Here is a 125,669-nt window from a genome sequence, read left to right as displayed (position 1 = left end):
TCAGAGTCGTGAGTTTAAGCTCCGTGTCGGGCTCCCCACTTAAAAAAAAAAAGGATAAAAAAAATTACACAAACAACGTTATAGAAACGTTAGAATTCTAAATGAAAAAGAAAAAAAAAATCTCCGACAATCAATGGCCCCAACAAATTCAGTGGTTTTTACTTGCCTGTGTTCCTTGAAGTTCTCATCCAAATGCATGCAGGATTTTTTTTTTTTTTTTTTTTTTTTTTGCCCACGCTCACAGATCTCATTCTGCATCTACCCGTTCTGCCTCTCATTCGGTCATCAGCATTTTCCACGTTGCTACACGGTTATCATCTTTCTCATTTTAATTGTTGCACAGTGTTCCAATGGGTGAATAATTTAATAATTATTACCCTAATGCAAGCCACTTAAGTGGTTACTCGTTTTCCTCGACTATAAATAATGCCACAGTGCATGCTTTTATGGATATAGCTTCTTCTTTCGTTTGAATTATTTCCTCGGGTCAGTTCCCAAGAGTGACATAGCTGGGTCAAAGGGTAGGAATGCTCTAATGATTCTTGGTGTGAATCGTTATATTGTTTTCCGAAGGGTTTTTCTTTTTTCTTTTTTTTTCTTTTTTCACTTTCCTGCTCAAGGGATCATAATGCTTTTTTTTTTTTCAACCGTATAGAAGAAAGCAAAAATTCTACTACCCTGAAGTTACCACTACTAACATTTGGACAACCATCCCTCCAGACATGTCTTGATGCATACATATACAGCTAGATGTAGAAATAAAAATAATTTTTCACCCAAGGGATCACACTCGTGTGCCAGTTTTGCAAGCTGTTTTCTTACTCAACAATATGTTCTGGGCTTTTCTCCTTGGTTTTGCCACCATCAGTGCCTGTGTGGTAGCATTATGTCATACAGTCATAGCTGTAAGCCAGGCATGATGCCAAGAATTTTATCTGCATTAGTGCATTTAAGCTCCACAACAACCCAATGAGATAAGTTTTATAGATGAGGGAACAGACTCAGAGAGTTAACCAAGTGCCCAAGGTCACATGGGTAGGAAGTGGTGGGGCTGGCATTCGATTTGCGTTCTCTGGGACTCTGAAACAGACGTGTATACAACGAAGACATGAATACATTCTTATTGTAAAAAGTAATAACAGTCAGCACCGGCAATGCCATAGCATAGAAGGTAAAGTGTGAAAGTCCCCTTTATACTTCCAGAGGTTTGATATGATTATCAGTTAAGTTTGGGTTCAAGTGCATGGGACAGAAGACCAAAGTAACTGTAAGCTAGCTGGGTGACCTTAATATAGCCGCTCACTCTGTGAGTCTCCATTTCCTCAGCTCTGAAGGCAGGGACTGTGCCTCTTTCAAGGTTATTATAAGGTTGGCAAGGATGGATGGATGGATGGATGGATGGGTGGGTGGATGGATGGATAGTTGGTTGGATGAGAAGAGCCTAGTGCAATTCCTGGCACAAAATGCACTTTTGAAAACTGCAGTCGTTATTACTATTAGTGTTTTCATTGTCATGAAAACATGCCAGCCCTAAAGAAGGCAGGTCCAGAACAGGAATTCCTGGTGACTGACGAAGACACCTGTCATTTTTTTGTGATGCCCAAACTTGTCAGTAGGTGGCCTTGGAAGATTTTTCCTGCCATCCCAATGAAGAATTCGCCACCTCCCAGGTGGCTGGGAGGGTGTGGGCCACAGGGCAGAGTGATAGCCCCCAGGCGGCATCACCCACAGTGGAAAGAAGGGCCCCTCGCTCGGTGACTTTTTATACCAGTGTTCCTTGCTCTCTCTCTTTCCTAGCAGGTCAGACAGGAATGGCCCCGCTCTTTAGGTGGCTGACCTATGAGGGCAGGGACTGCCCCCACCTGCCTTCCAGACCCCCGAGGCACACTCCCAGAGCGAGCCTTTGCTTTGTGCCCGGCTCCTGATTAGGTCTCTCATGGTGCCCACTGCCTCTCATTCCCTAGATCTTGGGCCTTCTTACCTCCGTTCCTGCTGTTCCTGACTCAGCCTGGGCTTCCACTGCCCTTGAACCTGACCGATTTACCTCACTCTCCTTGATGACCTTTCTTATTGTGATTAAGACTCCAATGAAGGGCGCCTGGGTGGCTCAGTTGGTTAAGCATCCGACTTCAGCTCAGGTCATGATTCTTGTAGTCCATGGGTTCGGGCCCCGCATCCAGCTCTGTGCTGACAGCTCAGAGCCTGGAGCCTGCTTGCGATTCTGTGTCCCCCTATCTCTCTGCCCCTCCCCTGCTCATGTTTTGACTCTTCTCTCTCTCTCAAAAATAAGAAAATGTTTAAAAAAATAATAATAATAATAAGACCCCAATGAGAGATTATATGCCTTTCTGAGGGCCTTGGCGACACCAATGGGGGGACAGGATGGGCAGGGTCTCAGCTTTACATCATGGAGGAAACAAATGCCCCCTCCTCCCAATCCCCACCCAGCACTGACCCTTCAGGGTAATTCATGGGCAATACAAACGAGCTCTGTGAACTATCCAGCAGGTAATCCTAATCTTGAACAAGATCTGAAGGTCTAGGGACAATTTTTAAAAAATTTTTTAATATTTTATTTGAGAGAGAGAGGAGAGAGAGAGAGAGAGAGAGAGAGAGAAAATCCCAAGCAGGATCCACACTCAGCATGGAGCCCAACACGAGGCTCAATCCCATGACCCTGGGATTGTGACCTGAGCTGAAATCAAGAGTGGGACGCTCAACCCACTGACCCACCGAGGCACTCTGGTCCAGGGACAATTTAAGGATCCTACTCAGGCACTCCAGCTTGAGCACAGGGTGAACAGGGGCCCTTCTGGGGCCCTGGTGTGTGAACACTTCGGATCCCAGCTCTGTCACCTGTTTGCTGCTTAATCTCAGGCAAGCAACTTCACCTTTCTGTGCCTCAGTTTCTCCATCTGTAAAACAGGAATGCTAATAAGATTCTCCACCTCATTTGATTATTGTAAGCATTAAAGAAGTTAGCATACATAGGGGCACCTGGGTGGCTCAGTTGGTTGAGCATCTGACTTTGGCTCAGGTCATGATCTCACCGTTCGTGAGTTTCAGCCCCATGTCTGGTTCTGTGCTGATGTCGTGGAGCCTGTTTGGGATTCTCTCTCTCTCTCTCTCTCTCTCTCTCTCTCTTTCTCTCTCTGTCTCTCTGCCCTTCCCCCACTCACCCCATCTCGTCTTCCTCTCAAAAATAAACTTAAAAAAAAAATGGGCAAAGGATGTGAATAGACATTTCTCCAAAGAAGACAGATAACACATGAAAACCTGCTTGACATCATTACAGCCATTAAGGAAATGCACATCAAAACCACAGTGAGAGGTTACCTCACACCCGCGAGGACGGTTATAATTATTTCTGGAAAGGAAAATAAGACGTGTCGGTACGTTTGTGGAGAAATTGGAACCCTCACACCCCGCTGGTGTTGGTGGGAATGTAACACGGTGTAGTTGCGTGGAAAACAAAGGTTTTTTGCCTCAAAAAGTTAAATATAGAGTTACCACATGACCCAGGAGTGGAATGACTGCATATGCATCTAAGGGTGCTGAAAACAGACGGTCACACAAAAACTCATACACAAATGTTCACAGCAGCATTAATCACAAAAGCCACAAAGTGGAAACAACCCAAGTGCCCATCAACTGATGAATGGAGAAATACAATGTGGTATATTCATACAACGAAATATTACTCGTTGGGGGCGCCTGGGTGGCTCAGTCGGGTAAGTGTCCGACTTCAGCTCAGGTCGTGACCTCACGGCTTGTGAGTTCGAGTCCCACGTCGGTCACTGTGGGACAGACTCCTCTGTCTCTCTCTCTCTCTGTCTCTCAAAAATAAACATTAACAAAATTAAAAAAAAAAAAAAAGAAATATTATTCGTCAAAAAAAGGAAGTGATGCACCAATACAAGCTACACGGATGAATCTTGACAACATCATGCTAAGTGAAAGAAACCAGACACGAAAGGCCCATACTGTATGATTTCATACACATGAAACGTCCAGAAGAGGCACATCTGTAGAGACAGAAGGTAGATTAGTGTTTGCCAGGGAACCCGGTGGGGGTTGGGGGGGGGGGTGTGGATCAAAAAGTGACTGCTAATGGACACAAGGTTTCTTTCCAGGGTGATCTGGAACCAGATAGTGGTGATGGTTGCACAACTTTGTGAATATAGCAAAAACCACTGAATTGACACACTTTAAATAGTGAATTTTTTTTTTTTTTAAGATTTTATTTTTCTTTACGTAATCTCTATGCCCAACACAGGACCCAAACTTACAGCCCAAGATCATGAGTCACAGGCTCCACCTACTAAGCCAGCAATGTGCCCATAAGTGGCGAACTCTGTGTTCTATGAGATGTCATGTGAATTTCCTCTTGGTTTTTTTTTTTTTTAATTTTTTTTAACGTTTATTTATTTTTGGGATAGAGAGAGACAGAGCATGAACGGGGGAGGGGCAGAGAGAGAGGGAGACGCAGAATCGGAAACAGGCTCCAGGCTCTGAGCCATCAGCCCAGAGCCCGACGCGGGGCTCGAACTCACGGACCGCGAGATCGTGACCTGAGCCGAAGTCGGAGGCTTAACCGACTGAGCCACCCAGGCGCCCCTCCTCTTGGTTTTTTAAAAAAGTCCGTACACCTAAGCTCCGTAGAAGGTGCCCCAGGCCATGGTGAGCCCTCAGTGAGGTTAGTCGCCATTTAGCTTAAACTCCACGGGACTTGTGGAATGGTCCAGATCGGGCTGAGAGAAAAAACTTCCTAAAACACACATGACTTTTAGAGATCGAATTCACATACTTAATATATGTTAAAGCATTTCTCGGCATACAGTTTCTTCTTCCACTTATTTTTGTACTCAGTTTTGATTTTATATACTTTATACACACGTTCATGTATACACATAACAGAGACAAACATTTATTTGTATAGTGGTTTAAAATGTGATTTTCATGGGGTGCCTGACCGGCTCAGTCCATAGGGCATGTGATTCTTTTTTTTTTTTTTTAAGATTTTTTTTTAATGTTTATTTATTCTTGAGAGAGGGAGAGAGACAGAGACAGAGCTCGAGTCGGGGAAGGGCAGAGACAGCGAGGGAGACCCAGAATCCGAAACAGGCTCCAGGCTCTGAGCTGTCATCACAGAGCCCAATGTGGGGATCAAACCCACAAACAGGGAGATTATGACCTGAGCTGAAGTCAGACGCTTAACCGACTGAGCCACTCAGACTCCCCTAATAGAGCATGCGACTCCTGATCTCAGGGTCATGAGTTTGAGCCTCACGCTGGGTGTGGAGATTAAACAAAAGAAAAAGAAAAGAAAATTTGATTTTCATGATCATTTTAGATATTTTTAAGATATGAAATGGGTTTCCAGAGCTCAAATTGCATTTGTCTTTGAAGCCTCCCCTGAGCTGTGAGTTCAGGGCTGCTGTGTGGCTCAGCCAATCTGCTCAAAGCTAGGCCCTTCACTCTGTTGCTTACAAGCTATGTGACCTGGGACAAGACTAGAGTTGCCAGATCTGGTAAATAAAAATATAGACACCCAGTTACATTTGAAATTCAGATAAAACAATGAATACATTTTTAGTGTATGTCCTAAATATTGCATGGGGCATACTGAAAAAAAAATTATTTGTTTTATCTGAAAAAAAAACTTAAAAAAAATTTTTAATGTTTATTTATTCTTGAGAGAGAGGGAGACAGAGCATGACTGAGGGAGGGTCAGAGAGAGGGGGACGCAGAATCCAAAGCAGGCTCCAGGCTCTGAGCTGTCAGCACAGAGCTCAATGCGGGGCTCAAACTCATGAACTGTGAGATCATGACCTGAGCTGAAGTCGGATGCTTAACCAACTGAGCCACCCAGGCGCCCCTGTTTTATTTTATTTTTATTTTTTTTTTAATGTTTATTTTTGAGAGAGAGAGAGAGACAGAGTGTGAGTGGGGGAGGGACAGAGAGAGAGGGAGACACAGAATTCGAAGCAGGCTCCAGGGGCTGAGCAGGGCTTAAACCTGTGAACCATGAGATCATGACCTGAGCTGAAGTCGGATGCTTAACTGACTGAGCCACCCGGGCGCCCCTGTTTTATCTGAAATTCGAATTTAACTGGGCATTCTGTATTTTATCTGGCAACCTCGAACACGACCCTTTAATATCTGAGAAAGGAAAGAGTTTTTGAATGGAATCCTATTAATTCTTACAACTCCCTATTTCTGCCATAGAACAGACTGGCTCAGAGAGGTTAAGTGACCTAGCTCAAGGTCACCAGCTAGAAAATTATTGTGCTGGGCTTTGAACTCGGATGTGTGGGAATTTGGATGCTCTGCTAAAATGGAACTCAAGACCAATAAACAGTGATCTACTTACTGGGAACGTGGGAGTCATGACTTAACTTGGTAATGACAGCACTTAGCATTGACCAAGGAGGAATACTGAAAAAGCACGTTAGGGAACCCAATTTGAAGCAGTGTCTGTATGGCCCTGTCTATATTAATTTCCTACTGCTGCCATAACACACTGCCACAAACTTAGTGGCTTAAAACAACACACATGTACTATCTTACAATTCTGGAGGTCACAAGACAGAAATGGCTAAAATCTAGGTGTCCGCCAAGCCGTGTTTCTCCTGGGGCTCTAGGAAAGAAGGTGCTCCTTGCCTTTTCTGGAGACTAAAGGCTGTAGCATCGCGCCAACACTGCCTCTGCCATCCCATCTCCTTTTCTGACCCTGACCCCCCTGCTTCTCTCTTATAAGGGCCCTGGGATTACACTGGGCCCATGGGATAGTTCCGGATAATATCCCCTTCTCAGAAGCCTTATCTGCAGAAGTCCTTTTTGCTGTGTTAAGGTAACAAATTCACAGCTTCTGGCGCTGAGGATGTGGAAATCCTTGGGGAGCCATCACTCTGCCTACCGCAGAGTCTAAGACAGAAATTATCTAGTGGACTGGAGTGCTCTGGGCCTTAACTGTAATCCCTTTCATCTGTAGTTTTCAGAGTACTTACACATCGAGTACTTTTGTTTTTCTCCTTGCACTGATCCTGGGAAGTGGATGGAGGAAGGCGGTATGGAGCCCATTCTGCAAGGGGAGGAGAGGAGGGAGACACAGGGCCAGAGTCACCCAGGTAGAAAGAGACTGGGGCTGGGGGGTGGGGGCGCTGGGTGGCTCAGTTGGTTAAGCGTCCCGTCTTCCAGCTCAGGTCATGATCTCACGGTCCGTGAGTTCGAGCCCCACGTCGGGCTCTGTGCTGACAGCTCAGAGCCTGGAGCCTGCTTCAGATTCTGTATCTCTCTCTCTCTCTCTCTCTCTCTCTCTCTCGCTGTCCTTCCCCTGCTCGCACTCTGTCTCTCTCTCTCTCAAAGATAAATAAACATTAAAAAGGAAAAAAAGAAAAGAAAAAGAAAGAGACTCGGGCCCAGGGCCCTTCGCCAGCAACTTTCCTCTCAGTTCCAAGCCGAGAGCCGCTAGAACAATGTTCTCCCTGGAGGAGTGGGGTACCCCCACAGTCTAGAGGAAGAAGAGACAGCTCCCCAGGGCCCTGATGCTTCCCTCAGCAAGCAGCCTTCTGACCAGCACAAGGAGGGAGGGAGGGAGAGAGGGAAGGAACCGGCAGAGAACCTCCTTTTGGGGGAGGTTTCACCTTGGACCCTCAGGGCGTGTCTTTGACTGCAGCCCCAGGCAGATGGTCCCAGCAATTCCCGAACCAGAGGCGAGAGCTCTGGTTCTTAGACGTCTTGCAGCAAACCTCCTGGGAATGCCTCCCTGTGGTTTGCGGTTTTGCCTTTGAGCACTGGTCCCCGGGAGCCAGGCTCGCTCTCCCTGCCCCGAAGATATTGAAAGGCAGCTGCCATGAACCTACTGCTGCTTCTCCAGGCTCCCCCCCACACCTACCCATTGTTGACGGCTCACGTGTACCAGACACGCTTCCAGGAACTGGGATACGGCTGGGCGCCGGCGCCCCTGACCCTCACGCTTCAGAGGGGGCCAACGGTAACAGACGGAGGAGGAGGATGTGGAAAGGATTCTGAGGATAGCAAAACAGGGTGAGCCGACAGAGGGTGACAGCGACTCTGAGGCCAGTGCTGCCCCCACTCCAAAGAGGAGAGAGATGGCTCAGGAAGGGCAACGTTAAGATGTAACCCCTGCCCCCCCCCACCCCGTTTTATTCCAAACCTCCTCTTGCTCCTGACCTCTACTCTGTGTAGGCTCCTAAAGTCTCCCCTGGTGTCCTTCTGGAGGGGGGAGTAAGGGCAGGTTGAGCCTGGGGGCGGCGCCTGGAGTCTTTGCACCATCCCTGATGCTGAAGTCAGTCCCTCCTGGAAACAGAGTCCAGCTGTGGCCTGACTTTCGGGTCCAGGAGAACAGAAGCTTGCCGCTGAGTGCTGGCTGAGCAAGGTTCCAGGGAGGAGGGGGTGGTGGTGTGAGTAGTCAGTTCAGAGGGTGGAGGCCAGATTAGAGGAGAGGGAGCCAGATGTGGAGAGTGGGCCGGGTGTGTGTGCGGAGGGGAGGCGGAAGCAGTGGCCTGAACTGGGAGGAGAGAGCCAGAGGGAGGGGAGGGCGGCCAGCAAGATGTGAGGGGCTGGCGGGGCCCCTGGGTGGCTCAGTCAGTTGAGCACCCGATTCAGCGCAGGGCATGATCTTGCAGTTGGTGGGTTCGAGCCCCGCGTCGGGTTCTGTGCCTGCAGCTCGGAGCCTGGAGCCTGCGTCGGATTCTGTATCTCCCTCTCTCTCTGCCCCTCCCCCGCTCATGTTCTGTCTCTGTCTCTCAAAAATAAATAAACATTAAAAAAAAAAAAAAAAAAAAAGATGTGAGGGGCTGGAGAACTGGCTGCCCCAGCCTCAGGCCTTGGGAGAGGGCGAGCAGCCTGTGGAGGAAACACATTTTCTATTTCGGGAGGCTAGTTAGCCTCTGCAAAGAGTGGCTGACGACATGCCCGGCACCTGGCTGGGTGGAAACAAACAGAGACATGAGGCAGTAATTGAGGTTGTGCCCTCTGTCGACCCAGCCACCGCCTCCCTCCCCGGGGCTCCCGGCTGGCTGTTGCTCAGGGGGGAGGAGACTGTCACAGCTGCAGTAGCTAAATGATGCCATTCTGTCCTGTCCCCCCACCCCCACCCCTCTAGAGCTTTATCCTGTTGGGGCTTCAGCTCCTGCTGTGAGGAGGACCTGCCTGTTGCATTCTTACTTTCAGCAGCCTGCCTCAAATGCTACCTCCTCCAGGAAGGCTCCCTTGATATTCACTCTGCCTTCCCGACTTGTGATTAATCACTACCCCCTGAGCACATACATTAGAGTTGGAAATCCACTTTGAGATGACCCAGCTCCGTGTCTAAGGCACACTGACGTCAGCCCGGTTCACCCCAGGGACACATGAGTGCACTCCAGGGAGTTCCTGGAATTGAATGCAAAATCATGTGCCAAACCAGATGCAGAGATGATGGATAAACAAAAGGTGGTACAACCATACCGGGGAATATTATTTGGCCATAAAAAGGACGGAAGTGCTGATACGTGCTACAACATGGATGAGCCTTGAAAACATTATGCTGAGTGAAAGAAGAGAGACACAAGAGGCTGAATAGTGTGTGATTCCATTTATAGAAAATACCCAGAATATAGAAAATATAGAAAATATCCAAATCAATAAAGCCAGAAAGGAGATCAGTGGTTGCCTGGGGCTGGGGAGAGAGGGGAATGGGGAGTGACTGCTTAATGGATACAAGGTTTCTTTGGGGATGATTAAAAAGTTCTAGAACCAGAGTGGTGATGGTTGCACAGCATTGTGAGTGTACTAAATGCCACTGAATTGCCATTTGTTAAAATGGTGAATATTATGTTACATGTATTTTACCATAGTAAAAAAAAAAAAAAAATCCAAATGCACATATCAGGGGGGAAACTTCCTAGCTTTGCTTAGGTTCTTCGAAGGTCAAGCAGCTCTGATCTGGTCTGGCACCTTCATGAAGCAGACGGTGATACTGAAGCACAGAGAGCGGAGGAGATCTGTCCGAGTTCACTCAAAGGATGGTGGCAGAGATCAGCCTAACCATACATCTCTCCCCCCCTCTTTCTTCCCTTGTCCTTTAACCTCTGCTGAACCTGAATGGCTCCCAGCCCTCTGTCCTGTGCCGAGCCAGGCTATGCACAAGCTGTGTCACGCCCCAAAGTTAAAAGGCCCTCCGGAAGCTGGGCTCCTGGAATGAGTTGCACGAGTGTTTGTCTTTCGCTCTAAGCACCTAGAGGGCAAGAGGGAATGCTTCTTACTGTCCTCTGTATGTCACTGAGCTCCCGGTTTCTTCCCTCAAGAAAGAACTCACTGTTCACCCGCAAGGAGCGCAGTTAGCCGACAGCCTCTAATGAACATTCTTTGCCCCAGACGTCCATGACTTTGGGAGATCTGCCACGCAGTCTGTGGCTCTCCCAGCCCAGTCCTGCTTCCTCTCCCTTCATCTTTCATAAGCCCTCCCCTACCCCCACTCTTCCCCACAATAAACATCTTGCGCTCCTGACCCCATCTCAGTGTCTGCCTCCCGGAGAGCCCAGATGACACAGTGCTCAGCTTGGTTACCCTAAGTGCTCAGTAAATGTTAATGGAGTGAACTGGAAGGAGGCTGGTGCTTGGACCTCCCAGAGCAGAAGAGAGGCTGCCCATGGAGGATGTCTCAGTCATAAGAGACCATGTAGAAGGGCATGAAGAGGCCGTGCCCCCTGGGAGAGGCTGGGTAACGGGGAACACACAGGGAGCCTGGAGATTGACCAGCCCTACAGACATCCTCCCTAGTTTCTCCCCTGTCTAGGGCAGACTGCAGCAAATCTCAGAACTAGCCTAGAAGACAAGGCACAAAGACCCCTGAAGTTGGATTCGGGAGAATCAGGCTCAAACGATGCTTCTTGCTAGTCAGGTGACTTTACATTCTTCTCTTCTATAGACCTCAGGTTTTTCATCTGTAAAATGGGTATAGAGTGTATCTCCCCCGTCCAACCCCAGCAGGATTTTGAGAACTGACTGAGAAGGTTCTACAGTTTATGGAGGACACTGTGGTGGGTAGTTTAAGTGCATACTCTCGGCTAATCCTTCAAGTTGCCCTGTGTGGGAGGCAATATGATCTCCACCTTATAAGGGAGAAAATTGTGGCCAGAGACGGCAAGGCACTGGTCCAAGAACACAAAGCTAGCAAGCCGGCAGTCTGGCTCTAAAGCCCTTTCATTCTTCCACACACAGTTTGAGTGACTACTTATGTGCTAAACCTGGGCTGGGGTGGGGACCAGTGACAGGCCTTCCATGCTTCTACGGAATTTACATCCTCACAGCGAACTTCCCAACAGGCAACCCCCTAAACAAACAGAATAATTTGCAAATACGTTCGGGCTCTAGGAAAAAAAGGAACCCGGGTGCAATTGTAACGTTGGGACCGCAGAGGGGCTACTTTAGATTGGGCGGTTAAGGGCAGCAACTCCAAGGACTGAAACCAGCAGTACGAGAAGGGCCCAAGTCGGGGTGAAAGCCTGGATTGTTTGGGAAGCGATGGTGGGCCTGTCGCAAGCGCGGGTGGGGCAGGTCACAGGCGCGCGCGTAGGGGGCAGGCAGGGGCCACCAGGCCCCTGAAACCCACGGGAAGCCACGCAGGGGGGCTTCGGCAGGGCACATCCCTCCCTCTCACCTGCCCCCCCAGCCCCGCCCCCGCTGGCCGCTGACGTCACGGCGCTCGCCGGCGCCCCTGTGACGTCACACCCCGGGCCGGCGCAGTTCTCGGGGTCCGCGCGCGGGAGGAGCGGCCCGCGGCGGGCGCGTAGGCGTGGCCAGATGAAAAAAGTGGCTGCCAAGCAGTCTCCGCCCAAGTTGATCGGTGGGTGCGCGCCCCCGCGCGGGGCGCTGGTTGCTATGGACGCGTTGGCGGCCGCTGGCAGGCGGCGCGCTCGCGCGCGGGGTCGCGGGGGGGGCGGGGGGGGCGGGGGGGGGTGCCGCATAGCCTCGTTATCCCAGGTCCCCGCGGCGCAGGGCCACGCTCACAGCCCGGGCCACACCATGAAGTCTATAAAGAAGGAGTCCCGCTTGAGAATACCCGCAAGCAGATTCTTGGAGGCCGCAGAACTCATTAAAGGTTGGCGCTGGCTGCCTTGGGAGCTCAGGAGAACCCGACAGGGGCTGGGGTTCTTGGATGGGATTCACGACACGGGGCCTGGAGGACGGGGGTGACACCAGGATGGAGGTAAAGATCATGGGGGAATGGGGTACGGAACAAGGCGTACCCCATACCTCAGGGATGATGTACAAGGCAGCGACCCCCGAAAGGGAGGAGGCCCAGTGCACAGGGTCTTGGGGATGGGGATTAGGAAGTAGGGGACTGCCAGAGGCCCCAGGGAGCAGTTGTTGGGGAGATGGCATTGGGCAGGAAGGCATAGGAGACTTCTACCCCTAGCCAAATCTTAGGGTGGAACTCTGAAGGCAGGAGCCCTCCACTGGATGAGGTGCAGAAGACTCAGGAAAGAGTTTCAGAAGGGCGGGGAACAGGAGTCCTTGGGAAAAGAAGTTCAAGAAAGAATGCAAGAAACATGTTGGGGCCGTGAAACCAACAACTTGGGGGGATTCTTTGGAGGGTGTTCACCTAAGAGGCCTGCTGGAAAAACGCAGGAGAAATGCCTAACCTGGCCGGTTCTGCCTCCCGTGTCTTTCCACCACATATATACCCTTTCTGGCTGGATGACACGTGTCCCATTTGTGTAACCTGGAGACAGTCGCAGACATGACTGCTTCCTGGCCTCCTCAGCTACCCTCTGGTTGCAGGTGAGAGAGTCCCAGGGTGTGTGACAGCAGACTGACCCCCTGGATGTGTTCCCATTTGCAACCCACCCCCTCTTCCATCATTTTTTGCTGTTTCCATTTACTGGGGGCCTGCTGTGTGTGGGCACCGTGCTGGACGACAATGGTGTCAGTATTAACTGTGTGATCCCAGCCCACAAGAAACTCAGAATCTAGTGAACTGCCAGAGGAGGAACTAGATGAATCTCAATGCTGTGATATAGGGATCCCTAGCAGTTAAGGGGGCTCAGAGCCCCTGACCTAGGTCCTAGATGCTAGAATTTGGGGGAAGGTTTTTTGAAGCAGGTGACATCTGTGGCTGACCCTTCACAGCCCCCCAAAAGGCAGTTTGCTTCTCCAGGTCTAGGGAGCAAGGAACAGCATCCGCTGAAGCATGGAACTAAGAATGTAGATGACATTGGTGGCCAGGGCAGAGGTGGTGAGTGTGGAGGACTGGGAAGAGAGCCAGAGAGGGCTGCACAGGGAGGCAGGGGCCACACCTTGCTGGGTCAGAAAGTCTGGGCATGCTCTTGCAGGCCTTGGGGAGACCCAGAGCCAGCCTCAGGTAGCAGTGGCCGTGTGAGAGGAGGGGCAGGTCTGCAGGTCAGCAGGGGCCCCTGGGAGGCCTGCTAACTAAGTATGGCTGGCTTTAATCCCTCTTCATGGTATAAAAGTCAGATGTAGGCAGGATTGAGATGTTGTTTCATGATCTAGTTCTTAACGATGGAGAGAGAAGAGCTGGCCCCTTTCCCAAGGGCAGTCAAGGGCTTTCCTAGCTACTGCCTCCTGCTTTCCGCATCTTATCAGATTTGAACTTTCTGCTGTAAACAAATCAAGGAAAGATTTATCACTGCGTATTTATTTTTAAGAAGGGGAAATTTAGTTTGTTAAATAGCCCTCGAGTTGAGAACCATGCACCAGGGCGAGGAGGAAACAAAGCGGAGTGTTTAGTTTAGCATGCAGTATTCCTTTTTCCCCTCTAAGTGTCTCAGGGGACGTCAGTGTAGTAGGACAATGCTTTTGTCCCCCCCCCCCCCCTTCCAGAACAATATAGCTAATCAACACACGTAATCTCATGCTGTGTTTTTCTAAGGTCTCTGAATTATAAGGAAAAAGGCAAGCAAATATTGTGAGGAAACCTGTTAAGAGATGTGAGTCCTTCTGGACTCCCAAGTTTCTCCCTGCTCTTGTTAAGAAACCAGGAGCACTCCCAGCAGCACCAGATGCCCCTCCCTGATCAATTAAAGCTCAGGCCTGGTAGAGACAGCCTCTCCCTTGGTTCCTCCAGAGCAACCCCAAAGTCAGAATTTCCCAAGGGCCTTAATCAACACTGAAAAAGAGTAACATTTAGATAAAACAAGAAACCAAAACATCGAGGCCGGGTTTCTTCCCCCTCCATGGCTTCCCCTTTCCCCCACTCCCACCTGACCTGAGCACCTTGCTTCCAGCTGCCCGGCCTGGCTCCGGAAGAGATGTGTCACTTTACTGCCCCGGGCTGGTCTTTGACCCCCTCGCAGCTGCCAAGATCGAGGGAAAATGCTGGTTGTGGGGCTCACCAGAAGCCGCATTCAGCATGGGTTTCGAGATACACACCCACCCCTGCTCTCCGCCCCAGCCACCTGACTTACCCACACTGGATGTATCACTTTGAAACACGGCTTTCACCAACTCACCCTCCTGGACCAAACCTGCTTCCTTCCCGCAGGAAGACCAATGCTTCAGCCTTCCTTTGCAAAGCTGTCATGCCCTGGTTTTTCTCTCATCTCCGACATCACCCCCACCTCCCCAACACGCATTCTGTGTCGCCACGCCTCGCGGAAGCCATGTTCCATCTTCGTTCTGTGACTTCACCGGGAACAGCTCTGTTTGCTGCTCTGTCTGGGCAAAGGCTTCCTCTCCTTCGAGGCCTGACTTAGCCTGGAGAGCTGCCTATGACCCCCGAACCTTTCTTTACAGCCCTAAACTGTATGAGCCACATCCGTCCGTTCCTTCTTGGACAAGTAACCAAACGCATCGTCTGTGCCACTGACTTAGGCCCTTTTGTTATGCTGGTGTGTGTGTCAGCTCTAGTCTTCGGTTTCTCAAGAGGAGCCGTATCTTAACCTTTTATACCATCTTCTCTGTAGTTTATAGCGCAAAGAAGTTGCTTGGTCAATATCCTCTGTGTATATGTCATTTTGATAAATACTTTATTAACTAGAACACGCTACTCACTGACTATGCAGTAACAGGGCTTGTATTGAACTGTACCCAAGATAACCTCAGAAAGACCTCAGACCAGAGTTTCACTATTTCAGAAGTCTTCAGCAACGCTGAAGGTTTGTAAATTTACGCTTTGTCAGGGGTCCCTGGGTGGCTCATTTGGTTAAGCGTCCGACTTCGGCTCAGGTCATGATCTCACGGTTCATGAGTTCGAGCCCCGCGTCGGGCTCTGTGCTGACAGCTTGGAGCCTGGAGCCTGCTTAAGATCCTCCTGCTTAGGAGAGGATGTCTCCCACTCTCTCTCTCTCTCTCTGCTCCTCCCCCACTCATGCTTTGTCTTTCTCTCAAAAATAAATAAACATTAAAATTTTTTTTTAAAAATTAAAATAAATTTACACATGGTAATTATACACGCCCCAGTAAAAAGCACACATCGGGAGATGTTTAATCCTTTAGGAAGGTGTTAGAGTCAGCCAAGGTGACAGACAGAGGAAGCAAATGTCCTGGAAAATAGAAATAATTCCAAAATATTTATTTAAAGTCTTTGTTTGTTTGTTTAAGTAACCTCTACACCCAATGTGGGGCTCAAACTCATGGCCCCGAGATCAAGAGTCACATGTTCCTCCGACTGAGCCAGCCAGGCACCCCAAATTCCAAAATGTTTATAAAGACAGACCTTCAGCTGTTACCAGTTCTCTCTTGGTCTACCATCACCTTTGGTGCCTTTGTAAAGAAGGGAGAGAGGAAGTGGAAATTAAAACCGAAGGCTGCATTTTCATACGTGATGGTGGAGGGGACCAGAACTCAGGGTGGAGCTGTTCAGCCCTGTGTGTGTGTGTGTGTGTGTGTGTGTGTGTGTGTGTGCGCACAGCACCATGTGGTTCAACTGACAGATACACCTGGGTTTCTGCTGAACCGGTTGCTGAGGAGACGGACTCAACGATAGGCTGGATTTAGAGTTCTATTGGAATGATTCCGATTTGGGATTTTTGGCCACTATGTGGGCATTTCCTAAAAACACTTGATTTTGATAATCCGAATACCTGCCTTGATGTTTTAGTGACATTGCCCCTCGAAAATTACTCTGCATAGCAGCGGACAAATCCGGGTTTTGTTTTTAAAGTCCTTAAAGACAGGACTTAGGCTTTCTTATGGTATTTCGCGTGTCAGCTTCGGGCTTTGGGCCGAACCTTTCTAAACCAGGGGGCAGCAGACAGGAGGACCCAAGCCAGAGAAACAAAATGCATTTGAAACCCGTTAACACTTCTGTGGGAGGAAGGCAGGGAGTGCGTCCTCACTGGAGAAGGATTCACTCTGTCCCCACTGGGGAAGGATTCACTCTGTCCCGTGAGATCTCAGGGTCCAGCACCTGAGGGAAATCGGCTCAGATTTCTCCACTTTCCCCAGTCCCATGAGCCACTTTTGTCAACCCCTTCATTCCTGCAGTAGACTCCTGTCCTCACCCTTACCCCCACTAAGCCCTCCCTTGCTATGTTGTGGCCCACAGGGTAAAGACCGAAGTCCTTTCCACAGCTCACTAAGCTCTGCCTACCAGCCACCCCCACCCCGCCCTGATGAACTCCAGCTATTTAAAAAATGTGCTCTGAGTTCCCCATGCATACACTGTTCTGTTGCCTCTAGGCCTCTTCCCTTTGCAATGCCTGTTCCCCAGTGCCTTTCCCATGTCTAACTTCTGTCATCTTTAGCTCTCAGTTTAAACATCACCTCCCCCCGAAGCCCTCCCTGGCCTCCCTGCACACTGGGCTGGGGTCCCCCTGGATGCTTCCATAGTAACCCCAGTTCAATGACGCTGTTTGGCAGCCTTGTCTCCCATGGGCTTGTGCTCTTTGAGGCCCAGGACTCTGCCTTATATCCCCAGAGCCTAGCACAGTGCCTAGCTAGAAGATGCCTGGCTAAAAGTATTCATTAAATGAAAGAATATGAAATATACACTCAGAGGGGAATGTTCTGTTTCCCCCAGAGCATCTGCATCTTTAGACAGTGTCCTAAGAAACCTGATGCTGGGGTACCTGGGTGGCTTAGTCAGTTAAGCGTTCAGCTCAGGTCATGATCTCACAGTTCATGGGATCAAGCCCCGCAGCAGGCTCTGCACTGACAGTGTAGAGCCTGCTTGGGATTCTCTCCCTGTCTCTCTGCCCCTACCCCGCTCGCACACGAGCACTGTTTCTCTCTCTCTAAATATAAAATAAATAACGTTTAAAAAAAAAAGAAGAAGGAAACCTGACGCCTTCCCCTAGAACAATGCATCAATGCCAGCAATGGGGGGAGGCTGAGAAAGCATCTAGTCCACTTGTACCAAACTTCCGTGCGTCGGAACCACCTAGGGAGTTTTTAAAAAAAAATAACGGTTTCCCTTAGCGCCGGCTCCATGCAGCAGCCAGGAAGCTGTGTTTGTAAATCTCTCCAGAAGATCCTCGGGCAGGCATCTGACTAATGTTCAGGAACCACTGATTTAGTCCAGCTTTCTCTTTTTACAAAAAGGAAGGAGGCCAGGAGAGGGCAAGCGATGTACGTACCCAAGGTTTTACAGCTTATAAGTAGCACAGCCCGGAATGGGATATCTTCTGGTCTCGACTTCAGAAGTCTCAGTCTCACTGTAACAGGCCAGGGGGAACGGGTAGGGGGACCTTCAGGAGAGAACTCGAGCCAGCTTGGGAGCCTCTGCTGTCTGTGCAGGTGTTGAGCTCTGCCTCTCGCCATGAAATCTGATATATGTAGAGAGATACTATATATTAGAATATGTTACATAGCTATATTATAATATATGTTATATATTAGAAATATATGTCTATTTCAGCACTCGTACTTTTCTGCTTCTCTCCAGAAAGGAAGCGGGCAAAGGTACCTGAGCAGCTCACACCCCCCGTTCAGGAAGAACCTGAGCCTGTTAGCAGTGTCCTACAAGGGGGTGACATCCTGGCCTTAGCCATTAAAAAGGAAGACTTGAAGAAGGTAAGGATAAAATCCAGGGATCCCCTCACTGCAGGGGGAGCGTCTAATTCCATGGAGGAATTGAGCACAAATTCTTTTCACTTTTGCATCTAATTTTTTTCAATATTTATTTTCGAGAGAGAGAGAAAGCGCACAAGCAGGGGACGGGCAGAGAGAGAGGGAGACACAGAATCCGAAGCAGGCTCCAGGCTCTGAGCTGTCAGCACAGAGCCCGAAGTGGGGCTCGAACCCACGAACCGTGAGGTCGTGACCTGAGACGAAGTCAGACGGTTAACCAACTGAGCCATCCAGGCACCCCTCTAAATTTTTTTTTAAGTTTATTGATTTATTTTGGGAGAGAGTGCACGCACACAAGCAGGGGAGGAACAGAGAGAGAGAGTATCCCAAGCAGACTCCACACTGTCAGTGTGGAACCCAACTTGGGGCTCGAACTCATGAACCGTGAGATCACGACCTGAGCCAAAATCCAGAGTCGGACACTTAACCAACTCAGCCACCCAGGTGCCCTCACCTTTGCATCTAAAGGAATTTACTATGTTGTTTGTTTTAACGTTTCTGAGATTTACATAGAACCCCCGGGAAATGAGATGTTGAGGTGTCTTGCTTCCCATGGAGGCAAGTGTCTATAATCCCCATTTCACAGAAGGGAAAAGTGAGTTTGAGAAACATGTTACAGAGGCAGATAAAGCTGCTAAACCCTAACCCCACGCTTTACCCGGAAGAGTCAACCACCTCTCACCTGAACTGTCTGGAGGCATTAGATGTTATTTTTTTTTTCCCCTCCAGGACATTGCTAAGTCGTAAGTCTGTTGCATAGGCATTTCCTCGACAGAACATATGGACAGAACTGGAGAAACAGATTTGTCAGCCTTCAGGAATCCCACCAAGAATTAGGACAGAGGAGATGGGTGGTGTTATTTCCTCCTCCTGATCTCAAGTGGGATTCTCCTCTTTTGTTTTTTGTTTTTTTTAGCAACACATTCCTCGCTTTATTGAGACACAAGATAGACCTGTCGTCACCCAGAAATTTATCATCCGTAAACTCAAACCCAAGGATCATAAGAGGAAGGTCTGCCACTTAGTAGCATATCCTGCTACTCCAGATGCAGCCACGAAGCCCCTGGACTACTCTGGTATGCCCAGCCTTGGCCTTGGCCTTGGCCTCACTGGTCTCTGAAATCGTGGAGCGGCCTTGAGAGAAAGCCGAGTCGCCATCAGAGAGTAACCCCTCGAATCTGGAATCGTTTACAGGAGCTACTCTGTCCCCTCCCCTTCCCCCCCCAGGTCCAGGTGACAGCTTCCATGGCTGTGACCAGATTCTGCCTCACCACATCTTGGGGAGTCTCCAGGACTTTAAGAGAATTGCAGTCGCTCGAGGAAACATCCAGGTTTGTTTGTACAGAGCCGCCGGGATGAGAGAAGTCGCTGGAGTCATCTCGGTCTTAACCACCTGGCACAGTCCAGCAGGACTGGGGTCCCAGAGAGGCAGTTCAGTCTCGGGGCCCCGGGGAATCTGAAGTGATAGTGACCCTCCCCCTGGAAACCGTGAAGCCACCTTAAGCTAGTTCCGCTGAAGTCAGGAATTCACTCTAAGGATACAGAGGTGCCTCCAGGAACCCCAAAGCCGGTGTGTCCAGCCCCAGTCAGCCTGAACCCCGAGAGGCATCCGGGCTCAGGGCTCCCACTCCTTCGCTGCCCTCCATTCGTCTGTGCGCCGGCTTCGCTTTCCCTTCTCCAAGGTCTGGCCTGCTCTCCTCTCTGGTTCACAGGGTGGAGGAAAATCAGCACCAGTTGTGAGGACAGATACACTGAGAGTTGTCGGCCACAGGCTTAGAGCAAAGGAAGAGAGGGAACAGAGCAAAGGAAGAGAGGGAACTGACAGGGGCTTCCAAGGCCCCCTGGTTCTGTCACTCACTACCTGGGGGTCCGGGAGAGGAGGGACTCTGAGCAGCGTGGGGGGACTGCAGGGGGTTAGGCCTAAAGAAGTCTCTGCCCAGCCCCGTCTCAGCTCCTCCTCGCCAGGACCCACATGCTCGCCGTGTACTTTTTATTTACTTGTTTGTTCGTGGGTTTGTTTAGAGGAGGAGGGCGAAAGGGCAGAGGGAGAGGGAGAATCTTTTTTTTTTTTTTTCTCCAGAATTTTATTTAAATTCTAGTTAGTTAACATACAGTACAATACTGGCTTCAGGAGTAGAATTCAGTGGTTCATCACTTACACGCAACACCCAGTTCTCATCACAACAGGGGCCCTCCTTCGTACCCATCCCCCATCCAGCCCATCCCCCACCCACCTCCCTCCATCGACCCTCAGTTTGTTCTCTCTCTGGAAGAGTCTCTCATGGTTTGTTTCCCTCTCTCTTTTTTTTTTTTCTCCCCCTTCCTATATGTTCATCTGTTCTGCTTCCCAAGCTGCACATAGCAGTGAAATCCCATGGTATTTGTCTTTCTCCGACTGACCCATTTCTCCCAGCATAACACACTCTAGCTCCATCCACGTCGCTGCAAATGGCAAGAGAGAGAGAGAGAGAGAGAGAGAGAGAGAGAGAGAGAGAGTCTTAAGCAGGCTCCACACCCAGCGCGAGCCCGACTCGGGGCTCGATCTCACAACCGTGAGATTCCGTCCTGAGCTGAAATCAAAGAGTTGGACGCTTGACCGACCGAGCCACCCAAGTGCCCCTCTCGGTGTACTTTTTAGCTGGCTGAGCTCATACACACCCCGCCCTGTCTGGTGACCCTCGTCTCAGCTAAAGAGGAGCCAAAGCAGAAAGCCCCAAAAGAAGAGAAGGAGAAGGCGCATCCCTGGGCCCCGCCTCCTCAGCACAACTTTCTCAGAAACTGGCGGCGCAACCTAGCCTTGCGGAAGCAGCAGCAGGAAGCCCTGAGTGGTGAGCAAAGTGGACAGGGCTCCCGCCGGGCCTCATCAACCACCGAGGTTCCAGTGCTGGGTTTTTCTGTCGCTCCACCTGCCGGAGCCTGGGTTCAGGCTGGTCGCATTTGTGCCATCAAGTCCCTAGTGTTTATTGCTGTTAGCGGGTCCTGAGATCAGCCCGGCGGTGGGGCTGACCCGTGAGCAGTGCTAGAGCCCCTGTTCGTCCTGACTCGACGGCGGGCTGCATTCTTGGCTCGCTCCCTCTAGAACGCCTCAAGAAGCCGGTGGGCGAGCTGCTTATGCACACCGGGGAGACCTACAGGCAGATCCAGGAGGAGCGGGAGCTCATTGACCGAATGCTTCCGACACAGCATGATGGGAAGGTGAGTCGCCAAGTGCTCTGGGAGGAGGGGGCCCGGACCCGGGGATGGCTGCCTCAGGTTGCACAGTTGGGGGAAAAAAAAAAAAAAAAAATCTGCTCCTTCGAAAGGCATTGTTAAGCCTTCCAGGCCTTTGCTAAATCCTATTATGGGTCCTGTTATTGGGCACTGGGGGCCTGGCGAGCTAAGTTACTCAGCCTGTGGTGCTCAGCAGTAGTCAGCCTGAGGAGAAAGATATCACGGGTACTGAGTTACTAGAACAGTCTCTGTGTTGTCTCCTAAAAGCTGAGGCTCCGGCTTTCAGATGACCCAGGGCACCACACTATGTTCTGGTTTGTCAGTGTGGTGGCCGGTCTTGGCCCACACTATCCGTGTGGGGCTGAAGCAGGGCATCCTAAGAACAAAATGGGTGCTTTTTTTTTTTTTTAACGTTTATTTATTTTTGAGACAGAGAGAGACAGAGCATGAACAGGGGAGGGGCAGAGAGAGAGGGAGACACAGAATCTGAAACAGGCTTCAGGCTCTGAGCTGTCAGCACAGAGCCTGACACGGGGCTCGAACTCCCGGACTGCGAGATCATGACCTGAGCCGAAGTCGGCCGCTTAACCGACTGAGCCACCCAGGCGCCCCTCAAAACGGGTGCTTCTTTCCTGCTCCCAGGGCAGCAGCGAATCCCCCAGAGGGAGCATCTGAAGTCTGTGGGGCAGTCTTGTCCGCCCGGACCCCCCACCTCCGCCAGCCTCTCTCCAAAGTGTCCAGGTGATCTGACCCATGTGTCCTTCCTTGCCAGAGCTGTGAGGAGACCAGTGGGTTCTGGAGTCGACTGGAATACTTGGGAGATGAAATGACGGGTCTGGTAATGACAAAGACCAAAGCTCAGCGTGGCCTCCTGGAACCGATCACTCACGTCAGGAAGCCCCACTGCATCCAGGCGGAGACAGGTGAGGGGTGGGCGGGAAACCAGCAGCTTGGGACGGGCCTGGGACGGGGGACAGCATGGCTGTGGAGTGAGAACGGCCTGGGATGGGGGCCCGTAACCCTTGGAGGTCCAGTCCCCCTGGCAGTAAGACAGCGATGGGGAGGCAAGCTGGAGCGTGAGCTGTGGGGCTGCTCTGTCTACGCGGCCACCGTGGCCACTGGGGTCATCGAGCACCTGGGACGTGGCTAGTGTGAACTCAAGTGCTGTAAGTCTCAACGACACGCTGGGTTTCGAAGATTCCTACTCGCATAAAATACAAGCCATTAAATATATTTTTACGAATCATGTCTATATTGATTACTTACTGAACTGATACTATCTTTGATCTGCTGGGTTAAACTAGGTTACTAAGGCTAATTTCACCTGTTTTTGCCTTTTTCAGCGTGGCATCTAGGAACTTTGAAATTACATTGGCGGCTTGCATGTGTGGTTTGCGTGCTATTTCTGTGCGGCTGCACTGCTTTAGAGGCTGCTGGGCTGCCTGGGTTCAGACCCCAGCTGTGTTGGGTTTGTGAGCTCCAGTGAGTTACTTAACCTCCCTGGTCCTCCGTTTCCCCATCTGTAAAGTACCGTGGGACAAGAGAGTGTTAAATGAGACAGGGCGCGTATGTGAGAGGCTTTGGCGGGTTGTTAACACGGTCAAATGGAGCCGCTGTTGCTGTTATAACCCAAAGGTTTGCAGCTTCGCAAGCTGATTTTGTGGGAGCCCTGAGCAGCGTTGCAGAGGCGGTAGGTATGGGGCAGGCAGGCGGACCAGAGTCCAGCTGCACAGGGAAGGTGTATTTTCCCCTTTCCCGGAAGTGGTGCCGGGCTCGGTGCTCTCAGAGCCCTGACGGCGGGTGGAGAAGAGTTCCCCACAGCAGACCGTGCTGAGGGTCCCTGGGTGCTGCTGCTCTAGGACTGCCGGCCCAGAAGGATGCTTGGTACCGCTACACCTGGGATCGGAGTCTGTTCCTGATCTACCGACGCAAGGAGCTGCAGAGCGTCATGGCAGAGCTGGACTTCAGCCAGCAGGTCAGTGCCCCTCGGTGCCGGGAAACCCCTTAACATTGGGCCTGTCTTCAGTCAGCTCATCTTCCCTTTCTTGGTCTCCCTGAGGATATCGATGGCCTGGAGGTGGTGGGCAGAGGGCAGCCTTTCTCGACCGTTACCGTGGAAGACTATCCAGTATTCGATAGGAGCCAGGAAAGTTCCTCTGAAGACACAGGGCCCTCGTGAGTCGGGCTGGGCCCTAGGCAGAGAGGTTGGAAAGAGCGGCCTCCCTCCCCCACCCCCACCCCGCACCCACAGTATAAAGGGAGGACTCCCCGCTCTGAAATCTGGCGGCCTCCGTCCCGGCCTCTCAATGGGCCCCTTCCAACACCTGCACCAGCTTTTCTGTGACCGTCTGCCCCCTTCCAGCAACCAGCCCCTAATGGGGATTTTCCAGCCATGGAAATGCTGCGAAATGCCGTGCACGCCAAATGGCTGTGCGTGAAGAGTCTCTGTGTCCAAGAAGCGCCCACCTGCAGGAACAGAGCAGGACAGAGCCGAGCCCGAGCGGAGCCCTCCATCAGAGGGTAGAGCCGGGCCCCTCTTTAGGCCTGGCAGCCATTTCCGTGGGCTGCACATGACCAGACCGTGGTAGCCTCAGGGAAAGGAAGTCCTCGGGTTTTCTTCCAGAGACTCATTGGCCAGTTACCCTGACGATGTCCCCATGCCTGTTCTTGGCCCTTCTCTGCTGTTCTGTGGGAAGCCAGCCTGCTGGATCAGAGGCCGTAACCCAGAAGACAAGGTAAAACTGCCTTCACCCTCACACCTACCTGCGGGAAGGGCCTCCCTCAGGCGCAGTCACATGGAGCCTGGATAGTCACCTATTTGCATTTTTATCTAGTCAGGCATTCAGCAGGTCTGAAAATGGTAACAGCAAGGCTAACTTAAGCTAGAAGGAAATCACAAGACTGAAAAGAGACTGTCACAAGCCACCCAGCTCGTACCTAGCCCCCTAAGCATGTAAATAAGTGAAACTTCTCGAACAGGTATGGCTTCCAGAAGGTTCTAAAGGAGCAGAATTGTCCATCAGATACAAAATCTGTTTTATCTTCCCTTCTTGCCGTGGACGGCAGCCTCAGAGACAGCCGTTGTCGGGGTACAGTGATAGCACCCTGAGAGCAGCCAGGCCCCGGAGGGCCAAACCCAAAAACGCCCCTGGCAATCAAGGATGAATCGGTCACCCTGGCCCAGAACCTCCCTCAAAGACCTTTCTCGTACCTCTCCTTCCCCAGAAGCGTGTTGGCATCGCTGTTCGCTTGACCTTCGAAACTCTAGAAAGGGAGAAGACCTCTTCGGAACTGACCGTGGTCAATAATGGCACCGTGGCCATTTGGTACAACTGGCGGAGGCGGTCTCAGCTGGACTCTTTCCAAGACCTGAAGAGAAACAGGATGCAACGGTTTTACTTTAACAATCGAGAAGGTACCCAGCTGCCCTACTCCCGGGCTCCTGTCTGTGGTCTGCGAGGAGCCAAAGTTTAGCTGAAGTGCCTGCAAGTTTTGAACCCCTCTCCTCTGCCTCCTCTCGTCCATTTCTTCTGTGAATTGTGTCCTCTCCTAACTGTGCACGTCTGTTGGGGGAACAGCCGAACTCGAGAACACAGAGAGTTTGGCTCACCAGGGAGCAGAAACTTTCTAGGGGTTCAGTTACCCATATGCTCAGGCCTGAGGCTAGGATGAACCCCCACCCCCCACGCCTCATCCCCGTTTGCCTGGGACTTTGCCAGTTTTTGCGCAGGAAGTCAAAAGTCCCACTTCCCAGGAAACCCCTCGGTTCTGGTCACCACCCTGGCCAGGGGCCTAGTTAACTGTATGCATGGGCTTAGGGTTCAGTGAATATTGTGCAGGCTTGGGGCTCAGCTAGCTCCCATGTGGTGAAAACCTCCGTCTCTGTCCCTCTCAGGTGTGATTCTGCCTGGAGAAACGAAAACCTTTACCTTCTTCTTCAAGTCTCTGAATGCTGGCATCTTCAGGGAATGTTGGGAGTTTGGAACCCACCCCGCCTTATTAGGAGGTGCTCTCCTGCAGGTCAACCTCCACGCAGTCTCCCTGACCCAGGATGTTTTCAGGGAAGAGAGGAAGTTACTGAAGGTAACCCAGGATCTTGCCCCCACCCCCCCCCACCTCCCCCCGGACACCAGATAGGTTCCTCTGCTTTTCTTCCTGGCACTGCCTGCGGGGATCTTATTTCCTCCAGCCCAAGAGGTGAATTTCTCACCCACAGGCCGCTGTTTTTGCCAACAAAGACCTGGGGAGTGTTTGTTGGGAGAGGTGGGCGCTGGGAGTCCGCCGGCCCCGGCCCCCAGTCAGTTCCAGAGCTGGCCCCTGGTGCTGTGCCTTCGGGCATTCTATAGAAAGCTGGGCTTTTTTTTTTTTTTTTTTTCTCCTACTGTGGCCCCCAAACATAAGCCAACTACTTTAGCTGAGGCTCTGCCCGCGGTGCACCCGAACCACGTGGCCCCCGCCCCTTGCCCTCCTTCCTAATCTGGGAGAAATGCTGACTGTGTGACCTTCTGACCCCATGAGAGAGCAACTTCTCTTGGACTGGCTCCCCTCCTACAGGCTTTCAGCCTGTTGTAGGGAACATGGATGTTTGGAGATACCGAGGGGGTTTTGAGTCTGGAAACGGGAGTGTATGGACGTGTGAGAGAGACGGACGGTAGAAAGAGCTCAGCCCCTGGGAAGGCACAAAGTCCTGAGGGCTCCGGCTCCCCTCAAGGATGCAGCGGAGGTTTTGAAAGGCTGAGCCGCCGTCGTGTGCCACCTTCCCTTCCCCAGGACAAGCTGGCTGCCCACGAAGCGGTCACCATTGTGGACAGCGTGCTGCAGGAGCTGCTGAGTGGGATCCTGACCCCAGAGCGTGCGCCGTCCCCCGTGGACGCCTATCTCACTGAGGAGGACTTGTTCCGCCACCGAAATCCTCAGGTGCAGGCCTGTGACGGGGGTACTAGTTACATCCTCGCTTTCCGGTGAGGAAACTGAGGCCCAGGGCGGGTTACGTAATTTGCCCAAGATAACTTAGCAAGTAAGTGGATGCTGGGTCGGGAACAGAGCTTCGCGAACTCCTTCATTCAAACGCGATCTTAACTTGGGATCGCGAATGCGAGAACAGCTTGAAGGGGCTGCGAGGGGCCACTCTGGCCACCGCGGCCGCTGCTGGCTTCCTCCCTGCAGCCCCCCACCAGTGCCCTCGAGGGAACGGGCCGGCTGGGACTCCGCGTGCCCCACGGCCTAGCCTCCCCAACGCGTGTCTTTCCTTGCCTTTGCTGCAGCTGCATTACCAGCACCAAGTGGTGCAAAACCTGCACAGGCTGTGGCGCCAGTACCTCACCCTGCCCCCCAAGGCCGAGGAGGCCAGGCCCAGTGAGGAGGAGCGCCACAGCCCCAGGGCCCGGGCTGCCTACTTGGAGAAGGCCTCCGTGAACGTGGAGCCCTCGGCACATTCTAAGAGCCCGGTCTCGGAATCCCAAGTGCCCCGGCAGGAGAGTGAGGCCTTCAGGGACTCCCGAGACGCTTCAGGGTCCCAGAAGCCTGGAGCGGGGGCTCAGAGTTCTCAGCGGAAGAGCATTATGGAGGAGATCCTGGTGGAGGAGAGCCCAGACCTGGGGAGCACCAAGAGCCCCTGGGAGCTGGATGGCCTTCCCCCACCTGAGTGGAACCTCTGTTTGGAGGATTTCGGAAAGGTGCTCCCCTGACCCTGAGGGGTTGGTAGGAGGGCGGCCCTGGTGGAGGTGCCAGCGCACCGAGGGAGGGCCCCAGTTGTCCCCTTTGCCCCCTTGGGCGAAGAAACAAACTCTCGTGAAGGCCCGGAGAAAGCAATCTCTTGGGTCATCTCTTTTTGTCTCGGGCGCCTAGGCCACCACGGGATAGGAGGGGTGCCCTCTCCGACCCAGGCACACGTTGGAGAAGGGGGTCACGGGTACATATCTCTGGGGGAGGTCCACCCTCCATGGCCGCACCCCCGTACGGCTCTCTGTCCTCACTGCACGAGGCCCATCGCTAGGGGACGCGGGGACCCTTGGTGTCCCGGGCAGAATGACTGCTCATGCTCCCTACAACCCTGCCAGGCAGTGATGGCACTCCCTGAGGAGAGCCAGAGGGAGGACGCCCTCGTCGGGCTCAACAAAGCAGCCCTGGAGCTGTGCCAGGAACCGAGGCCCCTGCAATCTGACTTGCTACACCAGATGTGGTAGGTGCCCCCCGGCAGAGCTGGCCCGGGCTCCCCGATGGGGCGTCTGACGGCCTGTGGTTCTGGGCGCGCGCAGTCCTAGGTCGCAAAAAAGGTGCTGCAGACCCTCCACACTCTGGCACCTGCCGCGGCAGCCTCTCGGGCACCGGCTGCTCTCCAGAGCGGAGGAAGCAGCTGCTCTCTCTTTCCCGCCCCCTCTCCTGGTTCCTTCTCAACCAGCAGAGGAATGGGCCGAGGAGAAACCGGAGGACAGCGAGAAGAGCAGAATCCGTGAAAAGCCTCCCTTCTTGCTTGGAACTTGCTTGGTTATGCATGAGCGCCTTCAGTGGGGCCCTCAGGGAACCTCGCAAAAGCTACCCTGCTCCCACAGGGTCGGTCCCAAGTCTAGCCAGGGTCTCAAGTCGGAGCCTAGACTGACCTACCCCTAGCCCCGGGCCACTCTTTCCCGGCGGCTGCCTGAGGGGAGCCAGATCCCCGTCTGAGCACCTGCACGGGTACTGGTGAGGCTGCTGGGCTAGGCGGGGCATGGCCCCTCCGTGGTAGCCCTTGGCACCCGTGTCCTGGAAGGGAAGGACCACGCCTCTGCACATTCAAGGGCAAACGAGGGGTGATGGCTCTCTCCAGTATGCTCTGCTCTCTAGTTTGCAGCTATGGCGGGATGTGATTGATGGCCTGGTGGGCCATTCCCTGTGGCTGAGGGCTCTGCTGGGCCTGCCTGAGAAGGAGACCATCTATTTGGACCTACCAGAAGAGCAAGGTCAGACTGCAGCCATGCCCCTCCCCACCCCTCCGCCCCGCTGGCAGTGGCCCCTCAGCCATTTGCACCCTTCTGGTGGAAACTCCGTCAGGTGGATCCGCGGGGTGGGCCCCACTACCCTTCTATCTGCTGCCAGGGCTCGGGACCCAGAAGCGACCTGAGTGACCACCTTGGCTCAGTCCGCTGGTTTGACAGGCGGAGCCCTAGAGAGGTTGAATGACTCACCCCTGCCCTGCAGTCCTGCTGCCCAAGGTCACGTGCTCTGCTCCTTCTCGGAGCACCGACAGCTCAGGGTCCTTGGCTTTCCCGACCCTGCCTCTGGGGTCAGCGAGGCCAGGTCACGCCGTCTTGCATCCACCTCCCTTAGATCGCAAGTCCCCGCCTGTCACAGAAGTGAAAGCGACTGCCGGGAAGGTTGGGAAGGAGGACCGGAGAGGGGCAGCCCAGGAAAAGAAGCAGCTGGGAATTAGAGAGAAAGAGGATAGAAAACCTGCCAAGCTGCCGGGGAAAGAGGCATGCTGGGACATAGTGTGGGCCTCAGGTGGGGCCGGGGAGGCGTCAGAGGGGCTGTGGCAGGTGGACGGTCACTCCAGCGCGAGACCCTGGGCCTCCCAGTGAACTGCTCTTGAGAAAGCCCTGGCCCTCCCCCGGGAGCTCCTGAAGGCTGTGCGTGTCTCCGTCTCTCCACGCAGGACCGTTTAAACAGTAAGAAGCACAAGGCAAAGGATGACAAGAAACCGCTGAAATCTTCAAGTCGGGACAGGGTTTCCTTGGAAGACGCTGCCCCTGACAGCACTATGACCTCCCAGGAACCCATAGATCCCCTGGTCATGAAGAAATACACCGAGAGGCTGCACACGGAGGTGAGGGCCCGAGCCCCGCGCCCAGCCCTCCCCTCGCTCACACCTGCTCTGTGTGTCATCCTCCCCTCCCTCATTCATCCTGTTTATTCCACGAGCGAGAAACGCCTAGCGCGTCCGTGATGGAAGACGGAAGCAGAGCTGCCCCTGTGAAGGGCATCCTGGTGTGTGAGGGACAGGCCTCGGGCATAAATGGCACACCGGGTGTGTTCAGTGACCAGCAGTGTGGGAGAGAGATAACCCAGGGCCAGGGGGTGGGGAAGGCCTGGGTGGGGGCAGGTGAGCCTCACTGCGACACGGAACAGACCCGAAGGGAGGTGAGGGGCGGCCATGTGGACATCCAGGAAGAGTGACCCAGGCAGAGGGTGCAGTTAAGGCAGGGGAGGGAGTGGCCGGGAGGACAGAGGCCACAGAGGCCACGGAGAGGGAGCAAGTCTTAGGGCGTGTGGGGCTTCGTAGGCCAGTGTGTGGCCTTGGGGTTTTTCTGAGTGAAATGAGAAGTCCCAGGGTTTTGAACGGAGGAGTGATATGGTCTGACTTAGGCTTTAGAAGATCACCCTGGCTGTGGTTGGGAAAACAGACTAGGGGAACAGAGCAGAAGCGCCTCCTTTTCTGCCACCCCCACTTCCTGTCTGTGTTAGGTGCGTCACGGCAGATGGGGGAACATTAGGTAGGGTGGATTTTCAGCAAGTGTGAGGGTTGTAAAGCACTGCAGAGACTTCCTAATGGTATACGCTCTTTTTCTTTCTTTCTTTATAATTTTTTTAAATATTTTATTTATTCTTGCGAGAGAGAGACAGAGCACGAGCAGGGAAGGGGCAGAGAGAGAGAGGGAGACACAGAATCCGAAGCAGGCTCCGGGCTCTAGACCTGTCGGCACAGAGCCCGATGTGGGGCTCGAACTCACGAACCACGAGTTCATGACCTGAGCTGAAGTCAGACGCTTAACTGACTGAGCCACCCAGGCGCCCCAATTCTTCTTGGTTTTAAATGTTTATTTATTTATTTTGAGAGAGAGGGCACATGCACGAGTGGGGGAGGGGCAGAAAGAAAGGGGGAGAGAGAGAGAGAGAGAGAGAGAGAGAGAGAGAGAATCCCAGGCAGACTCCTTGCTGTCAACGCGCAGCCCGACGCGGGGCTGGGTCTCATGAACCGGGGAGATCGTGACCTGAGCATAATGGTCTATTCTTAAGCGGTAAGTCCTTAGAGAGTCACTCAGGTGTTGTGTTCTGTTCTTTGTTATTTCGGAGCGGAGGTCCACGAAGCCACATTTGATTGTCACCGTGTCTAATGGCAGGGCTTTGTCTTCCTCTGGTGCGGACAGCTAGGTAGCCGCGATTGCATCATACATTGTGGTAACGCTCCGGATCCCATTCGATCAGAAGTTCCATTTGCTACTGGTGACATCACTGTGATTTCCGAAGGCTGATGGGGTTTAGAGAGTAATCATAGGGCTCTTTCAAATAAAGAATCAGCTTGCCGAGGCTCATGTGGTCCGGCCCCACGGGAGGGCTTGGTCCTGGAGACATTTCGGTATGTGGATCTGTGATCTCACAGGAAGGATCTTACACCCCCGATGGCCAGGGTGGAACTGGACCGCCCCACTGTTCCTTGGAATTGCCTCTTCAACCACCCCAGGCTCTAAGGCCCCCATATGTCCAAGGGGCTAGTGCAGGATGACCTCCGCAGGCCGGTCCGAAAAATAAAGCTCTCTGCAAAAACAACAGTTTTACAGAAGCTCCACAAGTTTGTTTTTACCCCTTCTGCCGTTTCTGTCCTGGTGTAGACATGTCCCTCGTAGCCTGCCGGGTGCTCCCTTGTGTAGGGGCTTCCCACAGAGCAAACCCTGGCCTGTGGTTTCATCCCATTTTTCCAGGTCTACGGGCTGCTGGACACCCTAGTGACTGACCTCATGGTCCTGGCTGACGAGCTCAGACCCATAAAGAATGTCGAGGAGACTTTGCGTCTTTGTATCTGACTCACGCGTGCAAGGTGCCTTCTGGGAAACTGATTAACAAACAAGTCAATAAAGAACTTTTAGGCCTTTGTGTCTTGAATGTCAGATCTTGATGAAGCCAGGTCATGACCCGGGTCTCCCTTGTACCACCTGCCCCAGATCCCCCTCCTCCCGGTTCCTGGAGCCATCCAACAGGAGGTAGGAGAAACACACCCGGCCGGTGATGTGTGGGGTGCTGAGCAGAAGAGCAGGTTGGTAGCAGGACAAGGAACGAGTCCGGTGACAGGACAGCATCACCTGTCATGAACCCCGCCTCTGACCTTCCTTGGCCCAGGCTTCTGGGGTTACACTTCCGGGAGCCAGGTCTTTCCCAAGTGTCATCACCAAGTATGACCAATGTGAGACCAGGAGAACTAGACCCCATGGGGCCTGGCTCCCTGAGATCCTCCCACTTCAGCTGGGTCCAAGCGCCCTGGGGATCATGCTCACTGCACCGCCCCACCCCAGAGACCAGATCCCGTGTCCTCGGCAGCCTGTCTCTGCCCCCCCTCATGTCAGGCCAGCTGGTTTCCTTGAGCCACTTTTTGCTTTAAAAACGGCCTCTGGACTTGAATGCCCACCCCCTTGCTCAGAGCAGTGCGAGTGGACAAGAGGTGGCCCCTGGAAAGAAAAGTGCTGTCCGCTCAGACTCCGTACCCGAACGGGGTTGTCTGTCCAAAATCCTCATTCTGGGCCAGGCCTCCAGTGCGAGTGGGCTCCGGGTCCCGGCTCCCAGAGTTCAAAGAACAACTGTGCTAATGCTGGGCTCATTGCTTTAAGTGCTGGTGGAGCAGGGGTGTGGGTGGGACACGGGGCAGTGGCCACAGCCTCCTGCCGGCTTGGTTTCGCATGCGGTGCTTCTGATAAGGACCTCGTGGGCCTCAGCATCCTCCAGTGGAGAGCGGGAGGAGTTCTGGAAAGATCAGGTCACTCCATTCCTCAGAGAGGCTATGCCTGGAGCCTGCGTGCCCCTCTCGGGGTGGCTGAGGGGGCCAGCTGGAGCCCACAGAAAACAAGACTCCGCCAAATGGCCTGGGAATGGTCTTCCTGGCTCGGGGGTGGGGGTGGGGGTTGGGGGGTGGGGTGGGTGTTGGAGCCCTCCCCACCCTATTTCCTGTTGAGGCAGGGGAAGGGTTAACTCACTGCAGGGTGGGAGTGGGCTACCAGCCCTGGCTCTGGATGTGCACGTCCTGGGGACAACCAGCAGGCAGGCCTCCCCCCTCTGCCCGTGCCGCCTGCCCAGCCAGCAGGAAGGGGTTAACAACCCTGCGCTTCCTCCTGTGTCCTGTTACTGCTGAGGCAGACCTGCCCGGCCAGCTGGGCAACTTTCCTCCGAGTGCTGCCTGCCTGCCGGCTGGGCGGCTAAAAGACCAACGGGCAAGAGGCAGGGCTGCAGCCCCTCCTGGGGACCCTGCCTCCACCCTTCCAAGGGGTCTGCGCCTCCTGGGAGAGGGTGGGCATCTCCAGGACCGGGGTCCGTGGTGGATGGCTCTGGGGACGCTCCCGAGGCTGTGCTGTCCCCCTGCCGCGCAGGTCGGAAGGTCACTGCAGAGGCTGCTCGTGGTCCCGGGGCTGGGGCCAAGGGAGCCTGCACCGGAGGTAAGCTGGTGCCTCCGTGGAGGCGGTGGTGCCTCTCATGGAAGGCTCGGGGCTTAGCCTCCCTCTCGGGTCCCACGGAGAGGGGTGAGGAGGGCAGGGCTCTAGCGGATCCTGGAGGCTTTCTGCCCGCTGCCGCTCCCTCCTCCCCTCCCTGCAGCCCCCGGGAAGCAGGACTCAAGGATCGGCTCCCCACCCTGGGACTAACATCTCCGGTGGCATTCCCGAGCCGCAGACTCCCGTTCTCCTCTGCCCACCCCTCCCCCTCGGCCTCTGTGGCACCTCTAGCCTCAGGGCAGCCCCTACCCCATTCCGGGGCCCCAGGACACAGCCACCTCAGGGCTGACTCCAGCTTAGAGCTCTAGCTCGCTCCTGTCCCTCCGCGGGCAAGAGTTAGGGCACCGCCACTCCCTTCCCTCCCCCACCCCTTAGCAGCCGCTGACCTGATGCAGGGCAGGGGCCGGGGCACCTTAGCAGAGGATGGGAGGGACTGTGGGCTGGTGGGGCGCACACACACTTTGGACAAACTCTCGCACGTGACTCGACATATCTAGGCTCCTTCCTTCTCCCTGAATCCCCACTCGGGGGATGGCCATCGACTTCCTCAGCCCTGAGGATTCCCTTAGTCCCGAGAAAAGGAGCCGCCTCCCCACCCCCCCAAAGTTCTCCTGGGCACCTTATATAAAGGAGAGAGCAGATACTTGTGCTCCGTGCCCCGCCTCCTCCTCCAGCCTTCCCCTCCCCGCTCTGCCCCCCACCCTCCACCCCATCTCTGAATTAGCCTCTCAGGCTCTGCCTTCTCAGTGTCCTTCCCTCCACCTGACAGGGTCTGGCTCAAGGTCACTGCAGTAATTCCATACCCGGCCTCCCGGGCCTGCCGCTGCCGCCACTGGCTGCCGGGTTTCTGTTTCACTCCCTTTTATTTCTGGGCATATTGTGTTCGATAAAACCCTTTGCTTGTAACACGGCTGGCAGAGCTCCCAGCGGCTCCCTCCCGCGATCCTTCCTTTCCTCCTCCCTCCCTTCCGTGCTCCCTGGGCCTCACCCTGCCCCCTCCTCCCCCCCCTCCCCCCCCCCCCAACCTGTCCCTTTTAACTTCAGGGGAGGGAGGTCCAGGCACCTCCCTGGAGTTTCTGATCCCTCTCTTCCCCCAGCTCCAGCAGAGGTGTGCAGAGGAGTTTCCTCTGTTCCCCCTTCTAGGAGGAAAGTCCAGACAGGGCCACGGGGTCCGCACTGAGGGCCCCTCCCACTCCCCCAGGCTGGGCTGGAGGGCTCGGCAGCCAGGCTCAAGTAGGGCTGCTGGTGGAGGCAGGATGCCTGACTGGTTTTGCTGGTTTCTGCGGCCAGCACTGGGAGGGGCGCGCACTCCGGCGGGTTGTGGGGCACAATTATTTCTCATCTTGACTCTTGCCACCCTCCAGCCCACCGGTTGGGGAGGTAAAGATAGGTCTGAGTCACTAGTGAGGAGGAGGACAGGAGTTAAACAAGCGTTGGCCGTGGCATCCCCACAGAAGGGCCTGCCAGGCTGGACGGACAGACAGCAGACAGAAGGTAGGCAGCCTTTCAGTCAGCACTCCATCCGCCTGGTCTCCCACAGGATCCCCTCCTCCGGGCCCAAACTCTCCCAGGCACCTGGGCCCTGAAGAAGCCTGCCAAGGCCTGCTGGCCGCTTTGAACCGAGCCCAGGGTTGGCAGGGCCGGGTGGAGGGAAAGCCCAGACTGGGGGAGGGCAGGACAGGCAGCTTCTGACTCCTGCGAGTCCCAAGATTGAGCCCCAGGATTGAGCAGAGAGGTGCTGAGAGGTGCCCTCTCCATAAGTGGGGGTGGGGGTTCACGGTTGGTGTGGAGGCTCTGTGGGTCCAGCCTGTGTGTGTGTGTGTGTGTGTGTGTGTGTGTGTGTGTGTATGCATAGCAGAAAAACAGCCGAGGCAGGGGGATTCTGGGTTTGGTTTCTGGTAGGACCCTGGAAGAACATTTTTCTGTCATGAGCCTGGGTTTGCTTTCTCCAGATGGCCTGGTCCTGACGCTGTGGGGAGGGCAGAGGGCTGACCCTGATTCCCTCTCCGCTGGGCTATCAGAGATGACCATGCACCCAGGGCCTCAGGTTTGGGGAGCCCAGACCAGCCTTGCCTTCAGGGAGCTTACGTTCCTGCCCCATGTCCCTCTCTGGCCTTCTGGCCCAGCTCAAGCATTCCCTCCCATCTGTCCTTCCTCGCCCTGTGGCTTTGCTCCTCCTCACCCTCCCCTTCAGATCTCAGGCTGTCACCTCCACTGGGAAGTCTCCCCTGATTTTCCTAGCTTGGGTGCTCCTGTGCATGTCCGTGTTAGGCTGGATCGTCTATGCCCCGCATCCGGACGTGTGCGGACCAGGACTTGTGCTCTGTGCCTGGCACAATGTCGGGCTCAGAGAAGGCCCCGGGAACTAGATGCCGAATGAATTAAGCTGCACAAACTAGTGATTTGAGAAACGAGGAGTGGGGAACGAGGAGCTGGGAGGGATAGCTCCTAAGTGAGATCCTGGCCTCCGAAACGGGAGGGAGAGGTAATTAAACAGGAGGGAGGTGAGCAGGCATTCCTGGGGGTCGCTTTCCAGCCTGTCGCTAAGGGGGAGGACGTGGGGAGTGCGTCTGCCGGGGTCACTCCCAATCGCATCAGCTCTGTGAACTCGAACGAATCACTCAATCCTTCTCTGAACCTCACTTCCCCATCTGTGAATGGAGATAATAATAATCACCCCGTCTTTGTAGCGGGACTGCAAAAGAGCAAAGAGCACGCAAAGCTGCAAGTGTTGGCTGAATAATGCATCAGATAAGAAAAGTAAGAATAAGCACCTGCCAGAGGCTGTTCCTGGCAGCGGGGACCCCGGCCAGGCCCGAGTGGCTGTCCAGGTGAGCCACTGCCCCTGAGTTCCTGAGTTCCAGTCCCTCTCTTCCTCAGACCCATGTGGAACCCAAGGACGCAGCCGCCCTGCTGAGAGCTCGGCGGCCCATCCCTGGAGACCGTGACCTCGAGACGGTGGCCCTCGGCCCTCCACCTCCGGCGGGGGCGGGGGCCGCCCATCTCCAAGTCCCCAGCCATGACGACCTCAGCGCTGCGGCGCCAGGTGAAGAACATCGTGCACAACTACTCGGAGGCCGAGATCAAGGTGCGCGAGGCCACCAGCAATGACCCGTGGGGCCCGCCCAGCTCGCTCATGTCGGAGATTGCCGACCTGACCTTCAACACGGTGGCCTTCGCCGAGGTCATGGGCATGCTCTGGCGGCGGCTCAACGACAGCGGCAAGAACTGGCGGCACGTGTACAAGGCGCTAACGCTGCTGGACTACCTGCTCAAGACGGGCTCCGAGAGGGTGGCCCACCAGTGCCGCGAGAACCTCTACACCATCCAGACGCTCAAGGACTTCCAGTACATCGACCGCGACGGCAAGGACCAGGGCGTCAACGTGCGCGAGAAGGTCAAGCAGGTGATGGCCTTGCTCAGGGACGAGGAGCGCCTCCGGCAGGAGCGGACCCACGCCCTCAAGACCAAGGAGCGCATGGCGCTGGAGGGCATGGGCATCGGCAGCGGGCAGCTGGGCCTGGGCCGCCGCCACGGATCCCCGTCCTCCTACAACTGTGAGTGAGCCCCGGGGCTGTGGCTGGGGGCCAGGAGGCAGCCCGAGGTCAGAGGGATGCCGCGAGCATTCAGGGAGGTGACGAATGGAGCACGGAAGGCAGGACGCCTGGCACAGCAGGTGCCCCGCGAGTTAGCGCAGACGACAGTGGGACCATGCCCCGTGGGCTGCTGTGGTAGCAGAAGCTCAGGCTTCTGGAGTCCAGCAGCGTTCCTCATTCTGCCCCTTTCGAGCGGAGGGGTCTAGACGGCCGCCTCTCTGAGTCTCCGCTTCCTCATCTGTGAAGTAGGGAAAATCTTTCGGGTGTTGGATGTGAGAATCAATGAGACCAGGCTCAGGAATGCCCTTGGCCCTGTGCCCAGACACAGGGCACAAGGTGCTCCGTCAGTGGCATTCCTCATGACCCCCTTCTGAAAACAGGGTGCTGCAGAGTTTTTGTTGTGTTTTTTTTTTTTTTTTTTTTTTTTTTTTTTTTTGAGAGAGAGAGAGAGAGGGAGGGAGAGAAATGTGAGCAGGGGAGGGGCAGAGAAAGAGCATCCCAAGCAGGCTCCATGCTGTAAGCGAAGAGCCGAGCATGGGGCTCGATCCCATGAACCATGTGATTGTGACCTGAGCCGAAATCAAGAGTCAGACGCTCAACTGACTGAGCCACCCCGGCGCCCCTGCAGAGCAGTTCTGGACTCTCCTCCCTGCCCCGAAGTGGGCTTCTGGGATCTGAGGGGTACTCAGGATGGTCCTCCTTTCATAAAGCCCTTGACAGTGTGCCAAGGGCTTTGACAGCCGTGGCCCTGATTGGCTGGAACTCTCTCCCTCCCACCTCACTTGACCCCAGGCAGGATGGGCACACCGCCCCCCCCTTCTCCCCCCTCCACCGAGCCAGAAGATTGCAGAAGCTGGAGTCAGTGGACCTGGCTCCAAGTCTTACCTTAGGACCCTGGCCAGGCAACCTCTGGCTATTGGCACGTCTGTAAAGGAGGGACTGGGGTCTCTAGTTGGGGGGGGGGGGGCATGGGAAGCCTCACACAGAGTGCCAAGCACACTGTCCCCCTGGGGCCCTGGCTGCCAGTCGTTTCCTTCCTCAGTTTCCCCCTCTGAGCCTTAGAGCTTCCTGGTTGTGGGGGGAGGGGCAGGGGAGGGGAGGCACGCGGTCACAGGAGCCACGATGGCCGACGGTCCACGGTCGTTGCAGCCTCCTCCTCATCCCCCCGCTATACGTCCGACTTGGAGCAGGCCCGGCCCCAGACGTCAGGAGAAGAGGAGTTGCATCTGCAGCTGGCCCTGGCCATGAGCCGCGAGGAGGCTGAGAAGGTGAGGGCCCCCCGGTGGCCTGGGGAGGGCACTGGTGCCCCACACCCTTGGCTCCTAGGCTCCTCTACTCTGGACAGCACAGGGCCTGTCCGTGTCCCCGGGACTGTCCTGGCAGGGACTGCCTCCCTGCCTGCGGTCCCCTCTGGCTGCACCTGGAAAGGGCAGCGAACGCTGAGTGGGGTGAGGGCACATGTGTGTCTTACGGGCCTGCCGCGGCCCCGGGGAAGGCAAGTGCGCTGATAGACACATTCCTGGGAGACCCAGAGATATGCCGCCCCCACAACCCCTGCTGTGGGGTTGCTGTCCTTTTAGGGGGGCAGGGATAGCGCCCCCCCCCCCCATCATCATCCTCTCTGCCGTCACCTCTGTGGATCCAGGCAGACTGGGCCGGAAGCAGCCGGGCCTCACACAGCAGGGCCTGGGGACGCTCAGGGGGACCCGGAAGCAAAGGATCAATCTCCTTGATCTTGGAAACTGCATCGCAGACCCAGGCAGGGAGAAGGCCACACACATCTTGATGCCTTGGGGTCAGGATGCCCACATCCACTCAGGGTGGGCCCTTCTCTCTCCACCTCCCTTCCCCCTGCGGGGCTACGTTGCCCTCCCGCCCGGGAGTGGGAGCACTGGGCCGAGTTCACCCCTTCCTTCCTCCTTTGCAGCCCGTCCCCCCAGCCTCCCACAGGGATGAGGACCTGCAGCTGCAGCTGGCTCTGCGCCTGAGCCGGCAGGAGCACGAGAAGGTAGCAGGTCGAGCCTCCTGTGCAGGTGCTGGTGCTGGTGCTGGTGCTGGTGCAGGTGCAGGTGCAGGTGCTACACAGGCACTAACCAGGCTCCTCCCACTGCACCCAGTGGTCCCGCTGTGCCTAACCTCTCTCCCTGCACGCCTCTTGACTCCAGCTCCCCCGGTCCCCTCAAGTCCAGCCCGGGCTGCTCGTGCTGTCCTCACTCCCCTGTGCCTTCCACAGGAGGTGAGGTCCTGGCGGGGAGAGGACTCCCCTGTGGCCAATGGTGCCGGGGCTGCAGTTCGCCGTTGGCAAGACAAAGAGCCAGAGAGAGAAGAGGGAAAGGAGGAGAAGCTGAAAACCAGCCAGGTAGGGAGGGGCTGGGCTGCATGGGCTGACTGAGCCTGAGAGATGAGCTGAGTCGGTATTTGTAGACTTCAGAACTGCACTTTGTATATAGTAAGCGCCGTTTAAGTGTTTATTCAATGGAAAGAGGCATAGAGGGGGTGCAGCAGCCCTCGGGCCCAGACCACATGGGCTGGCGACTGGGCTGACAGCAAAGTGGGATACAAAGAATCCTGATCCCCTCCCCCGGATTTGGGTTCTGGATTCGCTGTCATTTATTTGACTTGGGGCACATCACTGCTGTGGGCTCAGTTTCCTCCTTTAGTTGGGCAGCTCTCTCTCTGGTATTCTAGGATTACGTGATACTGTGGATCCAGATTGGGGGCAGGGGGAGGCGGGCTCAGGCACATGGTACTCACAATATCTTGGGCTCATATACATACTTTCCAAGAATAGGGGAGTGGGTAGCTTCTGGGAACAAGGCCACACTCCAAAGCTGTGCACGGAGCTAGGATGTCTCTATCCCCTTTCTGCCTGTGTTCCCTGTGGCTGGCTTCCGACTTAGGAAAGCAGACTTGTTACAAAATCTGTCTTTTGCCACTGATGGGCTGGGGAGCAGAACAACTGAAGGGGTCGGGCAGGCCTGGGTTTATCCCAGCTCTGCCTCTCCCCAGCTGTGCGGCTCCCTGCACATCGTTTCCCCTCTCTGAGCCTCCGCTGGTGCGTCTATAAAATGGATACACCACGACCTGCACTACTTAGGGCACAGGGTTGTTGGGCAGGCACCAAGCGGATGAGGAAACATTTTATAAACTGCAAAGCACCATACGGAGACAAGGGATCATTAGTAGATGTTTGTGAAGTGAACAAAGGCGAGAAGGAGCTGGGCTGAGGAGGACAGGCCAAGGACCGCCCTTCTTCTGGTCTCGCCCACTTCTGAGCCATGGCTGCCTCTCTCCCTCCACAGTCTTCCATTCTGGACTTGGCAGACATCTTTGTACCTGCCCCGGCCCCGCCCTCCACACGCTGCTCTGCTGACCCATGGGACATCCCAGGTGGGCATGCAGGGCTGCGAGAGGTTTCCAGGCTGGTCCCAGAAAGCCCCTCCCCATAGCTGAGGACCAGCTGAGGGCAAGACACTCACCCCTCTGAGCCTCAGCTTCCTCTGGGACATGGGGTTGTAGTGAGGGATGGAAGCGCACATCTGAAGAGCCCAGCTCATGGAAAACTCGGAGATGTTCGCTCGGTTCCCCCGGTCACCTTGGCTTTCCTGAAGCCCCAGCCCGTCCCTGCCCTTGACTGGGAAGGTGGCCTGAGCTGCCCATGCCTGGGACTCCACGTTCCTGGCAGAACTTGACGAATATGGGCTCCAGCTTGCTGGGTGGTCCTGAGTCAGCATCCCATCTGTGAAATGGGACCCTTGGCCTCCCAACTTGGTCTGGGTAACTGGGAAGGGCCCTGGGCTGGGTGTAAAGGTGGGCCTGGGGTCATGTCTGTACTGTTTCCGTTTTAGGTCTCAGGCCGAACACAGAGCCCAGTGGCTCCTCCTGGGGGCCTTCCGCAGACCCCTGGTCTCCTGTCCCCTCGGGAAGTGCCCTGTCCAGAAGCCAGCCCTGGGACTTGCCCCCTATGCTCTCCTCCTCAGAGCCCTGGGGCCGGACCCCAGTGCTGCCTGCCAGACCCCCATCCACAGACCTCTGGGCACAGAACTCCCCCCATCACCAACTCCCCGACACTGGGGCTGACCCTTGGGGAGCCTCGGTGGAGACGTCCAATGCACCTGGTAAGTAGAGGGCCAGAGGGAGACCTCCAATGCACCTGGTAAGTAGAGGGCCAGAGGGTGTGGGTGAGGGCCTGGGAGGACTTCCGGGTCCCCTCCCTCCAGCGCCAAGGGGCAGCACATCCTGTCTGTGTCAAGACAGCTGCTTGCCTAAAAGGGGTCAGACCAGTGCCTGACCTTTTTGCCAGCCCATCTCATCTTCCTCTTCCTCCTTGGCTAGCTCTAGGTGGTACCTCACCTTTTGACCCATTTGCCAACCCTCCAGTATCCACAGAGACCAAGGAGGGGCCGGAGTGTGCCCAGGCCCTGCCTTCGGGAAAGCCCGGCAGTCCTGTGGGTAAGCAGGAGGAAGGGGATGATACAGCTCTGGGGAATGAGGGACCTGCCCAGAGGTGGCCTCTGTCCTCTTCTTCCCAGAGTGACCACTCCCCATCCCTACCCATGAGCTCAATCACTTCTGTTCCAGAGCTGGACCTGTTTGGAGACCCCATTCCCAGTTCCAAGCAAAATGGCACCAAGGAGCCAGAATCCTTTGACCTGGGTGTACTGGAGGAAGCGCTAACCCAGCCCAGTAAGGAGGCCCGAGCATGCCGGACTCCTGAGTCTTTCCTGGGCCCTTCGGCCTCCTCCTTGGTCAACCTTGATTCATTAGTCAAGGCGCCCCAGGCTGCAAAGACGCGAAACCCTTTTCTGACAGGTAGGACACCCCTTGTCCCTGCCGCGTCTCAACACTGGGGGCCCCTGCTCTCTCCATCCCTCCTTTCAGCCCCTGCCCTAAAAATCGTACTCTTCTTCCCTATTTCTGAGACCCCAGATCGTGCCTCCTCTCCCCGCCACCCCATTTAGGGCTGTGTCCCTCCGGCGCACTCCAAGCTCCCCATCCGCTCTCGTTCCGCAGGTCTCAGCGCTCCATCCCCCACCAACCCGTTCGGTGGGAGCGAGCAGGCCAGGCCGACCCTGAACCAGATGCGCACCGGGTCGCCCGCGCTAGGCTTGGCGGCCGGCGGGCCGGTCGGGGCGCCCTTGGGCTCCATGACCTACAGCGCCTCCCTGCCTCTCCCGCTCAGCAGCGTGCCAGCCGGCGTGACCCTCCCCGCCTCGGTCAGCGTCTTCCCGCAGGCCGGCGCCTTCACGCCGCCGCCCGCTAGCCTGCCACAGCCCCTGTTGCCCACGTCGGGCTCCGCGGGGCCGCTCCAGCCGCCCCCGCATCCCGGCACCAACCCCTTCCTCTGAGCGCAGCCCCGCCCTGCCCCGGCTGGCCGGCGCATGCGCGAGGCCCCGTCCCCGGCGCGGGGCGGGGCTGTCACCCCAGGACCCGCCCCCGGGAAGGCCGGAAGGGCTGACTCCGCCCCCAGTCCCGCCTGGACGCTCCAAGTGGCCCCCGCCGACCCTCTCTCGTCGCTCTGGAAGCTTGACCCTGAAGACTGCCCGGGGCTGAGACCACGCCCGTGTCCTCAGCTCCCACCGAGTGGACTGTTTCGAGGCGTGGTGTCTGGGTCAGGACCACGGCGCAAACCACCGGCTGCCGTGGGAACGAGTGCTTTGCCGTGTGGGGCACAAAAATGCTCCCACTTCCCGTACCACCCCCTCAGCCCTGGTACTTTCGCTTCCAGATGCTCCCCGGGATCTCGCTCATTCTCTCATTTCATTCATTTACCACAGATCTGCACTGGGGGTGATCTAATGGCAGGGAACAATAGGCAGTTGTTCTCGCTCACTGTGCACTCTGTGCTGTAAGCACTTTAGACAGATTATTTAATTTAATCCTTGCAACAGCCCTCTGAGGTAGATAATACTATTCCCATTCAAGACTGGCTACGTAATTTGTGGGGGCCGGTGCAAAATGAAAATGCAGGGCCCTTGCTCCAAATTAAGAATAGCAAACTGGGGGCAGCAGGGCATTAAACCGAATGTACAGCCCTCGGTCCTGCTGTCACTTTAGAGGTGAGGCAACAGGCTCAGAGAGGTTAAGTGGCATGCTCAAAGTCACAAAGCTAGCACACCCTGGGGCTGCGATTCAGACTGTGTGGCTCCACAGCCCTGAGCGCCCAGGCTGGGCCCCCGGTTTCATCTGCAAATATTAACAGCCCGGAACAAAGTGGTGGGCTCACCTGGGAGGGATCCAAGGGCTGCTAAGCCCACAGCCTCCAGGAGCTCAGAACTCTGGGGAGACAAGCCGGGTAGAGGAGCCCTCATGTTCCTTTGCTTTACTGAGTCACCTTAAATCTAGCTCTACCCTTCCCCCTCTTCACCAGGGCAAGAAATTCAATCTCAGCCATGCTGAGAGAGCCTGACCCCTCCCGGGGGCTTCCGTGGGGTCTGAGAAACCAAAGGGAGGGGCAGGGCCTGGCACCTCATCCTGGGGCCACCTTGGTCACCCCTACTCCTTTTCCGCTCCATGCTCTCCCAACCGCTGATTTGTCCTCAGTGCTCAGAGTCTGGCCCTACAAGGAGCCTGCTACTGACGGAAGATGGCCTTCTATAGGCCAGAAGAAAATTGGAGGGTGGGGGGGGGGGTGGGGGGGGGAACAGGATGCTGCTGTCTTTCTTAAGTGGAAGGGGGATGCAGGGAAAGGAGCTGCCGGGTTTTGGTTTAGGTTTTGGTGTTTATTTTAGAGGGAGAGAGGGAGTTCTGCTGTGACTGTTACAGGCGGGATGGACAAGAGCACCTACTAGGAGTCAGACCCCCAGAGTTCAGAACTCTGCTCCAAGATGTGCACTTCATAATAATAGTAATCACTTAGTAATAAGTGGTTATGCTCCCTGACCTTGAGTAAATTACTTAACCTCTCTATGACTCTGTGCCTCCGTTTCCTTACTTGTCAGACGGGAACAAGAATTCCTTCCTTATGAGGTTTGCTCGGCGGCTCCTCCCGTGTCAGTGTCCGTTTGGCCCAGGGCCTACCCCCGTCAGAGACTAACCCTGAGCAGTGGGCCCATCATACCCCTCATTCCTGGTCTTGCCCGGCAGTGCCGAGTCCAGCCCCCATCTGCCTTTTGGCACGTGCACCTACACCTGGGAGGTCTCCATCGTTCTTGGCCACTGTCCCACCTGTCACCCCTTCCCTCCCTACCTGCGCCCTCCTCTTCTTCTAAACTGACTCTCCCCGTGGACTTGACTTTCCTCAGGACTCCCAAGGGGTCCTGCTTGACCGCCACCAAGAAGAGATTGGTAGTTTTGTTCCCTGTAGCTATTTCTGGACCGTTTTCCTCCAATGAGAGCCTTCCTTCTTAGAGGCTCAAGCCACTGGGCTGCTCCTCGTTGCCTGGGTCTGTGCCCCACCCCATTCTCACCAGGCTTCAGGCTTGGCTCACAGTCTTCTCATCCAGATCTTGCTTAACCCCGCGTGACTCTATTATTCAGGAGGATGGCCTTGACCTCTCACCCATGGTCACATTTTTAGGCTTGTCAGCACCCCAAATTCCTCGCCACTCAAGGCAGGCTTCCTGTTCTCTGATCTTAATCTCATTCCTTGGCATCCACCATACCCTCCGGCTTGCCAACCTCTCTGCCATGACCCCACCTTCAATGCCATCAATCGCCTTCTCTCAACCAAAGCCTGTCCCTTGATATTTGTCATAATCTGCCTCATCCATCTTGAAAGTCTTTCCATCTTTCCCTTCATATCAAACACCCATACTACCTCCCTATGTCTCCTTTCTTTTTTTAAATGTTTATATTTTGAGGGAGAGAGAGCACTAGCTGAGAAAGGGGGGGGGGGTGTACAGAGGATCCAGGCTCTGTGGTGATAGCAGCAAGCCAATGTGGGGCTTGAACTCAGGAACCCTGAGACCATGACCTGAGCCAAAGTCGGAAGCCCCACTGACTGAGCCACCCAGGTGCCCCCCATGTCCCTTCTTTCCCATCCTCCTAACCCACTTCAGTCGGCTGCTGCTGTCAGCCCCGCCTCACTGGAACACTGTATGCTAAGCCCACCCAATGGCCGCCATGATGCTGAAACCAGTAGGCTTTTTTTCAGTCCCATCTTGGTTGGCTTTTCCAGAGTCCGACCATGAAGGTCCTCCCTCCTTGCAACTCTCCGTCCCTTTGCCTTTGGGACACCACCTCTCCTGGGGTTCCCTTGACCTTCTAGTGCTTCTCTTTCACAGGGGCACTCCTGAGTTCCCTGAGCCCAGGCCTGAGCCTGCTTCTCTCTTGCTGCTCCCCAGATGATTCCCTTCCATGCCTGCACCGTCTCCACAATGAACACCCTGATCCCTCCCGCCAACCTCTCCTCTGCGTCCCAGAGCCGTGCTGTCTCCACACACGCGTCCCAAGGGCACCTCAAGCGAACGTGTCCAAAAATGACATCACGAACCCCCACGTGAGCCTCTCAGTGCCCCCTCCTCAGCAAATGGCCTCACCGTCCAGCATAATCCCCCCTCTGCAAACCACTCTTGATGCCTCCCCCTCCCTCACTGCCAATTTTTAGGAGGTTTCCTCCTCTACAGGCCTCAAGACCCTTCTCACTACCTCTGCCTCCACCTGCTGCATACCTCTGCCATCTCCCCTGGGTCCTGCTACGGCCTCCCAACCAATCCTCCTTCCGCTCCTGCCCCTTCCCAGTCCGTTCTCCACTAGGAAGCCAGAGGGACTTTTCCAAAGTGCAGGATCACTCCCCTGACCAAAGCCCTTCAACATCTTTCTTCTTTCATCAGCAACCAGAATTGCTACGCACACTTCCGGAGTCCCTCCAAGACCTGGATGCTTGCCCGGCAGCCATGCCGGCCTTCCATAGTTCCTCAACTCTGACTCACCACTACGCCACAGGGCCTTTGCACATGTTCCTCCTGCTTCCCCAGCACTCCCCCCACGCCCTCTCCACACCCCACCTTCTTGTTCCTCCACGGCTGCTACACAGATGTGATTTCCTCAGGGAAGCCTCTCCCACCAGGCCAGGCTTCTCGTTAGTCACGGCCCTTCTTACAGTGGGTGGTTGTACATTCCTGTGTATGGCTGTCAGATTAGCTTCCGTCTCCTTCAACAGACTGTGAGCAACACAAGGGCAGGAGCCTGGTCTCTCTCCACCCACCGTTGTACCTAAGCAGGGTGCCTGGCAGGCAGCAGGCACTCAGTAAATATTGGCAAAATGTAGCGAATGAGACAAGTGTAAAAGTACATGATGGGACACAAAGTTGGCTCGTCGTCGTTACTCAGGGAAGGCTTCTTGGAGTGGGTGAGATTTGGGCAGGCCCTCGAGAGGGAGGGGCAGAGCCAAAGCTCACTGGCCAGGCAGGCCTGGACAAGCCATGCCTTCTGCTGGCGGCTCACTTCTCATTTGCAAAAGGAGCGAAGTTCGACAAAATGACCCGAGGCCCTGGCATCCTCATAACCGCCCATGTTCTCCTCAGGGGGGTTATTCTCCCGCCGGCCGCTGGCTTAGGCCTCGCTGAGTCGGCCCAGTTTTGCACACAGACTCCGGTCCTCCCAAGCCCGGGCGGTCCGGTCTGCAATCCCAAGTTCGGCCACCGGGCGGCGCGCGGAGACCGGCCACGCGGCCGGGAGTCACGGCGAAGACCCGCCTGCGGCTCGGGTGGGTGCCGGGGCCCGCCCCCTCGCAGCCTGCCGCCCTTCCTCCCGGTGCGCAGCGTCCCGGCCTCGGCCGCCAGCAGCCATGCTGGGCGCTCGGACCTGGCTGGGCCGCGGCCTCCTGCTGCCCTGCGCCCGGGCGGGCCTCGCCGCGAGCCCCAGGTACGGGCGGGTGAGCGGGCCGCTGCGGCGAGCGCTGCGCCCGAGGGGCCCCGGGCCGGCTGTCACCGCGCTGGTTCCCTAGTACCAGCCCCGCCACCCTTACTGCCTCCTCCGGAACTCCGCCGCACCAAGTCTGCGCTCGCGACCTGGTCTGGGCAGTAACGACCTCCTTCCCTCTACTCCTTTCAGTCCCTTCCAGCTGCAGGGCTAGCTCCCTTGGGTCTCTTCAGACACCCCCTCCAGGAAGCCTTCCTTGAACCCCAATGCTGGGCCGAGGATCCTTATCCGGCAGCACCCTGGGCTGACCACAGTCCTCGTGGCTTCAGGAGCCTGTCATTTAGGTCTGCCCCCCGCCCCCCGCCCCCCCCCCCCCCCGACTCCCCGCGCCAGGGCACCAGGCTCCCAAGCTGAGCCCTGTGAGATCTGAGCCAGTTAATGACTTCCTAGGGGTCCTGGGGGTCTGGCCTCATGGAAGTGCCCAGGGCATGGATGTTGAGTGAGACGGTCCTCTGTGTCAATTTTCCCCTCGTTGTCCCTCACTCGGTCTGGTCCCAGATCCGATTATTGCCCTGTCCAGCCACCAAGAGCTTGCAGCCTCCTGCCCAGACCACCAACCCAGGCCTGCCAGAGAGACCCCTCCAGCGCAGCCTCCCTGGGGAGGGGCCCTGTTAGGGGCAAAGAATGGAGGCCGAAGGACCATTCTGTCCATTGTGACTCACCCTGACCTCACAGTCATCAGCCTTCCCACCGCCAGGTCCGAGAGGTTGGGGGAGACTAACCTGGCAGGGAGCCCCCAATGAGCCACCTTTCTTCACCCCCCCCAAAACACAAGGGGGAGCACAAAGGCCACGGTCTCCCCCGTGGTTCAGAAAGGTGGGTTGGGCTGGGAGCAGGGGGTTCCGCCGGGGGGAGGTGCCAGAGGGCAGGGTGGAGTGGAGCCGAGCGGAGCTCTGGGGAAGGCCTAGGAGAGAGTGGGCTGGAAAGCCCTCACTGCACCTGCCTGCCCGTGCCAGGGGTAGCTCCTCCCGGGACAAGGACCGAAGTGTGACGGTCAGCAGTTCAGGGCCCATGCCCGCTGGAGGGAAGGGAAGCCGGACCAACTGCTCCCCGTCCACACCCCAGAAGGTCCCCAACCGCCTGATCAATGAGAAGTCACCTTACCTCCTGCAGCATGCCTACAACCCTGTGGACTGGTGAGTGCCCCTGATGTCCTTGCCCTGGGGCAGCTGGGCCCTTGGCCCCTCCTACACCCCCTCCCCCACACCCGGGGGCCAGTGAGTGATGCCCAGCCCTGCCTGCCCTAGGTACCCCTGGGGACAGGAAGCCTTCGACAAGGCCAGGAAAGAAAACAAGCCAATTTTCCTTTCAGGTAACACAGCCACCTTCCCTGGGACGGGAGGAAGGGAGCGGTAGTGGATGGGGGCAGGGGCAGAAGGGTCCTCTGGGCCTGCGGCCTCCCAGGAAATCTCTAGCCAGTCACTGGATGCCCCCCTCCCCTCGCCCCCCGCCCGGCCCACCGTGTTCCCGTTCCAGTGGGGTACTCCACCTGCCACTGGTGCCACATGATGGAGGAGGAGTCCTTCCAGAATGAGGAGATCGGTCGCCTGCTCAGTGAGGACTTTGTCAGCGTGAAAGTGGACCGGGAGGAGCGGCCAGATGTGGACAAGGTGTATATGACCTTCGTACAAGTGAGTAGTGTGTCCACGTATTGGGCAGTGGGGGGGGGGGGTTGGTCCCCGCATGGGGGGGGGCCACTCCCCTCACCCCCGCCCTCTCTCTGCTAGGCCACCAGCAGTGGGGGGGGCTGGCCCATGAACGTGTGGTTGACTCCCAACCTCCAGCCCTTTGTGGGGGGCACCTACTTTCCCCTTGAGGATGGCTTGACCCGAGTTGGCTTCCGCACGGTGTTGCTGAGGATACGGGAGCAGGTGGGTATACGCCCCCTGGGGAGGGGAGAGGGGTGAGGACTGGGGGGGGGGGGGGTCAAGGGCAAGGAAACAAGAGCCCCCCCCCCCCCCCACCGCATGCTGACCTTCAGGTCTGCCCTGCCTCCCACAGTGGAAACAGAACAAGAACACCCTGCTAGAGAACAGCCAACGTGTCACCACAGCCCTACTGGCCCGCTCAGAGATCAGCATGGGTGACCGCCAGCTGCCGCCCTCCAGTGGCACCATGAACAGCCGCTGCTTCCAGCAGCTGGACGAGGGCTATGACGAGGAGTACGGGGGCTTCGCCGAGGCCCCCAAGTTCCCCACGCCGGGTCAGTGTCCCCTTCATGCCTGCCCCATCCCCATCCCAGCTTTCTGATCCCTGTCCTGGTCAACAGCTTCTGACCTCTGGCTTGGTCACTAGCCTCCTGCTCTCCTGACTGGCCAGTGACCTCCTTACCCCCAGCCTGGCACTAGCTACCTAGCGTAGACCTAACTTCTGGTCTCCGCAGCAACGCCGGGACGCTGGCCTGGGTAATGATCTTCGGTCGTCTGTGCTGACCGCTGACTCCCTAACCTGCAGTCTGTCCAGGGAGACGGCCTGTTGAGTGCACTCCCAACCCCAGCCTGGCCCGATCTCTGATCGCCCAGATCTCTGCCCTCTGCGTCCCCCATTCTCTTACCCAAGTGCACTTGGTGCCCACAGTGATCCTGAGCTTCCTGTTCTCCTACTGGCTCAGCCATCGACTCACCCAGGATGGCTCTCGGGCCCAGCAGATGGCCTTGCACACCCTGAAGATGATGGCTAACGGGGGCATCCGAGACCACGTGGGACAGGTGTGGGGGATTAGGCATTCCCGGGAGGGGGCAGGGGGGCGGAGGCAGAGGCTGGGCTTGGCCACCAGCCCCGTGTCCTGCCCGGCACAGGGTTTCCACCGCTACTCCACGGACCGCCAGTGGCACATCCCCCACTTCGAGAAGATGCTGTACGACCAGGCGCAGCTCGCGGTGGCCTATTCACAGGCCTTCCAGGTGATCCCTGAACCCAGCCCAGAGCAAAGACACCTAGCCTGTCCACCTACCTCCGGCTGCCCCTCTTAGTCAAGGGCTTTCTCGGGGACTTGTGGCTCTGCCTCAACTTCATTCTTAATTCCCTCCCCCGTGCCCAGGCTCTCTCCCGGGGCCTCCTGGGACGATGTTGGCTGTCCCCTCTGTACCCAGGCGGTGGCCTGGTTCTCTGTTTACAGTCTCCTTCCTCCCCACTCAGATCTCTGGTGACGAGTTCTACTCCGATGTTGCCAGAGGCATCCTGCAGTACGTGGCTCGGAACCTGAGTCATCGGGTGTGTGTCCACTGAGGCAGGCGGGCCTGGCTGCAGGAGGGCTCGGGGGCCCCCCGTTGCCCCGAAGGCCGGGGCCAGCCAAATCTCCTCTCCCCACAGTCTGGAGGCTTCTGCAGTGCAGAGGACGCAGACTCGCCCCCAGAGCGGGGCATGCAGCCCAAAGAGGGTGCCTTCTACGTGTGGACGGTCAAAGAGGTCCAGCAGCTACTTTCTGAGCCTGTGCCGGGTGCCACGGAGCCCCTGACCTCGGGCCAGCTCCTCATGAAGCATTACGGGCTCACGGAGGCAGGCAACATCAGCCCCAGTCAGGTGAGGACGCTTGAGGATGGGGAAGGGGTCCTGAAGCCAGGCGGGTGAGGGGGACTCCCTCTCACAGGGGCCGTTTTCCTCAGGACCCCAAGGGGGAGCTGCACGGCCGGAATGTGCTGACTGTCCGCTATTCGCTGGAACTGACCGCTGCCCGCTTCGGCCTGGACGTGGAGGCCGTGCGGACCTTGCTCAATACGGGGCTGGAGAAGCTCTTCCAGGCCCGGAAACATCGGCCGAGGCCGCACCTGGACAGCAAGATGCTGGCTTCCTGGAACGGTGGGGCGGCCGTGCCTGAGGCCTGGTCCCATTTACAGATTTACCCTCTACGAGGGCCCCTTCTGTGTGTCAGGCACCTGCTAGAAATCAGGTCTCCCTGTATCCTGTTTCTGATCCTCAGTTTACAAATGAGTGAACTGAGGCTTGGAGAGCTTAAGTGACCCACCCGACGTCACACACAGGGGCCAGGAGCTCTTACCCATTCACCCCGTTGCTCCAGAGAGGCCAGGGCTCGGGGGGTCAGGGTGGGCATACCTGGAAGGCGCCCCCCCCGCCCCCGCCCCGGCCAGCTTCTCACGGCCACCAGTGTTTCCTCCCTCCAGGACTGATGGTGTCTGGGTTCGCTGTGACTGGGGCTGTCCTGGGCCTGGAGAGGCTGATCAACTATGCCACCAATGGTGCCAAGTTCCTGAAGCGGCATATGTTCGACGTGGCCAGCGGCCGCCTCATGCGGACATGCTATGCAGGCTCCGGGGGAACCGTGGAGCACAGGTCGGGGGCCGGGCAGCCCGGGAAGGCTTGTCTCCCTGGGCATCCCAGGCCTGTCTCTGCCCCTCTTCCCTACCTCCTGTTAGGCCCCAACCCCGTTGGGCCATCTGCTCGCCGTAAGCTCTGAGCTTCCCCAGGCCCAGTTACTCATCCAGAAAATGGGCTAATGGTACCCAACAAAGAGGTAGATTCTGAGGGTTAAGCGAAAGGATGTGTGCAAAGGGCCTCCTCTGGGAAAGCCCCTCTCTCCCTGGGCCTGCCGGTAGCCTCTTCCCTAATGTCTGTCCCCCCCCCCCCCCCCCCAGCAACCCACCCTGCTGGGGCTTCCTGGAGGACTATGCCTTCGTAGTGCGGGGCCTACTGGACCTGTACGAGGCCTCGCAGGAGAGCTCGTGGCTCGAGTGGGCTCTGAGGCTGCAAGATGCCCAGGACAGGCTCTTCTGGGACTCCCAAGGTGGCGGCTACTTCTGCAGCGAGGCCGAGCTGGGGGCTGGTCTGCCCCTGCGTCTGAAGGACGGTCAGTGGTGGGCTTGGAGCTGGCATGGACCCGGTAAGGGCTTGGCTCTCCCTGTGGGAGGCATCAGCGCAGTGTGGTCGTAAGGAGCCTGCGTGGGTTCCACCGCTAACTGACTTTGGGTTGGTCTCATTAAATTCCAGAGCGTCGGTTTCTCGATATGTGAAACAGCCAACATTGGTACTTGCGGGGTGGCGAGAGAGATGAACTTGGCCATTATGCAAACACGCTTGGCAGCAATGACTGCCGTGCTCGGGATTCATATATCACACGAGGCCCACTCGGTCCCTACCCTCACGAAGTACAAGAGCGTGGCCCCGGGGAAACAACTAGTCAACAATAATAATAACACGAAAGTGCACACGCAGATGGGTGGTTGCAACGAGAGTGCCATAAAGGAGTAGGTGCTTGGCCCCTTCCTCTTCAGGAGCACTCTCCGTCACCGGACATGTCTGTTAATGGTCTACTCTCTCCCCCCCTCCGCCCCTGACCCAAGTGTAAGTGTCCTGAGAGCAAGGCCTTGCCTTTTGTTGCTACATGCCCAGGGTCTAGTGCACGTCTGGCAGATTGTAGGTCCTCCGTCAGTGTCAGCTGACGTCAACGTTGGTCCCCAAAGGGACCTGGGGAGAGAACAGCGGTGGGGCCTGACTCAGCTCCGGGGAGGTCAGACCAAACCTGGAACAGGTGTCGTTGAGCCAAGGGCTATGGGAGGTCAGGAGGGTTGAGGCGGAGGCGGTGTGTGCCCACGTGGGCAAAGCTGGGTCCCTGCAAGGTCTTACAGGCGTGACGAGTAGTGGACATCTCTGGTGGGCTTTAAGTGGGTCGTGATCAGCTCCGGTTAGGTCTAGGAACGTCATTCCGACTGAAAATGGAGGAGGGACCTTCAGAAGGGGGCAGGGGAAACAGGGTGACCAGGTAGGAAACCTGTCAGTGGCATTCAGTCCCGCAGGGGCTGGCAAAGGCTTCGGACGAGCTGGAAGTATGAGATGGGGAGAAATGGTAGGATTCAGGTCTACTCTGGCTGCAGGCCCTGTGGACTCGGGTGGGGGGGGGGAGTGGGAATTAGAAGTGGGGAGTGAGTGAGAGGGAGGGAGGGAGAGGCAAGGGTGACGGCACTCTGGCTTGAACAGCTCGGGGGGTGGGGGTGGGGGCTGGGTTGGGTAGACTCTTCTGCATCCCATCCCCGTCCCCCGCCACTCTGGCCACAGTATCGGGACCCAGTGACCCTCCCTCACCGCCCCCACCCCCCGCTGCCCCCTGCAGACCAGGATGGCGCGGAGCCCAGTGCCAACTCCGTCTCGGCCCACAACCTGCTTCGGCTGCACGGCTTTACGGGCCACAAAGACTGGATGGACAAGTGCGTGAGCCTGTTGACTGCCTTCTCTGAGCGCCTGCGCCGTGTGCCCGTGGCTTTGCCCGAGATGGTCCGCGCCCTCTCAGCCCATCAGCAGACCCTCAAGCAGGTGTGTGTATGTGTGTGTGGGGGGGCGAGGGTGTTTGCGTCGGGACCCTGAGTGGGGGGGCATCTGGGGCTGCCGTGGGGGACAGGGGCATGGGGTGGGGCTCCTGGAGCTGTCCCCCCAGAGCTCAGGTCTGTGAGCGTGCGGCCATCTATGAGTACGTGTGCAGGTGTCTCCAGGGGCATATCTATACGAGCTGCTTTAGGCAGCGGAGGTATCTGAGCGAGTGTGCATCTGAGGAGCCAGGCCTCTGGCAAGGGAGCGCCTCTGTGCCTGCCTGTTACTGGGGTTCTCAGAGTAGGGAGGGCAAGAGGCAGGGGCTCTGAACACTGAGTGTTCACCAGTAAATGTTTGCCTGTCTGCACGTGTATGCCCCGTGTTCAGGTCTGCCAGCTTATATTTGCACGTTTGCCTGTATATTTCTGCCTCTGTGTGTGTGTGTGTGTGTGTGTGCTCTCATGTGTGTACGTACGTGTTCCCACATGCCCCGCAGTGACTCCCTGAGGCAGCCTCCCAGCAGCGGGTCTGGAGGATGCTGAGCTGAGTCCCCATTCCTTCCCGGGGATGTGGTGTGGGGTGGAGGGAGGATGGGGAAACCGTGGTAGGTGTGGATCCGGCTCCCTGCACCTGACCCTGGAGTTGCCTTTCTGTTCCGGCCAGATCGTGATCTGTGGAGACCCCCAGGCCAAGGACACCAAGGCTCTGTTGCAGTGTGTCCACTCCATCTACATTCCTAACAAGGTTCGAGACTGTGAGCCTGGCCCCACCCTCCAGCTCCCTTGTCTGCCACCCCCATGCGGCTCTCCAATGATCCCCTCTTCTGTAGGCCTGGGAGAGGAAGCCCACCAGTGGGCCCTGCCAGTGTCCCAGCGCCCCCCTGGGTGACCGTCTACTCTGCTGCTATCACAGGTGCTGATCTTGGCCAACGGGGACCCCTCCAGCTTCCTGTCCCGTCAGCTGCCCTTCCTGAGTACCCTGCGACGGCTAGAAGACCGGGCCACGGCCTACGTGTGTGAGAATCAAGCCTGCTCAATGCCCATCACGGAGCCCTGTGAGTTACGAAAACTGCTACATCAGTGACTGCCTCGCCCTTCTTGGGCTGGGGCAGAGCTTCCCAGCTGATCAGAGACTCAGGCCTGGCAGGGCCCTGCACACCCTGCGGCCATCCCCGGGCACCCTGTCACCGGATGCCCTCGGACATCCTCACTGGCCCGCCATGGGCCCCCACTCACCCTGGAATAAACCTAACGGCATCCTGCGGTAATCTCAGGGCCTCAGCCTTGCTTAGGAGAGAGGGGCCTCCGGCTGACCCCTTTGCCTTCTCGAATTCCTTCTTCACCTCTAGAGGTCACCAGGCTGACGCCGCCCCGTCCATGGTCATTGCAGCTTGAATGAAACTGAGGGCAGGGGGCCTGTGATGATCACCAGGGGTGGGGTTGGGGTGTGGACTTGTCCTGGAGGGGAAAGGCTAGTCCTTGCCCTCAGTGGGGTTAAGAAAGGGGCCTGCTCTCCTCTTCCCATTGTCTCCTGTTTTAAGCTGGGGCAGTGGTAGAGGATGCTTCACATGAGCGTTTATTTTTCAAGGAAGGGTAACATTTGCATATTCTCTGGCACATCATGGGAGCTAAGAACCAGGGATGGTCATTTTGGGGGTGTCCACCCAGCCCCCAGCCTTACCAGGATGGAGGCCTCCCTGCAGGAGGTCATACTGTCCCTGCCCCTGCTTTCACACAAACCAGTCTGGGGAGAGTTCTCCTTCATTTGGAACATCCGTTGGGTTGGAAGTCATTCTCCAAATCGGGTTCCTTCCTGCTGCAGGGAAAGCTGGTACTTTTCTGTGGCCTCCTCCTGTCCCTTCCGTGTTGGGAGATGATCACAAGTCCTGTCCTTGGCTTCCACATCTTCACAGACCCCAGAAACCCCATCTAGCTTCCGCCGCGGGGAAGGTACTGGGAAGCATGCTTTGGGAAGGGCAGGTGCAGCGGGATGAGGCTGACAGGCGGGGGGGGGGGGGGTGAGGGGGGGGTGGGAGGAGCTTCTCCCTCCCCACACCCTCCAGGGGTCTGCCGAGCCTGGGCACTGTCGCAGCCCCAGAGCCACCCAGTACACACAGCCAGAAGAGGCTGTTGGAGGCGAGACTGGAGTGGGGCCACTGTTTGTGCGGATGTCAGCAGTGGGGAGGAGTGGGAGACCGGACTGTCACTGCAAGGTCTGCACATGGTCACACACAGCCACACATGCTCAGTGGGACCAGGGTCAGCTTTGGCTGGGCAGCTTTTGGTGGTGCAAGCCACCTGGGCCCATCTGGAGGGGATTAGGGCTCTGGCCAACAAGGTCAGCTGGCCCTTTTCTGGCTAGAGCCTGCTCAGTGTTGGCCAGGAAGTCTGAGGACTGGGCCAGTGGAGCCAGGCCTGGGGGGCGGGGTGGGCAGTGAGGAGGGAGGATGGAGTGTGGTGAAGCACAGGTGGCCTTTTTGGCAGCCCCAGCCCTGGCTCTGGAAAGTCTGGGCAGTTTGCAAAACCCTCTGCGTCCGTCTCATTGACCCATACGAATGAGGCAGTGAGGCAGGTACCTTTGGCCTTCGATGGTTAGATATTCAAGGCCCAGGGAGGGTAACAGACGGACCTGTGACCACTCATCACATCTGGTTCTTTCTGGGGCCTTCAGGGTACAGTAAAAACTGCTGAACCTTCCTCTTCCTCCAGGAGGTGCAGACACAGTTGTGAAAGGAGGTGCATTTGGTGTTTCCTACCTCTCTAGCCAGCCTTCACTCTGCTCTGTGTGTCCTCAGTTCCCTTCCCCTGATACCAGGCATGTGCTTGCGAAAGGGATCCTGTAACAGGTTCAAAGGAAGGAGTTAGGGCCTTAAAGGGTTAGGGCTCCCAGGAGAGCTAGCATTTTCTGACTAGGACAAAGCTGAACGTAAGTCTTGCTCAGATACGGGATTTTTAAAGTCTGCAGCCTTTGCTGGTCCCTCTTGCGTCCGCTCCTCGCTCAGCCAGCAGGGGCTGTTCTGGAGGAGCTGTGGGCCAGTGCCATTGGAGACAGGACCTCCCAGTTTGAGAAGTCACTGAAATAATGCCATCTCCCCAAGCCTCAGTTTTCTTATCCAAAAAATGGGACGACCTCCACCCAACTCCCAAGGCTGTGAGGTGACTACATGGAATGATGTGTCATCGCTGAGCAGAGCATGTCAGAGATGGGAAGATTATCTCAGTTCCTGAGGGAGCCAGCCAGGCTGTGAAGGAGGTGTAAGGGGGAGACGGTTGGAGGGGGCTGGTGGGGCTGGCAGAGCAGGTATGAAGGCTCTCCCTCAAACCCAGAGGACATCTTAGACACACTTAGGCCTAACTTCTTTGTTAGGAAACTGAGGCCCAAGGAAAGGAATTTCTTGTCCCTCTCATTCTCCTCCCTGCCTAAGGTTATTCATCTAACAAAGATTTATTAAGTACCTACTGTGTGCCAAACATGGGACCAGGCTCTGGTGAGCAAAATGGACAGAAAGTCTTGCCCGAGGGAACATAGAGCCTAGAGGGGGGTTTCATTACTACAAACATAAACCTATAATCCGAGTCTGGGTGAAGCCTTTGAGGTTCCAGATTCTTGTCTAGCTCTGTACTGTGTCCTCAGCACCTTGACACTTAGTAAGCACTACAATATTTGCTGAAAAGGCCATTCTGAGGAGGTGATGGTGGAGCTGAGACTTGGAAGGTAGGAGTTAAAGAGGGTTTCACCCTTTTTTTTTTGCCTTCTCTGTAGGTCTTGCCTCCCTTCTCCCCTTACCCACTCAGGCTAAGAGAGCATCTGAGGCGGGGTCCCCTGGTGCCCCCACCCAGGGATCAGGACGCTTTAGGGGGCAGGTCACCCCAGGTCCCAAGGCCAGAGAGGTAAATGTGTCTGCCCCACACCCTGCCACCTTCCTGGGTATGCTCTAGAATAGAGCTCAGCCCAGAGACAGGGGTGGCCTGGATGATGGATGGAGGTGTGGGACCTGCTGACCACCAGGAAACTTGACCACTGGGCTGGGCAAGCCTCTCTGGGCTCATTGTACCCTCTGCAAAGAGGGGATGATTAAAGTCCCTACGTCCTGGTGCCAGCCCTGGGGCTTCTTGACGCTGTGGGGGAAGGGCAGGCCGACCAGGCAGACTGCGGACCTGCGGGAGGGATGAAGGTGTCAGACACGTGGAGTGAACCATAAATAGGCCCCTCTCCCAGAAGACCGCTGAGAGTTCAAGCCTGGCGCGGCACACGCGGAATGAGAGCAGAGACTCCCGCCAGGAGGGAAAGGCACTTAAGGGATCTGCTCATTAGCATGCAATGCAAATGAGCTCGGCCTCATTTACACAACTCGGTGCCCGGATTTGGCGAAAGGGCAACCCGAGAGGCTGCAACCCCTCGGCGCCTCCCCACTGCACTCGCTGCAGCCCGCCCTCGAGGGGGCTGAGACACCCACCCCGGGCGGCCGGAGGCACGCGGGGGCTGCTCGGGTGGCTCGGGAGTCGGGGGGCGGGGCGGAGACGGGAGATCATCCGGTCCACGCCTCTGCCTCTCCGCAGTGGCGTCAGCGCCCCGAAGTCTCGGGACCCAGCACTGACTGACCTTCTTGGTCCCGCCGCCGTGTCCACCTTCCCAGAGGTGGGGAAGTGCTTTCCGGACGTCTAATGCTCGACGCCCTCTCCGCCCCACCTCGCTCCAGCGCCCAGCGCTCCCGCGGCGCTCTGCACCCGGGCACCTACAGCCTTTTGGGGCGGCGCTGGCGGTGAGAGGGAGCAGGAGCTGACTGAGCCCGGGGACTCGCGAAGGTGGGGCGGGGCGAGGTTCCGGGGGCACACGAGCGTGTGCGCGAGTGGAGAGTTGCAGATACTCGAGGACCCGCTCCCCCGGTAGCAGAGGTGTGCGAGAGCAGCCACGAGAAGCTCCTGTCCTGCGGCTGCCTTCCCAGCCGTACTGGAACTCAAGAGGGAAAAACTGAGACACGGGGTGGGAGGTTGGTAAGACCTTGCAGGCCAAGAGCCAGCAAAGCCCAGCTCGTGCCTCCACTCCCTCCCACACACCGGAGGCCCCCGCAGGTCCCTTCGAGGGAGCTTCTCTCTGCTCCTCAGCTGATCTTGGGGACCTGGGCTCTGGGACTGGCTTGACCCGTTTGGGGCCACGTGTTCGAGCTCGAAGCCCCTGCAAGAGATCCACGGCCTCCAAAGGATCCCTAGGGGCAGAGAGGAGGAAGCTCAGGAGTGTTGACCTGAGGCCAGGGTCGGCGGCTCAGCGTTAGAAGGTCAGGGTCAACGTCGCAGAAGTGGACCTGGGAGAGGGGTCTACATAAGGAGGTTGGTGGAAACCACGCCCAGACCTTGCTTGCCCCGGACTTTCCTAGGCTCCGCCTGTTTCTCCAAGCCTGAAGCCCCTACCCCCGGGACATCCTACTCCGCTCCTCCCCTTCTTCAGTCGCGCTCCCGGGCTCGACTCCAGGGTAGGCGATTAATCCGGTGGACACCCAGGGTTTCGCTCTGGGGACCCTGGTCACCACCCACAGCCCCGGCCGCCAGCCTCTCTTCTGCCCAGGCCCGCCCAGAGCTGGGCCCCGCCCTCCGGCTGCGGTCCAATTCAGGGGTCTTGGACAAAGGATGCCCCGGGGCCCGCAGCGCTATCCCGGGACCCGGCGCCGAATACTCTGATTCCCCGGGGCTCCCTCCAGGGGAGTCCCAGAGACCCCAGCGGCCAATAGGAAAATGGGTTCGGTCTGGGTAGCCGTCTAATTGGCTCTGGCCTTCGGGAGCGGACCCAGGGGCAAGGGGAGGGGAGAGGGGCGGTCCTGGGCTTCAGGGTGGGAACCGGATTCCAGCTGTGGTTCTCTCCCCCGGCGCCCCCGCCCGCACTGCCACGGCGGCCCGCCAATGGGCGCGGGGCTCGGGGCCGGCGGCGCGCAGCGATTGGCTGCGAGGCTGGCTGGGGAGAGGCGGGGCCGAGGCTTGAAGTTGGAGTGAGGGATCCAGCTGTGGTGTGCGCCGGGCTCCTCGCGGCCGCTTTCGCTCGCTCGCTCCGCGTCTCGGCCGGAGGAGGAGGCAGTGGCGCCGGCGACAGCTACGGCAGCGGCAGCCACCGCGGCGGCTGCGGCGGCGGCATCTCCGCCTCCACCCCCGCCCGGGACGGCCCCCCACCGTCTCCCCGCCCCTCCCGGACCGGGAGCCCGCCGCGGGGCGGAGGAAGGAGCCGCCCCCCACCCCCTTCAAACCCACCCCCAAAGAGATCCCTCTTCCCCTCCCCCCGCCGCCGCTGGCGCGGAGCCGGGACGATGCTGACCCCTTAGATCCTGCTCCAGCTGCGCCGCAGGAAGAGGGGGCGCCCCTCCCCCGTACCCCCTGTTCTCCGACCCCCTTCTCTCTCCCCGTCTCCCGGCCGCTTTGCCGAAGGTAGCGCCGAATCGGGCGACTGGAGCCTGGGCGCGAAGCGAAGAAGCCGGAACAAAGTGAGGGGGAGCCGGCCGGCTGGCCCGGGGGGCCCCAGGAGCCCTGGGGAAGCGGGACTCGCGCCGGGCGGGGCTTCCCTGCGACCCGGCGCCCCGCGGGCAGCATGCCCCTGCGGGCAGGGGGAGCTGGGCTGAACTGGCCCTCCCGGGGGCTCAGCCTGCGCCCTAGAGCCCCCCAGATGCGCCCCCGCCGGGGCCCCCCGGTTGCGTGAGGACACCTCCTCTGAGGGGCGCCGCTCGCCCCTCTCGAGACCGCCCGGGGCCCCGGCTGGCCAGAGGATGGACGAGGAGGAGGATGGAGCGGGCACCGAGGAGTCAGGACAGCCCCGGAGCTTCATGCGGCTCAACGACCTGTCGGGGGCCGGGGGCCGGCCGGGGCCGGGGTCGACGGAAAAGGACCCGGGCAGCGCGGACTCCGAGGCGGAGGGGCTGCCGTACCCGGCGCTGGCCCCGGTGGTTTTCTTCTACTTGAGCCAGGACAGCCGCCCGCGGAGCTGGTGTCTCCGCACGGTCTGTAACCCATATCCTCCAGGGCACGACGGCCGGGTTGGGGGGTCCGCAGGGGGGCGGGCCGAGCCGCCGGAGGGGACCGAAAGCCAGGTGAGTCGGAGAAGTGAGCCTGGAAGGTGGGCAGATGAGAGTGGGGGGGGGGGGCGCTGCTCAGGGAGGGAGGGGGCTTCAGAGTGGGAGCGGAGCCGCGAGCAGGTTTGGCTGATACCCCAGACGAGCCCCACCTCGGTACACACACCTCAGTCCTCCTTGGGGGGTTGGGATCCAGGCCAGGAAAAGAGAGGAGACGTGCCCCGCCGGTTTGTAGCTGGATGCTCTCCAGATGTGGGCAGGGGAGGGTCGTCATCCTCCAGATGTGGGAAGCTTCGGGAGCCTGGGAGCTCTACTCCGCCCGCCGCCCGTTAGCGAGCTGGGTTTGGTTTCCGACTTTGGGGGGTGGGGTGGGGAGGAAGCTGCGGGGACGGGGGAGGGGGACTGCAATCTCCTGGGTTTCCCTCCTGCCCGCCCCCCCCCCTCCACCGGCTTCAAAGTTTGAGGTGGATTCTAGGGTCTGATCCCCACCCCCAACCTGGTCCTTGAGGCTGAGGTTTTTACTGACCCACAGGGAGATGTTGGGGGTGGGGGGGCGGGGACCGGGTCCTAACTCCCCCACCCCCACCCGCGGGTTGGAGGCACAACAAGGAGATTCCGGCGGCGGCTGATGTCAGGGGCGCAGAATGAGAACAAGATGTGGTGAAGGGGAAGCTGTCTGCCCCCAGAGCCGGAGTAGAGACCCTTTCAGCTGGAGCCCAGTGCCCGGAGTGCCTCCTTTCTCCCCAATTCTTTATTCAGTGCGGGGTGCTTAAGGGTGGGTTGGGGAGTTTTGTGCTAGATTTTTTCTTGTAGAGGGAAAGCCTGTGGCCAGTGCTTTGGCAAGCGGGGGATGGGATTGAACGGGTCCAAGTTACCCTTTCACAGACACAGAGTGCTCCCGCCTGAGGGCAGAGCAGGTATGGGAGACCGCAGCCCTCCAAGAAAGTATTGGGGGAACCGCGAGCCTGTGAGCCGGTCGCCTAAGGAAGACTCGGGTCCAGCACCCCGGAGGGTCTGCTCCTTGGCTGGGTGTGTGGAATGCAATCCCCACATTTCAGGGAGATAGATTTAGCACTGCCCCCTGTTCTCTGCCTGGTCTGGGGTGGCATGGGAGACCCCAACCCCCCTGCCCCCCTGGCCTCTTCTCCTCAGCTCCTAGCACAAAGCGCTGCTTGACTACTGCCGGGTTCCAGGCTCCGGGTGGGTCCCGTCGCTGCCGGAAGGAAAGGGGAGGGGGGGGTGTGCTGCCATCCCAGGTCTTGACAGCTTCTCCTGACTCCTTCCTCCCGGCTCAGAGGCTCTTTTGCACCAGGGTGGGGGACCTCAGGTTTCCCTTGTAACCCCTGAGAGCCCAACCGGGACTCTGCTTTGGGGAAGGTGTCGGTGTGGGGGGGGGGGGGAGCCTGGTGCCGCCTCACTCTGCAGTTCGGCTGCCTCTAGTGCGCAAAGCAGGGATGTGAGCTTGGGTCCCCCCCCAACCCCCATCCTCTACACCCCGCGGGTCTTTAGGAAGCCCCCCTCGTGACACCCTCTCTCCATCGCTTGCCCCTTCTTCTTTTTTCTCTGAGCTGCCGAAAGAGAGAGGTAGGAGGTCTCAGAGAGCTCTGACTCCTCCCTTCCCCCCGAGGCCCCTTTCTCCATGGCAGAGAGGGACCTGGGGAACAAATGTCTCTGAGAGGATGAGCTCAGCACATCCTTCCTCTCGACCCCTCACCACCTGCCCTCTCCAGGAATGGGGAGTGAAAGCACCATTCCCTTCTCCTGGGGGTCCAGGGGAGATAGTGAGACCTTGTCTCCCCTCTTCCTCTAAAACAGCCAGACCTCTGGGCCAGCATCTCCCCACCTGCCCTACCTCTAGGTGCTAGTGGATGGTCTGGGTGCAGATTCCTTCCTTGAGGGGCTCCTGGAAGGAGCAAGTGGAGAGGGCTGGAAGGAAGGAAGAGAGGTGGGACCCCAGGGCTCGTCTTGGGGATGGAAAAGCAGGCCTACACCTGGGGTGGTGGGAGTCTGGAGTGTGGGGCATTGGCATCACTGGGTCTAGACAAGTCGCTAAGCCTGGGTTGGCTGAGGATGGGCTGAGAGAACAGTGTCTTGGCAAGGGAACTGCCTAAGCCGTGCCCCACCAATCCCATCACACCTGAGTGTCAAGGGAAACCTGTCTTTTCATGGCGGGGGCGGTGGGCTCTGAGCTGACTCCTGGACCTCAGGCTTTCCCTTCTCTCTTTTTGGTGTCAGTGCACCTCCGCCTGACTCCACAAGGTCCTCTGCACCTCTGAGTCTGAGGGACATAGGGGCACCTCCCCCACTGTCTGAAGCCAGTTCCACTTTTGTTGGCATTTTTCTCAGCCCCTCCTTTTTGAGCCTCTTGAGGACATCAGGTTTCCTAGAGAGGAGATTTAGACCTAGGTAGGAAGGTGTGTGTGTGTGTGTGTGTGTGTGTGTGTGTGTGTGCTGGGGGGAGGGGAGGGCAGCAAAAGGAAGAGAGGCTCAGAAGTGCACGTGCTGGGAAGACCAGGGGTGCTCACATCAGAAGGGCCCCCTCCTCCCCGGTTATAGGGGAGCGTGTTGGACTTTCCAGTGTGTGTTTCTTGAAGTGTGAGGGAGTGTGGCGCCCCTCCCGGAAAGGAGATCCTGAGCATTCCCTCTCCGGCTGTTGTGTCACATCTGGAAGTTTGTGTAGGAGTTTCTCCAAGCTCAGAGCCCAGCACAGCTTTTTCTCATTTGGAAATCACAGGCTGGCATTTGGGATGCCGAGAGGGGGAGTGGGAGGGGGGCCAGAGGGGGAGAAGGGAGCCTGCCAGGAGTAGGGGAAGGAGAAGGGGGAGGCCCGAAAGGCAGGAGCCCTAATGGCTTCCAGAAGTGAGTGTGAGTGTGTGACTGCATCACTGTGTGTGTGTCTGAGTGTGTGTGTCTGGAGGGGAGGGGGCACCGGGAATTTCTGGAGTTTTCCTTGCCACTGTCCCAGTGCCCCAAGTTTGCCTGTGTCTCTTACCTTCAGGAGAAGTCTCCATTTTGGTCCTCAGAGGAAATGGGAGGGGGGTGTTCTTCCTGTCTCCTCACCAATTCCCTCGTCTCATTTTAAAACTCCAGACTCTCCAGAGGGGTTCTGGGTAGGAAGGTTGAGGCTGGGGAATGGGATAGGACTGGGGAGGGCAGAGCATCCCCTAGCACTCCTTCTGCCCCAGGCCCACCTTCCTTCCGGGTCACACACCCATTCTACTCCACGGAACTGTTGGGGGACTCCCCATCACCCATGGTGCCAGCTGGAGCCATTCCTGGGATTACCCCCACCACTCAACCCCCCCTCACCCCTCGCCTGCTCCCGCCCCAGCCCTCACCCCACCCTGCCTGCCTCAGCCAGGGTGGCGACAGACACAACTACTCACACGTGTGTGTGTGCGCGCGCGCACACACACACACACACACAGTCACAGACATTTGAATCAGATTTCTGGCCTATTTCCCCTTCCAAAGATTCCAACAGGCCGGCTCTTTCTTGTGTCTCTGGGTCTCACGTCTCTGTCTCTGGGTGGGGCCGGCTGCCTTTCTTTGGGCTTCAGTTTTCAGTTCAGCTGGAAACCTCTCTCCCTGCACGCCCACAGGCTGGAGCGCAGGAGACCACTGGGGAATGGGCTGTGGGAGTGGGGGCTTGGCTGGAGGGAATCCCCCCTTCGGCCTGCCCAGTGCCAGCCACATGGCCGAGCCCCCGTCTCCCACCCTACCCCCTGGGAATGCCGTTTCCCATAGACGCCAGCCTCTCATAGGGTGGACCAGACTAGGATCCCACCTTCCCAACTCATACTGGGAGGCCAGGGTTCCTGGGTCCAGGCCCGTCTCCTCCTCAGTGCTGCACAGTCTCAGATTTCCAGGCCCCAGTTGGGAAGGGGGGCAGCTGGAGGGCCTGCTTCCCTTCTCAGTCACACCCGGGCCCCCACGTGCCCCTGGAGGTGCCCCCCGTCCTCCCTCCTCTACCCACCCCCCTCTCCCTTACAGTTGCCAGGCTAGGCAAGGGCACTAGATAAAGCCCCACGGAGAGGACTCAGTTGGGCAGATAACATGCTCCAGTTCTCCCTCCTGGAGGAGGAGGGATGGAAGTGTGTTTCCTCGCCCTGCCATTTCCTTTTTCTCTGCTTTTGATGGTGGGTTGTGGGGAGAAGAAAGCCTCCCCTCTCCTACCCACCTCCCCCTTTGGGATCCACTCCAGCCCGGACAGTCACCATAGCAACAGTAGACATGTGACCGCACAGGTCTCTCATAGTCACTATGGCAACCAGTGTCCCCCGTTCCCTTGGTTGCCATGGGGATTTGTCACATGGTTTCCCCCCAACCTGATAACCTGTGGGTCCTCCTGCTTTCCCTTCCCTGCATGAGGACAAGACAGCAGTCTGGCTAAGGGGAGTTCATGTGTGAGGGGTCCCTTTTAGTTGCCATAGCAACAAATCCACACCACCTGGTGACACATCCTCCTGTTGTTATGGCAACAGAGGAACATCACACAGTGACATAAGGCCATGTTCCCAAGGAAACAAGCCCTACCCTGAGAAGGGTGAAAGACCCCCATCCCCACTGATTACTTCCCAGTTCAGATTGTCCCAAATTTCCCGCTGCTTTGGTGTCTTCCCTTGTCCGTTTACATTTCCCTGAAGGGAAAGGGGAAGGTAGAGAGCAGACAGGATGTACCTGGGAGTAAAGCTAAATTGCCAGGGGGGTTTCTGTGGTTAAGAGCTGGAGATGGGGTTATTTGGAGGTAGAATCTGGCTATAAGAGGCCCCAGTGTGAGCATGTGTAAGGTGGGGACAGGAGTCCCAGCTCCTCTGTGGTGTCACTTCTGCCCCTCACTCCCCCCACGCCCACCCCAAGTTATCAATTTATCACTGTTGAGGCAGACAAGGCAGGAAAACTTGAATGGGGAGATACACCCGGTTTCTAAGCAGGGAGATTGATTGCTTGCTTGCTTGATTGATTCATTCATTCATTTTCCCAATGCATTGACCATCGACTACGGGACAGGCACTACTGTAAGCTTCGTACGAGCTGTAACATCAGAGTGTGCCTGCCTCAGCAAGGGAGACAAGACTAGTGCACAGATGGCATGGTGGAGTCACTGCCTTTGGAGGGGTCCAAACAGGTGTTCCAGAAGCTTTTCCCAACGGAACTACCACATTCCCCCTTGTGGAGGTAACTGCTCAAATGGGTCCCTTTCTGCCGAGGACAGGAGGGGGTAGCTCGGGGCGGGCAGACTGGTTCTTGAGGGTAATTGTGTCCTGCTCTTTCCCGATAATCACCCTCAGAGAGCTCCCTCCCTATCCTCCTTTTTCCAAGGTGACCCCTGGCTGACCCCATTCTGGGGAGAGATCCATTGGGCTCAGGCTCCACTCTGGAAAACAGCTCCATGGAAACAGAGCACTCTGTATTTACCTCGTCCATCTACTTACCCCAAAAACCTAGAACTATTTTTTTTTTTTTTTTACTCTTATTCTTGTGAGGAGGAGGTGGAGGCAGGGGAAACTGTAGTGCCTCTGCCCACGTGGGTGCCTGTCAGTGGGCAGGGATGTGAAGGCAAACCGCCTGGGTGGCAGAGGAGGCCTGGGAGGGGGGATTGAGGGCATGGCGGGCCGTTGCAGAGTGGGGTGGCCTGAGCCTCAAGATGGAGATGGGGAGCGGTGGCTGGGACCAGCTGGGAGGAAAGCCCTGGGGTTCCCTGACAGAGCCTTCTCACTCCAGAAGTGGGGTCCTGACAGGAAGATTCCACCTGCTGTAGGCCCTTTGTGCCCCACAGTCTGGCTTCGTGGGTCATGCCATGGGCCGCCATGACACCCTCCTCACCTCCAGCCCCGTGGCCCCTCCTCCGCCCAGTCTCCACTCTCTCCTCCTTTCTAGCCTCTTTGTTTCCCCCACTCTGCATTGTCTTTGAGAAGAATAGGATGCTGGCTCACTTCTTTGTCAGTCCGGTGTCCAGAACCTTCTAAGGTCCAGAAGCCACTTTGTACATCCTCCTGTTGATGGGCTGGAAGTGAGTCCCTTAATAAAACCCACTATGTGGAAAAGACTCAGGGCCTGTGTGTGCAGGGTATGTTCTACTCTGTGTGGGCTGGGGACTTCTGTCTAGCACAGGGCCTGATGTGGAGTGGGTCCTCGTTACTTAAATGCGTGAGTGTGTTTGGAGGCGTCCGAGGGCTTCGGGAGGCCAGGGGGCTGGTGGGTGGTGGGAGAGGCAGGCTGAGGCCGTGTTGTGGTGAAGGACCCTGTTGTTTAGTTCCGCCTGTCTGTCTGGTGCCAGGAAGATCCTGACCCCTCCCCCACAGGCCTGGGCAACTATGGAAACAAGTCTCCCAGATGGGGGACTTGGACACCTCAGTCTCATCCTGGCTTCTCCCGTGACCTTCAGCACATGACTTTGGCCCTCTGGGCCTCCGGGCGCTTGGGTTCTGGGGAAGGAAATGGTCTACCCCCGCTACCTCACGGGGCTGTCGCGAGCCTCAGATGTGGCATGGCGTGAAGGTGCTTGGTAAACTGTAAGGCAGGCATAATCCGACTTTAGGTTTGTGTCACACATTCACATACATTATCTCATTTGCTTCTCACATCTTCCCCGTGAGGTAGGGAGAATAGGATTCAGATTCAGCAGCACACTCTCAGTGTCTGGCATTTCCACAAGCTCGATCGATTTTATCCCCCGAGCGGCTTGTGCAAACAGTCAGGGTATTTGTGGCTTTTCCTACTGCACCGCCGAGGAGTCTGGGTCCAGTGGGGTGACGGCCAAGGTGGGCCCGGACCTGGGGTCGGTCAGACATGTGAGCCGGGGTCCTCCCTTCGCTCCTGTCTCCACCTCAGATTGGGGGGGGGGGTCGTGGAGCGGGAGGCGCAAGGGCAGGTGCGGGGCACGAGGCGCGGGCGCGGCTCCAGCCCCGGCCAGCTGTTTCCTTGACCGCCTGGATACCTGGTTTGAGCGCATCAGCATGTTGGTTATCCTTCTCAACTGTGTGACCCTGGGCATGTTCCGGCCGTGTGAGGACATCGCCTGTGACTCGCAGCGTTGCCGGATCCTGCAGGTGAGTGTGTGTGCGTGGGGCAGGCGGGGGCGGGGGGGGGGAGGGGGTTTCGCCTCCCCTTTCTCAGTTTCCAAAACCTCTTGTCCCCACGTCAGGCCTTCGATGACTTCATCTTTGCCTTCTTCGCCGTGGAGATGGTGGTGAAGATGGTGGCCTTGGGCATCTTCGGGAAAAAGTGTTACCTGGGAGACACTTGGAACCGGCTTGATTTCTTCATCGTCATTGCAGGGTGAGGGCCTGGGCTGGAGGTGGGAGAGCAATGACCAGATCAGCCCCGACCCCAGGGCCAGGGTTCTAGGCCCCAACAATGCCCCCACCCCCGGCCCCTGCCCAGCCCACTCACAACGATGCTTTCTCCTTGGCTGTCCACTAAGGGCCCGAGGCTGTCCGGACCCTCGAGCCTGGACGGTCCTGGTGGGCGAGACAGTGCCTGTGACACTCGAGCCTGTACTTCTGAATTCCATGGCCCCTGAATCCGTCCCCTCCTCTGTTTATTCTCTGATGGGGAGCTGTCCTTGGCTTGGGGGTGGCCTTGCCCCCAGACAGAGAGCCGGCTCTTCAGGGCCCCTTGGTGGAGGTGGGGGAGGGGTCAGAGGCTGTGCTGCCCCACCGCAGCAGGATTCCTCATTGACCTCTTTTGACCCCCACGGCGGCCTCAGACTCAAAGGGCCTCCCTTTGGGCCCCTCCCTGCAGGATGCTGGAGTATTCGCTGGACCTTCAGAACGTCAGCTTCTCAGCTGTCAGGACAGTCCGTGTGCTGCGACCGCTCAGGGCCATTAACCGGGTGCCCAGTGAGTGACCCCTTGGCCCTCAGCCCCTGCACAGGGAGCCCCAAGAGGAAATATGGAACCCCCAGACCCCACCCCTACCTTCTGACCACTCATAGGCCTTATCGGGGCCTGGCGTTCTGAGGCAGACCTCATCAGAGAAGGGCTCGGGATGGGGGTGGGGGAACCAGGGCCCCTGGAGCCGAATGGAGCCCCCACACCTGGCTGTGGCACTGGGAGAGTTAGCGGGAAAGACCCTCCCCCTTGTTTCAGACTGATTTGGGGTCAGAGTCTCAGAAATGTCTCAGATGACCCCTCCCTTCAGCTAAAAGATCACTCCCTGCAGCGGAAGGGGGGTGGAGAGTGGGAGTGAGGAGAGGCCGGTAGGCCAGGAGGAGTGGGGACAAAGTGTAATGGCCTTTTCTAGCCAGAACGGCCTCTCACGCAGTCTGGTTCTCATTGGTGAGCCCACACTGGCCACACCGAGCATGACTTCTCTCAAAGCAAGGCCACTCCATGTCTCATGCTCCGCCTGTGTCCCCTTCCTCCTTCCCACTCCCTTCCAACCCACTGCCGCAACTGACTGCCGGGACCATTATCTAAATTAAACCGCATTGGTTTCCCGAGCCAGCCAAGCTTTGGCAGCCCTAGCTCCCCCTACATCCTGCCACCCCCCCCCCCCCACTCTTACTCAGGCCCCCTATGCAACTCCCCAACCTACACAAGCTGCAAATGGTCTCCACTGCAGTTCCAGAAATGAGGGGTAGGGGCATGTTTGGGGGTTTCTGCGCCTGATGTAGCAGCAGCCCCCTGTGCGGTGCGGTGCGTGCGTGTGTGCGTGCGCATGTGCGCGTGCGTGTGTGTGTGTGTATGAGATGCGGCTGCTTTCGGGTGGGCAGAGCTGCTCGGTGTGCTGGGGTGTTAGTGTTAACGGAAGTTCTGGACGAGGGACAGGCTGTCACCCCCGCTCCCACCCCAGGTGATGGCTGGCAGATTTATAGGCCGCTGTCTAACCGCCGGTGTAATTCCCTTAATGCAAACCCTGAGGAATTGATCTCAGTTGGAGCACAGAGGAGCCGAAGGAGGATGGGGCTGGAGGGCTGGGGGCGGGGGTGGTGGTGGTGGTGAGGGACTGAGTGAGAAGTCCGGGCCAGAATGGCTGGGCAGGGCGGCTGCAGTCACCGAGAGGGTTAATTGGCTGCTGCTTAGAAGCTTTTTCCCTGGAGGGGCAGGGGGCCACGAGTGGCACTTTGGGGGTCAAAACCGGTCATTAGAGGTCTGTGTGCTTAACAAGGGCTTAATGGCCCGGGGACTGGTTCAGACCATGTGGGGGTGGTCCCAGACCTGGAATGGGGAGGGAGGGCAGTATCTCCAACAAGGCTTGTTGGGGCACAGCTGTGGTGGCTGTTCCTGCAGAGGGACTTGTTAATTGATGGCCACTTGGAAAGATGGCTTTGTGTCTCCTCGCGTCCCGATGTGGGGATCTGTATCAAGCAGAGAACGGACTAGGGGCAGGGGGCTCAGAACCATGGTGAAGCTCGGGGGCATCTGGACTCCTGCTGAAGGGATGGCTCTCAGAGTGAGAGCCTGTCAGCTGATGTCCCTCCTGGAGTTCCCTGCCTCAGTTTCCCCAGTGACTACAGTGGTGATAACTTAGAAAGGTCAGGTGACTGTGTTGGGTGAGAGAAGGAAGTAGGAGAAGAGTGTGTGTGTGTGTGTGTGTGTGTGTGTGTGTGTGTGTTGGGGGGTAGGATCCAGGGACAGAAAGCTGGGCAGCTCTGTGATGCTGGACAAGTCATGTCAGTCCTCTGGGCATCCTCGATCCTCCTCTGTAAGCTGAGATGATGTGGGGAGTTAGGTGGGGAGCAGTGCAGGAGAGAGCTATGGAAACCTCCGTCTCTGTGTCTCATCCTTGGTGGTACCGTGCCCTGATTAATATGGATGGGCCAAGACGGGTAGTGGGCAGGGGCTGGGGGCTGCCGGGGCTGCCGGTGGAGTTAGAGGCATCTACCGGTCTCCCCGCCAGCTTGAGCCGGCTGTCTGTGCCCCGGAAGCCCCGAAGGGCCTCCTCTGGGAGTGCTGCCTGGCCCTCCCCAGCGTGGCTTCTGCCCCACAGGCATGCGCATCCTTGTCACGCTGCTGCTGGACACACTGCCCATGCTGGGCAACGTCTTGCTGCTCTGCTTCTTTGTCTTCTTCATCTTCGGCATCGTTGGCGTCCAGCTGTGGGCAGGGCTCCTTCGTAACCGGTGCTTCCTGCCGGAGAATTTCAGCCTGTGAGTGTTGCCCAGAGTGGGTGTGACCTGGGGGGGGGGGGCGACCTCAGTCCCCGTTGCTGTTGACATTTCCGTGCTCACACCGGTGCCATGTCTGGTTCTCAAACTCGGCTACGCATTGGAGTCCCCGCGGCCTGGGTCCCGCCCCCCACAGACTCTGATTTCCTCCGTCTGGGGTTCAGCACGGGCGTGGGGAGCCGCACAGGCTCCACAATGAGCCTCATGTGCAGCCGCGTGGGAAAACCATCCGTCTGGGACGTAACCTTCCATCAGCCTGACTCTGGCGTTGCACACTCAGTCCGCACACTCCTGGTGCCCTCCAACCCACACCCACAGGCCCCTGCCCCTGCCCCTGCCTGGTGCGTGCCCGGCTCTGCTCCCTGCCTTGCTCACCCTGCGGGTCCCAGCGCGCCCACGCGGCTCGTCCGTCCTGGGCCCTCTCCCTGGAGGCCCCCGCCCCCAGCTCCTCCCTGTCCCCTCTGCAGCCCCCTGAGCGTGGACCTGGAGCGCTACTACCAGACGGAGAATGAGGACGAGAACCCCTTCATCTGCTCCCAGCCGCGGGAGAACGGCATGCGCTCGTGCAGGAGCGTGCCCACGCTGCGCGGGGAGGGTGGCGGCGGCCCCCCCTGCGGCCTGGACTACGAGGCCTACAACAGCTCCAGCAACACCACTTGCGTCAACTGGAACCAGTACTACACCAACTGCTCCGCAGGGGAGCACAACCCCTTCAAGGGCGCCATCAACTTCGACAACATCGGCTATGCCTGGATTGCCATCTTCCAGGTGGGGCGGCCTGGGCACGGGGAGGTTCCCCAGAGTGCAAGCGCCAGGATGCAGTCTGGCCTCAGAGCGGCCGTCCTCAGGGCTGGGATGGGGTCGGGGCCTCCGAGGGGGCCGCAGGAGGCTTTAGGGGGCCCCAAACCAGCCTGTCCCTCTGCACTCTCCCCAGGTCATCACGCTGGAGGGCTGGGTCGACATCATGTACTTCGTGATGGATGCTCATTCCTTCTACAACTTTATCTACTTCATCCTCCTCATCATCGTGAGTGCTCCTTGGGCCCCTGTGGGGGTGAGGGATCCTGGGGACACAGGGTGGGGCGCCCAGAGAGGGGAAGGCCTCCTGGGTCTGAAGTTCTGGCTCTCAGGACGGGTCCCATAGAGAGGCAGGCAGAGAGAGAAGGTACCCGTCATGAGGAGTCAGGAGGAAATCCAAGGTCGAGGCTGGGTTCTATCACTTACTACCACTTACGACCTCTGGCAACGTCATTCCCCATGAGGCCTCCAGCCCCACTTTAGGCCTCAGTAAAAAGGGCGATTCTCAACCCAAGCTGGCGTCACCTCTCTCAGGGGGCATTTGGAAATGGCAAAGGGTGGTCCTGTTTCCTACGGGGTCTAGGGGAGCACCTCTGGCGTTTTGTTGGGGGGCTGGGGAGAGCTGGCAAACATCCTGAGATGACTGTCCCCCAAACAGAGGACTGTTACCACCCACCGTTCCCATCACCCTGTGTTGAGTAACAGTGCCTGACCTCTTGTTCCTTCCAGCTCAGAAATCCCAAGGCTTGCTGAGGGCAGAAGACAGAGGCAAAAGTAGCAATATTTAATAGTTTTAGTCACCAGCATTCATAGTTAATAATTAAACTGCTACTACTTACAGCTAATATTTATTGAGCATTTACTCTGCGCCAGTCCTGCTCTAAGCACTTTTTCTGTGCTGGTGCATCGAATCCTCACCACGGTCCTGTTATCATCTCTATTTTATAGAGAGGAAACCCACTTGTCTTCATTTGTCTGTCCCCGTCACGGGCTTTGCGGGTGCCGTGGATTAATCTCGCTGGGCGGGCGTTGGGGTTGATGTGTGCTGTGACATCTGCTACCTGCTTAATCCTCATAGTGCCCTGTGGCGGGGGGCAGGGGGTGGCGGAGTGGAGAGGGTGTGGTCCCACCTCCTAAATGAGAACGCTGAGCCTAGCTACGGACTCCAAGTCCAGCCCTTCTCCATGTCACCAAGAGGCCAGTGACAGAGCCAGAGAGAGAGGGACAGATATGGAGAGAAAGAGACGAAGACGGAGATTAAGATCTACTCGGGACTGGGGCGCCTGGGTGGCTCAGTCGGCTCAGCGTCCGACTTCGGCTCAGGTCACGATCTCACAGCTCGTGAGGTCAAGCCCCGCGTCGGGCTCTGTGCTGACAGCTCAGAACCTGGAGCCTGCTTCGGATTCTGGGTCTCCCTCCGTCTCTCTGCCCCTCCCCCACTCATGCTATGTCTCTCTCTGTGTCTCAAAAATAAGTAAACATCGTAAAAAAAAAAAAAAAAAAAATCGACTCAGGATTTAGGACAATCTCCAGAGAGAGGTGGAGACAGACTAAGGCAGCTCCTGGTGACAGGCAGAGGCTCTGAGAAAAAGCAAACCCTCCAGGCTATCCCTGCCGCCCCTGCATGTGGAAGGGGGGCCACGCCTGGGGCCTCTTCCCCTCCCCCACCGTCACCGGCCACCTGTGGGGTGAGGCCAGCACCTCTGGGAGGCGTGGTCTTCTCACTGTGCTTCTCTCCCTGGGCTGGGGGGAGGGGACGGAAGCAGACAGGGAGGTAAGGGGCCTAGTTTCCACCCACACTCTCCGTGAAGAATCTTCCAAACAGCTCTCTGGAATCATACTAGTGAAGCTAATTATCATAATTACTAGGACACAATCTAGAAAAAAAAAAAATCTGCCTTGTCACCATAAATATTCATTTCCTTCATTCTGGATTGTTGTCCCAGCGATGCCGTCCAGGAGTCCCGGAGAAACTGAGGCAGGGAGGTGGGGGACGAGGGAGCGCGGGCGAGTTCAAGAGCGGCAGCCTGGCTAGCCTGCAGGGGTCAGGGTCCGGGCCATCGCCCGGCTGGGGGAGGGGAGAGGCACGGGGGTACGCGGCCGCGGCAGCGGTGCCCTTTTCTTCAGGATATCTCCTCTTCCTGTCCCCACCCCAACAGGTGGGCTCCTTCTTCATGATCAACCTGTGCCTGGTGGTGATCGCCACGCAGTTCTCAGAGACCAAGCAGCGGGAGAGCCAGCTGATGCGGGAGCAGCGTGTGCGCTTCCTGTCCAATGCCAGCACCCTGGCCAGCTTCTCGGAGCCAGGCAGCTGCTACGAGGAGCTGTTGAAGTACCTGGTGTACGTCCTCCGTAAAGCGGCCCGCAGGCTGGCCCAGGTCTCCCGGGCGGCGGGTGTGCGGGCCGGGCTGCTCAGCAGCCCGGTGCCGCGCGGCGGCCAGGAGCCCCAGGCCGGCGGCAGCTGCTCTCGCTCCCACCGCCGTCCGTCTGTCCACCACCTGGTTCACCACCACCACCACCATCACCACCACTACCACCTGGGCAACGGGACGCTGCGGGCCCCCCGGGCCAGCCCGGAGATCCAGGACAGGGATGCCAACAGGGCCCGCCGGCTGATGCTGCCACCGCCCTCGACGCCCGCCCTCTCCGGGGGCCCCCCGGGGGGCGCAGAGTCCGTACACAGCTTCTACCACGCCGACTGCCGCCTGGAGCCGGTCCGCTGTCAGGCACCCCCTCCCAGATCGCCGTCCGAGGCGTCGGGCAGGACTGTGGGCAGCGGGAAGGTGTACCCCACGGTGCACACCAGCCCTCCCCCAGAGATGCTGAAGGAGAAGGCGCTAGTGGAGGCGGCCCCCACCTCCGGACCCCCCACCCTCACCAGCCTCAACATCCCGCCCGGGCCCTACAGCTCCATGCACAAGCTGCTAGAGACGCAGAGCACAGGTGAGCGCTCTGGGTGGGGCATGCTGGGACCCTTGCCCGGGGGCCAGGTGGGGTCCCGGAGAGGGTTGGGGGCCTGGCGCCCCAAGGACAGGCCTCTGATTTCCGTTCTGCCACTTGAGGCCTTGGGACCTTCGAGCCGTCCCGTCGCGTCTTTGAGCCCTAATGGCCTCATCTGCTAAAACGGGAATCTTAATTCCCACGTTGTAATGGGAACAATATCGATCATGTAATGAGCACCCGATCTGCTCTGCTCTATGAGGTCAACGGGTGTCGACCGATTGCTGAGTGCCTGTCCCATGCTCTGCGGGCGGAATCCCATCGGATCCTCTCTACAGTGTAGATGCTGAGCTTTCTTGTTGTCCCCATTTTACTGATGAGGACAAGGAGGCTCGAAGAGGTTGCTTGACTTGCCCAAGGTTGTGCCACTGGGGAGGGGTGACCTCAGGGCCACCTGACGCTGAGGCCCACACACTACATTGTGAGGCCCAGAGGGGCAATGATGTGTGACTGTGGCCCGCAGTGCCCCCCACCCCCACCCCACTGCTAAGGAGACTTGTAAACACGACTTTCATTCCCTCCCCACAGGGAGACCGGGGGCCCGAAGCAGGAAGTTCTCAGGGGGTTGCTAGTCTGGTGGGAGGAACACCCAGCGTCACAGGGGAAGTGAGACACTCCCAGCCTGTAGGCGTCCCCCCCGTCAGACAGGGGTGGCGGGCCCTCCTCCAAAGACAGACGCACTGCAGCCGAAGCCCAGGGCCTGGGATTCGGGAAGGCTGCGGCACGTGGGAGCAGTGGGATACGTGTGGGAGTCATGCGGGAACGTGGGCTGGGACAGGAAGGTGCCGGTGCGGAATGCCGCGCGAACGGTGCCTGTGCCAGCTTTTCCTCTACCCTGCCATGGGACGTAAGCCAGTCACGTGCATGTGTGTCTCAGCTCCGTCCTGTGTAGAAGGCAGGGCGGGGGCCACCACGGTTGCTGGTGAACCTTCCTGGGTGCAGTCAGAAGGGGGAATGTTATTGGGTGCTTACTAGGGGCTGGGCCCCGAGCTAGGCACCTTCACTTCACGTACATGCTTTCCCTGCGTGCCCTCCGAGGTGCCCTTCAGCTCTCAGATTCTATGATCAAAGCCGATTTAAATGGACATTGATTGGCGTCTTGGGATAGGTCACTGTGTGCATGAGCGTGTGCGGTCTGGCGTGTATGTATGTGCATGTGTGTGTGCAGGAAGGCGTCCAGTGTGTGTATGTGGGCATGTGCACGCACGTGTTTGATGTTCGTGCGTGTCTGTGTACACGTGTGTCTGATATGTGTAGTCGAATGGGTGCACACGCAAGGGCGGTGCCCCTGTCTGGTCAGGACGCGTGCCCACGTGTGCATTGTATCACGTGCATGTATCTGTGCATGCTCGTGGTCGGCTGTGCAGGTGTGTGTGGTTCCCAAACAGTACGTATACGCACACAGTACATGTGTGTATGCAAATGGCCAGTGCACGTGCGTGCGTGTGTCCGGTGTGTGTGTGTGTGTACGTGAGCACACATCTGCGGGTGTGTGTCATAAGGATCCCTTGGAAAATGCTACTCAGAGCAGTGCTGGTGCAGGGCTGGCTTTCACGGGAAGGACAGATGGTCTAGGCTCCTTGCTAAAGGCTCCCAGGACAGGAGAGCTGCCCAGGACCTCAGAGGACATCAAGGCCACCTGCCAAAGCCCAGGACACCCAACAATGACTGTCAGTAGAATGCTATCGGTGTTTGGGGGCATTCTGTTGCTCAGGACTGTCCACACTGCTGGCACTAAGTACTCCTGGCCCATGAAGTGCCTAGCACCCCCACCATTGAAAGAACCCCTAACTTCCTAACTCATTTTATTTTATTTTATTTTAATGTTTTTATTTATTTTTGAGACATCGAGAGAGAGCATGAGCAGGGGAGGGGCAGAGAGAGAGAGACACACACAGAATCTGAAGCAGGCTCCAGGCTCTGAGCTGTCAGCACAGGGCCCGACGCAGGGCTCGAACTCACGGACCGTGAGATCATGACCTGAGCCGAAGTCGGACGCTTAACCGACTGAGCCACCCAGGCGCCCCACCTAACTCATTTTATATGTGCTGTGAGGGAAGGGCCGCCCCACGTAGGAAACCCTGCAGCCTCTAACCTCTACCCTCCTCTTGTCCCAGGCGCCTGCCAAAGCTCTTGCAAGATCTCCAGCCCTTGCTTGAAGGCGGACAGTGGAGCCTGTGGCCCAGACAGCTGCCCCTACTGTGCCCGGGCGGGGGCAGGGCAGGTGGAGCTCGCCGGCCACGAGATGCCTGACTCAGACAGCGAGGCAGTTTATGAGCTCACACAAGACGCCCAGCACGGTGATCTCCGGGACCCTCACAGCCGGCACCGACAGAGTCTAGGGCTGGATGCAGAGCCCAACTCTGTGCTGGCCTTCTGGAGACTGATCTGTGACACTTTCCGGAAGATCGTGGACAGCAAGTACTTTGGTCGGGGAATCATGATTGCTATCCTGGTCAACACCCTCAGCATGGGCATCGAGTACCATGAACAGGTAGGGGCATGTGCAAGGGCACGGGCCCTGGACCTGGAGACCCTCTGCCTTCCTCCCCTCCCACCCCCGGGTCCCATTTCCTCTCCATGCTGCTAGCCTGATGGCAGGGAGGAGGACAGGAAGGAGGTGCACCAATGTGTGGGGACTTTGGACCGTGAAAACCGATGAATGCCACGCAGTCTGTGTGTTTGGAGGTGGCCCCAGGGCAGGGGCAGGGTCTGAGCTGAGCCTGTTCTATCTGAGAAGGTTTCCCAGAGGAGGTGGGCTTTGAGGGATGTGAGTGAGTGAGGAGCCTCAGGTGTGGGTAAGGCCTCTCTGGAGGGACAAGTCGTTGGAAGAGATTTGGGTCTTTGGAGAAGACACAGAGGGGAGAGAAGGTGTTGGGGGATCCCCCAGCCCAGTGCTGGTTCCCCCCCAGCATCCACCTGACTCAGTAACTGGGAGTGTGACCGACTGGCAGCAGGTAGGGGCGAGGAGGAGAGGGTCGGTGGCGGCGCCTTGGTGGAGCTGAGGCCTGGCCGGTAGGGAGGGAGGCCATCTGCTCCCGGCCTCCATTCCGGGAGCCTTGCTGTGAGTGGGGCGGCTGGGTGGATGAGAACGCCCAGCATGCTGAAGAGACTTGAAACCATCGCGTTTGAGGAATCGTTCTAAGAACCGGGATGTTTAGTCAGGAGAAGAGGAGGCTCAGCGGGGACAGGCGAGCTGTCTTCAAATATTTGAAGGGCTGTCATGTGGAAGAGGGAGCAGGCTTGTGTCGTGGGGCCGATGGCTGCAAGCAGATGGGATCTGGGCCGAACGGGAGGTGGCTGTTCTCACTCCCAGGGCTGTGCAAGTATGCGAAGGGTGATCTGGGGGACCCCCCACCCCTGCCCTCGACCCCCCACACTGACTGGAGCCGGGCCTCCCAACAAGGCTCCTTCCAGAAGGTGGCCCTTAGTCCCGGTTTGGCCTTCCAGGTCACCCCCCTTGGCTGATTCTCGGGAAAGGAGGGAGGCAGGTGTTCCTCCAGGCCCTTCTGTGCTCTTTCCTGGGTGTTCCTGCCTCCCCGAGGCTCGGGCAGGGGACTGGACCGCCAGAACTTGACCTTTCCTGATACAGAACTGAAGGGGTGTGCAGAGGGGGTGGGGGCGGGGCAGGAGCTGGCGACATGGGCCAGGTGGTGCTCATGGCGGAGGGGGACGGAGGGTCTGGGTCCAAGCCAGGGCTGGAGCTGTTATGAGACGGTCACTTTTCAGGGAGATCAGAGCCCCCTCCCCAACCCTGCCGACCTCCGTGCCTTTCACGTGGTGCACGCTCAGCGCCTAACCCAGCTGCCCTGTCCAGCCAGGGGCACGCCGGCCCCAGCCCCGCCTCCATCACTGTCACACCATGTTGGCACCCCTTCCTCCTGCCTCAGGGCTCCCCCTCCCCCCAGGTGGCTATGCCGAATTCCCTCTTTTTGGAGGTGAGGTGCGGGGAGGGGGCAGGACGCCGGCTGCAGCTCCAGCAGGTGGGGAGTACGGCACCGCGGTAGGCGTGTTGTGTCTGGGCGCACGGGGCATGGTTTGTGTGCACACGCCCGCTCAGCCGGCCCCCTGGGGAGAGGTGCTCCACTCTGCCAGGCTGGTGAGGGCAGCCCCTGACCTCCCGTTACCCCGGTTCCGTGAGCCTGGACCTCAGCCTCCCCTCCCTCCCCCCAGTTCTAGCCGTGGTCAGGTGTCCCTCTCCCTGGGGGGCGCTGCATCCCGCCACGTGCCCTAGCGGACGCTGCTGGCGGAGGCTTTGACCACGCTGGGGAGAAGCTGAGTCACGGAGACCGAGGGCCGATGAAGCGGCAGCAGGAAGCCTTTCGGTTAGACGTCAAGAAGGACACCCCCTTGGGGGGGGAAATAAAAGCCATCCATCAGGGGTGCCTGCAGCATCTCCTCGCCCAAGTCCCTGAGGAAAGCAGGGGGCACCCCCCACCAAGCCCTCAGCGGCAGGGGGGTCCCCCCTGGTGGTGGTGCAGCGTCTGCTCCCGGGAGGGGTCTGTCTCAGTACCTGGTCGCTGCGCGGGCCCCACAGGGGTGAGTGGGAGTCCCCAGCAGGCCGGGCAGATGACTGACTGCTCTCTGCAGCCTCAGGGGCCGGGGAAGAAGTCCCAGAAGCAGCCACGGCCCTGTGCTTGCAGGCACTGCGGCGTGAACGTCCCGCCATCTGCGCCTCGGAGCCTGAGCAGGCGGAGGGGGGCCGGGAGGGGGGTGAGGAGATGCGGGGGCAGAGAGACAGAGACTCAGAGGGAGACGGAGACCGGGAGAGGGGGTCCCAGAGAGCAAGACGAAGACCTGGGGGGAGAGTGGCAGGCACGAAGACGGGAGGATGGAGACGCAGGGACAAGAGGGACAGAGCTACGGAAGGGGCGATGGACACTCAGGGACGAGACAGACAGATGGAGGCACAGAGACATCGGGGTGACAGAGACAGAGATGCGGAGAAGGGTTGCAGGGCTCGGGACGCAGGCTCAAATGGAGCCTCCCAGACAGGGAGAGGGGAACCAGGTGAGGAACAAAGTTGGGGGGGGCACCTGAGGGGACGTGGCAACAGAGGAGAGGAGCCACAGTGGCTTGTGGTCTCCCTGCAGCACCCTGAACGAGGCGACCATGTCCATGGACCCTGGTATTGGTAGGAGAGGATCCCGGTATTGGGGATCCCCAGCGAGGGGCCCAGCCCTCTTCCCCACCCATGGCTGCTGCCCTCCCCAGGCCTGTCCTCTCCCACTGTCACCTACCTTACCCCCCACTCGGTGTTCCTGCCAGGGATGGTGACGCCCTCCTGCCCCTCTCTACCAACAGAGGAAGCCCCCATTTTGTCATACCCAACCCAAGGTAGGCCCCACGCTGTCCATGGCCTCCTGCTTCCCCCACCCCTTCACCCACTGGCTGGTGAGACCCGCAGGACTGTTTCTCCAGACCAGAGGGACTGGTGAGGAGGACAAGGACACAGGACACTGAGAAGGGAGCAAGAATGTGACTTGAGGACAGAAGTGTCACCTGATGGAGGACAAGCATGCGTGTGCCCCATCCATGAGACAGCAGAATATGGAGCAAGGAACTTATTGTGAATTATCCATCCCGCCCTCTCTCCTTCCATCCCTCCCCCTCTCCTTCCATCCAGCCATCCATCCATCCTTCACCCATCCCTCCATCCCCCCTTCCATCCCTCCCCATCTCCTTCCATCCAGCCAGCCATCCTTCTCTCCTTCCTTCCTTCCTTCCTTCCTTCCTTCCTCCCTCCCACACACATTTCCTGTGCATCAGAGTTGGGGAAAAACATCTTGATTTGTGGTGTTTATAGTGTTGACCAATTACCATGGTGTAAATGCTGTCACCATGACCCATGTCAAGCTAGCAGCATGATGTCACTGACTGTGGGGTCGGGAAGAGACGTACACACACTGGGCCTAGGACACTGCGTTCTTCCTCTCAGAGAGGTCATCGGCAAGTGAACAGTCATATTTACTTGATGCAGGACGTGCTCAGAGACAGACGTGCGGAGTAGTCTGGGATCCAGACCAGGGAAGGGATTCAGGGAGAGGCCCCGCGCAGGATGTGATCTGGGAGCAGAGTCTGCAGGAAGAGCGAGGTGTAGCCAGCAAAAGGGGGCGGGGGGTGTAGGGCACAAGATGGGGGGAGGGGTCAGAAGCACCAAACACCAAAACTGAGAGATTTGTGAGGACTTCAGAATGAGTGGGGCACAGGCTGGGGGCCGGGATGGACAAGTGACAAGAAACCAGTTTGGAAAAAAATTCAGGGCCAGGTCCTGAGAGGGATAGGAAGGAGTTTTTTCCTGAAGGTGATAGGTTCCCCAGAAATGTTTTAAGCGGGTCAGTGATACAAGCAGGTTTGTGCTCTATCAATAGACATTCTGTGGAGCCAAGGAGGGGAGACAGGAAGCAGGGCGGCCAAGGAGAGGGCTACTGCAGTGGTCCAAACGGTTCATACATCTCTGTCCTTGGAAGTGGAGGGAAGAGGGCCGGGGACAGCTGGCAGGTGGCTGAATCTGCAGGACTCGACACCAATTGGAGATTTGGGGGGAGGACACAGCAAGGACAAGACCCAGGTTTCTGCTTAGGGTGGGAGCACTGGGCCTTGAGCAGATTGGGGCTGCAGGACGTTGCGTACAAGGCATCCGTGGGCCATCCTGGGGCCTACCTAGCAGGCTGCTGGAGCTCAGAAGAGAGTCTGTCTCTGCCGGCGTCTGCCCTGGGGCCAAGCTGCTCCAGGAGGAGTGGGGGTGGTGCGGGGAGGGGGTCTTGGGGACATAGGAGCTTCCTAATCACCCCTTTCCTAGCTCCGGGGTGCTGAGGGCAGAGGTTAACTTCATATTCTAGAAGAGGGACAACAGAGAGAGGTGGGGGAGGGGCATGTGGCCCAGTGGGTCTCTGGGCTGCCAACGAGAGAGAGAGGCAGGGTCCAGAGTAGACTGCCTTTTGGGCCAGCAGAGGACAGGGCAGGTGACGATTCTGTTCGTTGCTCAGACTCTGGACCCATCCTGTCACTCTAGATACATGTCCAGGGAGGGTTTCTATTTATAAGTGAGTGAGGTCAGCTGTTCAAGGCAAGGGAAGTTGGGGGTGGAGTGGGGTGGGGGGTGGGGTGGAAATCCAGATGTGGCAGGTCTTAACTTTGAAGGGATTCACAGACTCCTTTGGGATTCTGCTGAAAACTGGGGACTCTCTCCCCAGAAAATACACACATGCAGGGACACCCCACATGTGGCCTTCGAGGACAAGGGTTTATGGACACCTCCCACCCCAAGTCTATCCCTTGGGCCTTCTAGCAGTTCTTGACCTCCAGACAGAGGAGCCCTGTCTCAGGAGCTGAGGCTGAGCCAAGCAGAACCGGGGGAGTGGGGAGTGGGGGGTGGGGGGGGGGATGATCCTTTTAGAGCCGTCCTGGCCCCAGATTTCCAAAGTCTCTCCAGATGTGGGGGGGTGGGGAATGGGTGCTGTTTTGGAGATGGCTGGCTAACGGGGTGTTCACATTCCTTCAGGCGTCCTCTGGTCCTATAGGCTCCTGCGGCTCAGCAAACACCTCCTCCTGTGCACAGCATGCCAGAATAGGATGGCAGAATGGCAGGGGGCGGGGGACAGAGCCAGAAGCACCAGAAGCACCGGAGAAATTTAGGTTCTAGCCGAAAAGTTCTGCTTCATGGACGATTATGCCAAATGTCGTAAGGGAGGCTTCTGGGGACAGAGGAGAGATGCTCACACCCAGCTGGGGGCTCGGAAGGGCTTCACAAAGGAGGTGGCTGTTGAGAGGGGTCCTTGGAAGCTAGGCGGGATTGGTGCAGAGAGGCCTCGATGGAAGGATTAAGGGGAAATCCGGCAACCTAGCCTGGAGGAGCACAGGGTGGCGTGGGACACTCGGAGGACAGTCATGTTGCCTCCCACCCCCACCCCCACCCCCACCGAGGTGTCTGAGCAGGAGTGATGTGAGCCCAGCTGTGTTGAAGGAAGCCAGAGATTCCAGTGGGTGCGGGCTGGGTCGAGGGAGAGGCCCAGAGGCTATTTCTGTCCTTCAGACCAGAGGCAGCGAGGGCCCCAAGTATGGTGGTGGTGGAAAGGACAAGGGGGCGGGGGCCGGCACCTGCTGCTGGAGGGATGAGGGCCCACAGGAATCCTAGATAACTCCCAGGAGCCAAGACAGAATTCTGGAGAGTGATGGAGCTGGCCGTCCGGGAAGGGGCAGGTTTGATGGAGGGGGTGGGAGGGTTTGTTTTGGAGCGCTGCATTTGAGCTGGAGGCCGGCCATCCCGGGAATGCTATCAGGCAGGTTGGCTCTCTGGGTGAGGAGCCAAGGGCTTTTTGAGGGAGATTGTTTAGTGTCGTCCACACCCCAGTGACAGCCGGGTGGGAGGGGGCTGCGGCGGTGGGAGTCGGGAGCTGGGGGCAAGAGGAGGGAGTGGGTTCTGACTGAACTCTGAGCAGAGAAAGGGGACGGGAGAGGAGCCCTAGGAGGGCAGGAGGGGGCACAGGCGCTGGCAGGTGGGGCCGACAGCAGGCTCTGGTGCTGTCCTGGCATCCCCTGAGAGAGGGACTTGGAAGAGAGTCTAGACAGAGCTGGGGTTTGGGGGGACTAGGCCTGCACTCACATGGGGGTTTCTGCTCTGAGCCCAGGAAAGGAGACTGGGGGAGTGAGGGAACAGGGGATACGTGAACAGGGCCCTGGGGACGTGGGGTGTGTGTGGAGGGAGGTGCAGGTGCAGGTGGAGGAGGGGAGGAGAGAAGAGTCGGCTGTGCTGTGCGTCACAGAGCTGTTTGTGGGGAGGGGAGCGGAGCCCGGGGGTGGGGGGCGGGGAGAGGCCAGGCTGGGAGTGGGGACGAGGCGGGGCGAGGAGAGGGAGAAGGTTTGGAACAGCTCTAGGTGGGGAGAGACGGAGCCCCAGCAGCAGAGGAGGGTGAGGGAAGGTACAGAGCTGCCGTGAGGCCCCCAGCTGGCATTGCCCTGTCCAGTCAGCACAGGCTCGTGACAGCACCGCTCAACAATTCGATGGCCGCAGCAGAAGCGGAGGGGGTGGGGTCTTACCTGGACTGGGGCCGGCCCGGCAGGGGCGCTCTGAGGTCTGCGGCAGGAAGGCAGCCTTGAAATGGTCCGCCCCGGGCTCCAGGCTGAGAGGGTGTCCTGGCAGGTGAGGGGCAGGGGCCCCAGCTCCAGAATCTGGAGTCTCAGGGGCTTTGGCTTGGCTGTGTCCCAGCTGGGAGCACACTGTGAGTGCCGTGTGCCTGCTTTGCTGGTGTGTTTCCTGGAGGTGACTTCTGGGTGCTGGTAGGAGATTGTGGGGAGGGGCTGGAGCCACCCCTGGATACGGGCTTCTGGGGCACAGTGACACCCAGCAGTGGGCCCAGTGGGTGTGAGGGGCCGCAAGGGGATTGGCCCAAAGAGGCAAAGTTCCAAGCTGGAGAGCTCCCGGAGGTCTGAGAAGAGCAAGGTGGTGATCGATATGGTGAAGCCCGTGGGCTTTGCTCGAAACCACCTGCCATCCAGGTGGCTCCTGACTTCCCACACCCCTCCTTGGAGGAGGAGGAGGCAGGAGGTGCCAGTGACCCTTGCCCCATCGCTGTGGCCTGCCTGGATTCCCCCATCCTGGGTCGGGGGAGGGGGTGCATCGGGCAGGACTGTCAAAAGCAGAGGTGAAGTGAACCAAGGAGCAGAAATTTCAGGTCAGTGGAGCTGTTGGGAGCGGAGGAGATGGGGGTGGGGTGGCGCTGGGGCAGGGCTGGGGTGACTCGTACGAGCCTCTGCCCAGCTGTCTCCTGGCTCGCCCACTCCTCTTGCCGTCCCCGTGTGCCGGAGCTGCTCCTGGGCCTCCTGCCTGGGCCCCTGCAGCATCCCCCTAATTGGTCTCCGTCTCTCTGTCTCTCCAAGCCGTCAGCATGCTGCCACCACCGCAGCCTGATTAATCTTCTTAATACACCGCTCTGCACATCTCTTTCCTCCCCCCAGAAGCCCCAGTGGCAGCATCGCGGGCAGAGGCGAGTCCAGCCCCAGTGGTGGGACAGAGTTCAAGGCCATCCTGCCTGGGCCCTGCCAGCCTTGCAGCCGTGTCCTCCACGGACCCCTCCCCCGCTCTGACCCCGGAGAAGCACTTGATTCTCTGTCCCTGTCCCCATGCATTCCTTCCTCTGCATCTTTGCTTGTGCCGCCCTCAGCTGGGGGTGCCCTCCGGGGGGTTCTCCTTCCGCCCCTTCCTCCCTGGCCTCAGCTGGGTTTGAGCTCCCGGGGTGCTCCTGGTGTTTGCCCCCAGCGTGGGGCTTCGTGCGGCCTTGCAGGCATTCTGTCCTGCCGTGTGTGAGGCCCGCGTCCACCGTCAGTGCCCGTGGGGCCGCCTGAGCGTGGCTCTGGGCTGAGTGTTTTCACGGTCTTTAGCGCCTCTGTTCTGCAGAGCAGTTCTGCCATGAGGTGACGCTACCCTGTTTAACGGCGAAGGCCACTGGGGATCAGAGGGGCTAAGGGACCTGCCCAAGGTCACACAGGCAGAAAGTCTCAGGGTTGGCCGGCCTCCCACACTCTGGTTCCACCCCATGTTTTGATCACCAGTGTTCTGCACGCTGTGGGCCCATTAAGGGTTGGCTGATGGAGGTGAGTCCTGGTGCTTTCAGGGGAGTCCTGGTGCCGAGAAGTATCGGGGAGCTTGTGGGTGGGGGTGGGGGGGGCTATACTTGCTCCAAGGGGACAGGCTGAGGGGAGGGGAAGTGTTAGGAGGTGGGGCGTTTGCAGTTAGCATCTTCCCAAAGAAGAGCCCGGGGCCCCTGTGTGGGAGAGGCTGCCTGGCCTCAACTCACTGCAGCCCCCCGCTGGACCTTGACGTCTTGAGGGAGGATTGAGACCTGAGAAAGGACTGGCAGCAGAAGAGAGTCGGGAGGGGGGCTGGTGCCCACCTGGTTGGGGGGGGGGCCTTCCTGAGCCAGCGGTGTGACCTCCACCAAGTCACCACACCTCTTGGAGCCTCAGTTTCCCTGGCTAGCTAAGGAGGCAGGGAGGAAACGAAACCCTGGGAGGGACGGGGTAGCCAGCATGCTGCCCTGGGGAGATACTGGCAGAAGTTTGGCTCCCTCCCCGCCCCTTTGCAGCTGCAGTGGCTGTGATCACGGCTCTGGTCCCTGGGGCCACCGTGTTGCTAAGATTGTGTCTCTGTATCCTCGTCCTGCGTCCTGCCTGTGTTTGCAGAACGTTCCCAGCCTCCGATTTAGTAACTTGGGCTGACCTGTCTGGGGAGGAGTGCCTTTTCCCATGGATCATGGGGGGATTCCGGGGCCCTGGGAGCAAACAGGCATTGCCCGGAGGTGTGTGCCGTGAGACTCTCCAGGAGAGAGAGGGCAGGCTGAGGGACAGTGCCCGCTTTTCCTTTTCACCTGCTGTTCCTGTCTCAGCTGCCTGGAGGCGTGAGGATGGGGGGGTCCAGCCTTTGCTGCCTGCCCCCCTCAACCAGGACCTCAGGGGAGCCCTGTACCACCTTTCCAGTGAGGCTCTCGGCCGGTGTGCAGGTGTCCATGAGCCATGAGCCGTCGGGTACAGACAGTTGCCCCCCACCTTGAATGACATCAGGGAATTCTGGAAATACCCCCCTCCACATGCCCCGTGCTGGTCGTACTTTTAAGATTCACTAATGCAGTCGACGCAAGAGGCCGAAAGCTACTGTGCTGTCAGCCACTTTTTTTTAAAAAAAGGTTTATTAATTTTTATTTTTGGCAGCGTTTTTTGAGGTATCGTGTATATGCCATAAAATTCACCCATTGTCAGCTGTACCTCAGCTGTGCCTTCGAATCAGCGTGTTCTTTATTCATACATTAAGTTCATGCGAAATATGGTTTTGTAGACTTTGGAAGGTGTGTTATGAATTCAGTGTGTTTGGATTCACGGGCGCCTGGCTGTCACCTGGGGTGGGTTTGGCCCCTGACTGCTGCGTCGTGTTATCAGAGTCCGAATGAAATGGGATTGGGTCCCACTCCCTGGTTCTCCCTGCCCCGTGACTTTGAACCCATCATTCACCATCTCTTGACCTTTCGGCTCTTATCTGAAGTGAGGGTGCCAGGGCAGTTATGTGGATAGCATGAGGTGAGACGCAGGGTGAGCCTGGGGACCCTCAAGGCATTGCACCTGTGCCCATCACCTTTATGCAATCCAGCTGGACAGCTGGGCAGGTGGCAGAGTGACAGGGAGGCAGGCTCACTGAGCCTGGTCCCTGGCAGACTGGACTTGGGATGCCAAGAGGGGATCCACTTAGTCAGGAGGGATCTGAGCCCCGAGCTTTACCTGTCCTGACGATGACCCCTTCCCCACCATCTGCACTATGCTAATGCTAGAGGGGCCCAAGATCCTGTCTCTCTGTGACCCCATTCACTAGGTCAGGTGGCAGTGTCCTTTCCTGCCCCCATTTGCCGTCTGGGGAGCAAGGACTTGCTCAGGATCTACTGGACCAATGGGCCCCTTGCCACACCGACCCTGTACCAGCCACCCACTCTCTGGACGGCTGGCTCTCGGCCCTGCCTGCTGACCCTGGCCCGGCCCCCCAGGCCTGCCTTCGGAAAGAATCCGTGCACAGGCCGAGAGCTTCTCTCCTCCTGAGTAGCTGTTGACCCCCAAACACCCCTCACCTGCCAGCCAGAAGGCCCTTCCTTCCAGGTCTCCCCACCCCCTACCCAGGCTGGCCACACAAAGTCAGGCCGTCAGGATACATTTGGTGGGTGCCCAGGCCTGCTTCCGTGCTTGGGTGACCTACCTGGGCAGCCAGCCAGAGGAGGCAGCTGGGTAAACAGGGGGAGGTGTCTGATGGACTGAGGGCTTCATCTGGTTGTTTATTTTAACTGAAACTTCTTGAGCTGTTTTGAAACGAAGGCTTTGGGGCAATCAAGACACCCCATTAGGTAGGCATTGAGCTCCACTGAGCCAATCATACCTCACCCTGCATCTCCAGCCCTCAGCTCAGCCCTGCCGCTCTCTTTCTCCCCAAACATGGTTCATTCCTCGTGCTTCGCCCTGTGACGCCTTCCGCACCCCTTTCCCTGGAGAGACCTTACCCTTCAGAGCTCATTGCAAATGCTGCTTCCTGGCTAAGGCTTTCCCAGCCTTAGTTCCTCCCTCACCATCTCTCCCCTGGACTCTTGGATTTACCGTCGGGATAATTTATTTTGGCATCTAAGTATCTAAGGCCTCTTGTGGTTACTCAGCTGTTTTGTGTACGACCTGTTTCCAGCGAGACTCTGGGCTCCCGGGAGGCAGGGAGAACGGTCGGCATGTTTTTGCGGCTCCTTTCATACCTGATGTCTTGCTAGGCATACAGTAGATGCTTAATTTTGACGGAAGGGAGGGAGGGAGGCGACGAGTGAGCTGGAGTGGCAGCCGTTTTTCATTATTTCTGACGACCTCTCTAGGATGGGTCCTCGATCCCAATCCCGGACCCTGGCTGGAAGCATAAAAGCGATTACCGCCAGTGTTTTACATTTGGCCAGAGAGGTTGAGAATCTTGCTGAGGGTCACACAGCGAGTGGACAGGATGGGCTGGCAATGAACCCAGGCATCGCAGTTGCAGTCTCAGGGGGCAGCCCCGGGTCCTCCTCGTCTGCGACAATCTGCTCGGTCACCTCCTTTCTGCCCACCAGCACGTTTGCGTGTGCCTGCGGGCGTACGTGCGCGCGCGCGTGTGCTCGTTCGTGTGTTTGTGTGCACGGTGTGCGGGGGTGTGCCGTGTGTGCCTGTGTCTGGAAGAAAGCAACGTTAGCCAACAGTTGTCCGGGAGAAGGCTGCCAAATCCACAGAGTAATTGTAGAGCACGTGTGACTTTGCGTGTGGCTGTGTGTCTGGGTATGCATGTGAGGCCTTGGCGGTCGCCCTGTGACATTGGCCAGCCTCGCTGCGCTGCTGGCCACGGCCTGCTGAGCTGACCGAGCAGCACAGGACAAGAAGGGTCTCGGACCTCCTCGCAGGCGGTGGGCAGAAGCTATTATACAGGCGTCCCGCGAGCCTGCGGTCCCAGGCTCTGAGACCCGGGCTGAGATTTGGCGTGGCAGCTGCCCCTGAGTGCATTTCCTCATGGGCCGTTTGGGGGTGAGCCCTCCTCTGGAGAGTCCATCCAGCATCACCACTGCCCGCCCCCCGCCCCGCCTACCCCCCACCTTGCTATTCCTGCTGCTTCTCTGCCGGTGGCCTCCCCTAGGGACGGCAGGGGTGAGGGGCTCAGGGGTGAGCCTCGGCTGCTTCATACCCCACCCTGCCCTCCAGCCCGAGGAGCTCACCAACGCCCTGGAAATCAGCAACATCGTCTTCACCAGCCTCTTTGCCCTGGAGATGCTGCTGAAGCTGCTCGTGTACGGTCCCTTTGGCTACATCAAGAACCCCTACAACATCTTCGATGGCGTCATCGTCGTCATCAGGTATGGCGGCCCCTCCACTGCCTGTCGCCTGAGGAATGCCCGTGGGGTGGCTTGGACGAGAAGCCAGGTAGCCTGTTCCTCTGGGGTGGAGGGGTCTGGAGTCAGGCCCCACTGACCCCCGCAGGCCCTGCCGCTTCCCCAGTGGGGGGGGTGACCCGCTGTGCAGTCTCCTCTCCCCACTTCTGCTTCTTGCCCTTGAGCCCATGCGGGCCCCGGGGCGAGTGAGGACTGGGCAGCTGGCTTTGCAGAGGAGCTGAAGGGGGTGTGAGGCCCGGCCAGCAAAGTGCTTGGAAACCATCTCAGACACCCTCGACTTGCTTTAGGGTTTCCCAGACCCTGGGAAAGTGCTCCGTCCCCCTAGGCCTGGGGCCAGGAGAACTGCCTTATTGCTTTTTGGAACCGGCTTTAGATTTCATTAGAAGGGAACAAAGCAAATATTCCCTAACTTGACGCTGTTGCATGGGCCGGAACGTGGGAGAGGGCTGTCCGCTGCCAGGAGGTGATCTCTGGCCTGGAGAGAGGAGGGCGTGGAGAGGGCCGAGCCGTCACCTACACTCGTCTCGGAGGCTCCCACCTATGCCCCGCGCCCTGGCGCTGGGCCGGCTTTTCCAGGCCCTCTCGGAGGGAGGGGTGGTGGGAGGGCGAGCCCACAGGGGCTCAGGCTCCCCGCCCTCCTTGCAGCGTGTGGGAGATCGTGGGCCAGCAGGGGGGTGGCCTGTCGGTGCTGCGGACCTTCCGCCTGATGCGGGTGCTGAAGCTGGTGCGCTTCCTGCCGGCGCTGCAGCGACAGCTGGTGGTGCTCATGAAGACCATGGACAACGTGGCCACCTTCTGCATGCTGCTCATGCTCTTCATCTTCATCTTCAGGTGAGGGCAGGGGCGGCCTCCGCGCCGGCTGGGAGGAGGGCCTGAGGGGCAGGGGGTGCCCCCGCCCCTGCCCCCCATCTCCCGGCTCCTGTGTCTTCAGCATCCTGGGCATGCATCTCTTCGGCTGCAAATTTGCATCTGAGCGGGATGGGGACACGCTGCCGGACCGGAAGAATTTTGACTCCCTGCTCTGGGCCATCGTCACCGTCTTTCAGGTGCCAGGGTAACCAGGCAGGGGTGGACGGGGGGGGGGGGGGGGAGGCGGGGCACCCCCGGTGAAGGCCCTGACCCCCAGCCTCTGCCCACAGATCCTGACCCAGGAGGACTGGAACAAGGTACTCTACAATGGAATGGCCTCCACGTCGTCCTGGGCTGCTCTTTATTTCATTGCTCTCATGACCTTCGGCAACTACGTGCTCTTTAATCTGCTCGTCGCCATTCTGGTGGAGGGCTTCCAGGCGGAGGTAACCTCCTGCCCACAGCAGTCCAGTTCCGGGAGGAGTTGGCTGCCTGGCTTGAGCCATGGTGGCCGGGGAGGTCTCGCAGAAAGTGCCCATCAGGCCAGGCTGGGGGACTTGGGGTGGAAGGTCCCGGGTCTCGGGCAGCCCCTCAGCACCGAGGAGACAGGGCGGTTGTCGGGGATCCCTGGGTCCACTAGCTCCTGAGTGGGCTTCCGCATGGAGGTCAGCCAGATTCTTCCCCGGGGAGCTGGATAAGTGCCGGCACACGGTGCCAGCTGGATCCCGAGTACGGGTGCTCTCGGGGACATCCAGAGGGGACCCCTCTGAGCCGAGGGGTGGGGGCAGCTTGTGTGCAAATCCAAGCTCTGGCTAAACTGATGAAGATGCCGCCAGGGCCCAGGCAGGGCTAAGCTGCCCAGGGTGAGAAATGAGCCCAATTAGCTGCAGGCGTGGCAGAGACGAGCGTCCTATTTCCAGCCCAGGCTCCATCACCTCCGTCACAGGCAGCGTCATCCATTCATATTGATTTGCATCGATCCTGCCCTGGCTGTGCCAGGGCTCAGCACCTGCCTGGAGGGCCGTACGTCGTTCCTGTCCCTCAGCTCCCCCCCGCCCTGTCCCCCGAGCTCCGGGCCCAGCCCAGCCTCCAGTCCAGGCGTCTTTCACAGGCAGGTTGACCCAACCTAGAAATGCTCCAGGTTGGGCGCAGAGAAGCTCTTGGTCCAGTTCTCTCCGGGTGACCCGGATGGAAACTCCCGCTGCGGCCTGGTCTATAAATACTCGGCACACGGTGGAAAAACAAAAATCTATTTTCCGACTCTTTCCCAGCCTTGGCGAGGGAGGGCCGTTCCCCGTAGGCCGGCTGGGCTGGTGGGGTGCGGGTGCCTCTGTCCCACACCGGCCCTCTCCGGCTGCCTGCCGGCCGTGCACATTCTGTACTTATCCATTATCGCATTTCCTCCCACTGGGTGGCAGCGAGGGCAGCTGGTGGGGGAGGCCGGCCCTGCCTCTGGTGATGGCCGGGCCTCTTGTGCCGAGGGACGAGGCACTTCGTTGGGGGTTCCCCGGGGCCTGAAAAGTTCAGGGGTGACACCATGCTCCCGTAAGAGCCAGGGTCTCCGTGGACACCCACCGCTCTTAGCCGGTGGGAAGAACTGCTGAGCGGGGACGGGGGTCCTGCCGCCCCTTGCAAACCACTGCCCCTGGCGGCTAAGATGTCCTCAGAAAAATCCCCGAGGAACTCCGCGAGGGGATATGGAAAACACCCCGAGCCTATTCCCCTCCCCTCAACTGGCCGTTCTGTGTCTCAGCAGCCCTGGAGGTGCCCGGTGCAGACAGCCCCCTCCCCACCGCCGGCCCTTTCAGCAAACACCTTGTTAAATTGAATGCTGCTGAGCCGGCCTGGTTGCTAGGCAGCGGCGATGTCTGCTGTTGGGAAGGAAGACAGGTCACTCTGGCCTTGCCGGGGGCCTGTGGCTGCCCCAGCCCGAGAGGTCAGCTAGGGCCTGGGGCCACGGCCGCCTCAACCTGCAGGGCACAGGTGCCCAGTGGCAAGGGTCTCAGAGCTTGATGCTTCAGGTCGGGGCTGGGATGGAGGAAGGATTTCCAGATCAACCCCCCTCCATGGGGGTGGGCGGCGGCCTGGCCCTGAAGTGCCCGTGGGAGGGGCTGGACCAGCCACCCACTGTCCTGTGTGTCGTGGGCCAACACCTACGTGGGGGAGGGGAGGGCCGGTCAAGTCAGGCCGTTGACCTGGATATCTCCAGAAGCACCTGCCCTGTCTTGTACAGAGTTTTAAGGGGGGGGGGGGGGTTGCACGTGTGGCTCTGAGGAAGCCCCACATTCTGGCAGGAGAGGCTGGTTGTTGCTGTTGTGATGGCCTGCTCTTTTACAAAAAAGGCAAACCCCCCTCTGCAGAGGAAGTTGTTGGTCGTCAGCAGCAGGAGGGCTCCAGGGTAGCCCCAGCTGGCCTGGCCACCTTGCCAAGAGGTCAGAGGGCGGAGGCCCGGGAGACGGGGCTGGCTCGGCTGCCCATTTGCCGACGTGCAGGGGGCAGCATCCTGAATCCCTGTGTATTTGTCATGCACACACTTAATTAAATGAGCAGACAGCAGGCCCTGTGTGAGGCCATTAATTGGTATTAAACAATATCATAGCTGTCATCCCAGTGTTACTTGTCACATCCCATCCCAGTGGGAGCAGCTGGACCCGGTCTGATTCTGGGGGATGCAGGCTGGGCGTATGGGAGTGGGGAACTCCCCTGCAGCTCCCGGCCCGCAGCCTCCTCCTGGCCTCTGGCTCATGCCCTCCTCCTTCCCCGCCTCCCTGCCCATCCCCAAGCCCGCTGCCAGTGCGGGGCCAGTACAAGGTGAGCTGGAGACTCAGGTGCAAGGCCCAGGTAGACCTCTGACTCTCTGCGTGCCTGGGGACAGCTGTCTTAGCTTCTCCAAACCTCAGCTGCCTCCTTTATGGTGACACGAGTGACTTCCTTCCCGCCTTGCGAGAGGCGAGCTGGTGTGACTAAAGCAGTTTCCGGGCGGCTGGCATGCCCCTTGTGCATCGAAGCTGTCATTATTAGGATTCCTGGGGGGGCTCGATCTCCTTGCCTGCCCTTTTCCCCCACCTTCATGGCCTCTGCCCTCACCCTTCAGATTCATTCGGGCCCGAGGGCCTGTGGTTGAATTCTGGAAGGCCGTCTGTCCCCTTTCTCCTCCTCCCCTGCCCCCAGTGTCTCGTCCCCCTTCCACCCCTGTCGGGTTTGTGCCATCCTTTTCTTCGTCCTCTTTTGACACTGCTGATGTTTGAAAGCCCGAGCACCTGTGACCAGCGCCCGTCCCCTGCCTCCCCGTCTCCCTGTAGGAAATCAGCAAACGGGAAGATGCGAGTGGACAGTTAAGCTGTATTCAGCTGCCTGTCGACTCCCAGGGGGTAGGTACGCGATCATGAGTCGGCATGCCCCCGCTCCCCGTGCCCTGTGCCCCCTCCACCTCCGTGTCTCTGTGCTCGTGTTCACGCTCAGCCGCTGTGCAACTGTGGTAGCTGTGGTGGTCATTGGTGTCGTGAGGTTTGCTTCGATTTTAAGTCCCTTCCCCCTGAGGACATGGAGAGGAGAGGCCTCCTTGTCTCTGCCCCCACCACCCTGCCAAGGGCACTGTTCCCATCCCCCGCTGGACCCGTAGAGGGGCGGGAGAAGGAAGGGACTTAGAATCTCTGTGTGCACGTGTGTGGTCCACCGCGTGTGGGTGCCTACACTGAGGTCCCCGAGGAGTCCAAGTCTCGGGATCATGGCCGCAGACTGTGCTTCCCCATCTCTCTCCCCTCCCCCTTGCCCTGAGCCCCTATTGGAGACCCCCACAAGCTGCCTCAGCTCAGGACAAGTCTTTGGAGGATGTGAGGGTGGGGTGCCTCTTGCCAGAAGGTCCCAGATTTTTAAACCCACTTCCGAGTCTCTGGCCCCCTGGCCACCTGGGAGGTCCAGCAGGCATTTGGGGGCCTGCCCCCACTCTGGCCTCCACACCGAGCCCGTGCTCCACTGTTTCCTGCGCTGGCCCTGGAATTCGGGCCAAGGCCGGGGTTCCCGTGGGACCCCACAGTGCTGTGCATCCCGAGCGGCCCCCTGGAGATCCCACTCGATAATTAAAGGCCTCGTTAGGGATGTAAACTGAGTTAATGAAAATGATCCCCTGAGATGCCAATTACGAAATATTTATGCCCTTATCAAAAGTAGCAATCAAGTATTTCTTAATAACTTCTTAAGGAGAAGTGTGTAATTACTGGGGAACCCACTGACCTGCTAAGAAGGAAGAAAAAAGTACCCCAGAGACAGGGACAGAGGTAAAAATGGGGCCAGGGGACGGGGTGGGGTCTTGGGAAAGACGAGGGGAAGAAACAGAGGGCCTGAAGTGGCCTCCTTGGGCTGAGCTGCTCTGTCTGGGGTCTTTCAATTTCCTTCTGGGGTCCTCAGGTCTGCGGCTCAGGGGAGGGCAGCCATGGAAGGAAAGCAGAGAGCACAAGTGGCCTTGGGAATTCAGGCTCTAGTGACCATTTCACTCAGGTCCCCAGCTCCCTTTGGCCTATGCCACCCGCCCACCTGCCTGCCCGGCTGTTCCCCTGTCCCCTCAGCCCTTCCCGGAGCCAGTCCCTGCCAGGCTGGTTGTGGTGTGGGCTATGGGGTTAGCCGTGGCCTTCTCTGAGGCGTGGCAGGTGGGAGGCAGAGGTGTCGGGGGCCCTGGGGAGCTCTGGGCCCCACGCCTGGATGGTGTGGCCTGTGCCAGTGCATGCCTCGTGCCGTGGTTGCTGGTTCCCATAGCCTATATGTGGTGTATGCTTGTGGAGACAGGGAGGCCTCAGTCCAGCCCACTAGCCCCTGCCGGGCCAGGTCTCTAATGGCCTGCTGCTCCCCCCCACCCCCCCCCCCCCACCCTAGGGAGATGCCACCAAGTCCGAGTCAGAGCCCGATTTCTTCTCACCCAGCCTGGATGGTGACGGGGACAGGAAGAAGCACTTGGCCTGTGAGTATCTATCCTGGGGGTGTGGGCCCTGGCCCTGGGCCAGCCTTGAGTGGACTCAGGGTCTCTCCTTCTCTCACTTCCCCGGCAGTGGTGTCCCTGGGAGAGCACCCGGAGCTGCGGAAGAACCTGCTGCCGCCTCTTATCATCCACACGGCCGCCACGCCCATGTCGCTCCCCAAGAGTTCCAGCACTGGCCTGGCCGAGGCGCTGGGCCCCGCCTCCCGCCGCACCAGCAGCAGCGGGTCTGCTGAGCCAGGGGCGGCCCATGAGATGAAGTCACCGGTATGGGGTGCACGTGGGTGCCCTACGGTGGGACATGTGCAGAGGTCAGGAGGGAAGAGAGGATGGGGGCAGAGAGGCCCAAGGCCTCTGAGCCCTAGGTTGGACAAGCCCCCGGGAGGTCAGTAGGGCTAGTAATGCAGGCAGGTGCAGAGCTCTGGCCGTGGGGGAGAAAGAGCAGGGTTCTAATCCTATTCTTGTGTTCCTTAATTGCCCTTGGGTGAAACTCAACCTCTGAGCCTCTGCTATAAGATAGGGGAGGTCCTTCTCTCCTTAATACTTCATCATAATAGCAAACCCCGTGCAGTTACTGATTCTGTACCAGAGCAACCCCATGAGGTAGGTTTCATTAGTATCCCCACTTGACAGATGGGGACCCGGGTCTTAGCTTGCCAAACTGATTGGTGGGAAGCTCGGCAGTGAGCCGGTGACACAGCCAGAAATTTAATCCAGGAGTCGGCGTCGGGGCCCGCGCGCCTGCCGTCACTTTATACGGCCAGTCAGCTACATGAGGAATAGGTACTAGTGTTGTAGCTCTTCTCCAGATGAGGAACTGAGGCACAGAGAGGTTTAGTCACTTGCCCAGGGTCACCCAGCTGGTGGGAGTGAGTAATCTGAACCCAGGCGTCTGGTCCACGGCTCCCGCTTACACGTCGACTCCTGATATGGCGCCGAGGAGGCTCCCGGGAGACAGGGTGCCTGTGGGGGGTGGGGTGCAGGGCTGCGGGGTCCTGGTTGAGACCACCCTCTCCCTGGCTCACCCCCACCCCCAGCCGAGCGCCCGCAGCTCTCCGCACAGCCCCTGGAGCGCGGCAAGCAGCTGGACCAGCAGGCGCTCCAGCCGGAACAGCCTGGGCCGCGCCCCCAGCCTGAAGCGAAGGAGCCCGAGTGGGGAACGGCGCTCCCTGCTGTCGGGCGAGGGCCGGGAGAGCCAGGACGAGGACGAGAGCTCGGAAGAGGAGAGAGCCAGCCCGGTGGGCAGCGACCGTCGCCACAGGGGCTCCCTGGAGCGGGAGGCCAAGAGCTCCTTTGACCTGCCGGACACGCTGCAGGTGCCCGGGCTGCACCGCACAGCCAGTGGCCGCAGCTCGGCCTCCGAGCACCAGGACTGCAATGGCAAGTCAGCCTCGGGGCGCCTGGCCCGGGCCCAGCGGCCCGACGCCCCCCCACTGGATGGGGACGATGGCGATGACGAGGGCAACCTGGTGAGGCCCCTGTGGGCGCGGTGACTTCTCACACCTGACCTTGAGCGAGGGGGGCAATGCCTGACCTGGCGCTGGGCTGGACGCCCCACTCCCGGTTCCGTGGCATTCAGGGAATTACCGTCGCGCCCGAGGGGTCTCAAGGGGTGCCGGCCCTGAAGCGGAGCTCCGAACAGCCCCTTTTTTCTCCCTATGCCCGCCCTGCCGAGCCCCAGATCCTCGTCACATGCGGGGCTGCGGTCCTTGGTGGATATGAATGGTTTCGGGCAGATGCGTATGAATCTTTCATGGCCCTCCCCCAGTGACTCAGAAATACCCATAACTCATCCCTCCAAACTGATGCCCTCCCCTGTCTCCCCCTCTCTCATCTCGACCTTATCACAAGTCTTGACTTCACGCCCGTCCTTACCCATTCACCCCTCCCCCGGCCTCCACACCACCACCACCACCTCTAACCCTGGGGGATGGGCGCGTGGATCTAGGACCTCAGGGTTAGCGCGTGAGGAGAAGGGGCCAGGGTCCCCTCCCGCCAGGTGTGTCTTTGAACAGACAGCTGTGATGGGTACAATGTTTGATAATTGATGCAGCTCCCAAGCCCAGCGGGGAGGGAAGCAGGGAGGGCCTTCGGGGCTGGGCTGGAGGCTGGAGGCAGAGACATAAGCGCAGAGAGCCTGGGGGGAGGGGGGTGTGCAGGGGAGGAGGGAGGAGATGCACAAGCGAGGCATGCTCAGGGGACCAGAGGGGCTTAGAGGGAGACTGGGGGTCTGAGGAATAAAGGAAGAGAAGCGGGGGCTGAGGACTGGGCCCAGTGTGAAGGGCTGGACAGGGAGTGAAGGCCATGTTGCTGCAGACAAGGGGTAGGGTGTGGGGAACTTGAGGGTCCCGGCCCCGCACACCAGTCCTGTGGTCCTTCTACAGAGCAGAGGGGAGCGGATGAGAGTGTGGATCCGAGCCCGGCTGCCCGCCTGCTGCCGGGAGCGAGACTCCTGGTCCGCCTATGTCTTCTCTCCTCAGTCAAGGTGAGCAGGGGATCCCTGACCTCTCCTCCTGGGGAACTATCCCGCGACACCACCCTGGGGGACGCTAGAAGTGTCCTGGCCTGAGGGCACGTGAGAGAGGGGCCTCGGGCTGGGAGGGCCCCGAGGAGGCAAGGCCGCTCCCCGCTGCCCGGCCTGCCTCCTGCCCAGCCTTTGCTCGTCTCCGAACAGGTTCCGCCTCTTCTGTCACCGAATCATCACCCACAAGATGTTCGACCATGTGGTCCTTGTCATCATCTTCCTCAACTGCATCACCATCGCCATGGAGCGTCCCAAGATCGACCCCCACAGCGCTGTGAGTCACCAAAGACTAAACTTGGTGGCTGTAGGCTTCCCTTGCAACTGGTACCCAGGCTTGCCTCCTGTGTCCTTCTCCTGCCTCTGCCTCCATTTCCCTCCTGTGATGCACCAGCCCAGCTCGGGGAGTGGGGCCCTGCTCCTTACCTGGGTGAAAAGTGAGCCCCGTTGCATCCTGGCTATTTGCAGACAGCACGTTCTCATGAGCCAGGCACTTGTGGGGCCCAGCTGGGTGTGAGTCGGCGAGTGTCAGCGTGATGGGAGCAGCAGACTGGCCCCGGCGGGGCTGAGTGTCTTGCTTCCCCTGCTTCCTGCAAAAGGGCTCGGTTTTGCCCACGACCTGTGCGCTGCTGGGGGAGACGTCCTGCCCAGCCTCCCCCATGGGCAGTGCAGAGTAGGGGAGAGGGAGCTGCTGCCCTTTGCTCCTCTGGGTCCTGCCAGATCACAAACACGTAGGTTTTCAGGGGGGACATTGGTCACTTCTGCTTGGCTATGAACCTGCTAGGCCCGCTCCGAAGGAGAAGAAGGGCCAGAGGCCTGCGTATCTGGACCTGCTCCCAGGGGCCTGACCTCTTCAGAATGAGTGCAAGTTGTTCTGGCCGCTGTCTCCCCCAACCCGGGCATCATAGTCCCCGCCCCAGACAACGGTGACCCCTCATGACATCTTGCCGCACTTGCTTGGAGTGGCCCCCCCACCCCTCCCCACCGCCTCCCACACCGCCGTTCAGATTTCGGCGTTGCTGGGCTTTGTTTTTTATTAGGGTGGGCTCCAGCCAGGCCCGGGTGGGGAGGGAGAGACCCTTTTGAATGGAGGGCAGGCCTGAAATAGGTGGGTGAGGAGATTCCCCACCCCTGGGGCTCGTGCAGGGTAGAGCGAGGGCAGCTGGTCACATAGGCCCCTGGTCGGCCTTCTGCCCAAGGTCTCGCTGCAGGGCCTTCTGTCATTGTCACCACATCTTCCCCTCAGTTCCCCCCCACCCCCCCGCCGTTCCCCGCTTCTCTCTTTCCCTTTCTCTGTTTCTTGCTCTCCCTGACTCTCATGCTCTGCGCGTTGCCTCTCCAGGCCTCTCCAGCCCTCTCTCGGCCACCCAGGGAGGGACTCAGCCTATAGATATCAGGGGACATGGGTCGCCTTAGGGATGTACAGCCTCGCTTGCCCTGTGGCTCCATTTCTGGGCCACACAGCAGGAAAACAAGTGCAGGCAGAAGGGCGGAGGGTAGGATGAGGGGGGTCAGAGATCAAGGTAAACCCTGCCCCAGTTTTAAGAAGGGAATCAGCATAGGCCTGAGATATGGGGCTCAGATGAGAATTGTTGGGGGAACGTTTCCCCTTCCAGGCCATTGCGGGGGCGGGGGTGGGAGGCAGTGCTGTTCCAGGGCAGGGGTGAGACTGTTCAGAGCTGAGAGTCAGGGGGGCCTGGCGCTGGCTCTGTGTGTGTATGTGTTAGAGAGACAGAGACAGAGACAGAGACAGAGAGACAGAGAGAGGGAGGAGGATTCTGGGAAGAGGAGATTGCCTGCCTTGTTGGGGAAGGTGGGAGTCATTGTCCTGAGTCAAACGTTGGAGGCAGTTCCTGGCTTCTGTGTGCAGAGCAGCCCTGGCTCACGAAAGGAGGTCCTAGTGGGCAACGCCCGCCTGCTGTCTCTTGCAGGAACGCATCTTCCTGACCCTCTCCAATTACATCTTTACCGCAGTCTTTCTGGCAGAGATGACCGTGAAGGTGATGGGGGGTCGGTGTTGCTCCGGGGCTGTCTGGTTCCCAGGGCCGGGTTGGTGGTGGGAGGGGATTGGAGAGGTTGACCACAATCAGAGGGCAGGCCTGGGGACCGCAGGGAGGCGGCGGCCACAGTGATGCAGTGGGCGTCCCCAGGTGGTAGCGCTGGGCTGGTGCTTCGGGGAGCAGGCGTACCTGCGTAGCAGCTGGAACGTTCTCGACGGGCTACTGGTGCTCATCTCCATCATCGACATCCTGGTGTCCATGGTCTCCGACAGCGGCACCAAGATCCTGGGCATGTTGAGGGTGCTGAGGCTGCTGCGGACCCTGCGCCCACTCAGGTGAGCCCCCAGCCGTGCGTCCTCCTCAGGGACGCCTCCAACAACTCCCTGACGGAGCGAGAGCCCCACGTGCCCCTGCTTCCTGCCTCTGACCCCCCACGGGGAACCGTGTCACCACTGGGCTCAAACCATGGCCCCAGGAGTTTCCCCCCCTTGGGCACGCCCCCTCCACGTGACATACTCCCCACGTGACATACTGCTCAGGGCTACCATGCCCCTGACCTTGTGCTGGGCACAATATAAGAGGCCACAGGCAGGGCCCTCGTATCCTTCAGCTGGAGCTGTGCCTTGGGTGGTAACGTCGGGGATGACCATCCTCCCCGGTGAGGTAACAGACTCCTTTCCCCCCCCTTCACACACCTTCACACGCCTCTCAGGGACCACCCACCAGGTAACGCCTCTAGCAGGGAATCTGCTTTCTCGGGAAACCCTCCCTCAATCACCCGCCACCCCGCTGTCAGAACTTTCCATGGATGGGGACCGTACTGACAGACTAGCGATGCCTCCCTGGCTGGGATAATCCACCTCCCACCCCCTTCCCCTCCTTGCGTGCACCCTCCATGATCCCGGCAAGTCAACCTCCCTGTCCCCACGACACACTGCATCCCTGGGTAACACCTCCCTCGGGTTGAGTCCCCTCCCCAGCCCCATCAGGTGATGCTTGGAGGTCTGGGAGTGGAAGGGAAGGTGGGGGAGGGGAGGTGGGGGTGTCTGCGTCCCGTTTTGAGACACTAGAGGCGGGAGTCCCCATGGCGGGGATCTTGCGAAAAGAGAACTGCCCAGGAAGCCAGAGTCCAAGATGGGGGACCCGTGAGCCCAGATGGGGGGTGGGGGTGGGGGGGCAGCAGGGCAAGGGACAAGGGAGCGTCGGAGCTGAGGGAACCCGTCTTATTCCCCCCCCCCCCTCCCCAGGGTCATTAGCCGGGCCCAGGGGCTGAAGCTGGTAGTGGAAACGCTGATGTCCTCGCTGAAGCCCATTGGCAACATCGTGGTCATCTGTTGTGCCTTCTTCATCATCTTTGGCATCCTGGGGGTGCAGGTTTGTGGGGGTCTGGGGGCCAGGTGTCAGTGGGAACCTGAGGAGTGGCCTTCCTCTTGGAGGAAGACTCCAAGTCTGAGACTCCAAGCAGCTGAGACTCGAGCTGCAGCTGCCGTCTTTATTCCAGAAAGGAAAAAACAGGGACACTTCCCTCGAGGCCCTAGGCCTCAGGCCCCTTTGCCTCCTGGGCGTTTTTGCAGAAAACTAGGAGCCTAGAAGAGGTCCCCAAAGGGATGAGGGCCTCAGAGAGGCTGCTGACCTGTGGTAGCTGGCGCACTGCCCTTGCCGCCCCCCCCCCCCGCCCCCCTCACACGCTGCGCTCTGGAGCGCAGACGCTGTCCTGGCCCAGTCTGCTCCGGGATCCCCTCCCCTCCTTCCCTGCTTGAGCCGAGTGGGCCGCAGGCCAGGCCTGGGGATCCAGGGCCCAGACAGCTGGGCCAGGTTAGCGGCGGTGAGCTGGCAGGCAGGAGGGTGCAGACCCCAGACGAGGCAGGAAGTGGGGGCTGCTGGGGGAAACTTGGCCTCCGGCCCAGGGAGGAAACTGGCTTTGCCTCCACCCCAGTCTTCCAGAACCCCCTGGCTCCAGCTGTTTCAGCTTTAGGGTAGACAGCTGGCTGTCGGGGCAAGCGGGGGAACTCCTGGGTGGCTACCGCCCCCCACCCCCCATTCCTGTCCTTTGGCTTCCTGGAGTGTCCTCTTTGCCCCGGGGAGAGGGCTGTTCCCGGTTTCCTAGAATTCTCTAGCCCCAGGGACCGGGCTGGGGTACACTCGCCAAAGCTGTGTGGTGCCCCTTCCCCTTCCTTCGCTTCCAGCCGGCCTGGGTGAGCAGAGGCAACCCTCGTGAGCCCGGTCCTGGGCTTTTCCAGTGGATGTAGGTCCATCCTGAGTCGCTTGCCCAGACCCCCTGGTCCTCCTGACCCTCCCATCCCTTGCCCACCCACAGTCATAGCCAGATGTGTTCTGGAGTGAGGGTGAGCTTTCCAGTCAGAAATACCTGCGTTCAAGCCCCCTTTCTGCCACCTACATTCAGCCTTAGTGAGTGAATTTACTCCTCTGAGCCTCAGTGTTCCTCATCTGTAAAGTGGAGTCTATAATACCTAGCCTGCCCCCACCATTAAACCAGGCCCCCTCCCCCAGAGTATCTGGTTCAGCGGGTCTGGGGTGGGCCTGAGAATCTGCATTCCTAGCGTGTTCCCAGCCGCTGCTGTTTGCTGGTCCACGGACCCCTCTTGGAAAACCCCTGGCTTCACCCTTTGTAGAAAATAAATAACTATTCCCCTCCCGCCAGCCTTCCTCAGCACCTGCCCTGATGACCTTTTCTCCTCTAGGGCCTCTGCTCCCAGGAGCCCAGAGGAAGGGGTGCCTGGGGGGGAGGCTTCTGTCAGTGTCTCCCTGACTTGGTTGAGCACCCTGTCCTCACTCAGGGTGTGCCCAGAGCTCTTTGGCCCCGGGGCTTGTGTGGGGGAGGAAGGGCTGGTGAGTTCCCATGGCCACAGCTCACTTCGCTCTGTCTCTGGGGATGTTTGTGCCCAGCTCTTCAAAGGGAAGTTCTTCGTGTGCCAGGGCGAGGACACCAGGAACATCACCAACAAATCGGACTGTGCTGAGGCCAGTTACCGGTGGGTCCGACACAAGTACAACTTTGACAACCTCGGCCAGGTGAGCTCCATGCTCCGGGGTGGGCGTGGGGGTGGGGGTGGGGGCGGGGGTAGTAGCAGGAGTCTGGAGGGGACACGGGCGCATGCGGAGTGATGCACGCAGGGCAACTGACTTGCCAGGGTCTCAGCTTCATCAACCGGCTAATGGGTCATAATGGTATTTCTTCGGGGGTTTGTCGTTAAGGGTGCGATGAAATGATGTGTGGATTTGCTGAGCATGGGACCGGCCACATCTATATTCTCGAGATACTGCCTTTGCTTACTCCATATTTGGAAAAATGGAGAAATGTCGAAAATGAAATGGCTCACTCCCTCTTGCTGGTTTGTTTCCCAGACCCAGCCTGGTTTTGCTTTCTGGATTTTCCAGGGCTCTGGTGTCTCTGGCTCCTCCTGGCTGAGGTCAGAGGGCTTGATCGTCTTCCATGGCTTCTCTGGCTTCATACCAGCCATGGAGCCCCGGGACAGAGAGCTCTCCTAGGGCCCAGAGTGTGTGTGATTAGGCCTGACCTCTGAAAGGCTAGGGTCCCCTGAGCTGCTGCCATGAGGTGCTTTGGGGACAGGTGGTGGGTGGTTTAGCCATACATCTTAGGTTTCACATGGTTTCTCCTCCCCCACCCCGCCCCAAGGCCCTGATGTCCCTGTTCGTGCTGGCCTCCAAAGATGGCTGGGTGGACATCATGTACGACGGGCTGGATGCCGTGGGTGTGGACCAACAGGTAGGGCTGAGGTGGGCAGGATCCATCTTTGGGCTCGGGTCACTCAACAAGGCACGATGGGATGCAGGCACAGGACAGAAAGAGGGCAAGGCTGATCGGCAAATTCCATCAAAGAGGCATCGCCCCATTAGCCGAGGCTTTGACCGGTAGCCTGAGGGCCATATCTGGGCGTGTTGTATTGGATTGCAACATGTTTACACTTCTTTGAATTAGTAGCAAACATTTAAAAATTGGTGGATTTCATGTGAAAATCCAGAGTTGGGCCTGCTCAGAAGTCTGAAGATCTGGGAACACAGGGCTTGCACTGCCTCAGGGCAGGAGTTAACCTGGAACCGAGCAGCCGGTGCCTCTTTGGGGTAGAACATCTACTCTCTACTTTGCCACAGTCCCCACCCTTCCCATTCATTCGCAGCACCTGCTGGGGCCCCGTAGCTAACCAAGTTTGCAGACCTTGTCTCAAGGAACCCGGGCTGTGGGGCGGCACCTGAGAAAGTCAGGTCTGACGTATCCCCGCCTGATGCCTCCACCTGTCCTTCCTGATCCCCACCAGCCCATCATGAACCACAACCCCTGGATGCTGCTATACTTCATCTCGTTCCTGCTCATTGTGGCCTTCTTTGTCCTGAACATGTTTGTGGGCGTGGTGGTGGAGAATTTCCACAAGTGTCGGCAGCACCAGGAGGAGGAGGAGGCCCGGCGGCGGGAGGAGAAGCGTCTGCGGAGACTGGAGAAAAAGAGAAGGAGTAAGGAGAAGCAGATGGCTGGTCGGTAGTCTTTCCACATCTCTCTGAGTCGTGCTTGACCTTGGCCTTGTGACTGCAGGGGACCAGGGGCTGGGGCTGGGGGCAGGGAGAAGATGCTCCCACCGCCCCCTCCTCACCTCCTTCCCCTCAAGAGCATGTCAGCCTTTAGAGCACGCATGAAGCAGACCAATTCGGCCCTGTGGGGGAGGGGAGCAACCCCCCACCGTGGGGGGCTCCCCAGGTCTCAGCATCGTACTCCTCAGACGAGATGCCAGGTCGAAGCTGATGCATGACCTCTGCCAGCTCGTCCCTCAGGGGAGCCTTGCAGGATAAGGATCACCCTACTTTGTCGCTCGCCCAGAGATCCAGGGATTGGCCCAGGTGCCAGATGGGTCTGCTCCAAGGTTGGGGAGCGAGCACCTTGACCCTGTGCCTGCCTAGTGTCTGTAGCTGCTGAGCAAGGCCTCGGCAGAAACTACAAATTCACAAGCGGCATGAGAGAACCCCAGACCCACTCTCTCCTTATCTCCAACAAAAGTCCCTGGCTTCCTGGCTGTCTTTTTTTTTTTTTTGGCCAAGCCTGGGGCGGGGGCGGGGCGTGAAAAATCTCTCCTGGCTCAGGGAAGGTCTGAAGTTATAGGGACTCTAAGCCTTCGACCCCTCAGCCCCCTCACCTGTGATCTCCAACATCTCTTGGCTTGGGCTGGGGGAGGCCCCCATCCGATCCCTCCTCATGCTCTTACGCCAGGGGTGGGCCAAGACTAACGGGAAAGACACAGATTCCGGGAAGGATTCCAGAGAAGTAACGGGCGCGGGAGCCCCTTTGTTTCTCCAGGTGTGTCTGCACCTGTCTCCCTGTCTGCAGGGTTCCTGTCCGTCTGTCTGGTACTCAGTAATCTCTGTGACTCTCTCTCTCAGTCACTGCCCACGTCTCGCTGAGTGTCTTTCTGTGTGGGTTTCTCTAAGCCTTTGTGTGTCTGTCTCTGTTTGGTCTGCGGGGTTCCCTTCTCTGCACCCTTCCTTTCACACACCGCCTTCCTTACGCCAGTAAGATGTGTGCAGTGCTCTGAGCTTTCCCTTTGGTTTGTTGAAATGTGAGTACTACCAAATGGGTTAGGGGCTGTGGTGCCCCCCCCTCTACTCTCCCCGTGGCTCTATCTCCTGCTACCTGGGGGAGACACCTGGAGCGAGGGGAGGGGGTGTGGGAGGGTGGGGGGGGGGACGGGCAGGGGAGGGACAGAGCCAAAGCTCCCTGTGCGAGGGGAGGTGGGGGCTGCTCAGGACCGAAGGCGAGGAGATACTGGCCTCCGGGCAGCGGTGGGTGGTACGGTTCTCCACGTCCCACGTCCTCAACGCCCGTGCCCCAGGCCCCTTGCTCAGCTCTGGGGTGGGGCCCCCCCGCTGGGCTCTCCGTGTGGATGCCTGAGGCTGAGCCGGCACACCACCCCCAGCAGCCACGCTCCCACCCCTGCTCCATCGGCCCCACCCCTCCTTGCAGTCTGCCTTCTCGGCAGGGCATCTGCACATGGAATTCTTTTGGCAGGAGGCACTTGTGGTCCTGCCTGACCAGCTGGCTCCCCTTCTGGGGTCTGTAGCTATCTCAGGTGGTGCTGAGGCCGAGGCACGGGTAGGAGTGGACGTCTGTTCTGATGACGGGCTGCCTGCCCCTCGCCGTGCCTCCGTCCCTCTGCCCCTGGGCCCGATTGCTCATCTTCCTCAAGTGCCCTGGCCCCGGAGTTTGGGGCTGGACACTCAGGACCCGCCAGCCATGCTCAGCACACCCCATTCATAGGCGGAGTGAGGGTTGGAGCCAAGGGGGAGCGAGCTGCTTCTAGGGGGCCCTGCCCAGCCCAGCTGGTCCGGCCAGTGACCAATGTCGTGTTTCGTTCTTTTAGATCTAATGCTGGACGATGTAAATGCTTCCGGCAGCTCCTCCAGCGCGGCGCCAGGTACTGCGTCTGGGGTTGTGGGTTCCAGGGCGAGGCCCGGGGGCAGTCAGGCCGTACCTGCCCCCAGGCCCGCCTCATGCGTGCTGGGATGTCCTCTTTGCTTCCCCCTCCCCCCCATGGCTCATTGATTCCATCCTCTTGGGGCGAGGGAGTGAGGGTCCCCGGGGCGCCGCCGGGCTCTGCGTCATCCTATAGGCCTGTGCTACACCGGCTGGGGGCTGAGGGCCTTGCACGCCCCTTCTTCTGACCCCTCGTGGCGGACCCTCCTTCTCCCGCAAGGCTTCCCTTGGGCCGAGCCACCCAACCCCCCTGCTGCCCGGTCCCGCTCCCGCTCCTCCTCCCTGTCACACCGTTCGATTATTAGAGCTGCAAATCTCGCCCGTCTCCTTTTGTCTGAAGGGAAGACTTTGATCCAAGCAAAGCAGGATGAGAGGAGCAGAGAGGGAAAGGATTTGTTTTAAAAATGTAACGATGAATAATTGAACAGACTCATTAAGAGTCAAGTAATCGCGGTGGCCACGTCATCCCTACCAACAGCAGGATGGGGAATCTGAGACCTGAGTTGGCCACAAGCTTCTCGCCCCTAAAAGCCAAAGATTTGGGAGTGAATTGGGTCTTTGTCTTTGAGAGCCGTGCCCCCCCCCCACCTGCCCCCGCCGGGATGGCTTTGGTCCTGCTCGCCCTCCCCTGGTCCTCTGGCCGCTGCCTCCCCCAACACGGGCCCTTGACAGAGGGTCAGAGGCTCGGAGACCCCGTGCCAGGCCGCGGGGCCTTGTCACACCCTCTGATGTCTTCCCCAGGTGGTTCCCAACCTGTTCGTCCTCAAGGGCACCCCTCATCACGTCCTCCAGCAGATCCCACATTTTAAGAGACTTGTCTTTGAAGTTACGAGCACCTTCAGTAATGACCTTTTTTCGCTGTTTTTACTAATCAGAGGCACATCTAATTGCTAACCAGAGCTTCTGAGCTGCAGAGGGTTTCACACTCAACGGTAGCAAAGAAAGACCATTTTGCCATCAAATTAGTCCGTGGGGCCTTAACACAGGCCTATGTATGATTTCTTTTAAGCTTTTAGAAATATTGAAAAGAACGTTAAGGACCCCCATGTGGCTGCCTTCTCAGGCTGCAGAGGACTTGAGACTTCAGGCTGGGAACCGCTGGGCTGGGACTTTCTCCACTATTCTGTGCTTCCCCAGAAGCCAGACCCCGGCAGACGCTGCCCTCTGGGTGCTGGGCTACCTGATCTGTGGGGGCTCAGGGACCCCCTGAGCCTTGTTTTGGGAGGCCATCCCTGAGGGTTGATGTCTCCTGTCCCCATGATGCCAAGCTATGGTATTTGTCATTGAGAGACCATCTGTCTGGGCGCTCAGGAGGCTCTTGCCGATTCGTAACTATTTGCCTGGGTCCCATGTCTCTGTGTCAGGCTGTACTGCAAATTCTTGATGTGTTAGGGGTGAGGGAGGGCAGGAGGAAGTACCCTACGGGTTTTCCCTTACGGGGTCACCTGGCCTGCAGGCCGAAGTGTCCACACATACACATTTACCCCAACACTGTCCTGGCGTGGGGCTGGCCCACAGAGGCTTCTCCACCAGGAATTAACACGCTCAGACCCTCTTGGGCCCAGAGCTCCTCCCAACACACCCATTCGATGCCCAATACCTTTGTTACCCTCACGCTGCACCCCCATTCCAGTCACATTCCGCCATGCGCCCGTTGGCACATACAGGCATATACCCTGATGACAATAGCGTGTCTTACCTTTCCAGCTGGTAATGAAGACTCAGAGACCCTTAATAGGGGCTCAGATCACCCCCATCCCTCTTTCCCAAACCTGGTGTTCTGTGTGGTCGCCGGTAGAGCTTTTCAAACTTCCGTGCGTGTAAGAATCACCTGGAGAACGTACTAAAACACAGATGCTTGAGCACCGCCCTAGAAATTCTCATGGAGCGGTCTGGGGCAGGACCTGAACGTCCGCATTTTCAATCGGTTGCCAGGGGACGGTGCTTGGTCTAGCCAACTGTGTGATGCCCCTAGTCTGGGGCAGCTGGAATCAAACCCCCATGCACCACACCTCCCGGCCAGCGCCGCTCTCGCTCTGTGCCACTCCCAGAGGAGGGGGCCAGCCAGACCCCAGGGAAAGGCAGAAGGGAAGCGTCCTCGATCATCAGGGGAATGGGCCTGACCGGGCACCTGGGTCCAGCCCAGCTTCCAGGCGAAGGGAGGGACTGGGGCCACCGGCTGATCGGGTGACCGCTCCCCTCAGCCACCTGTGGCACCTGCGTCCACTCACCCTCTCTCCTTCCGCTGGGACCCAGTGATCAGGCCTGGCCACAGCAGCTGAAGGTGTGGCCTCTGCCCTAGGGGGCCTGTGTCCCTGGGAGGGACCCCTGCCTTCCGCCTACTCCCTGTCACTCTTCCTTGCAAACCCTCTGCCCTGGCTGTGCCTCGGGCTCTACTAACTACCTGCGCCTGCTGCCCTCACTCACAGCCGTGCTGTCCCTGCTCCTCTCCTGGCTCTTGCCCTCGGCTGGGGGCTGGGCAGTCCCGGAGGTGCCCTCCTCCTACTGCCCAGCTCTGCCATTTTCTCCGCCTAAGGCAGCTCGTACTGGTAGGGGGCATGGAGAGGGGCTATGGCCGGAGCTCTTGGAGCAGCAGACCTGCCCAGGGCTCTTCCAGGAGGTCTCTACTTCTCTGAGCTCAGGCAGGGGGGTGGTATCATCCAAAGCCTAACAGCGAGAGCCTTCGGGCAAACTCTTCCAGGTCTAAACCCACCAGGCAGCTGGCGAGGGATTGGGGCTGGGAGTTCGGATCCTGGCTCCGTCACGGCCTCACCATGTGCGGACAACCCACTTGTGCTGGACCTCGTTCTCTCCCTCTGTAAAACAAAGGGTTTGACCAAGGACATGCTGATCAGATTGGCCCTGGGACTCTTTGGACCTGTGCTCTGAAGGGGGATTTCTGGCAGCCTCGGCATCTGCTGGTCTGGGGTTGGGACTGGGGCTCGAGCCGCAGACCTCAAGGGCCTGGCACCTGTCGCTACGAGCAGATGCCCGGCCTCAGCCCTGTCCCCACCTTTCCTATGGGCTGCGGGGAGGAGGGTCCCAGGCTAGTCCCAGCCCACCTGCCCTCAGACAGCCAGAGCAAGGCCAGAAGGCAGAGGTGGTGACAGCAGCCCCCTTCAGTTTGGGGCTGCTACCTAGTCAGGCTAGGGGGACAGGGGAGAGGGAGACTCTCCCCACCTCTCCTCTGCACTATCTTAGCTAATAATGGGGCTAATAAGGAGCTGCTTTTTCTAACCTAATTGTATTCAAACATTTTAGTTAATTCTCCATTCATATTTTAGCATAATAGGATCGGGTGCTCTCGGCACTTATGGAGATTAATGCAGAGACAGTGTTCCAGCTGCTAAGGCAACGCAGGGCGATTAGCGCCCTCTGGTTCTTGTGGGTACTGAAGGAAGGAAGACGCCCGGCTCGCCGGGTCCACCCTCCACAATCGCAGTGTGGATGACCCGTGGCCTCATGTTGTCCCTTGTCCTGAGCTTCTCCACCCCCACCCCGTCCTGGGGATCAGGAGAGCCACCTGAGCTAACAAAGCCACAGTTGGCCGGCCCATCTCCGAAAACGAGATGATGGCATAACCCACGCTGTGGTGTGCCAGAACATTCGGGACTTCCGGCCTCTTGGTTATCCACACATCGAGGCCGATGCTGGAGAGTGGCGTCAGGCGAGGCTGAACGTGCAGCTCTTGGGCACTCTTCTTCCTTCGGCCTTGGGTGGGAGGCCACCCCCTGGCCACCCCCCAGGCCACCCTCTGACTCAGTTTCCCTCTCTGTGAAATAGTCCTCTGCATGGGGAAGGACACTTATAACTGAGCTGGCCCGGACCCAAAGCTTCCTGCTGCCCCTGAGCCAGCCACCCCTGGCACCGGCCTCAGAGGCGGCAGCCCTCGCTGGCTGGCTTCTGCCCTAGACGTTCTGAGGGGGAAGGGCTGTCTGGGACCTGAGGCTGCCCCAAGCCTCCCCACGGGGAGCCTCTTCTTTCTTTGTGGCTGCCTGGGAGACCGATCTGTCAACCGCCTCCAGATGACATCTATCCCCAACTTGGCCTGGCCTTTCCTCAGCACCTGGAGGAGGGGGCCCCCTGCCATCTTCTGCCCCCAGATTCATTCCGCCTGCTTAGCAGGCCAACCTTCTGGCACCATGATTTTATAACTAAGTGGTTCGCTAATTACAAGAGAAATATGCCTCTGACAGATCTCAGACAGTGCTTCCAGCCCAGCCTGGAGCCTGATGCTAGCCTGCCACTCGAGAGCAGGGCATTGCCTCGTTAGAAACTGGGTGAGTCCTTCAGGTGGAGCCCTCCCACGTGAATCTGGGGAAGAGCAGAGCCCCGTGGCCTCCCCTCTGCCCCGCACCCCCCCGTGAGGGCACCGGAGGCCCAGGCCCCTGCCCCTCTGGAGGCCCTCAGGGCGGGTCAGCGCGGCCGGCCAAGAGGATGTCCAATTTCCAATCTCCGGTGTTATCTCCAAATCCCAACTCTGTGTAATCTGCTCTGCTCCCCCTCGGGGGGCTGAGCTTGAGAGCAAGGGCCTTTGCCTCTCTGCTGACGGAGCTTCCTCTGAGCCTGATAAGACCGGTTGTTTTTCGTCTTACCGATCTGGCCTTGCTGCGGAACGCCAAGTCAAGGGCGTTGCGAGGGGCCGGCGGATTTGGGAGGCTGCCTTGGGGAGGGGGCTCACCTGGTGTCTAATGTGGGTGGGGAGCTCTGCATGTCCTGACCCCTTCTGCACCCAACTGTGGCCAGTAGAACAGACGCTTGGAGGGCAGACGCGAGAGAGCTCCCCCCGCCCCCGCCCCGAGGAAGGCGGTGTGTGGAGGGCGAGGATGCGGATGATACTGGAATGTTTCAGCTCTGGCATTAGAGGCTGGCGGCTGTGAGGGACTTGGGTGGAGGGGGCGCAGCGGGCAGGGGCCCGACGGCTGCTCTGCTCTCCCCCCCCACCCCCCGCCCCACCAGAGGCCCAGTGCAAACCCTACTATTCAGACTACTCTCGCTTCCGGCTCCTCGTTCACCACTTGTGCACCAGCCATTATCTGGATCTCTTCATCACGGGTGTCATCGGGCTGAATGTGGTCACCATGGCCATGGAGCACTACCAGCAGCCCCAGGTAGGAGTGAGTCCTGCCTCCAGCCGTGGGACTGCAGGCTGAGGCTACCCCAGCCCGTGCCAGGGGACCTCGGGCAAGTGCTGGGCACCCTCTTGTACACCTTGCAGTGGCCCCTGAAAGTGGGTATCATCTTGGTTTTACAGATGAGGACACTGAGGCTCAAAGAGGTTAGTCGACTACACCAAGGTCCCGCAGCTGGGAAGTAGAGGACCTGATTTCTTTCCCCGACAAAATATTTATTGAGTGCCTGCCACGTGCTTCCTTCTTTACCCTTTGAGGGTAAAGAAGACAGACCAGTGAAGGCCAGTGTCTGCCCTTCTGGAGTTTAGATTCTGGTGAATGTCCAGCTCTAAACTCACCAATGATCCTGCCACTCCTCGAATCAGCCACCGTCAGCTGTCCTCCAGGCCTCAGTTTCCCCATCTGTAAAATGGGGATGTCGAATTAGTAATGCACAAGGCCCTTTCCAGGTTCTAGCCTTCTGTGGCCTCCAGCACGTTCTCATGTGGTCTCTTCACCATCCCTCAAGGAGAGAGATCCTTTAGCTCAAAGTTTGGCTCATGCATGTGAACGAGGACCCTCTTCTGTCCCGGTGTGGTGGCCAGCGGCCCCCTTAGACTCACCTGTCTCCCAGATCTCGGAGTGTGATGGAGGGGGAGGGGCAGGCATCACCCCTGGGCCTTAGGAGGCCCTGCATAGACATCCCCGCCCCCCCCCCCCCATCCCTGCCAGATCCTGGACGAGGCCCTGAAGATCTGCAACTACATCTTCACCATCATCTTTGTGTTAGAGTCAGTCTTCAAACTCGTGGCCTTTGGCTTCCGTCGGTTCTTCCAGGACAGGTAACAGTGAGGGGTGGGGGGTGGGGGGTGGGGGGGAGTGGGGAAAGGGCATGTCTCCCAGGGAAATACCTGAAAACCTTTCTGGACTCCTGAGGTTCAGCCTCCACGCTAGGACCCACCCAGGGCTGATGGCGAGGGGGAAGGGGGGGCCGTCCAGAGCCTGGGAGACGGGAGGGAAGGGAAGGAATTTGACAAGACAGGGCCTGGGGGCCATTGGCAGCTGGAAGTCCATGTGGCCCAGACTGGGGCTTAAGAGCACAGAGCCTGGAGCCAGACTGCCTGGACCGGATTCGGATCCTGGCTCTCCCACTTAGAAGCTGGTGACTTGGGGTAAGTGACTTAACTTCTCTGTGTCTCAATTTCTTCATCTGTAAAATGAGCGATAATAATACTGTCCGTATCACAGAGCTATGAAGATTAGGAGTTTTTTTTTTTGTAAAGCCCTTAAAACAGTGCTTGGCACCTAGTAAACAGCATATAAGTGCCAAATTAAAAAAAAAAAAAATGAACGAATACACATGGAAAGTAGAGGTCCTCGAGCTAAAGTCTTGGCCCCACCCGTGCCACCAACGGGCTGTGTGACCAGGGTCAAGCCATGCCTTCTCTGCAGGATGGGGAGGCGGGACTGGCTGACCTCCACCCTCCTTTCTGCAGCCACTTGTGTTACTTTGACTGCCCCCTCCTCCGCGGTGCCCCCGGCTCCCCCCCACTCAAGGAGCTGTGTCCTGGGCTTTCCAGGTGGAACCAGCTGGACCTGGCCATCGTGCTGCTGTCCATCATGGGCATCACGCTGGAGGAGATCGAGGTCAATGCCTCGCTGCCCATCAACCCCACCATCATCCGCATCATGAGGGTGCTACGCATTGCCCGAGGTCGGTGCCCACCTTCTTGCCCGCCACGCGCCTACCCAGGGGGAGATAGCAGGGGTCAGCTCTGTGGCTGGCCAGGGACTTTGTACGTGTGTGTGTGTGTGTGTTCCCATGGGTCTCTCTCCCAGCCTTTGACAAAGGGGAGGGTTGGGGGGCTGGGCCGAGGTAGGGCCCTGGCGGCCTGGCTGGCCATCCCACCAACCCCAGCCCCCACCCTGGCCCTGGCTCCACCAGCTGTGTGGCCTGGGACCCAGCGGGGCCCGCTCACAACTTTGTCCTGTTCTGCAGTGCTGAAGCTGCTGAAGATGGCCGTGGGCATGCGGGCACTGCTGGATACGGTCATGCAGGCCCTGCCCCAGGTAGCTGGAGGTGGGGGTGGGTGGGAGGGGTCCCCTCGGGGCGAAGGGGGTGCTTTCCAAAGGGAGCTCAGGGAAGCTGGCTGGGAGATCCAGTGGCACCTTTCCCATTTCTTTTCCTCTTTTCCAGGTGGGGAACCTGGGACTTCTCTTCATGTTGTTGTTTTTCATCTTTGCAGCTCTGGGTGTGGAGCTCTTTGGAGACCTGGGTGAGTCGGGGTGGGGAGGGCAGAGGAGTCGGGGCTGGAGGCCCCGGGGCTGCTGCACTAACTCAGCCCTCTCTCTCCTTCCCTCCTCCTCCAGAGTGTGACGAGACGCACCCCTGTGAGGGCCTGGGCCGGCATGCCACTTTTCGGAACTTTGGCATGGCCTTCCTGACCCTCTTCCGAGTCTCCACAGGTGACAATTGGAATGGCATTATGAAGGTGAGGGCGCACCAGAGCCGTGTCCCCCCCCCCCCCCTCCGCCCCGCCCCCTGGCTGGCCCTGGCCCCAGAGACACGGTCCCACACCTGGAGCCCAGATTCCCCGGCAGGATGAATTCCTTGACCCCGAATGAAAGCATGTGACCTTCTGTCCCTCAGGCGGAAACATTCCGGGACTCCCTCTCCCCAGGACAGTGTGTAATGCTTTCTCTGCCCCCAGGACACCCTCCGGGACTGTGACCAGGAGTCCACCTGCTACAACACGGTCATCTCCCCCATCTACTTCGTGTCCTTTGTGCTGACGGCCCAGTTCGTGCTGGTCAACGTGGTGATCGCCGTGCTGATGAAGCACCTGGAGGAAAGCAACAAGGAGGCCAAGGAGGAGGCCGAGCTGGAGGCCGAGCTGGAGTTGGAGATGAAGACGCTTAGCCCGCAGCCCCGCTCGCCTCTGGGCAGCCCCTTCCTCTGGCCCGGGGTGGAGGGCCCCGACAGCCCCAAGCCCGGTGCTGCAGCCCACGCTGCCGGCGCGGCCTCGCGCTTCTCCTTGGAGCACCCCACGGTGAGCCAGCAGCCACCCCTGCCGAGAGGGGTGTGGGGTGGGTCCAGGTGGGTGGTGCGCAGGGAGCGGGCAGGCAGCGTGGCAGACCCCGGGGCCCCGCCTGTGTCCTTTTGCCCCTCCTGCTTGGATGCTGAGGGATGAGCGGTCCCTCGCCCGCGCCCAGACGGTGGCTGCGTGCGCTCGCAGCCTAGGGGCCGCCCCGGCAAGCCCCCAGCACACCCTGTGCCTCCGGCCCAGCCGACCTCCCCTTCTCGGCTCTTAGGTTCAAGGCTAAGTTTTCTGTTTCCTTCCTGTTTCTTTCTTACCCTTGCCCGATTACCAACCTCTTTCCTTCCCACCCTTCCACCTGCCCAATTCCACCTCTCGATCCTTTCCCTATCTTTGCTCCCCTTCTCCCTCTCTCCTCCTGAGCTCTTCTCCTCTCCGGCTCCCCTTCTCCTTCCTCCCTCACCTCTCTTCCCTACATCCCCTCCCCTCCCCCTTCTCCTGTCTGTCTGTTGCTGGCGTGTGTGTGTGTGTGTGTGTGTGTGTGTGTGTTACCTCTTCCTCCTTTTCCCTCCGTGTCTCTCTTCAATCCCCTGCCACAACACTTCCCATTGTTGCCCCTCTGATCCCCGCTCCCCTCATGGGCTGGCCCCCCCCCCCAGGACAGACAGCTGTTTGACACCATATCCCTGCTGATCCAGGGCTCCCTGGAGGGGGAGCTGAAGCTGATGGAAGAGCTGGCGGGCCCTGGGGGCCAGCCCTCTGCCTTGCCTCCCGCCCGCAGCCTGGGCGGCTCCGACCCGCAGGTTACCGTGCCCCTGTGCCGTGCCGGGCTGTGCCATGCTGTGCTGTGCTTCTGGGGAGGCGGGGGTGTTTCCTGCCCACTGGGTATCTGGAGAAAGAGCAGCCTCAGGGCCTCAGTTGAGCTTTGGGCTCGGCGGGAGGCAGCCAGGGGTTCGTACAAGTTGAGATCAACCTCTGGAATACATATTTGGAAGGTAGGGATGCTAAGGACCACACCTCTAGGAGTGAAGGATGGCTAGAGGAGGGGCTTGCGGAGGGCATTTGTCAGAAGGAGCCTGGACCAAAAGGAGAAGAGAAGAGGGCAGGGCAGAAGACAAGCTGGGAGTGGGACCTTAGTGGGTGGAGGAAGCGAGGTACCAAACCCAGGGGAGAAGGGCTTTGGGGGGGTCTGCAGGTGGCCAGGGGACCCATTGAGGGATATATCTTAGGCCACAGTCTGCTGCTTTCCTGTGTCCAGCACCTACCCCCAAAGCCTCTGTTTGGTGGCGTTCTGAGCCACGGAGCCCACTAGACGTGATGAGTGCCCTCAGTAGACAGTGGTTTCTGACCTGGCCCTGAGAGGGCCTGGAAGGTTCCAGCTGTGAGTGGATTCTGGGGACCTCGCTGTGAAATAAAACTGGGTGTCCTGCCTCAGCCCAGCCCCTTTCCACAGCTCATGCATGGTTTTCTCCCCCAGTCCCATCTAAACGTGGCTTTCCTGCTCTCTGGGGCTCTCCCACCCACCTCTTCCCCACCTTTTGACCTGTCTGGTTGCCCCTGACCCCCTCCACTTGGCAGAGCACCCTGCCGTCCCTCCTAGGTCCGGGGTCAGGTGGTGCAGGGAAGACCTCAGTAGACCTGGAGTGGAGGCAAAGAGACGGGTGTCAGCAGGACATAGAAAAGCCTAGAGTTCCACAGGCCCTGTTGGGTGGAGGGGAAGGAAGGCAGGCTCCCAGTACCTGGGACACCTACCTGTAGCCTGACTCCAATGAACAGAGACCCTCACATAGAGAAAGGACCCTGCCTCTAGGGGTCTGCCCTTGGGATTCAGTCTCAGATAGGCTATAGGCGCTTCAACATGGCAATGACCTAGAATGATCAGTGAGAGAGCACATCCCTTCCCAAGGCCTCTCATCCTGAAGGAGGCTCATGGGGCAAAGGTACAGGGAAAGAAGAGGACGCAATGGGGTGATCGGGCGGTTGGTTCATCTGGGAGGGATGGCTCTCCCCTCCCCCAGGCACTGAAATCCCCCTGCAGATCCCTGGTGAGCCAGCCAGTTTGTGTGGCGGCAGGAGGAGAGCATCTCCCAGAACCCAAGCTAAAGAGGGCGGGCAAGCTGCCGGCAGGCGGAGGAGGGCCCAGGAGGGGAGAAGCCAAAATCTGGGGGCAGGCCAAGTCCTGCCAGGCTTTTGGAAGCAGAGAGAATAGGCAGAAAACAGTCATCAGATTGGCGGCTTTGTCCCCAGCGCCCCCCACGCGGCTCTGTCTGTGCCGAGAGCAGAGAGAGGCGCTTTGCTGGCCTTTCTTCATTTTTTTTTTTTTTTTCTGGTATCATCTTTATGAGAGTCGAAAGCCTTCCCTTCTCCCCGCTTCCTCTCTTGGTGGTGGTGGTGTGGGAGGGGGCTGTTAAGGTTCCTGGGGTATCTTTAGAATAAGTTTCTGCTTCTCCTGCTTTGTCAGTGTTTGCTCTGGCTCTGGCTCTTCGGTGCCTGCCGCAGCCTCCCTGATCCGAGTCGGGGGGGGGGGGGAGGGTTCAAAGTGGGGTGGGGGATGCACTGTCAGTTTACTCGGGAGAGGGGTGGGAGAGAGAAGAGAGGCCTTCCCCTCCCCCGTGCTTTGTGGAAAGGGGGAAAGGGGGGGCCTGTGTGTGTGCACGTGCGCGTGTGTGTGTATGTGTGTGTGCGTGTGTGCACGCATGCACGCGCGAGCGGGTGCTCTGTCCTGGTCTCTAATGCCTGATCATCTCTCTCCCTGTCTAGATCCCTCTAGCTGAGAGGGAGGCTCTGTCTCTGACGTCAGAGATTGTGTCTGAACTGTCCTGCTCTCTAGCTCTGACGGATGACTCTTTGCCTGATGACACTCACACACTCTTACTTAGTGCCCTGGAGAGCAATGTACTTACACACGCTCCTCACTGCACCCCCCCCCCCCCAGCCTCCCCAGGGGCTGGGCTGGCTGCAGGGCTCCAGATCCCTCCCTCCTCTCTCTTGGCCACCAACCGGCATCAACCGGCATCTTGGCATCAACCGGCAGGCAGTTAGTGCTCCAGGCTTTGATGGGTCTTTCCGGGTCCCCACTGTGGACCAAGAAATGAGATGAGATTAAATTGGGGCCTCAAGGGCCCAGGGGCGCAGTTGTGAAAGAGTTAATCCCAACACCCAGGAGTAGTAACACGGCCCTCCGAAACAGAGGTCAGCATCAGGCAGCTGACCAAAGGGCCCCCCTCGATGTAGACCCAGTCTCTGTGTTTGGAGCCTACGCAAGCCAGCCCTTCCCCTCCCCGCCCCCCTCCTTCTCGCCTACCTGCAACATGAGCCATTTCCCTCCACGTAGTGGCTGAGAGCCTCATACCTCTCTGCTGCTATCACCATGCCCTTCTGTACCTGGGGGGGCTGTCCCTGTCTCCTCTGTCACTGTCCCTGTGTGTCCCCGTGTTGGGGGGGGGTGTTCTTTGTGTTTGGACAGCTTCTTTACCCTTGCCCAGCTCCCTTTCCCCTTCAGACTGTGAGCAGCCCCCTCCTCCCTGCCTGCCCCCTCCTCTGGGCACTTAAGAAGAGACAGGGGCCCCTTCCCCACAGCAGGGCTCGGCTGCGACAGGGTCTTGGCCACAGGCTGGGGGTCCCTAGGGGTCTTGGGGTGGCTGGCAGAAGTGGAGCCTGGAGCCGAGAGGGGAAGCAAAGGATCCAGACTTTTCCAACCGTCCCTCCTGGGGTGCTTAGCTGGCGGGGCCTGCGTGGAGACAGGAACCCTCCCGCCTCTCTGAGAATTAGGAATGGAAGGTACAAGGGACCCCAAGGAGGAAAGGGGTCACAGGGAGATGGAGAAATCTTCTGGGAGCACACCTTGGCTCCCTCCAACTGGGGTCAAAGGCAGATACCTGCTTTTCTTTGAAACAAATTTAAAAAGCCCACTCCTACCCCCAATCTGTCCAGTAAGGGAGGACCTGAAGCCGGGATATTCAGACCTTGCCCCCCACCTCCCATTTGCCCCCTGCCAGAGCCGCTGAGTAATTAAAAGGTGCGGGGCCACAGGTGGGTGAGCCAGCTGACACTCTCTGGTGTTCACCTGTCATTGAACCCACATTAGCCCAGCTCCTGCCCCGCGCTGGGTCGTGGGGTTGCCTTAGAGAACTGGATGGTGAACAGCCTCTGCTCTGTAGGCAGTCCTCGCTCACTGGGCAGGTCCTCCCATTCCCCACCCCCACCCCCACCCCCCCAGCACTTGGATAGGGCGTGCTTTTCGCTTTTCAGCCTCCACTGTTCTGCTCCAAGGCCTCTTACGGGGGCCCTGAGAACCATCTCTTGAACCACCTGCCGGGCTGGACCTGGGGGCTGCTCTCTGTTTTCTGGACACCTTCTCACCCCTCCACCATCCCCACCAGGAGGCTCTGAGATGATGCAGTATTGGATAGTTTTCTGCTTCCTTGCTGTGCTGGAGGGCTCACCCATGTGTCTGCCCCCTTTCCCCCCACCCACTAACTCATCCCATTACCGCCCTGTCGGGAGGGTGGGGGGAGGGGGCCAGAGCCTGGGGGCGCTTCTGCTTGCTGTTGTCCAGCTCTGCCTCAGTTAGCCAGTCCGGATATCTGGGTGCCCCTCTTTTTCCCACCTCCCTCCCCTGTTCCTTTTGCAGATGGAGCCCCACCCTGAGGAGGTTCCCCTCGCCCTGGGACCAGACCTGCTGACCGTGCGGAAGTCTGGAGTCAGCCGCACGCACTCTCTGCCCAATGACAGCTACATGTGCCGGGACGGGAGCCCTGCTGAGGGGTCCCTAGGACGCAGAAGCTGGGGGCTCCCCAAAGCTCAGTCAGGTACCAGGGCTCAGGCAGGGCTGCTCGGCTCGCACAGGGAGACCCCATCCTTGCCTAAGCCCACTCCTGACCTGGGTGGGAGGGGCACTGAGGCAGCAAAAGAGGTCTCTCCGAACTCCCAGGGCCCCCCCGCCCCCCGCCAGCCCGTGGAGAGTGGTTGTCAATCCAGGGCGAGGGGTCTGCGGTGAGGGGAGAGGCCCCGATGGGGGAGGGAGAGTGGAAAAGAGGGACTGGGGTAAGAGCCAGGCCACTGACCTGCCAGCTCCTTCCTCTTCTCCTCCCCTCTCTGCCCACAGGCTCCGTCTTGTCAGTCCACTCCCAGCCAGCAGACAGCAGCTACATCCTGCAGCTTCCCAAAGACACACCCCACCTGCTCCAGCCCCACAGCGCCCCCGCCTGGGGCACCATCCCCAAACTGCCCCCACCGGGCCGCTCCCCTTTGGCTCAGAGGCCACTCAGGCGCCAGGTAAGCAGGTGTGGAGAGGTGGGCCAGGGCCCCGGGGCCGGCCTCTCCGCTGGGAATCCTGGGCTGTTGGTGACAACCAGGTGGCCACTTTTCATTCTTCCAGCAAACGTTTATTGTGTGCTGACCGCGGTCCAGAGGCAGTTCTAGGTGCCGGGGGCACGGTGCCTGGCAAAGCAGAAGTGGTCTGTGCCCTTCTGGCATTTGCATCCTGCTCCTTTCTTCCACTGAGGAGGGCTGGAGACCGGAGCAGGCCACGGTGGCTTAGGGACACAGGTCGACTTGGTGGGAGAGCCCAGGTCTCTGGACTCCCTTTCCCTGGCCCAGAGTTGCCTTCCAATGATTCTCTGTACTTCTAGACTTAGCCACGGGACACAGGGCATGTTTTGGGTATCTCCACCTTTGGCCAAGCCCGCGGCTCCCCCTTCCCGGGGCACAGGGCCGAGGCTTATGTAGCCAGGTGAGGCTTGTCTGACCCCACTGTGACAAGGCCACGGCCCACACCCAGGGTGCCCTCGTGTGTAATCCTGGCCACACGAGAATCTGCTCAATGCCATGCACTTGAAACAGGCACGGTCGCCACCCATTTTACAGAGTTTCACCGAGCAGCTTCTGTGTGCCAGGCACTGGGGACACAGCCCCTGCTCTCTGGAGCTCCCAGTCTGACGTCAGAGACATAAATGCCATCAGACCATTGCAGCAATCGCTCACAGCTGCTGGGATGCTCACGTGTGCCGTGCAGCAGGGAGCAAAGAGGAGGAATGGGTTAGTTGTAACGTGGGGATACGGATTGTCAGGCACCGTGTCACAAGAGGACCTGAGCCCGTCAAGTTGAGGGGTGCCTGTCATTCGAGAAGGGCATTCAAGGCCAAAGGAATAGCCTGTGCGAAGGCCGGGAAGAGTGAAGGAGCCAGCTGTGCACTAGAGCTGGCCCAGTGCGTTCTGGTGTCCCGAGGGTGGGGAGCTTCAGAGAACGATTCCTGCAGGCGTGGGGGAGGGGTGGGGGAGCAGGCATGGTGGCCCCCTTCTCCCAACAAGAGCAAACGCTGATACTCCTGCTTACGGTGGGCCCGTGGGGGGGGGGGGAAGGCGGGGGTTATCCGGCTTGGGGGTGGGGGTGGGGGGAGGTGGGAACAGTCCATGGGGGAGCGGAAGCCCCTAGGCTGAGCTGTCCTCCCACCTCGCGCAGGCAGCAATAAGGACTGATTCCCTGGACGTTCAGGGCCTGGGCAGCCGGGAAGACTTGATGTCCGAGGGGAGTGGGCCCTCCCCGCCTCTGGCCCGGGCCTCCTCCTTCTGGGGCCACTCGGGCACCCAGGTACAGCCGCAACCCCGCCGCCAGAGCAAGACCTCGAAGCACATGCCCCCGCCAGCCCCCTGCCCAGGCTCCGACCCCACCTGGAGCGAGGGCCCGCCAGAGACCAGGAGCAGCTTGGAGCTGGACACGGAACTGAGCTGGGTTTCAGGAGACCCCCTGACCGTGGGCAGCCAGGAGGAGCCCCCATCGCCACGGGACCTAAAGAAGTGCTACAGTGTGGAGGCCCAGAGCGGCCGGCGCAGGCCCTCGTCCTGGCTGGATGAACAGAGGAGGCACTCCATTGCGGTCAGCTGCCTGGACAGCGTCTCCCAACCCAGCCTGGGCCCCGACCCCTCTAGCCTTGGGAGCCAGCCTCTTGGGGGGCCCGGAAGCCGGCCTAAGAAAAAACTCAGCCCGCCTAGTATCTCCATAGACCCCCCAGAGAGTCAGGGCCCTCGGCCCCCACTGAGCCCTGGCGTCTGCCTCCGGCGGAGGGCTCCGTCCAGCGACTCCAAGGATCCCTCGGCCTCCGGCCCCCCTGACAGCATGGCTGCCTCGCCCCCCCCAAAGAAAGACGTGCTGAGTCTCTCCGGTTTAGCCTCCGACCCAGCAGACCTGGACCCCTGAGTCCTGCCCTACTCCCCCATTCACCTTTCTCCACCGGGTGCCAAATCCTAGCTCCTCCTCCTGGGCTATGTTCCTGAAAAACCTTCCATACGGACTCCAAGGAGGAGCTCCTCCCCGCCTCAGTGGCGCTGGGAACCGGCGAGCAGAATTTCCAGAGCGTTGAAAGCAGCAGCCCTGGTCACCCTGGCTCCGGGCAGAGAGAGACGAGAGACAGAGAGAGAGAGAGAGAGAAAGGCCAGTGCAGCTGAGGTTCCCAACACCAGGAGCTACTGGGAGAAAGCAATACGTTTGTGCAGAATCTCTATGTATATTCTATTTTATTAAATTAATTGAATCTAGTATATGCGGGATGTACGACATTTTGTGACTGAAGAGACTTGTTTCCTTGTACTTTTATGTGTCTCAGAATATTTTTGAGGCGAAGGCGTCTGTCTCTTGGCTATTTTAACCTAAAATAACCAGTCTAGTTATATCCCCTCTTCTTGCAAAGCACAAGCTGGGACCGAGAGTGCATTTCAGCCCTGACGGTGGCCCATCTTCAGCGGAGAGCGGGGACCATTTTGGAAACTGTAATGTAACTTATTTTCTCCTTTAACCTCGTCATCATTTTGTGTAGGAAAAAAAAAAAAGAAAAAGAGAAAAAGCAAAAAATAAGATTTTACAAATGAAATGGAACCTTTTTATATATACATACATACATATCTATATCTATATCTATAATAAAGTAATTTTCCAAAATAAAAAAGTTAATCACGGTCCAGAGTGAAAGCGAAAGGGACAGAGTTAGGCATTTCCAGGTGGCACTGGACAAAGACCCCCGGAGCTGGGGAGTGGGCAGCGGGCAGGGAAGGGGTCAGAGCTGCCTGTGTGTGTGTATAGGAGTGTGTGTGTGTGTGTGTGTGTGTGTGTGTGTGTGTCTGCGTGTCTGGCTGGCTGTCTGGGGGAGAGAGAACCTAATCCTCCCCCAGGAGGGCTGCAACCTTGCAGCCTCACCCCCCAGGGGCAAGGGAGGAGGGAAGCCCCTCTGCCTGGTAGGAGGCTAGGCAAGCAGGGTTTACTGCTTCTACCAAAGCTTTATCGCTTCCTCTTAGCCAGGCAGCAGCTCTGTGAATGTGAGTAGTTCCAGATTAACTCTTATTTCTGCTGACAGCTATCAGCCCCACATTGAAAGCTGGAAATTGGCATAATGAAGCTGTTTTGGTTAATGGGGCCGACTGAGACTGGGGGAGGCAGCCTCAGCCGCTGCCAACGGGATCGGTGGGGGAGGGGGCAAGCGCGTCCGGGTTTTCCTTCCCCAGGCTTCAGCCCCCTTGACCTTGGAGGTCTGGGCGTTAGCCTCACGCCTTGGGAGCCCTGCTGACCCGCACCGTGGGCACTGCTCCATCAAGCTGGCAATGGGATTAAGCTGTACAAACAAAGCGGGCTGCTCCCTCCCGAGATGGAGGGGGCCAGGAGTCCAAAGGCCACCTCCCGGTGGAGTCGGGAGGGCCAGGCGGCCAGGCTGCGGAGTGCGGAGCTGGACCCCTGGGGGGTGATGAATGAGCGCCATCAAGGTGATTACATGGTCTGCCGCTGCCTGCCCAGTGGGAGCCAGCGGAGGGGGGGGGGGCAGGGGCTGGGAAGGCAGGCCAGGGAGGGAAGGCGGAGAAGGGAGAAGGAGGAGGAGGAGAAGGGGGAGAGGAGAAGGGGCTATTATTGGTGTGGCCCAGAACCTCCTTTCTGGTGCTGCCTTGGGGCAATACTCTCTTGCCTGGAACCCTGAGCTAAGAGGCAGTGCCACAGAGCCAACCGCAGGCTCAGCCAGCCACCCCAAACACCCACCTCAACCCCACCCCCTCATCCCCAGCACCTTCAAGCCCCAGGACCCTTGGAACCTCAAAGGCAGCTCCAATGGGCTGGGCAGCCCTCCCTCAGCAACCCCCGCCCCCACCCCGACCCTGGGATCAGGGTGCGGAGCTGCTGGACGGATGAGCCTGGAGGCTTTGGCCCATCCCGTATTTTCTAAGGTGGCGAAAGGTTTTCTAATTGCTCTTCTGGACAGAAATGACACTACTCCTTGAAGCAAGCAGGTTTTATCCTCTTGGAGTGTGCAGTAGTGTGGAACTCTTGTCCTCTAGCCTCCTTGGGTGGAGAGAGGGGGGTGCTTATGGGAACTGTCTTTTTTTTTTTTTTTTTTAAAGCAAAACTGTACCAACTTCCTAGACTTTTGTCACCTAGGTCTGCAGATTAAGCTTTTATATATTTCTCGAAATCTGTAGCTGTCTATTCCCTAATGAGGGTGGGAGATTTGGGGGAGGGGGCTCTGGGGTCTTTTTGCCTTCTAATGGTTGGAGGATTCTGGGTCAAGGTAAAGCCAGAGAGCTTGGCTATAACCCCCTCTCCTCCATCCAAGGCTTCACCCTAACCCCTGCCCCCCCCCCCCGGGAGCCCCCGGAGTCAACGTGGGCATTTTCGGGGACAGAATTGTGGCCTCTCCCCCAACAATGTAAAATCTTTATCAACGATGGAAGCTGATGTGTCTCATTAAAAGTGGAAATAATAACACTGCTGAATCTTATTAACAGTAGTAATGATGATGAGGCAAACCTCATGACGCTTGTCCGGATGGTTCTATCTGCTCTAGGGTACAGCAGGGACTGGAAGAGACTGAAGGAGGCTGGGATGGGGGGAGGAGCTGGTGGGGGCAAAGCAGGTCTTGGATTAAGGCCTCCAGGAGCAGGAACTGGCCAGGAGCTTCAGGGATGTGGGGGCTTCGGAGGGAATTGTGTCAACAGCCACAGGCCCCCACCTTGGGCTTGGCAGCTTCTGCTTCCTCCCCCCCAAGACTCCAGGAAAAGGTCTGCCTGGGCGTGGGGGGTGGGGACCCGAAAGAGGAGAGAGCTGAGCTGATGCTAAAAACAAATCTGAGGCTCATCTGTAATCTCTCGCTTATTCTTCCCAACACGCTGACAAGGAGGCTAGCACTGCTATCGGTTTGCACGAGCCAGTGAGTTCAGAGAGGTTTAGTGACGTGCCCAAGGTCACACAGGCAGGAAGCGGCAGGGTTGGGGTTGCATCGTGTGTGTCTGGCCAACCTCTAGCCCATCGGCTTCATCCACCTCAGCCTCTTCTCATTGTCGAGGGAATGGGACATGGGGCAAGGAATCCCGATCATGAAACGACTTGCCAGGGAGGCCTTTTCCAAGGCAGTCACATCTGTGTTCATAGAAATGCACGCCGGAGCTCCCAGCTTGGCGTACTCAGAGGCTTCAAGGAGCCCACGGTCCTTCACCTCGTGTGAGGAGAGAGGCTTAACCACAAGAGAAGGCATCCCTGAGCTCTGGCTCCTTCTCCGAAGGCTGGCCAAGGCTGTCTCTGCAATCACCCAGTTTCCCAGATACCACCTTTCCCCGGCACAATGCTGCCCTTGAACCACGGAGCACTGGCTCCCCTCCCCCGCCTGCCACCCCCTTGTCCTTCCCGTCCTCTCCCCGTGCCCCCACCCAGACCTCTCCCACTTGGCAAACAGCTTTCACCTCTAATGTCACCCTTAGTCCCCACCCATCACAACCGTGGCCTCCTCTCCCCTTTCCTGGGCCAGCCGTCACCCAACCTGGGGGGCTGGCGACCGTGGTGCAGTGAGGACACCAGACAGCAGGTGGCAGCACAAGGTACCTTCACCTGGTGCCACCCCCCCCCCCCCCCCCCCCCGTGCCCTTTCCTTCGAGGGACGTAGCCAGGGAGAGGACACCACACTGATGGGCACCTTCTACAGGGGGGTGCTCTGCATGGCCCTCCATGGGAGGAAACAGGCTCAGAGACGCAATGAAGGACTTGTCTGCATGATTCATCCGCCATGGGAGTGGTGAGTCCACAGTGCTCAGTGACACCAGCCTAGGGCCTGTGCACCCAGGACTAACCCCAGGACAACGGCTACCAGGGGCGAGTTGAGTGGTGGACTGGCTCCCTACTCTGAGGACACAGCGAGGCAGGTCAGGGAGGCGGCACCTCAGCAAACACCCAGGGGGGATATCTGCTGAGAACTTCAGAACTCTGGCTTAGTCCCGGTCCAGGGGTGGGAGCTGCTGACGGTGGGCCACGGAGCTAATTAATTCTTCTTGCTTTGAAAACTCCTGCATCGGTCACAGCAGCCCGTGCTCACATGCATGCCAAATCAGATCAAGTGCAGGCTGGGAGCGAAGAGGCAGCCTCGCTGAGGCCACGAGGGGGGCCGGTGTGGCTTCCACCAGGCTGGAGTGTGGGGGCTGGATCTGGTTTGGGGGTGCTCCAGGCCTTCAAGGAGCCACAAGGGGCTCAAAAGAATCAGGTAGTGAGTAAAGGGGAGAGCTCTGCTTTTCCACACCCCGCCCTGCCCGAGTTCCCACCTGACTGTCCCCGTTTGCAGCATTTTCTGCCCCCGGGTCTCCCCGTCCCTGCCTTGCTCTGCTTTCTTCTTTCTGCTGTCATTGCTGCTTAGAGCTGTGCCTTGCAATTATCTTCTCTTTCCATCTCCCTGCCAGGAAATCTCCAGTGGGTTCCCCTGGGATGCTCCCCGGCCAGGGAGGTACAGCACATGCTCGGCCCATCCCTCCCGGAGCTGCAGTCAGTCGGAGGGGAGGATGGGGCTGGGACCACAAAGCTGGGGGAGTGCAGTCCCTGTCTCCCCGGCAGCCCAAGCCACAAGTCCTTGTTGCTACACAGGAGCCTCCGGCCGGAAACATCTTGGTTCTGGAAAGTTGAAAACAAAGTGGACAGCCAGTGCCCACTGCTGGGACTACAGCTAAGGCCACAGTAGCCTCGTTACTTACAACCTCTTCTAAGGGCATGAGATGCTTGTCGAGTCAGTCAACAAACATTTCCTGAGGTTCACCTTTGCCAGGCACTGTCCCGGGTGCTGAGGACACGACAACAAACAAGTGTGCTTGGTCCCTATTCTGAAGGTGTCTGCAGTCTCCTGGGGGAGCTGAGCAAGACAGACAGTGAGTACAATACAAGGGGGAAGACTGTGCAGAGAAAGGGTCTCTAGTCCAGGACTGGGGTGAGGGAGGTTCAAGGTAGGCTTTGGGGGGGGGGTGCTGTGGGGCTTGAGTGAAATTTTCAAGGACAGGTAGTTTGCCGGGCGCAGAAAGGGAGGTGAGGTGTAGGGAGGAGACCGTGGCAAGCAACCTTGAAAGGGGGCCCATGGGCACAATGGCGTCAGCTAAGGATACCAGACATGCATCCCTGCCCAAAGTGTCTGCATGGAAACGGCCTGGCATTCAGAAGATACGGAGCTCATCACTCCTCTGCTGGGACAAGACACCTCAGGGCCTCAGTTTACTTGCTCTGGTGGAATCAAAGTATTCATGCCCTAGGAATTTTATGGTTGTTATTCAAGGGCTACGCAAATGGGACCACATTCCAGAAACAGCAAACCCCCAGGGAAGAAGCTCAAGAGAGATGGGAAGGAAGTTGAGGATTGCCAAGGTCCCCTTGCTGTGACCTCAGAGGCTCCCACCCAATGCCGTGAGTTCGCGAAGGGCTCTCCAAAGGCGACGTGGGATGGTGCCCGGAAAGGACAGTGCTTCAGCCCCAGTGCTGAAGACAGGACCCAAGGGTCTTTCTTGGCCCCGAACTAGAGGAAGGATTGGAGGAGGAACCCCGGTCTACTCACCACAGAAGCATCTGGATCAACAGGGCTAGAAGAGACCTTAGATGGCATTTTGTCCACG

General features: G+C 58.5%; 5 protein-coding genes across 40 annotated transcripts; 4 read left to right on the top strand and 1 right to left on the bottom strand.

Annotated features, from left to right (window-relative positions):
* The first annotated feature begins 11,732 nt into the window (after positions 1-11,732).
* Positions 11,733-31,095, top strand: LOC123603460 (MYCBP associated protein). Of its 7 annotated transcripts, none has more exons than XM_045488420.1 (19): positions 11,733-11,854; positions 17,855-17,982; positions 18,956-19,115; positions 19,267-19,370; positions 20,678-20,867; positions 21,119-21,234; positions 22,022-22,172; positions 23,109-23,224; positions 23,309-23,424; positions 23,873-23,984; positions 24,475-24,664; positions 25,145-25,332; positions 26,020-26,166; positions 26,514-26,924; positions 27,309-27,430; positions 28,072-28,187; positions 28,555-28,700; positions 28,880-29,050; positions 30,924-31,095. In XM_045488420.1, exons 1-19 carry the CDS (start codon positions 11,812-11,814, stop codon positions 31,023-31,025), a joined length of 2,829 nt encoding a protein of 942 aa, XP_045344376.1. In that variant the 5' UTR covers positions 11,733-11,811; the 3' UTR covers positions 31,026-31,095. The 7 variants fall into 7 exon arrangements, with proteins under 7 accessions (XP_045344376.1, XP_045344375.1, XP_045344380.1 ...); XM_045488419.1 differs by lacking the exon at positions 30,924-31,095 and adding an exon at positions 30,605-30,773; XM_045488423.1 differs by lacking the exon at positions 11,733-11,854 and adding an exon at positions 11,950-12,109.
* Positions 31,096-32,089: 994 nt separating this feature from the next.
* On the top strand, positions 32,090-41,760 carry EPN3 (epsin 3). Of its 2 annotated transcripts, XM_045488431.1 has the most exons (10): positions 32,093-32,642; positions 35,577-36,253; positions 37,442-37,560; positions 38,220-38,300; positions 38,526-38,651; positions 39,595-39,682; positions 40,141-40,410; positions 40,628-40,744; positions 40,874-41,104; positions 41,306-41,760. In XM_045488431.1, exons 2-10 carry the CDS (start codon positions 35,716-35,718, stop codon positions 41,638-41,640), a joined length of 1,905 nt encoding a protein of 634 aa, XP_045344387.1. In that variant the 5' UTR covers positions 32,093-32,642; positions 35,577-35,715; the 3' UTR covers positions 41,641-41,760. The 2 variants fall into 2 exon arrangements, with proteins under 2 accessions (XP_045344388.1, XP_045344387.1); XM_045488432.1 differs by lacking the exon at positions 40,628-40,744 and having other exon boundaries at positions 32,090-32,642.
* Positions 41,761-45,918: 4,158 nt separating this feature from the next.
* Positions 45,919-53,681, top strand: SPATA20 (spermatogenesis associated 20). 4 transcript variants are annotated; one of them, XM_045488428.1, is made up of 17 exons: positions 45,970-46,099; positions 46,289-46,440; positions 47,113-47,292; positions 47,404-47,468; positions 47,633-47,787; positions 47,941-48,027; positions 48,158-48,359; positions 48,734-48,864; positions 48,955-49,059; positions 49,295-49,369; positions 49,469-49,678; positions 49,762-49,954; positions 50,278-50,446; positions 50,749-50,960; positions 52,221-52,420; positions 53,078-53,158; positions 53,327-53,681. In XM_045488428.1, the coding sequence occupies exons 3-17, from the start codon at positions 47,168-47,170 to the stop codon at positions 53,495-53,497; spliced, it is 2,181 nt and encodes a 726-aa protein (XP_045344384.1). In that variant the 5' UTR covers positions 45,970-46,099; positions 46,289-46,440; positions 47,113-47,167; the 3' UTR covers positions 53,498-53,681. The 4 variants fall into 4 exon arrangements, with proteins under 4 accessions (XP_045344386.1, XP_045344384.1, XP_045344383.1 ...); XM_045488427.1 differs by having other exon boundaries at positions 47,884-48,027; XM_045488430.1 differs by lacking the exon at positions 46,289-46,440 and having other exon boundaries at positions 45,919-46,099; positions 47,884-48,027.
* Positions 53,682-54,953: 1,272 nt separating this feature from the next.
* LOC123602913 lies at positions 54,954-58,537 on the bottom strand. Its single transcript, XM_045487235.1, has 5 exons — positions 58,500-58,537; positions 58,291-58,360; positions 57,939-58,176; positions 57,017-57,675; positions 54,954-55,250 (listed from the first exon to the last, which is right to left on the bottom strand). The coding sequence occupies exons 1-5, from the start codon at positions 58,535-58,537 to the stop codon at positions 55,185-55,187; spliced, it is 1,071 nt and encodes a 356-aa protein (XP_045343191.1). The 3' UTR covers positions 54,954-55,184.
* CACNA1G (calcium voltage-gated channel subunit alpha1 G) lies at positions 58,387-120,320 on the top strand. Of its 26 annotated transcripts, none has more exons than XM_045488393.1 (38): positions 58,397-59,401; positions 66,403-66,514; positions 66,610-66,743; positions 67,209-67,306; positions 69,399-69,558; positions 70,044-70,344; positions 70,511-70,603; positions 72,585-73,317; positions 75,492-75,868; positions 87,607-87,758; positions 88,440-88,625; positions 88,726-88,840; positions 88,934-89,089; positions 91,946-92,014; positions 93,513-93,597; positions 93,686-93,879; positions 94,650-95,081; positions 95,997-96,097; positions 96,287-96,410; positions 98,065-98,133; positions 98,284-98,468; positions 99,381-99,507; positions 101,041-101,166; positions 101,792-101,881; positions 102,432-102,645; positions 104,520-104,573; positions 109,592-109,743; positions 110,476-110,585; positions 111,324-111,457; positions 111,743-111,813; positions 111,941-112,019; positions 112,114-112,235; positions 112,455-112,793; positions 113,441-113,584; positions 115,542-115,676; positions 117,415-117,592; positions 117,889-118,058; positions 119,245-120,320. In XM_045488393.1, the coding sequence occupies exons 1-38, from the start codon at positions 59,160-59,162 to the stop codon at positions 119,977-119,979; spliced, it is 7,098 nt and encodes a 2,365-aa protein (XP_045344349.1). In that variant the 5' UTR covers positions 58,397-59,159; the 3' UTR covers positions 119,980-120,320. The 26 variants fall into 26 exon arrangements, with proteins under 26 accessions (XP_045344374.1, XP_045344373.1, XP_045344349.1 ...); XM_045488392.1 differs by having other exon boundaries at positions 72,534-73,317; positions 102,432-102,624; XM_045488391.1 differs by having other exon boundaries at positions 72,534-73,317.
* Positions 120,321-125,669: the final 5,349 nt, after the last annotated feature.

Source organism: Leopardus geoffroyi, chromosome E1 (assembly GCF_018350155.1).
Source record: "Leopardus geoffroyi isolate Oge1 chromosome E1, O.geoffroyi_Oge1_pat1.0, whole genome shotgun sequence".
Classification (NCBI taxonomy): domain Eukaryota; kingdom Metazoa; phylum Chordata; class Mammalia; order Carnivora; family Felidae; genus Leopardus; species Leopardus geoffroyi.
Note: the sequence above shows the minus strand (reverse complement) of the source record. Positions and strands in the feature narration are given on the sequence as shown.

Bases quoted from the DNA above. Each gene is read 5' to 3' on its own strand.
- CACNA1G (XM_045488391.1), top strand. From the start codon at position 59,160: ATGGACGAGGAGGAGGATGGAGCGGGCACCGAGGAGTCAGGACAGCCC. The intron at 117,593-117,888 runs GTACCAGGGCTC...CTCTGCCCACAG, and splicing joins GCTCCCCAAAGCTCAGTCAG to GCTCCGTCTTGTCAGTCCAC. The intron at 118,059-119,244 runs GTAAGCAGGTGT...CACCTCGCGCAG, and splicing joins AGAGGCCACTCAGGCGCCAG to GCAGCAATAAGGACTGATTC.
- LOC123602913 (XM_045487235.1), bottom strand. From the start codon at position 58,537: ATGCCGCCGCCGCAGCCGCCGCGGTGGCTGCCGCTGCC. The intron at 58,361-58,499 runs GTAGCTGTCGCC...GCCTCTCCCCAG, and splicing joins CCGCGGTGGCTGCCGCTGCC to CCAGCCTCGCAGCCAATCGC. The intron at 58,177-58,290 runs GTGCGGGCGGGG...CCCGAAGGCCAG, and splicing joins ATTGGCGGGCCGCCGTGGCA to AGCCAATTAGACGGCTACCC.
- SPATA20 (XM_045488430.1), top strand. From the start codon at position 46,023: ATGCTGGGCGCTCGGACCTGGCTGGGCCGCGGCCTCCTGCTGCCCTGC. The intron at 49,060-49,294 runs GTGATCCCTGAA...CTCCCCACTCAG, and splicing joins CCTATTCACAGGCCTTCCAG to ATCTCTGGTGACGAGTTCTA. The intron at 52,421-53,077 runs GTGTGTGTATGT...TGTTCCGGCCAG, and splicing joins ATCAGCAGACCCTCAAGCAG to ATCGTGATCTGTGGAGACCC.
- EPN3 (XM_045488431.1), top strand. From the start codon at position 35,716: ATGACGACCTCAGCGCTGCGGCGCCAGGTGAAGAACATCGTGCACAAC. The intron at 36,254-37,441 runs GTGAGTGAGCCC...CGGTCGTTGCAG, and splicing joins ATCCCCGTCCTCCTACAACT to CCTCCTCCTCATCCCCCCGC. The intron at 40,411-40,627 runs GTAAGTAGAGGG...CTCCTTGGCTAG, and splicing joins GGAGACGTCCAATGCACCTG to CTCTAGGTGGTACCTCACCT.
- LOC123603460 (XM_045488422.1), top strand. From the start codon at position 12,034: ATGAAGTCTATAAAGAAGGAGTCCCGCTTGAGAATACCCGCAAGCAGA. The intron at 24,665-25,144 runs GTACCCAGCTGC...TGTCCCTCTCAG, and splicing joins TTACTTTAACAATCGAGAAG to GTGTGATTCTGCCTGGAGAA. The intron at 27,431-28,071 runs GTAGGTGCCCCC...TCTGCTCTCTAG, and splicing joins GACTTGCTACACCAGATGTG to TTTGCAGCTATGGCGGGATG.